The sequence below is a fragment of the Pangasianodon hypophthalmus genome, chromosome 9 (assembly GCF_027358585.1).
Source record: "Pangasianodon hypophthalmus isolate fPanHyp1 chromosome 9, fPanHyp1.pri, whole genome shotgun sequence".
NCBI classification, from domain to species: domain Eukaryota; kingdom Metazoa; phylum Chordata; class Actinopteri; order Siluriformes; family Pangasiidae; genus Pangasianodon; species Pangasianodon hypophthalmus.
Genome location: NC_069718.1, coordinates 28,022,075 through 28,154,197, shown reverse-complemented (window position 1 = coordinate 28,154,197; position 132,123 = coordinate 28,022,075). Strand labels below are relative to the sequence as shown.

Here is a 132,123-nt window from a genome sequence, read left to right as displayed (position 1 = left end):
ACAGAGGGCTTAGCCCTGCTAGTACACTGACACGAGCTTCCCTGCAGGTTATTAACTGGTAGTGTACAGTTCTATAATTCTTTATTTTCTGTAATAAAATGCACTATATCTGCAGTGTTGGTTGTAGAAACTTGAACACAGATCAGAGTGTAGTGTTTGTAGGCTGCTGACTCTCACATGTGTGTTATGTACATGACCTAATGGTCTTATAATAAATTGTAGCTGAGAGATTGTGGAGTGCAGAAAGACGTCCCTGCTCCTGTAAATGTGCTGATGTGGTGTCCTGTCCTCTGATTTGTGTGTGTGAGAGAAACACACTGACATTTCTGTTACATGTTAAACTTTAGCTGTACTATGGCTGTGTTTGAGATCAGTGTCCTGATATTTCATCATTTCTCTTCCAGGCTGTGTGTGTGTAATCTGACAGAGGAAAGCTGTAGAGTTCTGTCCTCAGTTCTCAGCTCAAACTCCTCCAGTCTGAGAGAACTGGACCTGAGTGACAATAAACTGCAGAATTCAGGAGTGAAGCTGCTCTCTGCTGGACTGGAGAATCCACACTGTACACTGGAGATACTGAGGTACACACACACTCACACACACACAAACACACAAAACATTAAGTATGTTAATAAATGTCAATTCCTAATAATAATGCTACACAACCTGAAAATAAAATATTAAAACCTAAAAAGTCATTAAGAAATAAATACATGTAATCAAACATTGAGTATTGAGTAGATCATTAAGAGATAAACAGTGGTTTTAAGCATAAAATCAAGAGGACTAATTAAAAAGCAAGGTAAATAAATCACTTCTCTTACATCACTTCTCACATCAGAACAAAGTACATTTATTTCTACAGCATGTAGATCAGTGTACATTACACACACATTTACTTTAATAACATGCCAGTACTAGTCGTAATTTACAGTGAGGTCAATAAGCCAATTTCTCTGATGTTATCTGTCCTCATGGAGCTGTTACCATTTTATAGACCTGTTTCTATTGTTCTATGGGTGCAAAAATATTCCAGAAAATGTTTGTAATGGAAAGTAAATGTGTGCACAGTGTACACTGATCTACACACTGAACACACTGTAATGAAGCAGTAAAGGACAGTGTGTAAATGTGTAAATGTTCTCCAGCAGAACTTTCCCCAGAGCTGCTGAACACACTGTATGAAAAACTCTCTGCTAGAAATAAAGAGACGTGTTTGTTCAGAGTGGCCTCTCTGTTATTATCTTGTTTCAGAAAGTCAAATACATCGTCTCATATGAGCTGAGACACATGGATCTGTCCAAGAGCAGTCCAAGTTTATACACAGGCTGTTCATTTTATATTTTTATCCTGACATTAGAACCTTGTGTTCAGGTAGACAGTTTATTTCCCAACTGATGGAAACACCTCATTTCACAATCAGAGAAATAAATCAAACATTTCATCGTTTCTCTTCCAGGCTGTGTGTGTGTAATCTGACAGAGGAAAGCTGTAGAGTTCTGTCCTCAGTTCTCAGCTCAAACTCCTCCAGTCTGAGAGAACTGGACCTGACTAACAATAAACTGCAGGATTCAGGAGTGAAACTGCTCTCTGCTGGACTGGAGAATCCACACTGTACACTGGAGATACTGAGGTACACACACACACACACACGCATACATACACAGAGGTCAGATTATCACTTTATCACCAAATATTCCATGCAGAAATGATTGTGTGTTTTGTGTAGCTGTAAATTTTAGAATATGATTTAAATGTTTTTAAGAAACTGAAATGTGTTTGTGAGAATCAGATTTACTTTCTAGATTAATTCTATATCACGAATAAATAAAAACTGTTCTTAAGAATTGTAATTATAGCTGTTTCGATCTTGTATCTCTGCTAGAGGTGTAACACAATGCTATTATCAGTATCTGTATCTGTTTAGTGCTCAAAAAATTCATAACTGTTTTCATATTTGGGTTTAAACAGGAAGTGGGCGTGGTCTGTACCAGAGGGTTTTTCATGTGAACTCTATCACTATGCCCTGAAAAATCGTAAAAAAAAAAATCAGGGCTGCTGCAAAAGAAAACATTTTTCATTCACAAATTATAACACCTTTATTTATTTGTTTGTTTGTTTTAATTATATAACTTTATTCATTTCCTGAACCAAACGTTCCATGGAACTTTCTGGAAAGCTTTCTATCTTCTATCTAATGTGACTGAGTAAAAAAGCTAATTATGTTTCAGAACAATGTCTTTCCCAAATCAAGAAACTGTTATTTACAGTTGACAACAACAGCCACCTAATAATATTTGATCAGATTTACTTTAGCTTTTGTGTTTGTTACATTCCAGAAAGATCAGAAAAGTTCACTGGACACGCTGTCAGAATCTGTTATAAAGCTGGACATGGCACAGGCTCCGTGAGGACAGATAACATCAGAGAAATTGCCTTATTGACCTCACTGTAAAGTACCACTAGTACTGGCATGTTATCAGTGGTGGCTGGTGGTGATATTAGCTGCAGTCTGAAATCTATCAATAGCTCATCAACTAAACTATCAGGGTTCATCACTACATTATATATAGACATTGTACACTACGACTAATATTGGCCTGTAAATGTGCTGATGTGGTGTCCTGTCCTCTGATTTCTGTGTGTGAGAGAAACACACTGACATTTCTGTTACATGTTAAACTTTAGCTGTATTATGGCTGTGTTTGTGTGTTTGAGATCAGTGTCCTGATATTTCATCATTTCTCTTCCAGGCTGTGTGTGTGTAATCTGACAGAGGAAAGCTGTAGAGTTCTGTCCTCAGTTCTCAGCTCAAACTCCTCCAGTCTGAGAGAACTAAACCTGAGTGACAATAAACTGCAGGATTCAGGAGTGAAGCTGCTCTCTGCTGGACTGGAGAATCCACACTGTACACTGGAAATACTGAGGTACACACATACACACACATACATACACACACAGGTCTGATTATCACTTTGTCCCCAAATATTACATACACAAATGATTGTGTGTTTTTATGTAGCTGTAAATTTTAGAATATCACGAATAAATAAAACTGTACTGAAGAAAATGTGAGTGGTGCTTGCCGTGGTGAAACTCGGCACTGGAGCCATCCATGTCGCCTGAGCAAAACGAGCCCGCCCCCATGTCTCTATGATATTGTGATGCAGAGTTATGTGCAATTCAAAATCCCTATGTTATCTCTATGGGGCAACTGTGGGGCCCTGTTGCCCCAGGGGTATGACATGTACCCCACTGCGGGGCATGTTCTCACACAGGCTGCCAGCCTCTTCAAATGTGGCGAGTCTCATGTGTCTATGACTTTGTGATGCAGAGTTTTGTTCACTGCAAAGTCCCCATGTTATCTCTATGGGCCAAATCCCCATGCTATCTCTATGGGGCAAATTTAGGGCGCTCTATTGCCCCAGGGGTATGTCGTAAACCTCGCTGCGGGGCATGTTCTCGCACAGGCTGCCAGCCTCTTCGAACGTGGCGATTCTCACGTCTCTGCGACATTCCGTCTCCGAGCCACAGCTCGTCAAAATCTGACGCAATGTTATCCAATGGGACTTTTTTGACCAGTTGTTGTCCGATTGTGCGACCACCGTCTGGCCAATCGCTTATAAAAGTCATAGCACACCTCTCCTCAACAACCCGCACGATTTGACACCTCATTCGTGGGTCTACGTCAAACGGTGCAGAATGAGTTACGCGCCGACGTTTTGTCCAGAAGAAGAATAATCTGCTATCACAGAGAGAGAGAGAGAGAGAGAGAGAGAGAGAGAGAGAGAGATTTAATAAATGTAACAACATCCAGTTTTCATCTGTGGTCATTTTAATTGTAGTTTTTCTCCCTTTTTTCTCCCTGTTGCTGTGAGAGCAGAGCTTCGGGTTCATTACTCACTTTGTTGGTTCCTAAATTATGGTAGATGAAGGAATATGATCTCTTGGACTCCTGCTTGTAGCTTACTGTATTTCAGTGTCAGTGAGGGAAACTTACTGGTAGAAGTAAATGCCTCGTTTTGCTATCTATACTTGTGCCAGTATATAAAATACAACACATTCACTGAATATTCACCAACCAAAATGTTCATTTGCTAAATGAAGACAAAATAAATTAAAATAGTTACTTTCTCATGCAGTAATCCCGAATCATATTAACTTAATAACAAACCAAGCAGCCAATATGTTGTACCGGCTAACAGTTAATTATTTACTCAAGCACGCTATCCTTAGCCCTCGCTCTCACTCAGACTGGCAAATTGAAAATGCATAAACAAAACAAAAGCTGCAGGGCTGTGAGGTGGCTGGGGTGCGGTGTGGCCCAGACTGAAATGGCCTCTTCACTCTAAGAAGAGCAATGACTCTACTGACTGCAAAGGTACGTGCTTTTACGTGCTCGATGTTTCTGAAGTTAGCACCTGCATCGCTCCGTGTTACTCGTCCACAGGCGTTTATCCAGCGAAAGAAAACTTGTTTCTCCTTTTCCCCTTTTTTCTTTTCCCGTTCTCCTCGCTGATTAACCCCTATCCAAATAACCAATCAGAATCATGCATGTTGCTAGGCAACCCCCCTTTTATCCACTTTCACCAGGTTTGTACTTTTCCACTCTCTTTTTAAACAATGCAATGAAGTTATCTTAAAACGAATGAAACAAAAGTTTTTATCCCCACCAACTTTCATGAACTAAACCTTACTTACAAACTGCGTTATGTGTACGAGTGTGTTTCCAAGTGCGTATATGAACTACATTTTTAACAAAACTGTATATGCATGAACATGTACACACTATATTTTAACGGGGTTACATAGTGACCTGATACATTTTCACTGTTGTGTGTGTGAGATGGAGAGTAAATGCACTGTGTATAAAGATTTTGCGTAGTTCATGTTTTCAATGCTAAAACTGAGTGTGTTAAGTGTGAGAAGGTTTTCTTTCTTGCAGGATGACTTACTGCAGTATTACAGATGAAGGTTGTGCTGCTCTGGCTTCAGCTCTGAGGTCAAACTCCTCATCACACCTGAGAGAACTGAATCTGAACGGTAATAATCCAGGAAAATCAGGAGTGAAGCTGCTCTCTGATCTACTGAAGGATCCACACTGTAAACTGGAGACACTACAGTGAGTTACTGACTTACTGCCTCTTTACTGTACTGTATGATATTGAATAATATCCACTGTGTACTATATAATATTTTCTGTGTGTGTGTTGGTGTTTATGCTGATGTTGGTTTACACTGATGCTCTTCTCTGTCTTTCAGCATTAAGCATGATAAACTCACCAGGACTGGCGTATGACAGGAGTCTCACCTCAAACCTCTTTTCCAGGATAAAGCAGTTTTGGTGAAGCGTTAGAACCCGTCCCACATTTCCAGCAGTTTGGGAGCTGAATCATTCATATTCAGATGTAGAAGTTCCATAACAATAACCGTGACTGATCACATCCTTTTATCCACTCAGCTACAAGTTACTTCAGGCTTTAATAACATATTTTACAATCCAAAGTCAAATCCTTCAGCGTCTACACACAACACAGAGATATCATCAGATCATTACACTGATTACACAAATACACATCCATGTGTTGTAGCTGTTTATAGCTTATTTTTAGCTCCTTATTTTTATCTATTTTTTGTGTGTTTCTGCTCAACATGGCTTTATTCAGTTTGTTGTAACGACAGTGAATTTTTTTTTTCTCCACAGATGATTGATTTATAGTTGTGATTTAATCTATTTTTCCCATTTTTTTGTCAAACTTCTGTTCCTTGTTTGCTAATGTGTTTTTTAAGGACAATTCTGGCATAAAACTAGAATTTAATATATTATTTGATAAGATAGAGTAAGATATATTCCTTTATTTGTCCCGCAGTGTTTGTCATGGTGTGTAGTATTCTGTTGCATGGGATTGTATTGCTTACTGTGTGTGTTTTAGCAGAACTCAATCTAAACTAAGTAATCATGTAATCATGCTAGCATTACAGTAGCTAAATGTGTTGTTGCTAACTTCATTTATTTGACTCAGTTTAATTTTGAAAGATGTACAGTTACTCTCTGCTTGCCTCGTGGAGGCAGTTTCCCCAGTATTCAAACCAGTAAATCTCTCTACAGTGTCTGCTGCATCATCATAAGATGTACGATCTGTAAGATACAGTTAGACATGTTTACAACAGCTGTATCAATGCTTACATTTTTAACAAGTCAAACCTTGAAGGCGGCTGGGCGACAGTAAGAGAAGACCACATCAGGTTCCACTCCTGTCAGCCAAGAAAGGGAATCTACAGTGGGCACAGACTCACCCAAACTGGACAGTTAGAGATTGGAAAGAGGCCTGTATGTATTCTTCCAGGCAACTGAAAATGAAATGGACATAACTGAGATTATATTTCATGAATCTACACCAAATATCCCAAAATATTTTGACAGTAGTGTAAGGCAGGCAAATATTAGTCTAATACTAATACTACTTGTCATTTCTATAGGCATGTTGGTAGATTGTATTCAGTCTTAATTATTTGTTTTTACACCTGGAAATAACTTTAAACAACTTTTTCACCTCTCAGAGTATAATGAAGAGTATTTGTAATGAACATTGTTTCATCGAGATTTAAAACTATTTCAAAAGGCTGAAAGGTATAAATAACACACTGATCTGTGGCCATGTAGTTATAGAAGTCATGTAGCAAATGCTGACGTTTTTTGTCATTTTTTCCGCCTCCTCACTTCATTTTATATTTCACTGCTGCACTATTTATAATTAATCTGTCATTTACACACACAAGGCCTTTATGTTATAAAGTCTGATACTGCACTGCTGTGTAATTATAGAAATATTTAGACATTTCTTAGTCATTATTATTTGGGTAAAATGTTCCTTAATTCTGTAAAAAGTTTAGTTTAACCATAATTACTGAATAATTCAAATTAGTTACTGAATGATATGTTTTAAAATGAATAACTGAATAACAATCCATGGATTTTAGAGGTTCATTTCACATATACTATAGAATAAGCGATGTTATAGTGTGTGTGTGTAAATCTGTGTTATTGAGTGTGTGTGTGTGTGTGTGTGTGTGTGTGTGTGAATCTGTGTACTGTGTATCATCTGGTCCTCGGCTCCTGGCTGCCAGGATTGTTGTCTGGATGGTGGAGTTCCCTGTTTAAAGTGTGTTATTATGTACATGTATGTAAGGATTTAATAAAAAGGCATCATGCTCATTGGTTATTTCACTGTCATGATCCGCCCACTTCAGTTCATGAGATTTTGTTGGTCTATCAGTGTGGGTGAAAGAGAGAATGAGAAAGCCTGTGTGCCTCTGTGTATTGTTGCAGGGCTGGGGAGGAGGCCGCATTACCACTTTATGTTCTGTTTGGGGCTAAATGACTCCTTTTAAAACCCTGTACATTATAGAACTGATTGTTCCAGCCTGAGCTTACCTCAGCTCCTCTAACAACAATATTCACTTTACATAGACTGATATGTAACATGGTTTTAAACTAGCATGCTGAAATAAAATATTAAAAAACAACAACAACTGGTATTTGTAAATCTGAAATGAAAGAGGGATGTTAGTTTTTGTCCCATTCCCTCCATCTTTTATTCCTGCTTTGGGCATAGTGGATTTTAGACTGAGTTATTATCTAAAACTCAAGAGGGACCAGGAAGCTAAAATGCTAGTTTTATATAGTAGCCTACTGATGTAGATAAATGCATTAGAGTATTACTTTACTTTATTATAGCTTTTTTTTTAAATTTTTTTTAAAGATCTTCCACTGTGCTGAATGTGTGCTCCCACTGTTAAAGTCTGCAAACATTAACCTTTTACTAAAACACTGTCCTTTACAACACACACCTTTATTTTCATTAGCGGCCTCTGCCTTGTGGAAAGTTTTTACACAAGTAAACTCGCCGTTCACCAACAGCTCAGATGCTGGAAAAAGCTTTACACCAAACCATTTCCACTCACTTCCACTGCACGACTAACAGCATTGTCTACATGCCTGAAAAGAAAAGAAAAAGAAAAGACTCCAAAACGCTCCTATATGCCCCTTCACCTAAAAGAGTCGTTTGGAAGAATCGACTCCTCCTTCATGAACGGCACATCTCCAGAGTCTACACTGGGATTGGCATTTATAACCTTAACACGCTGGCTTTGCTTCTTTTGTGGTTTCTATTTTTATTAAAATTTTTATTTCATCCTAATTTTCTGCTCTTCAACTTGTGAAAAACACGTAAAGAACAAAGCACTGAACTAAGAGACACGTACAGGATGCAATGGAACTTTGGAATTCTCCCATAATGCACCTCGGCAAACAAACAAAAACAATAACAAAACATTTTAAAAAGTGATTTGTAATTGTGATTTTTAAAATATTGTAATAAATATAAAATAATAATTAGATATTATAGTGAAATATTCATTACTACACATCTTTTTTAGCGTGTACAATTGTTTAGAGGAGGATTTATTTATTTACTTAGTTTTTTTTTTTTAATCTACCATGATCGAGAAGTGTAGTGATTATCTGCTCCATAAATAGCTTCTGTTTTCTTTTATTTGTCGGTGTTTGATTAAGGCAGCGCAAAGTGGTCTCTCCTGAAATGGGCAAGTGCCACGCCCATGCCCTGCGAATAGTCCCAGCTTGGCATGTCCTTTGTTTTTTCCACTTTTTTCCACAGATGTAACGGTTGCTATAAGGACATTGGTAATATCGTTTGAGATGAGGTTTGAAAATTAAATTTCAGAGTCTTTACTGCCATCTACAGGAAAATGCACAAGTTCTCCATCTAACACCTGACTTTTCCCATCGAGAAAATCAAGATAAACATGTTTTTACAACAAGAACACATACTTGACATGGCCACAGGTAAGTAAGTACATATATACAACCAGGATGGGATATATATCAAAGATGGCGCCGTGCATGTGGCAGCCTGTCGCAGCAGCTCTGAATGTTTTTACATTGTTGTATTTGTTGTACTTTTTAAATTCTTTTTATCAATGTCTGAGGACTGTGATCATGTGCAGCCTTAGGTTTGAGAGCATCAGAAAGCACTGGATTATGACTCTTTTTATATTGGCATTTTTAATTGGAACTTCGGGGGCAGCGTCAAGTGCAGAAAACTTTGACTCCGTAATTTACTCAAGAGAGCAACTTTTGGCGCTTCAGCATACAGCGATGTCATCTGTACCAAGAATGGATATTCCTGGGGATCTGAGGAGGAGAAGAAGGGGGTGCAGAGCAGGAGGGAAATGCTGATTAAAGAAAAGACGAATCAAAATGTTGTATTTGCCAGTTATATTTGTAATGGACTTAGTAATCCCATTCAGAAAGCCTGTCCCTGTTATGTGCTGCAGACCAGCACTTCTCTCCTTTGGATTATGGGACCAAGTAAGCGTCGATCACAGGACAGAGTTTTATCTCACACTTTTTATCCAAGAACAGCTTGCAAAGTACAGCCACAATCAAGCAAGTCTGCCTTATCTGCAAACTCAGTCAGCACAGGTGATTTTGGGATTGCTAGATGAAATTGTATAAAATGTGAGAAAGTTGATTCTTTGGTTTATATCAATAGAATGTCTTATATTGTTAATATGCAAGTGACATTAAACAACATTTTCCTCCACACAGTTGAGAGAATGTGGCCAGAAACAAATAATCAGCTTAATTACCCAATAAAGGCATCCTTAATTCAGTTAATAGACAGAGATGAATTGAACATGGAGGATAATGTGGCCAGATATTGCTTATCCAACGTGTCTTGCCATGTAGCCCATCTTGGACTCACCGGAGTAGTTCAGGCATGAAATGCACATAGTGAACAATACATACAGTATGGAACAGTGAACATACTTCTGTATTTTCTATTCTGTTGAAGTTCAACCCAACCCTATCCCACAGTTATGTTTATGTGTATATACAGAGCTGCTAGTTTGTTAGCTACACCTACCTTGTGCCTACACTCACTGAGCCTTACATTCATTACCTATAAGGTGGATTATCTGATTTTAAAAAAAAAAGGCCAGTGATGGAGATACAAGTTGAGTGTACCAAATAAACTGAAAACCCTGTATATATGTGTAAATGTGTGTGCAAGTGTGGTTCATAAATTCACACTAAATAACAGTAACCATAGAGTTTTCAGTAATTTGGAGTTTTCACTAATAGAAATAGAAATAGAAAAACTAACCTAAAATTGTTGCTCAATATAGCATAAAGAGCATAAGCTTAACATGACAGAACAAATTTCAGCGTTTTGTTTTTTCGTTGTGTCGTCAAACATAAACTGTGTCTTGCTGTACACTCAAGACTTCAGAGAGCCCAGCAACCCTATGCACATTAGTGTTGAAAGAATCTCCTCGGCACCTCATGCACTGGTCAGAAGTCTCCTGCCTCTGCTCTACACACACTTTGCACCCAAGGAGGCTGCTGCAGCATGTAGCAAACATAGACTCTACCATGAGACCTGAATAAAACAAATGACAGACACAATGCCAGCAAAGTACACAAAATCAAGATAAACATGTTTTTATAACAAGAACACAGACTTGACACAGTCAAAAAAGTCTACACACCCCTGTTAAAATGGCAGGTTTTTGTGATGTAAAAAGACAAATAAATAAATAAATAAATAAATAAATAAATTCAAAATAGTAAATAGTCCAAATGTAATTATAATACAGCTGTCATCAATGAAATTATTCTGATTAAACCCCAAATAAAGACCAGCACGCAACTCTTCTACATTTAGTGTCAGTTCAGTGTGTTTATATATTATAGCTTTAGATTTAGACATTCACTGTGTTTAAACTCCTGAAATGGTTTGTTTTCCCCTCGTCACAAAATGGAGCTGCTGAGTTTCACTTTCACTTTCACTTTCATCGTCTACTTGGTTATTCTGCAAAGGGGGAAGGGCAGTGACGCAGTTCAGAGTGACGTAGCTATTTGTTATCGATATGATTCCCAAATCCCCGTCTCTCGCAATGCGCATGCGTGATGTAAATAGATTGCGATGACGCAGCCCGACCTTTACCACGCAAGCGAACTCAATCCTCTGCGCATGCGCAAAAAATTCCACACGTTCCGAAACGTTTTCTATTCAAAGTGGGCGGTCTCCAATCATTCTGATACATAATTACAGTATATAAAATGTGTTAATTAATTAAGCTATCCACTTTCCATAAACAAGTGTTTTATTTTCATTCAGATTACTAAAATCTTTTTACTAAACTCTGACCTGCTGTGGTTCTTGGTGCTGTTCCTATCAGAGTTAATCCACTTTTAAAGAGCTCTATGGAGTCATAATTCCTCTCCTTGTGGAGTCATAATTCCTCTCTTTACTATGTGTGAGTAAGGCGTGTTCCTAATAAAGTGGTGTGTGTGTGTATGAGTAAGGGGTGTTCCTAATAAAGTGGTGTGTATGAGTAAGGGGTGTTCCTAATAAAGTGGCGTGTATGTATGAGTAAGGAGTGTTCCTAATAAAGTGGTGTGTATGAGTAAGGGGTGTTCCTAATAAAGTGGTGTGTGTGTATGAGTAAGGGGTGTTCCTAATAAAGTGGTGTGTGTGTATGAGTAAGGGGTGTTCCTAATAAAGTGGTGTGTGTGTGTGTGTGTATGAGTAAGGGGTGTTCCTAATAAAGTGGTGTGTGTATGAGTAAGGGGTGTTCCTAATAAAGTGGTGTGTGTGTATGAGTAAGGGGTGTTCCTAATAAAGTGGTGTGTGTGTGTATGAGTAAGGGGTGTTCCTAATAAAGTGGGGTGTGTGTATGAGTAAGGGGTGTTCCTAATAAAGTGGTGTGTGTATGAGTAAGGGGTGTTCCTAATAAAGTGGTGTGTGTGTATGAGTAAGGGGTGTTCCTAATAAAGTGGCGTGTGTATGAGTAAGGGGTGTTCCTAATAAAGTGGTGTGTATGTATGAGTAAGGGGTGTTCCTAATAAAGTGGTGTGTCTGTAAAAGTGTAGCATATAACATGTTGATATTCCTTTCACACTTGGAGCTTTTCAGCTCTTAAACATAAACGAGCAGAGAGCTTACTGCAAACTCAATACAACATTCTTACAAACAAACAAGCTGTTCATGAATTAAACAAAGAAGTCAAACAAATTAAACAGTTAAAGGTTTTAATGAGATCAAGCACTGAAATGTGAGATATTTTCAAAAAACAAATAACAGCTTACTTAAAACAAAAATGTAAAGTTACTTAATCAGTAAAAGAAGCAGCATTATAATGAGCTTGTCTCAGACTATGTCCAACTCCAAACCAGACAGAACAAAAATGTGGAAGATGATGATTTCTTCTCCAAAATAAAATCTGAATTATGCAGAATAAATGATTAATTATTCCTAAATGTCCAGCTCCAGACTGGTCCTGATATAAATCACACAGAAAACCCACAGAATGTAATAAAACAAGTAAAAACTCAGAGAAAACAGGAGTATTAAAGGCATCAGAGACAGCACTGGAAATATTATTGTAAATGAGAAACTCAAAAGATACACAATAAGGAAAAAATGCCTAGACACGTCATCAAAACTAAATATAGAGGAAAATAAATAACTCACTTCTTATAGCGACATGGCCAACATTAAAATACACTAACTTACTACATCTAGAGGACAGTGAAGATGAAATGATAGAAGTGATCTCACAGATAAATGATGGGAAAAGTCCAGGACCTGATGAATTACCAGCAGAACTTTCCAGAGCCTGTAGGAGAGACATTGCAGATCTCTCAGCTGCTCTGTAGAATGAAGGATTACAGGAGGGAACATTAAATAAATCATTTCATCATAGTGCGATATCACTAATATATAAAGAGGAGAAACTTATGATTTTGATAATTGGAGACAGAGAAGTCTGATGAATATAGATGATAAAATCCTGGCTAAAATAATTGCAAACCGGATGCAGGACACTTTAAATAAGATTATAGAAATAGAGCAGATGTGTGTGATTAAAGGAAGATACATGAGGGACAACCTCAGAACAGTGAGAGACCTGATTATAAATGCACATGATATAAACAAAAAAACAAGCCAAGAATACAAGGAGTCAGAACAGCAGCAGTCAAAATGAGCAACATCACTGCATATGCGGATGATAGAAGTGTTTTTATTCACAATTAGACTAGAGGCCACAAATGAAGTTGTGAAATAGTATGAAGAAACGTCAGGGGCTAGATGAAATCAAAATCAAGCAGAAGCAGTGTGGATGGACAGCAGCACTGCTCCACTGCTAAATCTAGAAATTAAAGAAGAAATCAAATGACTGGCTCTGACTCTTACAAACACCAAATGCACTGAACACAACTGGGGAAAAAAGGAGCAGGAAATCAAATCCCAAACCCAGACTTGGAAAAGATCTCATTCTAAAACTAGAATCCAAATCATGAAGACTGTTGTTCTTTCTAAACTCCTATTCTTAGCCACTGCTTTTCCTCCTGACAATGCATGTCTAACAAAACTAAATCACATGTGTGTGGGATTTATCTGGGGAACAACAGGGAAGTAACAACACCAACACTTTTCTACAAACTAAAAGAGCTTGGAGGACTTGAGGCCATTGAACTAGGAAACAAATTCAAAAGAGCTTTCTGTAAAAATGAGACACAAGCCATGAATAGAGGAGCGGATTGGATAGGAGAGAGAAAATCATGGAAGAAAAAAAGAGGAAGAGCAAGACAAAACATTCCCTTTTACTAATGAATATACAGAGATTTTACACTCAAACACGAAAATTTCAACTTAGACTGGTGTCATTTATCTAATAAAAGTATTTATAAGTATTTGTATTTGGCTAACTACTACAAGTGTAGACTTATAAACACCGCCATAAAATACTTCATAACAGAATAGTGATTGTGGGAAATTGCAGTTCCTGGGTTTGGCCACACGAGGGCAGTCAAGCTCCATCCAGCACAACACGCAGCGCCGCCTCAAACAGCCGGTAGGCCTTGTGTCCTTCCCACAGACACAGAGCTCACCTTTCTTAAATCTTAGTGTCATAACACACTGCTACAGAGATTCATTTCAAATCCCTCCCTTTATGGCTTGGTTGTAGAAGTCAGTTAGGAGATGTGCAATGTGTTTAACTGCAGCTTTGGAAAACTCAGCTGGAAGCCCATCAGCTCCCGGACTTTTCCCCTCCTTTAACTGCACTGTTGCTTCTAGCGTTTCTTTTCCATCTATTGGCTCTCCTCAGTGCTGCATGCCACTAGTTTTTAAAGTTGGCCATGTAGATAGAAAATCTGAAATTCTCTTTGGCATTGCATTTCTTCTCCATGTGGCATCTTGGCATTTCTGTAGAACTCTTTCTCTTTTCTCTTCCTCATCCTCGATTATATTTCCATCATTCTCTCTGAGGGCCTTTATGCTCCTCTTTTCCCCGCGGTTTCTCAGTCTTTAATACCATTCTGTGGCTTTCCGGTGGAGGTCGTGTCCAGGCCAGCTTGCAACTGAACGTTTCAGAAGAAATCCTCCTTTAGCTTTGTTAACTCCCATTTCATTTTCTACACACAATCATCTTCCTCCACATTTCTATTTTGTTTAGACTGAAGTTCAGCAGATTCTGAGAGAAGTTTGCTGTGCTAGTCCTTCTTTGCTTTAAGTGACTTACATTTTCCTTTAAAGAAGGTTGTGATGTGTTTTTTTTTTAACTTCCCACATTTAATTAAATCTTTTAATAGTTTTATTGGTTGAATTTCTTTTGCCAGTTGGTCTATAGTTTCTTTATGTAGTAAACATGTGGGATTTAGTTTCCAGAAGCTTCTCTTGCCGTGTGACTCCATCATTAGCTTCACTTTCACAGATCAGTGATCCGAGGCTACTGAGTGATCAGGTCTGTAATGTGCTACTCGGATGGTTTAGAGCTGGACATTCTGTCTCTTATTATTATTATTTTTGAGTCGAAACGGTGAAACCAATGTCCTGAGGGAATTTCTGTCTAAAAGACTCTTTCAGTTCATGTGTTTCACAAACCTTTTGGAGTAGTTTCCCTTCTCTGGATATTGATGTGTTTGTATTGGGGAATTTATCCTTTTCATGTGTAATGGATGAAATCTCCACATAAAATCTCCACATAAAATAATATTATATCCCACATTTAACACTTCATATAATTTATAAAATATTCTCATTTTACCAGCTCTATCTGAGGGGTTTACACATTAATAATTCTCATGTTTTGGTTCTTATAAAAGCAGTTAATGACTAAAAGTCTTCCTGGGATGAGTTCTCGGTTCATCACCAACAGAAATCCCAACATCTCCACAAGGCCACATTTTCTTACCATTGTCCTCAGCAGAATTGTTCATTAACCTCAATTCCTGTCTAAAAATAAAAGCTTGGATAATAGAAAGGTCTTTATTATTTGTGTTCTGGTTTTGTTATTGGATAATGAGCAGGTGTTCAGGTGTAACTAATAAAGTGCAAACTTGTTGTGTCACTGCCGGTTTACCCACCAAAAAAAAAAAAAAAAAAAGTGCAGAGGCCTGTTGCACGAAGCGAGTTGAACAAACTCAGAGCTGCAGAGGATGTTTTGAGTTGAAAAAAAACAAACAATGTAACCGGGTTAATGAAGGTTAACAGGTTTCATGACGCTGGTTATCAACTTTCTCAGTTTTAACCCTGAATCAGTGTTCACTCAGCAAGCGCGTGCACATAACAGCCAGACGCCTGCAGCAAACAGCCAATAGTGTTCAAGATGGAAAAAAGCAGGTGAGCAGACTTCCGGCTGAAGAGTAAGAAATGATTATGCAGAAATATGAGGAATTTAAACCCACACTAACCACAAAAAGAAAGAAAAAAATCCAGGGGATTGTGTCTGTCCCTAAAAACGCTTTCCCTTCGAAGTGTCCTTCTTATTATTTGAGCTCCAGAGGATTCTCCACAAACTGTGAAGCATCACTATAAACACTAAAGGGTTAATTTTCACACGTCAGAGTTCTCTCACTTTGCTCCAAAGTAGGTTTGCCCTTCAGTGTACGTTACCATGGTGATGAAACCTGATAAAAAACCAATTCACCTTGTTGAGACCGAAAAACCAGAGTTTGCTCAAATTAAATGCAGACTTACCTGAGTATCCACTGAAACCGGCTTCGTACAGCAGGCCTCAGGAGCCAAAACAGAGTTGGAGCATTAACAACATTTTTTGTTAGAAAATTCCTGAACTTCATACCAGGTGATGATGGTGGAGCAGAACAAACATGGGGATGTTAGGTATATAGAAATGCTGCAAAAGAAACTAAACTACAGATGGAATTTCCAAAGATTATATCAATGTGGGATGTTTACATGAAGATGTATTTAAATGATTCGTTTATATGTTTATTTTTTGGTGATATTGTGTGAACCCCTGCAGAAGTGTGAACTCCCTGCCTGTGGAAAAAGGAGATCCATCAGCCCTAGGAGAAGAAGGCTGTTTCTCAATTCTAAGAATGCAAAGAATGGACTTGCACTCTGGTGAAGGCCGGGCTTGCCAGAAGGAAGAAGGAACTCAGAAAGTCAGGAGGACATAGAACATATCTTTGTGAGAATTGAGATGTGCTGAGATCTTCCTGTTTGTGCAATGGACTCTCCCAGCACATTTCTATTACAGTGGGACAGGACCATCATCTCTTCAGTGCTCCGTAAGTAATATTTTTCAGCTAGTTAATAGATTTACTGTTAACTGGCTGATTAACCAAAAGTTATTTAAGCATGTTTTAATGTTGTAAGCTGTCTGTTTGCAACTGCAACCTCGTGTTAACTAAAAACTAAGCTAATGAGTTTATCTTTACCTCAGGATGGAAGCTAGTGTTTCATTAAAATACTTCTGAGAGAAAAAGTCGACTTTTCAACAACCTCATATCTATCTCAATCTTTTGTTGTTATTGTGGTTAAAAAGACTTTAAAACTTAGTTATGGATCAGCTTCCGTCATCCGCCATTGTTTTGCCGCAGTGACTTCTGGGATTTCAAATGGGTTCGGTGCGCACATGTCTGCATCTGATGCATCCTTGATATCAAGAACACATTCGGGTAATTGCGTCCTCGGTACTTGCGTTCTTGAGTATTGGAACTTTGGTGACGGATGATGATGTAGAACAAGTACACAAGGAAGCAAGATTGCATAAGATCACATATTGAGAAATGGCTGAAGTCTTACTGAGAGAGCTGTGAGAAGGCTGCATGAAATATTTTCCTAGCACAACTCTCTATATTTATAGAAATCTAAAAATGCTATTGATTTATTTTGAGCAGTCAATCCATCATTGATAAACAAACCAAAATAAACCAGCAACATGTTTCTGTGGCAAGGTGTCTGAGTGTGTATGTTTATTACCTGTCTGTGTCACTGCTCCTCCCCCTCTGCAGAATAAAACAGTTAAACCAGGTAGACAGTATCAGTGAAAGTAAAACACAGCAGCTCCATTTTGTGTCGAGGGGAAAATAAACCATTTCAGGAGTAAAAACACAGTGAGTATCTAAATCTAAAGCTATAATATATAAACACAGTAAGTATCTAAATCTAAAGCTATAATATATAAACAAAGGCAGTATCTAAATCTAAAGCTATAATATATGAACACAGTGTGTATATAAATCTAAAGCTATAATATATAAACACAGCGAGTATCTAAATCTAAAGCTATAATATATGAACACAGTGTGTATATAAATCTAAAGCTATAATCTATAAACACAGCGAGTATCTAAATCTAAAGCTATAATATATAAACACAGTGAGTATCTAAATCTAAAGCTATAATATATAAACACACTGAAGTGACACTAGATGCAGAAGAGTTTTGTGGGTTTGTACTGAAGGTTTAATGTACACAGGTTGTTTTAGGACTTGATACCGTGACTATTTCCTGTAAGTGAACTCTGTGCTGATACAGGGTTTGATTTAACACACCGATGTTGGAGTGAAGTAAACGTGTGTCCTGCTGTAATCTGGAGAAGGAGACATGACCTCCAACATGAGTGTGTCTGGAAAACAGGACTTAAAGAAAGACGAGAGGTGAGTTACTTTTCCATTCACCAGCAATAAATACACACCGTCTCATGGGAACAGATCTGTATCTCTAAACACTCACTCATTTTTAGTGTACCAGTTTTGAACATCAAGAAGTTTATTACTGAAACAAAGTGGCTCTTGTGCAGGTGAATGATGTGAACTTTGAGAACATGAGTAATGATGATGCTGTAAGAATTCTGCGGGAAATCGTCTCCAAGCCTGGGTGAGTTGTAACACTGAATCTCCTTATCAGTGCACTCTGATTGTACTTACACTGGCACCCTTACTGACTTCTGAATGCTTTTTCCTCAGACCCAGGAGTCATTTTCTGCTCAATTGCTCCACTGGGACGCAATAATCGAACGTTATGTCTTTATCTTTTATTGCACAGGTTAAGATGTGTTGTTATTGGATCTCATGAGTTCAGTTAAGTCCTAAATCATGTTAAAATGCCAATTTAAAGACCATTTTCTGGCCACAATAGTGAAGGTCATAAAGCTGCCTGATTCAGATCGTGAGATCAGAGACCGGATGTGGCTTAAGATCACAATAGCAAATGCTGTCATTGGTGAGTTTGGGAACAGTGTGTGGAAATTACACTTATTTTTTTTGGACTAGAGATTTGGTGAGATAATTGAGTGAGATCCAAAAGCATCCGGACACAAAATTGCAGGCGAAGGATGTTTTTACTCTCATGCAGGCGGGGCAGGATGCAAGTATGTAATGTAAGGTAGATCCTGGGACTTTTTAGTAATGTCCTGTTGCCCTGTGTTAGTTGAACCACAGACCAACCTCTTATTTTCTATTTTTGAATCTGCATCTGGATTTCTACAGCTAATCTGTGTAGCTGTCTGTTGTTACAGCTGCTATACAGATATTGGATCACACTAATGTTTGTGAATTTGTGGGATTAAATTCACATGAATGAACTCAGCACAGTGATATTTACTGCTACTGAGTTTCTTTTTTCCCTTCTCCTTTCCTTTCGCATTTAAGGGGGTTTCATTTTGCACATGAAATAAGTTAGTCTTGTGTTTAAGCAGCTTATTTCTTTATATTTAGGCAACTAGACCAACAATGCTCATTAGAAAAATATTGAGAACGGACACAAATAGAAATAATTGCAGGAGTGGACAGGATCAGTAAGATTTCTCTGGGCGTGGTCATCTTTGAGAAAGCTCTCTATGCATTTAACTTTATCGCCACTAGGGGGAGTGGTTTGACTGTGACTTTCCTAATTATACTTACAAAGTTACACAGTCTGCACTGTAAAAAGCACTCATGGTTTCAGATGCATCAATATGAATAAACGTGTACATTTTGGTGTTTGTATTTGTTAGGTGCTGATGTGGTAGACTGGCTGTATTCACGGGTGGAAGGCTTCAAGGACCGGTTAGAAGCCCGAAAATACGCCAGCAGTTTGTTGAAACATGGCTACCTGAGACGCACTGTCAATAAGATCACCTTCTCTGAACAGTGCTACTATACATTTGGAGATCTGTGCCAAAGTACATCTAGCTTTAGGACTTATTTGCACTGTGGTAGATAGCACATATATACCTCATTAATCATTCAGTAACAAATACTATTAAAATAGTATTACTATTTTTAATTTTAATATTACCTTTTTTTTGGCTTTCAGACATGGCCTCTCTGAACCTGAATGATGGATCTAGCAAGACACTCTCGCCGCTCTGCCTCCAGCGGTTCCCAACCCGTGGTCTGCAGGTGGGCAGCCATACCCATATCCAGGCTACCCGAACCCACCGCCCGGCTTCCCGCCTGGATACTCGGAGCCCTGCCACAGTTTCCACAGCAGCAGTGCCGGCATCCAGCAGAGTGAAGGTAGGACTCTGTGTGTATGTGTGGCTACTAGGAAAAGGAAAAGGAAAGAGGAAAGGAAGTTAACAATTTATTGGGAAGTGGTTAGGGGGACTTGTGTGAAAAATAATGTAAGTGAAACCTGATCTTCTATGAGGAAGACCTGAGAGAGTGTGGCATTGATGTCAGAGAAGTATCAGTGTACTCAGGAGTGTGTACCCAAATCTTCAGAGAGGAGTTTGGGCTTCACCTGGGGAAGGTTTTCAGCTTTGTACATCTGAGTGTTCAGGAGTTTCTGGCTGCTTTATACTCATTTCTCTGCTTCATCAGCAGAAATGTAACAGAACAACAAACCACAGATCTGTCTGATCTTTTCAGAAATCCAAACATGTTTGATTTTCTCAGGAGTGCAGTGGACAAGGCCTTACAGAGTGAGAATGGACACCTGGATTTGTTCCTCCGCTTCCTTCTGGGTCTCTCACTGGAGTCCAATCAGACTCTCTTACGAGGCTTAATGCCACAGACAGGAAGCAGCTCTCACAGCAAACAGGAAATGTACGTCAAGTACATCAAAGATAAGAACAGGAAGAATCCATCTCCAGAGAAATCCATCAATCTGTTCCACTGTCTGAATGGACTGAATGATCATTCTCTAGTGCAGGAAGTACAATCTTACCTGAACAGAGGAGATTACAGTCGTCTCAGGGGAAGCAGACTTTTTCCTGCTCAGTGGTCAGCTCTGGTGTTTGTGTTACTGAACTCAGAACAGCAGCTGGATGAGTTTGATTTGAGGAAATGTGACTCATCGGAGGAATGTCTTCTGAGGCTGCTGCCAGTGGTCAAAGCCTCCAGAAAAGCTGAGTGAGTATTGTTATTTATAAATGTATTACTGCATGGTTTGTTATTTTAATGTAACATTGAACTGCACTGTTTTGATTAATACTTGGATTAATCGTTACTCTAATCATCTTTAATTAAACACATTTTACACTAACACATTATGTCTGTACTGAGAACTGAGCGATACAGACAAAATCTTGTATCACGATATGGATCATTTCACATCTTGATTTGTTTATATATATGTAGTCAGGTGTTAAAGGAGGGACCACACACAACGCTCCTATCATTTTGGGGGTCTTTATTCCCCGACTAACCCGGGTGGGAGTTAGCATTAATTTAGTTTAAACTTGGAGTTCCCAACAGTAACAAGTGACCCCCATACAGCACAATCTTTGGGGCCTATGACAGGATAACCATAAACATAAACAGAACCAAAACAACAGTAGTGGCTTTTCCTACCAGACTAGAACAACGACTGAGTCAAAAGTGCATACACATTTCAAAATTACTTTACAAAATACATTCAAAAACAGCTTACAGTATGAACCAACTTACTTTCAAAATGGCGACTCGCCAACACGGGTCATCACTCACACTCAATGGCTCACGTACAAATGCTTTTCTCCCCTCTTGAGACAGACAAAAGTGCAAAAATAAACAAAACCTTTTAAATAAACTGCGAAATAAACAAATATGAAAGCGTATACAATATAATCGGACACTCACGCCGTCCCGCGGCCCCGTGCTTCCTTCAGCGTGGCGACAGTATCCAGAGGTAATCACAGTCAGGCCTTCAACTTAGCACACACGTTCGCACGTGTCGGACCTGGAGCTTTGGCGCCATCGCAAGTGTGTGACGTCATACATTAGCGACTACTCCGTCTCGCGTGTAAGCTCTTAAAGGAATGGCACCTCTGATGAAGGGTGCGACTGCTACAACACTGACACTATTCAGCAGCGTCTTTACCTTCTCACTGCCAATGATTTTGGACCTATTGCTGACCCGGCTATATATATATACATATAACAATATATTCCGTCTTCTGTATAATTGATGAAAAAAGTGTCTGTACAAAATAACTACATGCATTTAAGAACTAAAAAGTTAAATACCCATCTCTTCCATGAACACTTAACTTGTCCCCACTGGAAGAAAAAAAAATTATATATTTCCTATAAATTATATTTCCTCATTTTAACATGCTTTGGATAAATGCACCTGCTAAATGAATAAATGTAAATGTAAACACATTTCTGAATTAAACACCAGTGAAAGGCACGTTTTCTTTTCTCCTTTTATTTGAAAGTGACATCGAACAGAACTATCACAAATAAGAGCATGAAAAACATAATATGAATACAAAATGTAAAAAGTAAATATAAAAACACTATTTCCCTTCATGTGCCCTTTAGGTACAAGTTCCTCATCTTTTGTTCTGTGTGACACAGTGTTGTGGGGAGTTTCACTCTGTCCTGCTCCTCCATGCTTGTTTTTTTCCCCACATTTTCTCCCTAATGTAGTCACGTCTGATTCCCACTCTCCAGTTCAGTCTCCTCTATCATACGACCCTGTCCTCTACCAACTTCCCACACAAGTGACGCCAACCGCATCTTTTCAAACTGCTCATGCAACATAACACACTTGGAGGAAAGCGGTATCTGCCCACTTCCACATGCATGAGCTCACAGACGCCCATGATCAGTTAGTATCACTGTGATTGATAGGGGAGAGAAAGTATGCCACCCCTCCCTCACTGAGAGCATGGGCTCACTTGCTCACTTGGACTCCAGGCCACTGATGGCTGTGGCATCATCAGGATTTAAACTCAAGATCTCTGGAAAATAGGATGAACACTTTTCTGTTGCTGCACTCAGGAGCCGTTGTTTACTAGCACACTGCTAGTAGCTACTAGCGCTGACCTTAGTGACATAAATCAGCTGCCAAAAGGTGGCTTTTACCACATTGCTGACACAGAGTCTCTATGAAATTCAACATGTAACTCACTGTAAAGTACCACTAGTACTGGCATGTTATTAACTGATAGTGTACAGTTCTATACTTCTTTATTTTCTGTAATAAAATGCACTATATCTGCAGTGTTGGTTGTAGAAACTGGAACACAGATCAGAGTGTATTGTTTGTAGGCTGCTCGCTCTCACATGTGTGTGTTATGTACATGACCTAATGGTCTTATAATAAATTGTAGCTGAGAGATTGTGGAGTGCAGAAAGACGTCTCACACTCTCACACTCTCTCTCACACTCTCTCTCACACTCTCTCTCACACTCTCTCTCTCTCTCACACTCTCTCTCTCTCTCACACACTCACACACACTCTCACACACTCTCACACACTCTCACACACACACACACACACACACACACACACACACACACACACACACACACACACACACACACACACACACACACACACACACACACACACACACACACACACACACACACACACACACACTAAACTAGAGATACTATAATCTGGGAGCATCGGTTTATCAGTAAATATTGCATACAGAAATTGTGTGTGTGTGTGAGAGAGATATACAAGTGGGCGTGGTCTGTACCAGAGGATCTTGTGTCTCTGCTAGAGGTGTAACACAATGCTATTATCTGTATCTGTTTACAGCACAAACTGTTTTTGTATTCGGGTTTAAACAGGAAGTGGGCGTGGTCTGTACCAGAGGGTTTTTCATGTGAACCCTATCACTATGCCCTGAGAAACAGTGAACAAATCAGGCTTCTGCAAAAAGAAAACATTTCATACACAAATTATAACTTATTTATTGTAATTCATTCATTCATTCATTTCTTTGGTTTGTCTTATTATATAACTTTATTAAACTCCTGAACCAGACGTCCTGTGGAACTTTCTGGAAAGTTTTCTATCTTCTATCTAATGTGACTGAGTAAAAAAGCTAACTATGTTTCAAAACAACAATGTCTTTCCCAAATCAACAAACTGTTATTTACCGTTGACAACAACAGCCACCTAATAATATTTGATCAGATTTACTTTAGCTTTTGTGTTTGTTACATTCCGGAAAGATCAGAAAAGTTCACTGGACACGCTATCAGAATCTGATATCACACACACACACACAGAGAGAGAGAGAGAGAGAGAGAGAGATTTAATAAACGCAACAACATCCAGTTTTCATCTGTGGTAATTTTAATTGTAGTTTTTCTCCCTTTTTTCTCCCTGTTGCTGCGAGAGCAGAGCTTCAGGTTCGTAACTCACTTTGTTGTTTCCTAAATTATGGTAGATGAAGGAATATGATCTCTTGGACTCCTACTTGTAGCTTACTGTATTTCAGTGTCAGTGAGGGAAACTTACTGCTAGAAGTAAATGCCTCGTTTTGCTATCTATACTTGAGCCAGTATATAAAATACAACAAATTCACTGAATATTCACCAACCAAAATGTTTACAAACCAAGCCAACTAGTCTCTTTATATAATGAAGGCATACAATCAGCTTCATTCAATAAGTCTTTTTAGCATTGGATTATCTCTCTAATCTATAAAAAAGGTGATGAATAAAGATGATCTGGACAACTGGAGGCAAATAAGTTGAATGAATATTGACTATAAAATCTTTGCTATAGTCATTGCAAATAGTCTGAATGAAACGGTGGATAAAATGCTAGAAACAGAGCAAACTTGCGCTAGAAAAGGAAGGTACATGTGGGACAACCTAGGATGTGGAAGAGATCTGAGTCCAAATGTTTCTGACAGAGAAGTCTTTATTGTTGCTCTGGATCAGAAGAAAGCTTTGGACTTCATATCAGGAGAAGACTTCTGGTGTGTGATGAGGCATTTCATTATTCTTGAAGGCTTCATTGTGATTATAAAGTTATTCTAGGCCAAATCAAATGTCCAGATAAATGTTAATGGTCAGCTGAGTGATGAATTTGAGATCCGTAGGGGTGTTAAACAAGGTTGTCCTTTAAGCTTTGCCCTTTATGTCCTTGCAATCAGTCCTCTTTTGCAGAAAATTCAAACCCACCAAAGACTACAAGGAGCAAGAACTGCGTCTAACAAAGAAATAAAGAGATCTGCTTATGGAAAGCTTTCAACTAGAAAAGTAGAATTCAAATAATAAAGCCCTTCGTTTTATCCAAATGACTATTCTTAGCCACTGTTTTTCCATCAGACGATAAAAGTCAAATCCGTTGAACAAAATGTGTGTACGTTTTATCTGGGGAAGCAACAGAGAAGTCCCAATGAGGAAAGTTTTATTCAGATAGAAAGAAAAAGGAGGACTGAATGCAATAGAGCTAGGGATTAAATGAAAGGTTGCATTCTGTAAAAACAGGCCGCTGTACAGAGAAACGCAGTCTGGATAAGTGCCATAAAGACACGGAGCAAGAAGAGAGGAAGAGCGAGACAAATAGTCCAGTTTCTAAACTCCTATACGGAGATTTGAAAGAAAAATTTGGAAATGAAAGAAAACAGCCACTATTTATGGAGCAGATAATCACTACACTTTTCGATCATGGTAGACTTGAAAAAAATTAATAATAAATAAAACTTCTTCTAAACAATTGTACATGCTAAAAAATGTGTAGTAATGAATATATCAGTATAATTACTAATCATTATTTCATATTTACTACAATATCTATTTTGAAATCACGATTTTTTAAAAATGTTTTGTTATTGTTTTTGTTGCCGAGGTGCATTATGGGAGAATTCCAAAGTTCCACTGCATCCTGTACGTGTCTCTTAGTTCAATACTTTGTTCTTTACGTGTTTTTCACAAGTTGAAGAGCAGAAAATTAGGATGAAATAAATAATTTAATAAAAATAGAAACCACAAAAGAAGCAAAGCCAGCGTGTTAAGGTTATAAATGCCAATCCCAGTGTAGACTCTGGAGATGTGCCGTTCATGAAGGAGGAGTCGATTCTTCCAAACGACTCTTTTAGGTGAAGTGGCATATAGGAGCGTTTTGGAGTCTTTTCTTTTTCTTTTCTTTTCAGGCATGTAGACAATGCTGTTAGTCGTGCAGTGTGACTACGCCACCCTGTTATACAGGGAAATGAACCCCATCGCCCAGAAAGGGGCACACAAGTTCATCTTTCAGTAAACGGACACAAAGACATGGATACACGTACAAATGATATCTTTATTTAACACTGCAGTATCAAAAAAAAAAATTAATTAAAATGTACTGAGCATAACTACATGGTCACACTGGCGTGTTCCCACAGGCCTGAGCACATGAACAGGACACACAGGCAGCCTACAGGGTCGAGGCTTATCAGTGGCAGAGAGGCTGGATACCAACTCAATCTCCTCCTGTAAGAAAAGTCTTTTATCACCACGTGCACCCACCCAGCTCTCTCTCACACACACACACACACCACACCAGAAACACCACCACCACAATGGAGAGAAGGTGGGGAGATAGCCATCTGCCCTGGGTCTCCACTCCTAAACACAAAGAGAAATTAGGTACAACCCCAAAACACACAAAAACACCACAGTTCAAAATAATACAACAATTAAACCAAAAGAAATAACTACAGCAAAAGAAATGGTCCTTTAATGACTCAAAATTAGTTACCAATAAACCAGGAAGCTAAGCCTAACTAGTACTGACAACTCCAAAGGTAGAGCACACACCCACACACAACCACACACACACATACAGGCTACTGGTAAAAATCAGAATAATTTCATTAATGACAGCTGTATGATAATTACTTTTGAACATGAGATTGAATGTGCTTGGTTCATTCTGAACACAACCACACCCCCAATTATGCAACCAGATTAGTGTAACGTTTATTTTTCCTATTTTTCCCTAAAATGTTTCTGATGATTTATCACTTAATTTTTATATGTTGTAATTTCACATTGATGGTGTAAAAAGTTCTAATATGATTTATCTTGGTTTCATTTTTTTACACCACAAAAACCTGCCATTTTAACAGCATGTATAGACTTTTTATATCCCTTGTAAGTAGCTTTAAATATGAGTTTCTCAGGTGGCTGTACATCCGAGAATCTTTTCATATGGTTGTATATATGTACTTACTTAACTGTGGCCATGTCAAGTATGTGTTCTTGTTATAAAAACATGTTTATCCATTTTTTTTGTACTTTGCTGGCATTGTGTCTGTCATTTGTTTTATTCAGGTCTCATGGTAGAGTCTATGTTTGCTACGTGCTGCAGCAGCCTCCTTGGGTGCAAAGTGTGTGTAGAGCAGAGGCAGGAGACTTCTGACCAGTGCATGAGGTGCCGAGGAGTTTCTTTCAACACTAATGTGCATAGGGTTGCTGGGCTCTCTGAAGTCTTGAGTGTACAACAAGACACAGTTTATGTTTGACGACACAACTATCTGTTTTCTATCTGTCATGTTAAGGTTATGTTCTTCATGCTATATTGAGCAAAAATTTGCCATTAGTATTTTTTATCCAAAATTAGTACTTTACAATGAAAGTACAGTACAGTAAAGTGTAGCACAGTTTTACAGAAAACTCTGTTGCTGTTATTTAGTGTGAACTTATGAACCACTCTTGCAAGCTTAAACCACTCACCATGAATTAAGGCCTCCTTGATTGGGTAATTAAGCTGATTATTTGTTTCTGGCCACATTCTCTCAACTGTGTGGCTCTGTTGGAGGAAAATGTTGCTTAATATCATGTGCATATTAACAAAATAAGACATTCTATTGATATAAACCCAAGAATCAACTTTCTCACTTTTTATACACTTTCATCCAGCAATCCCAAAATCACCTGTGCTGACTGAGTTTGCAGATAAGGCAGACTTGCTTGATTGTGTGTGTACTTTGCAAGCTGTTCTTGGATAAAAAGTGTGAGATAAAACTCTTTCCTGTGATCGACTCTTACTTGATCCCATAATCCAAGTCCAGTACAAATTTAACTGGAAAATACAACATGGTGCTGGTCTCATTTCTTGCAGCATAGCACACAGTCTCAGAACAGGCCTAGTTAATCGGTGACAATCCAGGGCCAAGGCCAGGGAGCAGACAAGCAGGCTAAACTGACCGTCTGCTAGCTGCACTGAGTCGTCACTTAGGTTCCACCGTATTGAGACTGTGTCTGTTCCCCGAGCTAAACAAAATTATAGACATACTCAGACAGTTTGTTTTAGTAACCTAATTAACATAAAATTAAATCAAACCGAATGCATCGCCAGCACCGTTGATCTGAAGCTAGGACTGTTGAATATTAGATCTCTTACGTCTAAAGCGCTTATTGTTAATGAAACCATTACTGATCAGGAGTTTGATGTACTGTGTTTAACAGAAACGTGGATTAAACCAAACGAGTTTGTAGCATTAAATGAAGCTAGTCCTCCCGGGTACAGTAATATAGATCAGCCCCGTCTAACTGGCAGAGGAGGAGGCGTCGCAGTTATTTATTATGATAAACTAGGTGTCACACAAAAACCTAGTCATAAATTCAACGCATTTGAAGTTCTTTATACTAACATAACATACGTAGCCACTAAAAATAAGTCTACCCAGGTGATTCCACTAATTATTATTCACAGACCCCCAGGGCCATATTCTGAATTCCTATGTGAATTTGCGGATTTCATCTCTAGCCTGGTTGTTTCTTTAGACAAGTTTGTTTCTCATTAATTGTTGGTGACGTTAATATTCATTTTGATAATCCAGAAGAACCTCTGAGAACAGCAGTTGTATCCATTCTAGATTCAGTAGGGGTTAATCAGAATATAATAAAACCCACCCATAGTGGTGGTCACACTCTTGATTTAATACTAACATTCGGATTAAATATAGAAAATATAGTCTCATGTCCACAGTCTGAAGCTATCTCAGATCATTACCTCATCTCATTTAAAATGTGTATTAATCATAGTATATGCACCTTGCCACGTCACCGTGTCAAACGTACTTTCACATCAACAACTGCACAGAGTTTTATCAGTAATCTCCCAGATTTATCAACCATTATTAGATCACCGTCTGATCCCGAAGAACTTGACCAGGCAACTGAATGCTTAGAATCAATGTTCTGCAACTCCCTACATAAGGGAGCTCCACTTAAAAGAAAAATAATTAGGGAGAAAAAGCTAGCACCCTGGTATATAGCGATCACACACGAACTTTAAAACAGACCACTGAAAAACTAGAACGTAAATGGCATCAAGCTAAATCAGTAGTATTTCAAATAGCGTGGAAGGAGAGCCTTTTGAGCTATAGGAAAGCTCTTAGTGCTGCTAGATCAATGTATCTCTCAACCCTAATTGAAGATAACAGAAATAATCCTAGATTCTTATTTAATACTGTAGCAAAATTAACTAGAAATAAGACCACAATAGAAACACGCACACAATCATTATATAGCAGCGATGATTTCATGATTTTTTTTTTCCTATAAAGCATTGAATGGTCTCGCGCCAGAGTACCTGAGCAAACTTTTGGTCTTTTATGATCTGCCACGCCTACTCAGATCAAAAGGTTTAGGCTATTTGTTAAAATGTTCAATTCAATTCATAACAAAAAGATTTGAGAGGCCCACTTTTAATATAAAACAAGTTTCATAATGTGAAAATGCACTGTTCTATTTTTACTGTTTACTGTTTTACTGCAGAATCACTTAAAAATCCACCATTAAATATTGTTCAGTTTCATAAACATTGCTCACACACACACACACACAGAGCCAGCCCTTCCTGCTCTGCAGAGTAAACCGTTAGACAGTACCAGTGAAAGTAAATCACAGCAGCTCCATTTTGTGTCGAGGGGAAAATAAACCATTTCAGGAGTAAAAACACAGTGAGTATTTAAATCTAAAGCTATAATATATAAACACACTGAAGTGACACTAAATGCAGAAGAGTTTTGTCGGTTTGTACTGAAGTTTTAATGTACACAGGTTGTTTTAGGACTTGATACTTGATACTATTTCCTGTAAGTGAACTCTGTGCTGATACAGGGTTTGATTTAACACACCGAAGTTGGAGTGAAGTAAACGTGTGTCCTGCTGTAATCTGGAGAAGGAAACATGACCTCCAACATGAGAGTGTCTGGAAAACTGGACATAAAAAAATATGAGAGGTGAGTTACTTTTCCATTCACCAGCAATAAATACACACCGTCTCATGGGAACAGATCTGTATCTCTAAACACTCACTAGTTAACAGAGGAACTAAACTTTGCTTTAAGGTGTTTAATAGCAGTGAATATATCACTGATCTGATGTAAGAACAGTTTAGAGAAATCATTCACTGAGAGAAGAGTAAAAAGGACTGTGTAATGTGTAGCATAAGAGCAGCATAGCTTTGAGTCAGTGAACTCTACAGGCTTTAAGACCCAGCTGAGTCAGTTAGCTGTGATTGGGACTCCTGACATCAGAGTAATTCCTGAGGTATGAGGCGAGTCTCCTGTTTGAATAAGTGTGCAGACTGTAGCTGAATTAAAAAGATGGAATTATTGGTGTTTAATGATGAACACATTGTTTAACAGTGCTGAGACAGCAGAGTATTAATTATTGCTGATATTTCTGTTGTAATTCTAGAATGATGGAGGGAAAGAGATCAGACTCACCAGAACCCAGCTGTGTGTCCATGAAGAGTGACGTGTCAATGGATCGTCCAATTAACTTCAGAGACAGAGACAGTTCTACTGATGTGAGGTCAGTATAGTGAGGTGTTTTACGGCAGTGTTCCACCTGATCAAACTCACTCGTCTCATTATGAAGCCCTTCATGAGCTTTATCAGGTGTTGAAGAAGTTAAAAATCAAGGTAGGGCTGAATCCTTAAATAAAGTATTCATGGCTGAATATTCAATACTCTCTCTTGAATGTAATCAGTGATGTATTCTGTTGCACTACTTTAAAATAGTAACTTATTCAGATTAGTTTTTAGAATGCTTTTAGATTACATATTTTAAAGGCACAGTTGGAAGCATTATGATGTGGTTTTGGTCATTTTTGTCTCATTTTGCTTCTTATTATTCAGTGATTTGTGTTGGTAGCTTGCTGTTTCTTATGCAAAGCCCTGCTAAATAATGAGTTTGTTAATTACTTGTTCACTGCATACAGTTAAAAGCTACGAAATGGACTGACAATACCAGATAAATCCCTTCACATTCACACACATTAGGTATTAAGTATTGTGTAATAAATTTAGCTTGTTTGCCTCGCACCTCCAGGGTTGGGGTTCAAATCCTTCCTCTGCCATGTATGTGTCTCCCCATGCTTCAGGGGTTTCCTTCCCAGTCCAAAGTCATGTGTCGTAGGCTGACTGGCATTTCCAAATTGTCCATAATGTATGAATGGGTGTGTGATTGTGCACTGCAATTGGCACCATATCCATGTCCTCACCTTGTGCCCTGTGTTCCCTGGGATAGGCTCCAGGCTCCTCGTGACCCTGTGTAGGATAAGCAGTACAGAGAATGTATGGGTGGATGGATGGATGGATGGATCTTGGATTGGTTAACAATATCTATAGGAATAATCCGCGTATGTTGTGATCAGGTGTGTGGGAAGATGCTTGAAGCAAGCTGGGGCTGCCTACCAAAAGTAAAAGTGTAAATCTATTTTTTTTCTCACAGCATTATAACTCGTCAGTCTTGATCATGACAACTGGTCTTAACACTCCAACCACTCGCTTTTCAGCTCATTTGCATTTTCATTTTAAAAGTGTTTCTAACCTATTAACCACATCATTCAACATGTCAAGTTCAGCTGGCATCAAAGATTCATGTAGTCAGAGGAAACAACTGACTACAAAACACTTTGAAACACTTTGTTAGCAAATGGCTGAAAGCAAAGCAGTGTAGACGAGTTAATCTCATTTCCCCTCTAATTTTTATTGATTTAGTTTATTGTAGGCTAACTGTAATCACATAGGCCTAGTGGTTAAACAACCACTAACTTCACAGCTGCAGTGTTATAATCAAACTTTGACATATTACTTCTATTTGAGTAACTGAAACTCTTTTCTGCTGCTTATTTGCCTTTTTTCCTTGCCAAATTTCGGCTTTTAGGTTTTAGAGTGAGTGTCCTTCCTCAACAAGTAGTTACTCAATAAATAATTCAAATATATATAAACGCAATCTAAAGATTTGAAGCTATAATATATAAACACAGTGAGTATCTAAATCTAAAGCTATAATATATAAACACAGCGAGTATCTAAATCTAAAGCTATACCATATAAACACACTGAGTATCTGAATCTAAAGCTATAATATATAAACACAGTGAGGATCTAAATCTAAAGCTATAATATATAAACACATTGAGTATCTAAATCTAAAGCTATAATATATAAACACATTGAGTATCTAAATCTAAAGCTATAATATATAAACACAGTGAGTATCTAAATCTAAAGCTATAATATATAAACACACTGAGTATCTAAATCTAAAGCTATAATATATAAACACAGCGAGTATCTAATTCTAAAGCTATAATATATAAACACAGTGAGTATCTAATTCTAAAGCTATAATATATAAACACAGTGAGTATCTAATTCTAAAGCTATAATATATAAACACATTGAGTATCTAATTCTAAAGCTATAATATATAAACACAGTGAGTATCTAAAGCTATAATATATAAACACAGTGAGTATCTAATTCTAAAGCTATAATATATAAACACAGTGAGGATCTAAATCTAAAGCTATAATATATAAACACAGTGAGTATCTAATTCTAAAGCTATAATATATAAACACAGTGAGTATCTAATTCTAAAGCTATAATATATAAACACAGTGAGTATCTAAAGCTATAATATATAAACACAGTGAGTATCTAACTCTAAAGCTATAATATATAAACACAGTGAGTATCTAAATCTAAAACTATAATATATAAACATAGCGAGTATCTAGATCTAAAGCTATAATATATAAACACAGTGAGTATCTAAATCTAAATTTATAATATATAAACACAGTGAGTATCTAAATCTAAATTTATAATATATAAACACAGTGAGTATGTAAATCTAAAGCTATAATATATAAACACAGTGAGTATCTAAATCTAAAGCTATAATATATAAACACAGTGAGTATCTAAATCTAAAGCTATAATATATAAACACAGTGAGTATCTAAATCTAAAGCTATAATATATAACCACAGTGAGGATCTAAATCTAAAGCTATAATATATAACCACAGCGAGTATCTAAATCTAAAGCTATAATATATAAACACACTGAGTATCTAAATCTAAAGCTATAATATATAAACACAGTGAGTATCTAAATCTAAAGCTATAATATATAAACACACTGAGTATGTAGATCTAAAGCTATAATATATAAACACATTGAGTATCTGAATCTAAAGCTATAATATATAAACACAGTGAGGATCTAAATCTAAAGCTATAATATATAAACACAGTGAGTATCTAAATCTAAAGCTATAATATATAAACACAGTGAGTATCTACATCTAAAGCTATAATATATAAACACAGCGAGTATCTAGATCTAAAGCTATAATATATAAACACAGTGAGTATCTTAATCTAAAGCTACAATATATAAACACAGTGAGGTTATAAATCTAAAGCTATACCATATAAACACACTGAGTATCTGAATCTAAAGCTATAATATATAAACACAGTGAGGATCTAAATCTAAAGCTATACTATATAAACACAGTGAGTATCTAAATCTAAAGCTATAATATATAAACACATTGAGTATCTAAATCTAAAGCTATAATATATAAACACACTGAGTATCTAAATCTAAAGCTATACTATATAAACACAGTGAGGATCTAAATCTAAAGCTATAATATATAAACACAGTGAGTATCTAATTCTAAAGCTATAATATATAAACACAGTGAGTATCTAATTCTAAAGCTATAATATATAAACACATTGAGTATCTAATTCTAAAGCTATAATATATAAACACAGTGAGTATCTAAAGCTATAATATATAAACACAGTGAGTATCTAATTCTAAAGCTATAATATATAAACACAGTGAGGATCTAAATCTAAAACTATAATATATAAACATAGCGAGTATCTAGATCTAAAGCTATAATATATAAACACAGTGAGTATCTAAATCTAAAGCTATAATATATAAACACAGTGAGTATCTAAATCTAAAGCTATAATATATAACCACAGTGAGTATCTAATTCTAAAGCTATAATATATAAACACAGTGAGTATCTAAAGCTATAATATATAAACACACTGAGTATCTAACTCTAAAGCTATAATATATAAACACAGTGAGTATCTAAATCTAAAACTATAATATATAAACACAGCGAGTATCTAGATCTAAAGCTATAATATATAAACACAGTGAGTATCTAAATCTAAAGCTATAATATATAAACACACTGAGTATCTAAATCTAAAGCTATAATATATAAACACAGTGAGTATCTAAATCTAAAGCTATAATATATAAACACACTGAGTATGTAGATCTAAAGCTATAATATATAAACACAGTGAGTATCTAAATCTAAAGCTATAATATATAAACACAATGAGTATCTGAATCTAAAGCTATAATATATAAACACAGTGAGGATCTAAATCTAAAGCTATAATATATAAACACAGTGAGTATCTAAATCTAAAGCTATAATATATAAACACAGTGAGTATCTGAAGCTATAATATATAAACACATTGAGTATCTGAATCTAAAGCTATAATATATAAACACAGCGAGTATCTAGATCTAAAGCTATAATATATAAACACAGTGAGGATCTAAAACTAAAGCTATATTATATAAACACAGTGAGTATCTAAATCTAAAGCTATAATATATAAACACAGTGAGTATTTAAATCTAAAGCTATAATATATAAACACAGTGAGTATCTAAATCTAAAGCTATAATATATAAACACAGTGAGTATCTAAATCTAAAGCTATAATATATAAACACAGTAAGTATCTAATTCTACTGTATGGATTAGTTATACTGACAGATCTTGTGAGTTTCAAGAGCAATTACTTAAGAATTCTACAGTAGAATAAAATGATCTTTATGGTGAGCATAGAGGAGCTCGCTGTGAACTGATCTGACTGGGTTTGATTGTCTACCAGTTTGAAATGTCCCTTTTATAATGAATCAAAATAGCCTCCTGGTTCAATTACATTGCTAGATTCACTGATTTTGAAGAGCAATAAATTTAAATTTCTAGAGTTAAATTCTACTTTCTACTTTATATTTCTAAATTAATTCCTTTCTATTGTAAGCATAGAGTAGGTCACTGTATACTGATTTGAGTGGGTTTGAGATTTGAAATGTCCATTTTATTTCAGCATTATGTAAGGAAACATTAATATTTAATAATATAATAAAAATTAATATAATGTGAATATATTATAATTAATATAATTTTTTTTGGTGTCAGAGACTTCCTCTGTGAAATGTTCCATCTATATATTTTGAAATGTATCCATGGTTAGATTTATAATAATAATATTTTATATTATTATATTAATATATATTTTATATTATTATACTTTATATAATAATATTTTTAATAATAATAATGAAGTTTCTTAAATGATGTTTTTATTTTTATTTGCCTTAATGATTTATACTGTCTCTACAAACTTGATCGATTTTGCCCATTATTTAAAAGTAAAGGCGCAAATATAAAAACATTTACCCTGGATACTCATAAATACTGTGACCTGTTGTGTGTTGGTTTTGTTATTTATTTAAATGTCAGTTTGTATATAAGTAGCTTTGGGTGTGTAGGAGCTCGCGGACGCTCGCTTTCGGTGTTATTACCGCTAAGTGTCTAAAAGCCGCGCCCCTGAATTGCACGAGCGGCCTGATTAACCGTAGTTTCAGGAAGAGCGGCTGCTTTAACCGCAGTGTCCTGTAGGAGTTATAAAATCATGCAGGATTGCTCCCTTGTGCAGCAGCTGTCCTGGACATTCCTGCATGTTTCTGTTGTACTGAAGGCTCTGTTCTAAAACCTCTAGGAATATCCTGCACAGTTTGTTCATGCATGTTACCACATTCGTCATTTTCCCTGCTAGCAGATGCAGAATTTGAATCCTGGCTTTCATTAGTCTGAGGAGTGTGCTTTTGAGAAGTTCAGTAATTGCACTCTGTGCTGCTTTGGTACCCTTTGGCAGAAGAAGGGACTCCGTAGTGTTTACTGTGGGAAACTGAGCCTCATTTGATTATTAAAAGTGATAAGTTTAGTTATTTACTATGTTTCTGTAGTTATGAGTTAAATTATGATAGTTAATCATTGCACCGATGTTGGAGTGAAGTAAACGTGTGTCCTGCTGTAATCTGGAGAAGGAGACATGACCTCCAACATGAGTGTGTCTGGAAAACAGGACTTAAAGAAAGATGAGAGGTGAGTTACTTTTCCATTCACCAGCAATAAATACACACCGTCTCATGGGAACAGATCTGTATCTCTAAACACTCACTAGTTAACAGAGGAACTAAACTTTGCTTTAAGGTGTTTAATAGCAGTGAATATATCACTGATCTGATGTAAGAACAGTTTAGAGAAATCATTCACTGAGAGAAGAGTAAAAAGGACTGTGTAATGTGTAGCATAAGAGCAGCATAGCTTTGAGTCAGTGAGGTTGTAGTAGATTTATAAACTGGGGTAGTAATTTGCTTAAGGTTAAAGTGATCAGGAATGTGTGTCAGAGAGACCATGTGATCTAAACCTGGTCATCTAAAATATGCTTCACTACAATATTCCCCAGAGCATGTTTGGTAACAATCTAATCCATATATCATAGTGAACAGTGTGGTGACATTGTAAATCATATAGGTTTAGAACACAACATTTACAGTATATGTTTACAGCCATGTGTGCGTTTTCTTCCCACACACACACCTACACTCACACATATATATTGTGAGACCACCTGGCAACTTGGCAGAGAATTGGAAGGTCTGGTTCAGAAATTCGAAGTGTACCTCATTGCTAGCGGCGTGGCAGAGAAACCAGAAACAGTGCAGTGTGCTACCTTTCTTCATATTGCGGGTGAAGAAGCCATTAAAGTGTACAACACATTCCAGTTCACGGAGTGAGACGTGAATAAAATCAAGGAACTAAAAAAGAAATTCAAAGAATATTGCGAGCCCAGAAAGAATCTACCATATATTCGCCATATGTTTTTCACGAGAGCGCAAGGCTCAGGAGAAACAATTGATGAATACGTCACAGATCTTAAACACACGGCGAAAGACTGTGAATTCGGAGATTTGACTAATTCGCTTATCAGGGGTAGAATCGTATGCGAGATAAAAGACGACAATGTTCGTGCAAGGCTGTTGCGTGAGGCAGACCTCACGTTGAAAAAAGTGATAGACACCTGCAGGGCCAACGAGATAACGTCAAATCAAATGAAAATGCTAGTTGAAGAAGTTGACATGAACAAGATAAGCAGTGTCAGAAACACAAATAAAAGAGGAGGCAAAACAGTGCAACGTGAACAGAAAAGTAAACTGCCCACAATGGAAAGTCAACACAAGGCACATGCGAAATGTTCGAGATGTGGTTATCAGCATGAATACAAAAAGTACCCAGCTTATGGACAAACTTGCAAAGCCTGTAATAAAAGAAACCACTTTGCAAAAATGTGCAAAACACAAGTCTCTACAAAAAAAAATAAAATACAGGCAGTAGATCAAGGTGAACAACGTGATGAAAAAGATGACTTCATTGTAGGAACCATTGAGGTGCAAACAACTCAAACAATGAAAAATGTGCACACGGTCACCACTGAAACACAAAGTCAAAAGGACAAATGGACTGAAAGCCTGAGAATGAACAACAAGAGTGTCACGTTTAAACTAGATACAGGGGCCGCATGTAATATAATATCCCACAATGTGTTCAAGTCACTGGAAACACAAAGAAAACTAAAAAATCCACCTGTCACTTAATTACATATTCTGGCAACAAGATGTCGCCTGTGGGACAAGTACAACTTACCTTCACCTACAGAAAACAAAAGCACAACATCCAATTTCAAGTAGTCGACGGCAACGTACCTGCAATTCTTGGACGCATAACCTGTGAAACGTTAGGAATAGTGAGAAGAATATATGAAATAAAGGCTGAAGATGACCCCTTGAAAGACTTTGATGACCTGTTTTCTGGCCTTGGTTGCTTACCAATTGAGCATCACATTAAAACAGACCCCAATGTTTCACCAGTGATTCATCTACCAAGAAAGGTTCCTGTAGTCCTCAAGGACAAAATAGTTGAAGAGCTACACAAGATGGAAAGTATGGGAGTAATAGCAAAGCAAACAGATCCAATAGACTGGGTGAACAGCATGGTAACAGTAGTGAAACCGAACAAGATACGTATATGTATGGATCCACAAGACCTTAATAAAGCAATAAAGCGTGAACATTACCCTCTACTGACAGTGGAAGAAGTGGTATCCAGCATGCCAAATGCAAAGATATTCTCTGTCCTGGACGCTAATCAAGGATTCTGGCAAATAAAACTAGATAATGAGAGTTCGAAACTCTGCACATTCAATACGCCAATAGGAAGGTATAGATTTCTTCACTTACCGTTTGGTGTGTTTTCAGCCAGTGAAGTCTTCCAGCGTGCAATTGCACAGATGTTAGAAGGTCTTGAAGGTGTGATCAAAGTCATAGATGACATCCTAGTATGGGGAGAAACAACAGAAGAACATGATCGCAGACTCATCAAGCTGCTGGAAAGAGGAAGAGAATGGAATCTAAAACTAAACAAGAGCAAGTGCCAGACAAGAACGTCAAAGATAGGATATCTTGGACACATCATCTCAGAAGATGGTATCAAGCCAGATGATGAAAAGGTGAGAGCAATCGTGCAAATGCCACCGACTGAAAACAGACAAGCACTCGAATCTATCCGACATCAGTGCTCCTCTTCGAAAACTGTTAGAAGATGATGTTCAGTGGCACTGGGAGGAAGAGCAACAAAAAAAACAAAAAATTTACTAGTAAATGCACCAACACTGAAATTCTTTGATGTACAGAAACCAGTGACACTTTCAGTTGATGCCAGCTCAGAAGGGATCGGTGCAGTCATTCTGCAAGATAAAAAGCCAGTGGCTTATGGATCTTGAAAAAGAGCTGCTTGCCATAGTCTATGGATGCGAAAAAGCAGTCCAAACCGTAAAAAACCTGTTAAAGAAAGCTTTTCCATTTGCTACTCTGGTCATTGTTCAATTCAAAGAGGCTCAGGGGTATAAAAATGTGTATTATACAATGTAATGGGAGGCTCTTCCATCAGAGGGATGCTTTACCATCGAGCCTCCTATGCCCGCAACTCTGCCCTTTGACTCTGTAAGTTCTCTTCATTTTTATTCTTCGTATATTGTGCATTTGTGTTTTGTACAATAAACCCATTCTTTACTTTATCTCCAAATACTCAGTAGTTCTTCTGTATGAAAATATGTTGTATTAAGAGTCCATGACTAGTCTGATTAGTATGGTTATTAGAAATAGTTTCCTAGATAAAATTTTAGTATGTTAGAAATGTTTGAAAGCAACCTCTGACAAGCCAATATAAGAGACTAATACTTGCAAGTTTAAATAAAACCTCTGATAAGTAAATAGGAAAGGTCTAGGTTTGCATGTCGATAGAAACCTCTGAACTGACAGAATAATTATTTAATAAATATAAAAGCCTCTGAAATAAGAATGTCGTTTTATAATGAAAGCTTTGGATATAGGTGTTTTAGATTAAATACAATTGGAACACTGATATATTACACTTCTAGCAATAACTAGAAGATTATTCTTTGGAGTCAGATAATTAAGTTTTATAAATCAGAGTCAGATATTTAAATGATAAAACTTAAACCTTCAACCTTCAGCTGCACCTATTCTGTTCCTTAGTCATAGGAGAGCAGCAGGCTAAGATAATACTTTATATAATTTATATTTTAGTCCTACAAACTCTACAGGCTTTAAGACCCAGCTGAGTCAGCTAGCTGTGATTGGGACTCCTGACATCAGAGTAATTCCTGAGGTATGAGGCGTATCTCCTGTTTGAATAAGTGTGCAGACTGTAGCTGAATTAAAAAGATGGAATTATTGGTGTTTAATGATGAACACATTGTTTAAACTTGCTAAGACTAGGCATGAAACGAGGAAAAGTGGAGACGACAGAGGAGACTCTGTGATTAGAAAAGAATGTTTCTCAGAAAAGTAGGGCTAATAGAAACTGTATGCTCTATTAGGTAATAACACTTACTATACTGAGCTGGAGGGCTGTGGTGCTACAGAAGAACATTTATACCTGGAAAATGAATGACAATATAAATATTTTATTCATTAATTTATTAATTCAGTCATTCATTCAAAAATTTGTTACTAAATATGTTAGTGTCAATTAGGAAATCCTGAAATCAGTGTACTGTGTTAAGAGGATACTGTTAAAGGTGCAATTACTGATTATTACAGGCACACATTACCTAGAAATTTGAAGAACATGATAAGAAAATTCAATGGTAATGATCAGTGTATTATGTGGCTGAAAAAAAATCTGTTTGGAAATCTGCCTTCCAGACCGGAAGTGTTTGTTTGGTCCTAGAAACTCCCCAATGTCCCTTCATGCAGGCCAAATGAATCGAGGCTGCAGGATTTGTGCCGTAACGCTTCCTTATGATTATCTTAACTTTTTGGACTAATAAGTAAGCATGCTTTGAGGCAGTTAGGTTTCCCCCTCACTACTACCTCTGCTGCAGCCTAGTGTGTAAGGAGAGGTAGAGCTTTGTACGTCCAATCTCGATCCAATTGCCTGAAGAGCTTTGTGATCCATGACACCTGATATTTCTGTTGTAATTCTGCCACACATTACACGTTGCCTTATGAAAATCTGCTCTGGAGACAGAGAGTCATAGCACATCTTGTTCATTGTCTCATTACAGGATTACATCCTCATTTAATTTTCAACAATGGAATATAATTTTTCGACAAATTGTGAAGCAGATGTTCACAATCACTTTTTTTCCACACATTTCTTCTGTCTTGGCTTTGCTTCATTATTTCTCTGCCTTATGTGATTTGCTGCTGGTCAAGCTAGAAATGTTCATGTGTCATATGCTACACTAATTCAAAATCAATATAAAATCATAAACAATGTTATATTAGCATGCATATTTCTCTTAAATGTTTAGATCTAATCATATGTGTGTTCTAGAATGATGGAGGGAAAGAGATCAGACTCACTAGAACCCAGCTGTGTGTCCATGAAGAGTGACGAGTCAATGATACTTCCAGTTACCTTCAGAGACAGAGACAGTTCTACTGATGTGAGGTGAGTATAGTGAGGTGTTTTATAGCAGTGTTCCACCTGATCAAACTCACTGGTCTCATTATGAAGCCCTTCATGAGCTTTATCAGGTGTTGAAGCAGTAAAACACTAAACTGTGCAGTGCTGCAGCTCTCGGACTGGCAGTGAGGAAAACTGCTTTAAGAGTTCAGTTCAGCCTGCAGTCCCTGAGCTGGAGGGTCTGTGGTGCTACAGAAGAACATTTACACCTGGGAAATTAATGACTATGTAACTATTTTATTCATTTATTTTCGAAACATTTGATTCTAAACATTATAGTGTCAGTTAGGAAATCCATGACAGCAGTGTAGTGTTTTATGTGCATAGTGGCAAAGGTGCAATAATTGGTTTTTACATATACATATCACCTGTAAATTTGCAGAACATGTTACAATAAACAATGATCATTGCCATGGCCTCAGCACATGTGTATTGTATGGCTGAAAAAAGTTTGAAAATCTGCCTTTCAGACCAGATGTGCTTGCTTGGGCCTTGAGTCAGTCATATTATAGACACTCCACAACGTAACTTCACAATGCAGCAAAGCTCAGTTTCTTTTGTGAGGAAAGAAACATGGCAGAAGCCTATAAGGTTTAGGGTTGCCACCTTCAATAAGGTTTGCAAAAACAATCATGATTTCTATTTTGTATTTTTCCTCATCCCTCCAAAATTAGTTTCTGGTTACACCACTGGGAGCACAACTCACAACATGCTACTGAATTGTTTTTAGACTGACATCAAGTGCAGCACACATGCGTTGATTTTAATCCATGTTTCAGGATGCGGTCAGGCCAGCGACGATACAAACCGGAGTGCACATATATACACCAGTTTGCGGTAACTGCCTTTGGATGGCTACGCTGTTGGATCTGCTGTGAATTCTGGATAGTGTGAAAATGTTGAGCAGTAGTGTACCATAGACCGTTTCGATAATATTTTTTCCAATGAATTCAAATGTGTTTGACGTGTGCCGTAAAACTTTCTTCTGTTATGATTAACTTTTTGTAATATTAAGTAAGCATGCTTTGAGGCAGTTAGTTTCCCACTCACAAGCCTCATGCTCTGTATGCGACTACCTCTGCTGCTGCCTAGTGTGTAAGGAGAGGTAAAGCTTTTACTGAATATTAAATGGAAATATTACGATACACGATATAAGCAACAAATTCGTCTCGCCAGAGTTTTGTATTGTGATATTCAAGACAACAGTATTCTGCCTCATGCCTAGCTGAGACAGCAGAAAATTACACAAGGATTTTGGTCACATTCCCAATTAAATTCAGTAATGGAGAAAAAAAATATTTTACATATACAGTCACGTCCAGAAGTATATGGACAATGACAGAGTTTTTGTGATTTTGCCTTTATACATCACCACAGTGGATTTGAAATAAAACAATCAAGATGTGATCGAAGTGTAGACTATCAGCTTTATTTTAAGAGGTTCCTCAAAACTATGGCATTTACCATTTAGGAATTACAGCCATTTTAAGCAAAGAACCTCCATTTTCAGGGGCTCAAAGGTATTTGGACAATTGACTGACAAGAAGTTAATTAACCAGGTGCGGTCCATTCCCTCATTACTTCAAGACAAATGAAGCAGATAAAAGGTCTGGAGGTGATATCAGGTATTGAGTTGGCATTTGGCAGCTGTTCGACTGGAGCTACCAATATGAAGTCCAAGGAGATCTCAATGCAAGTGAAGGAGGCCATCATTAGGCTGAAAAAACAACATAAATCTATAAGAGAGATAGCAAAAAGCTTGGATGTGGCCAAATCAACAGTTGGGTACATTCTTAAAAAGAAAGAAAGCACTGGTGAGATCAACAACATCAAAAGGCCTGGAAGACCACAGAAGACAACTAAAGTGGATGATCGCAGAATCCTTTCCTTGGTGAAGAAAAACCCCTTCACAACATCAACAGAAGTCAAGAATACTCTGGAGAAGGTGGGCGTATCATTGTCAAAAGCTACAATCAAAAGACGCCTTCATGAATGTAAATACAGAGGGTTTACAAGAAGGTGGAAACCACTGGTAACATTCAAGAACAGGAAAGCCTGATTAGACTTTGCTAGAAAACATCTAACAAAGCCTCCCATGTTCTGGAATAAAATTCTTTGGACTGATGAATCCAAGATTAACTTGTACCAGAATGATGGGAAGAGAAAAGTATAGTGAAAGAAAGGAACAGCTCATGATTCAAAGTATACCACATCATGTGTAAAACATGGTGGAGGCAGTGTTATGGCATGGGCATGTATGGCTGCCAATGGAACAGGCTTACTGGTGTTTATTGATGATGTGACTGCTGACAGAAGTAGCAGGATGAATTCTGAGGTCTATAGGGCTATACTCTCTGCTCACATTCAGGCAAATGCTACAAAACTGATAGGATGCCTCTTCACAGTGCAGGTGGATAATGACCCTAAACATACTGCGAAAGCAATTCCGGACTTTTTGAAGGCAAAGAAATGGAATATTCTTCAATGGCCAAGTCAGTCGCCTGATCTCAACCCAATAGAGCATGCTTTTCACATATTGAAGACAAGACTGAAGGCAAAAAGACCCACAAACAAGCAGCAACTGAAGGTGGCTGCAGTGAAGGCCTGACAGCATCTCCAGGGAGGAAACTCAGAATTTGAGTTTTGAGAACATGGGCTCCAGACTTCAGGCAGTCATTGACTGCAAAGGATTTTCATCCAAGTATTAAAATTATGGTTATATTTACAATTATGTCGCTTTGTCCAAATACCTTTGAACCCCTGAAAATGGAAGTACTTTGTTGAAAAAGGCTGTAATTCCTAAATGGTAAATTCCATATTTTTGTATAACCTCTTAAAATAAAGCTGAAAGTCTACACTTTGATCACATCTTGATTGTTTTATTTCAAATCCATCGTGGTGGTGTACAGTCAGGTCCATAAATATTGGGACATCGACACAATTCTAACATTTTTGGCTCTATACACCACCACAATGGATTTCAAATGAAACGAACAAGATGTGCTTTAACTGCAGACTGTCAGCTTTAATTTGAGGGTATTTACATCCAAATCAGGTGAACGGTGTAGGAATTACAACAGTTTGCATATGTGCCTCCCACTTGTTAAGTGCCTCCCACTTGTCAAGTAATGGGACAATTGGCTTCTCAGCTGTTCCATGGCCAGGTGTGTGTTATTCCCTCATTATCCCAATTACAATGAGCAGATAAAAGGTCCAGAGTTCATTTCAAGTGTGCTATTTGCATTTGGAATCTGTTGCTGTCAACTCTCAAGATGAGATCCAAAGAGCTGTCACTATCAGTGAAGCAAGCCATCATTAGGCTGAAAAAACAAAACAAACCCATCAGAGAGATAGCAAAAACATTAGGCATGGCCAAAACAACTGTTTGGAACATTCTTAAAAAGAAGGAACGCACCGGTGAGCTCAACAATACCAAAAGACCCCGGAAGACCACGGAAAACAACCGTGGTGGATGACCGAAGAATTCTTTCCCTGGTGAAGAAAACACCCTTCACAACAGTTGGCCAGATCAAGAACACTCTCCAGGAGGTAGGTGTATGTGTGTCAAAGTCAACAATCAAGAGAAGACTTCACCAGAGTGAATACAGAGGGTTCACCACAAGATGTAAACCATTGGTGAGCCTCAAAAACAGGAAGGCCAGATTAGAGTTTGCCAAACGACATCTAAAAAAGCCTTCACAGTTCTGGAACAACATCCTATGGACAGATGAGACCAAGATCAACTTGTACCAGAGTGATGGGAAGAAAAGAGTATGGAGAAGGAATGGAACTGCTCATGATCCTAAGCATACCACCTCATCAGTGAAGCATGGTGGTGGTAGTGTCATGGCGTGGGCATGTATGGCTGCCAATGGAACTGGTTCTCTTGTATTTATTGATGATGTGACTGCTGACAAAAGCAGCAGGATGAATTCTGAAGTGTTTCGGGCAATATTATCTGCTCATATTCAGCCAAATGCTTCAGAACTCATTGGACAGCGCTTCACAGTGCAGATGGACAATGACCCAAAGCATACTGCAAAAGCAACCAAAGAGTTTTTGAAGGGAAAGAAGTGAACTGTTATGCAATGGCCAAGTCAATCACCTGACCTGAATCCGATTGAGCATGCATTTCACTTGCTGAAGACAAAACTGAAGGGAAAATGCCCCAAGAGCAAGCAGGAACTGAAGACAGTTGCAGTAGAGGCCTGGCAGAGCATCACCAGGGATGAAACCCAGCGTCTGGTGGTGTCTATGCATTCCAGACTTTGGGCTGTAATTGACTGCAAAGGATTTGCAACCAAGTATTAAAAAGTGAAAGTTTGATTTATGATTATTATTCTGTCCCATTACTTTTGGTCCCTTAACAAGTGGGAGGCACATATGCAAACTGTTGTAATTCCTACACCGTTCACCTGATTTGGATGTAAATACCCTCAAATTAAAGCTGACAGTCTGCAGTTAAAGCACATCTTGTTCGTTTCATTTGAAATCCATTGTGGTGGTGTATAGAGCCAAAAATGTTAGAATTGTGTCGATGTCCCAATATTTATGGACCTGACTGTATAAAGGCAAAATCACAAAAACTCTGCCATTGTCCAAATACTTCTGGACCTGACTGTATGACTCCAATAGCATATGCTAAGGCATTAATAGTGAAAATAAAAATTAAATGCGATCACTTTAAAAAATTTGAATCACCCTTTCTGAATCTCATATAAGTATTCTTTAATAAAGTGTACATTCTGTTGTATGTCCAATCTCGATTTGATTGCCTGAAGAGCATTTTTATCCTTGGCACCTGATATTTCTGTTGTAATTCTGCCACACATTACACGTTGCCTTCTTTAAATGAGTTTTGGAGACAGACAGTCATAGCACCTCCTTTTTTCTGTTTCATTACGGGATTAGATCCTCATTTAATTTTGAACATTAGAATTTTTTTTGACAAATTGTGAAGCAGTTATTCACAATCACTGGATTTTGTTTCACACAATGCTTCTGTCTTGGCTTTGTTTCATTATTTCTCTGCCTTATGTGATTTGCTGCTGGTCAAGCTAGAAATGTTCATGTGTCATATGCTACACTAATTCAAAGTCAATATAAAATCATAAACAATGTTATATTAGCATGCATATTTCTCTTAAATGTTTAGATCTAATCATATGTGTGTTCTAGAATGATGGAGGGAAAGAGATCAGAATCACCAGAACCCAGCTGTGTGTCCATGAAGAGTGACGAGTCAATGATACTTCCAGTTACCTTCAGAGACAGAGACAGTTCTACTGATGTGAGGTGAGTATAGTGAGGTGTTTTACAGCAGTGTTCCACCTGATCAAACTCACTGGTCTCATTATGAAGCTCTTCATGAGCTTTATCAGGTGTTGAAGCAGTAAAACACTAAACTGTGCAGTCCTGCAGCTCTCGGACTGGCAGTGAGGAAAACTGCTTTAAGAGTTCAGTTCAGCCTGCAGTCCCTGAGCTGGAGGGACTGTGGTGCTACAGGAGAACATTTACACCTGGGAAATTAATGAGAATATAACTATTTCATTCATTCATTCATTCATTCATTCAAACATTTGTTTCTAAATGTGTTCGTGTCAGTTAGGAAATCCTGTATTGTGTTAAAAAGGAGACTGTTAAAGGTGCAATAATTGATTTTTACATGTACACATCACCTAGAAATTTGCAGAACATGAAAAAAAGACAATGGTCATGGCTTTAGCAGAGGTGTATTATGTGGCTGAAAAAATAAAACCTGTCTGGAAATCTGCCTTCCAGACCGGAAGTGTTTGGTTAGGCCTCGTGTCAGTCATCTTATAGAAACTCCCCAATGTCCCTTCACTCCGCCCCCATCTCAGCTTGTTTGGAGATCAAAGAAATATCAGCAAAGCCTGTAAGCTCTAGGGTTGCCACCTTCAATGAGCAAAAAAATAAATAAATAAATAAATAAATAGGTGATATATTTTCAGGTTGTCTGTCTATCTGAGATTTTCATTGGCACATATCGTTAAACCATTTTCCTGCTTCTACAGATTTGCTGTTGTGTTTTTACTGATAGAAGAATGATGATTTAACACTGTGTGGATTATTGAAGAGAAAAAGGATATGATGACCCTGTTTTTTTTTTTTTTTTTTAATAAAATACTTAAAATATATCTATGGATTAAAATATATTGGATAGACTGTATGGTTATTAATTTATTCTTTTTAAATTCTAAAGTGACCAATGTTTAGAATGTAAAGTAAAATATTTATTATTCACAGATGAGCTCCAGCATTGTCCAGCATTGAGGCGTCGAGTGGAACAAACTCAAAAAAGAAAAAAAGAAAAAAAGAAAAACGAGCTAGTCAGTTGGAGGAAGCTTTTCACTTTATCATCATCATTTCCTTATTATTCTGCAGTGTCTTATATTTATGCTGTGTATTATTATTCTTACTACTCAACTGCTCGTTATTATGCGTTTCCCCACTATTCTGTTATTCTATCATCATTATTATCATCATATAGTCCATATTACATGATGTGTTTTGTTTGTTCACAGACCGCAAAAGAAGAAATCAAACATCAGCAGAAATCAGTTGGAGTCCATATTTAAGGTGTGTGTGACTTGTGTTGTTTTATCAATGTGCAGCAGAATTATGGGTAATCAGACAGTTGTAACTGTGGTAATAGACAGTTTTTCTTTTTTTCATAAAATAAAAGCATCTCTCACTGTGTAACATTATAATATTTAGATCTGTTACTGTGTGTTTCTAACCAGGAGCTGGAACACAAAGTCATCACTCTGATAAAGAATGAGCTGAAGAGGTTTAGGAAGCTCCTGAGTCCAGATTACCCAGCATGCACTGAGAGGGAGGTGGAGGATGAGGAGGATCTGCACAGTGTCAGAGAGGGAGCGCTGAAGATCACACTGCACGTCCTGAAGAACATGAACCACACAGATCTCGCTAACACACTGCACAACAGTAAGAGCTCTGAGTCATGGCTTTATTCCATCAGGTTCACTTTAGAGAGAGGAAATTGTTTTAGATATTAACGCTTTTAGTTTTAAGTTTGATTTTAGTATCATGTACATCTGGTGCTTTTCTGTTCTGTTCGTGGTCCAGCTTGTGGTTACTCTGTACAATGGTCCTGTTCCTTCAGTAATATTTAGTACATGAATTAGGAATGAACAGCAGCATTTGAAAGAATTTGACATTTTAAATTGTGCTCAGGGATTTTGCATTAACACATGTTATTACTTTGTTTATTAGAGTCTGTGGCCTCTGTGTATCAGTCAAAGTTGAAATCCAACCTGAGAGAGAAGTTTAAAAGAATTAATGAAGGAATCTCACAGCATGGAAGCTCAGCACTTCTGAATGAGATCTACACAGAGCTCTACATCACAGAGGGTTGGACTGGAGAGGTCAATAATGAACACGAGGTGAGACAGATTGCGACAGCATCCAGGAGACCAGCAACACAGGAGACACCCATCAAATGTAATGACCTCTTTAAAGACAAGTCCATCAGAACTGTGCTGACTAAAGGAGTTGCTGGAATTGGAAAAACAGTCTCTGTGCAGAAGTTCATCCTGGACTGGGCTGAAGGAAAAGCAAATCAGGACGTCACCTTCATGTTTCCACTTCCCTTTAGAGAGCTAAATTTGATGAAGCAGCAAAATCTCAGTCTGATGAATCTTCTTCATCACTTTTTTCCAGAAATGATAAAACTACAATTAATAGGCTCCTACAAAGTGGTGTTGATCTTTGATGGTCTGGACGAATGTCGACTTCCACTAAATTTCCAGAACAATGAGAGATTGTGTGATGTGACAGAGTCAGCCTCAGTGGATGTGCTGCTGACAAACCTCATCAAGGGGAATCTGCTTCCCTCTGCTCTCCTCTGGATAACCTCTCGACCAGGAGCAGCCAATCAGATCCCTTCTGAGTGTGTAGACCAGGTAACAGAGGTACGAGGCTTCAGTGATCCTCAGAAAGAGGAGTACTTCAGGAAGAGGATCAGTGATCAGAGCCTGGCCAATAAAATCATCAGACACATGAAGTCTTCCAGAAGCCTCTACATCATGTGCCACATTCCAGTCTTCTCCTGGATTTCAGCCACTGTTCTAGAGAGAATGTTGGGTGAAGCAGAGAGTGGAGAGATCCCGAAGACTCTGACTCAAATGTTCACACACTTCCTGATCTTCCAGATCAAACACAAGGACCAAAAGTACCATCAGAAATGTGACTCTGATCCTCAGCAGACCAGAGAGAGTATCCTGGCACTGGGAAAACTGGCTTTCCAACAGCTGGAGAAAGGAAACCTGATCTTCTATGAAGAAGACCTGAGAGAGTGTGGCATTGATGTCAGAGAAGTGTCAGTGTACTCAGGAGTGTGTGCCCAAATCTTCAGAGAGGAGTTTGGGCTTCAACTGGGGAAGGTGTTCAGCTTTGTACATCTGAGTGTTCAGGAGTTTCTGGCTGCTTTATATGCATTTCTCTGCATTATTTTTAGAAAAACAAATGTGGTAGTGAAGCAAAGCACTGGACTTTTTAATTTCTTCAGAAATCCAAACATGTCTGATTTCCTCAGGAGTGCAGTGGACAAGGCCTTACAGAGTGAGAATGGACACCTGGACCTGTTCCTCCGCTTCCTTCTGGGTCTCTCCCTGGAGTCCAATCAGGCTCTCTTACGAGGCTTAATGCCACAGACAGGAAGCAGCTCTCACAGCAAACAGGAAACAGTCGAGCACATCAAGAAGAAGATCAGGAAGAATCCATCTCCAGAAAAATCCATCAGTCTGTTCCATTGTCTGAATGAACTGAATGATCATTCTCTAGTGCAGGAAGTACAAACTTACCTGAACAGAGGAGATTACTATCGTCTCAGTGGAACCAGACTCTCTCCTGCTCAGTGGTCAGCTCTGGTGTTTGTGTTACTGAACTCAGAACAGGAGCTGGATGAGTTTAATTTGAGGAAATATGACCGATCAGAGGAATGTCTTCTGAGGCTGCTGCCAGTGGTCAAAGCCACCAGAAAAGCTAAGTGAGTATTTTTATTAATAAATGTATTACTGCATGGTTTGTTATTTTAATGTAACACTGAACTGAACTGTTTGGATTAATACTTGTGAATTGTTACTTTAATCATCTTTAAGTTAACACATTTAATACTAACACATTATGTCTGCACTGAGGACTGAGTGATATGGACAAAATCTTGTATCACAATATGGATAATTTCACATCTTGAAAATGTGTTTATATACAGTCAGGTCCATAAATATTGGGACATCGACATAACTTCTGACACAAACTTTCTCTTTAGTTTGGATCTGTTTGGATGTATGTGACTCCACCTGTACTCGGGTCCACACCAAACACCTGATCCAGTGTGTGTGTAAAATCAGAGGTCTTGAGGTGTCAGATTTATAACAGTACCAGCACAGAGAACAACACACACACATTGTTTACCGTCTCTATATTCAACATATAACTGTCACGCTCCGCTCCGACACCACACCTGCACTTCCGCATTCCAGCCGGAGTTTTCATCCCGCATCCACATCCGCTGTGTGGAAGCGCGAGCACACCTGTTCCCCATTTCCCCACTGACTGCTACCTGTATAAATAAGCTACACGTGCCTCCATACAGCGCTGGGTTATTGTGTGTCTGTCTTGGAGTTATTGGAAATATTTCATTGGAATTATTCTCTGTGGGTTTATCGGCTCAGACCTGGTTTGTTTATTGGCTTTGATCTTGTTCTGTCCTTCGGATTTTACGGACTTCCTGGTTCCTGACGTCATCGTGCTGCGGGTAACAAGACTGTGTTCTCTGTTGTGGATTTATGGCGGTGGATTTAGTCATTGACTGTTCTGTGTACACGACCCTATAGACTGAGACCTGGAGTTTCCCCACACCTCCACCTGCCTCTAACTCACTGTAAAGTACCACTAGTACTGGCATGTTATTAACTGGTAGTGTACAGTTCTATAATTCTTTATTTTCTGTAATAAAATGCACTATATCTGCAGTGTTGGTTGTAGAAACTTGAACACAGATCAGAGTGTATTGTTTGTAGGCTGCTCGCTCTCACGTGTGTGTTATGTACATGACCTAATGGTCTTATAATAAATTGTAGCTGAGAGATTGTGGAGTGCAGAAAGACGTCCCTGCTCCTGTAAATGTGATGATGTTGTGTCCTGTCCTCTGATTTCTGTGTGTGAGAGAAACACACTGACATTTCTGTTACATGTTAAACTTTAGCCGTATTATGGCTGTGTTTGTGTGTTTGAGATCAGTGTTCTGACATTTCATCATTTCTCTTCCAGGCTGTGTGAGTGTAATCTGACAGAGGAAAGCTGTAGAGTTCTGTCCTCAGTTCTCAGCTCAAACTCCTCCAGTCTGAGAGAACTGAACCTGAGTTACAATAAACTGCAGGATTCAGGAGTGAAGCTGCTCTCTGCTGGACTGGAGAATCCACACTGTACACTGGTGATACTGAGGTAGACACACACACACACACACACACGTCAGATTATCACTTTATCACCAAATATTACATACAGAAATGATTGTGTTTTTATCTAGCTGTAAATTTTAGAATATGATTTAAATGTTTGTAAGAAAGTGAAATGTGTTTGTGAGAATCAGATTTACTTTCTAGATTAATACTAAATCATGAATAAATAAAAACTGTACTTATGAATTGTAATTATAGCTGTTTAGATCTTGTGTCTCTGCTAGAGGTGTAACACAATGCTATTATCTGTATCTGTTTAGAGCTCAAAATATTCATAACTGTTGCCGTATTCGGATTTAAACAGGAAGTGGGCGTGGTCTGTAGCAGAGGGTTTTTCATGTAAATTCTAATACATTTATTTTCATTTATTTACTCATTTATTTATTATGGGTTTTTTTTGGTGCGCTCGTGAAATTCCGACAGCGCGGTTTTAGGACTCCGCTGCCGAGCATTCATCTGGCGAATCTCCGCTCCCTAGCAAATAAATCAGACGAACTACAACTCCTCACCCGCACAAACAAGGACTTTTTAAACTCTGCTGCGCTTTGCTTCACGGAAGCCTGGCTGAACGGAGCCATCCCGGACAGCGCGCTTCATCTAACGGGCTTCCAGCTGTTCAGAGCGGATCGCGTCACCGAGTCGTCGGGGAAAACGAGAGGCGGTGGATTATGTTTTTATATCAATGAAGGCTGGTGTACAGACGTGACAGTTTTAAAGAAGATGTGCTGCCCAGATTTGGAAGCTCTCTTTATTAACTGTAAGCCCTTTTATTCGCCGCAGGAGTTTTCTTCGTTTATTCTGGTGAGTGCGTACATTCCTCCTGACGCGCGTGTGAGCGCGGCGCTAGAACTGTTGGCCGATCAGATCACACACACAGAGCAGCGTTACCCGGACTCTTTCATCATCATTCTCTGTGATTTTAATAAAGCTAACCTCACCCGCGAACTGCCTAAATACAGACAGCACATCACATGCCCCACCAGGGACAGCAATGTACTGGACCATTGCTACACTGTTTTAAAAGAGGCATACCACTCTGTCCCCCGAGCAGCTCTGGGACTCTCTGATCACTGTTTGGTTCATCTTCTACCGGCTTACAAGCAGAAACTTAAATCTGCTGAGCCTGTAGTAAAAACTGTAAAGAGATGGACTACTGAAGCAGAGCGGGACCTACAAGCCTGCTTCGACTGCACTGATTGGAGTGTTTTTGAGGCTGCAGCTACTGATCTGGATGAGCTCACCGACAAGGTGACGTCCTACATCAGTTTCTGTGAGGACATGTGTGTCCCCACCAGGACTTATTTAACATTTAACAACGACAAACCTTGCTTCAGTGCAAAACTCAAACAGCTTCGCCAGGCCAAAGAGGACGCCTACAGAAGTGGGGACAAAGCCTTGTACAAACAGGCCAAATACACACTGAATAGGGTGATAAGAGTGGCAAAGCAAAACTACTCTGAAAAACTGAAAAAACTGTTTTCAAGTAATGACTCTACATTAGTGTGGAAAGGCCTGAAAGCCATCACCAGCTACAAGACCCCATACCCCAGCACTGAGGCCAATCAACAACTGGCTGAAGACCTGAACGAGTTCTGCTGTAGGTTTGAAAAGCCTGGTCTGACACCTCACACCCGCTCTGACCGTCTCACAACACAGCCATCAACACCCTCCCCGTCGCTCCCCCTACTGTTTCTCAGCCTGTACTTAAGATCTGTGAAGATGATGTACGCAAAGTCTTCAGGAAACAGAAGATAAGGAAAGCCAAAGGCCCAGAAGGTGTCTCTCCAGCTTGCCTCAAAGCCTATGCTGTCCAGCTATCATCCATCTTCACATTGATCTTCAACAGATCACTGGAGCTGTGTGAAGTCCCCTCCTTCTTCAAACGCTCCACCATCATTCCTGTACCCAAGAAACCAAAAATCACAGGATTAATTAACTACAGACCTGTTGCTTTAACGTCTGTGGTCATGAAGTCATTTGAGAGGCTGGTGTTGGCCTACTTGAAGGACATTACTGGACCCTTGCTGGACCCCCTGCAGCTTACTTACTGAGCAAACAGGTCTGTGGATGATGCAGTCAATATGGGATTGCACTACATCCTCCAACATCTGGACAAACCAGGGACTTATGCAAGGATCCTGTTTGTGGACTTCAGCTCCGCTTTCAACACCATCATCCCAGATACCCTTCTGAATAAACTGACACAGCTCTCTGTACCCACCTCCATCTGTCAGTGGATCACCAGCTTCCTGACAGATAGGCAGCAGCTAGTGAGGCTGGGAAAATTCACATCCAGCACCCGCATCATCAGCACTGGAGCTCCTCAGGGCTGCATTCTCTGCGTTCTCTCCCCACTGCTTTTCTCCCTATGCACAAATGACTGCACCTCTAAAGACCCCTCTGTCAAACTCCTGAAGTTTGCAGATGACACTACAGTCATCGGTCTCATCCAGGACGGCGACGAGTCTGCTTACAGACAAGAGGTTGAGCAGCTGGCTGTCTGGTGCAGTCACAACAACCTGGAGCTGAACACGCTCAAAACTGTGGAGATGATAGTGGACTTCAGGAGAAACCCCCCTGCTCTCCCCCTTCTCACCATCATGGACAGCACTGTGGCTGCAGTAGAGTCATTCAAGTTCCTGGGCACTACCATCTCTCAGGACCTGAAGTGGGACATTCACATTGACTCCATTGTGAAAAAGGCCCAGCAGAGGTTGTTCTTCCTTCGTCAACTGAATAAGTTAAACCTGCCACAGGCTCAGATGACACAGTTTTACTCAGCTGTTATTGAGTCAGTTCTGTGCTCTTCTATAACTGTCTGGTTTGGGTCAGCCAGCAAATCAGATATAAGAAGACTGCAATGGACTGTTAAGATAGCAGAAAGGATCATTGGTGTGCACCTGCCCAACCTTCAGGACTCCAGAGTGAAGAAACGGGCAACTAACATTATCACAGACCCCTCTCACCCTGGGCCACAACCTGTTTGCACTCCTCCCTTTAGGCAGACGTTACAGATCTCTGTGCACTAGAACATCTAGGCATAAAAACAGTTTTTTCCCCCATGCCATCTCCAGCTTAGACAGCTAACACAGGAATCATTACCTGTGTTCTGTAATTCATTTCTGTAATTCATCCTCCATCTCTAATTACTGCCTCTTTTTCAAGTATTATGTAAATACATACGCACATCTCTTTATTTATACAGCTGTATATAGAGTAAATAATGCACAAATCTTTACACAAATCTTCTGTTCCAGATCCATACACATTTATTTTTTATTGTTAAGTCTTACTATTTAAATGTTTTCTGTTCTCATGTCAGATATGTATGTATGCATGTATGTACCAAGAGCACCTTAAAAAAAAACAACAAATTCCTTGTGTGTCTGCACACACATTTGGCGAATAAAGCTAATTCTGATTCTGATTTATTCAACTCCTGATCCAGATGTCCTGTAGAACTTTCTAGAAAGCTTTCTATCATCTATCTAATGTGACTGAGTAAAAAAGCTAACTACGTTTCAAAACAACAATGTCTTTCCCAAATCAAGAAACTGTTTATTTACTGTTGACAACAACAGCCACCTAATAATATTTGATCAGATTTACTTTAGCTTTTGTGTTTGTTACATTCCAGAAAGATCAGAAAAGTTCACTGGACACGCTATCAGAATCTGTTATCACACACACACACAGAGAGAGAGAGAGAGATTTAATAAATGCAACAACATCCAGTTTTCATCTGTGGTAATTTTAATTGTAGTTGTAGCCCTTTTTTTCTCCCTGTTGTTGCGAGAGCAGAGCTTCGGGTTCGTTACTCACTTTGTTGTTCCTAAATTATGGTAGCTGAAGGAATATGATCTCTTGGACTCCTACTTGTAGCTTACTGTATTTCAGTGTCAGTGAGGGAAACTTACTGCTAGAAGTAAATGCCTCGTTTTGCTATCTATACTTGTGCCAGTATATAAAATACAACAAATTCACTGAATATTCACCAACCAAAATGTTCACTTCCTAAATGAAGACAAAATAAATTAAAATATTTACTTTCTCATGCAGTAATCCCGAGTCATATTAACTTAATAACAAACCAAGCAACCAATATGTCGTACCGGCTAACAGTTAATTATTTACTCAAGCGCGCTATCCTTAGCCCATGCTCTCACTCAGACTGGCAAATTGAAAATGCATAAACAAAACAAAAGCTGCAGGGCTGTGAGGTGGCTGGGGTGCGGTGTGGCCCAGACTGAAATGGCCTCTTCACTCTAAGAAGAGCAATGACTCTACTGACTGCAAAGGTACCTGGTCTTTACGGCTTTCTGGGCTTTTACGTGCTCGACGTTTCTGAAGTTAGCACCTGCATCGCTCCGTGTTACTCGTCCACAGGCATTTATCCAGCGGTGCCAGAGGAACCCTGAGCGTTACCCGGTAGCTCACAGTGCTATCTGGTTCTCCTCAGCGACTCCCAGGGGAAAACAGGCGAACAGCAGCCAATAGTGTGTAGCTGTGTGAGCTGAACAACAGGCTAGCAGTTCGACTAGCTAACTAGGCTAGTCAGCTAGGTAATACACTGTGTGCAAACTTCATGTAGAAACAGCAGCTCCCTCCTTCTAATCAGTTCGTAACTAGTAAGTTCTCATGCTTAGATTATTGTTTTAACAAGTTTTAACTTCGTCACAGTTCATTAGTTATTCACAAATCCTAGTTTTTTCACAGAGAGAAAACTTCTTTCTCTCTTTCCCCTTTTTTCTTTTCCCGTTCTCCTCGCTGATTAACCCCTATCCAAATAACCAATCAGAATCATGCACATTGCTAGGCAACCCCCCTTTTATCCACTCTCACCAGGTTTGTACTTTTCCACTCTCTTTTTAAACAACGCAATGAAGTTATCTTAAAACGAATGAAACAAAAGTTTTTATCCCCACCAACTTTCATGAACTAAACCTTACTTAAACTGCGTTATGTGTACGAGTGTGTTTCCAAGTGCGTACATGAACTACATTTTTAACAAAACTGTATATGCATGAACATGTACACACTATATTTTAATGGGGTTACATAGTGACCTGATACATTTTCATTGTTGTGTGTGTGTGAGATGGAGAGTAAATGTATGTATTTAAAGATTTTGTGTAGTTCATGTTTTCAATGCTAAAATGCTGAGTGTGTTAAGTGTGAGAAGGTTTTCTTTCTTGCAGGATGACTTACTGCAGTATTACAGTTGAAGGTTGTGCTGCTCTGGCTTCAGCTCTGAGGTTAAACTCCTCATCACACCTGAGAGAACTGGATCTGTACTTTAATAATCCAGGAAAATCAGGAGTGAAGCTGCTCTCTGATCTACTGAAGGATCCACACTGTAAACTGAAGAAACTACAGTGAGTTACTGACTTACTGTCTCTTTATTGTATTGTACTGTATGATATTGAATAATGTTCACTGTGTACTGTATAATATTTTCTGTGTGTGTGTGTGTTGGTGTTTATGCTGATGTTTGTTTACACTGATGCTCTTCTCTGTCTTTCAGCATTAAGTATGATAAACTCACCAGGACTGGTTATGACAGGAGTCTCACCTCAAACCTCTTTTCCAGGATAAAGCAGTTTTGGTGAAGCGTTAGAACCCGTCCCACATTTCCAGCAGTTTGGGAGCTGAATCATTCATATTCAGATGTAGAAGTTCCATAACAATAACCGTGACTGATCACATCCTTTTATCCACTCAGCTACAAGTTACTTCAGGCTTTAATAACATATTTTACAATCCAAAGTCAAATCCTTCAGCATCTACACACAACACAGAGATATCATCACATCATCACACTGATTACACAAATATACATCCATGTGTTGCAGCTGTTTATAGCTTATTTTTACCTCCACATTTTTATCCAAATTTTAGTGTGTTTCTGCTCAACATGGATTCATTCAGTTTGGTGTAACATGACAGTGAATTTTTTCTCCTCAGATGATTGATTTATAGTTGTGATTTAATCCATTTTTCCCAATTTTTTTTGTTAAACTTCTGTTCCTTGTTTGCTAATGTGTTTTTAAAGGACAATTCTGGCATAAAACTAGAATTTATTATATTATTTGTCATGGTATGTAGTATTCTGTGGCATGGGATTGTATTGCTTACTGTCTGTTTTAGCAGAATTCAAGCAAAACATTATGTGTTGTAGCTAAATGTGTTGTTGCTAACTTCATTTATTTGACTTAGTTTAATTTTGAAAGATGTACAGTTACTCTCTGCTTGCCTCGTTTTTTTTTTTCTTCTTGCTGGCACAGTTCTAAAATTTAAATAAAATTGAATGTAATTGAAAATATTCTGGACATGTATGTAACACTGTGTAACAGTAACTCAAAATCCCTATCTGTTGAGTGATTTCTGTCATAATCAGGAGGCAGTTTCCCCAGCATTCAAACCAGTAAATCTCTCTACAGTGTCTGCTGCGTCATCATAAGATGTACGATCTGTAAGATACAGTTAGACATGTTTACAACAGCTGTATCAATGGTTTGATTTTTAACAAGTCAAACCTTGAAGGTGGATGGGCGACAACAAGAGAAGACCACATCAGGTTCCACTCCTGTCAGCCAAGAAGGGGAATCTGAGGCTACAGTGGGCACAGACTCCCCCAAACTGGACAGTTAGAGATTGGAAAGATGCCAGTATGTATTCTTCCAGGTAACTGAGAATGAAATGGACATAACTGAGATTACATTTCATGAATCTACACCAAATATCCCAAAAGATTTTGACAGTAGTGTAAGGCAGGCAAATATTAGTCTAATTCTAATACTACTTGTCATTTCTGTAGGTATGTTGGTAAATTGTGTTCAGTCTTAATTATTTGTTTTTACAACTGGAAATAACTTTAAACAACTTTTTCACCTGTCGGAGTATAATGAAGAGTATTTGTAATGAACATAGTTTTAAATCTCGATGAACCAATTTCAAAAGGCTGAAAGGTATAAATAACACACTGATCTGTGGCCATGTAGTTATAGAAGTCATGTAGCAAATCCTGATGTTTTTTTTTTGTCATTTTTTCTGCCTCCTCACTTCATTTAATATTTCACTGCTGCACTATTTATAATTAATCTGACATTTACATACACAAGGCCTTTATGTTATAAAGTCTGATACTGCACTGTTGTGTAATTATAGAAATATTTAGAAATTTCTTACAGTCATTATTATTTGGGTAAAATGTTCCTTAATTCTGTAAAAAGTTTAGTTTAACCATAATTACTGAATAATTCAATTAGTTACTGAATGACATGTTTTAAAATGAATAACTGAATAACAATCCATGGATTTTAGAGGTTCATTTCACATATACTATAGAATAAGCGATGTTATAGTATGTGTGTGTAAATCTGTGTGTGTGTGTGTGTGTGTGTGTGAGTGTGTGTGAATCTGTGTACTGTGTATCATCGGGTCCTCGGCTCCTGGCTGCCAGGATTGTTGTCTGGATGGTCGAGTTCCCTGTTTAAAGTGTGTTATTATGTACATGTATGTAAGGATTTAATAAAAAGGCATCATGCTCATTGGTTATTTCACTGTCATGATCCGCCCACTTCAGTTCATGAGATTTAGTTGGTCTATCAGTGTGGGTGAAAGAGAGAATGAGAAAGCCTGTGTGCCTCTGTGTATTGTTGCAGGGCTGGGGAGGAGGCCGCATTACCACTTTATGTTCTGTTTGGGGCTAAATGACTCCTTTTAAAACCCTGTACATTATAGAACTGATTGTTCCAGCCTGAGCTTACCTCAGCTCCTCTAACAACTATATTCACTTTACATAGATTGATATGTAACATGGCTTTAAACTAGCATGCTGAAATAAAATATTTAAAAAAAACTGGTATTTGTAAATCTGAAATGAAAGAGGGATGTTAGTTTTTGTCCCATTCCCTCCATCTTTTATTCCTGCTTTGGGCAGTTATTATCTACTATCTGAGATAATAACTATCTATATAACTCAAGAGGGACCAGGAAGCTAAAATGCTAGTTTTATATAGTAGCCTACTGATGTAGATAAATGCATTAGAGGATTACTTTACTTTATTATAGCTTTTTTTTTTTTTTTTTAAAGATCTTCCACTGTGCTGAATGTGTGCTCCCACTGTTAAAGTCTGCAAACACTAACCTTTTACTAAAACACTGTCCTTTACAACACACACCTTTATTTTCATTAGCGGCCTCTGCCTTGTGGAAAGTGTTTACACAAGTAAACTCACCGTTCACCAACAGCTCAGATGCTGGAAAAAGCTTTACACCAAACCATTTCCACTCACTTCCACTGCACGACTAACAGCATTGTCTACATGCCTGAAAAGAAAAGAAAAAGAAAAGACTCCAAAACGCTCCTATATGCCACTTCACCTAAAAGAGTCGTTTGGAAGAATCGACTCCTCCTTCATGAACGGCACATCTCCAGAGTCTACACTGGGATTGGCATTTATAACCTTAACACGCTGGCTTTGCTTCTTTTGTGGTTTTTATTTTTATTAAAATTTTTATTTCATCCTAATTTTCTGCTCTTCAACTTGTGAAAAACACGTAAAGAACAAAGCATTGAACTAAGAGACACGTACAGGATGCAATGGAACTTTGGAATTCTCCCATAATGCACCTCGGCAACAAACAAAAACAATAACAAAACATTTAACAACATGATTTCTAATTGTGATTTTTTAAAGATATTGTAATAAATATAAAATAATAATTAGATATTATAGTGAAATATTCATTACTACACATCTTTTTTAGCGTGTACAATTGTTTAGAGGATTTATTTATTTATTTATTTAGTTTTTTTTTTTTTAATCTACCATGATCGAGAAGTGTAGTGATTATCTGCTCCATAAATAGCTTCTGTTTTCTTTTATCTCTCGGTGTTTGATTAAGGCAGCGCAAAGTGGTCTCTCCTTACCAAGCACCCATGCCCTGCGAATAGTCCCAGCTTGGCATGTCCCTTTTCCTTTTCTTCTTTGTTTTTTCCACTTTTTTCCACAGATGTAACGGTTGCTATAAGGACTTTGGTAATATCGTTTGAGATGAGGTTTGAAAAGCATTGAATTAGGTTTCAGAGTCTTTACTGCCATCTACAGGAAAATGCACAAGTTCACCATCTAACACCTGACTTTTCCCATCGAGAAAATCAAGATAAACATGTTTTTACAACAAGAACACATACTTGACATGGCCACAGGTAAGTAAGTACATATATACAACCAGGATGGGATATATATCAAAGATGGCGCCGTGCATGTGGCAGCCTGTCGCAGCAGCTCTGAATGTTTTTACATTGTTGTATTTGTTGTACTTTTTAAATTCTTTTTATCGATGTCTGAGGACTGTGATCATGTGCAGCCTTAGGTTTGAGAGCATCAGAAAGCACTGGATTATGATTCTTTTTATATTGGCATTTTTAATTGGAACTTCGGGGGCAGCGTCAAGTGCAGAAAACTTTGACTCCGTAATTTACTCAAGAGAGCAACTTTTGGCGCTTCAGCATACAGCGATGTCATCTGTACCAAGAATGGATATTCCTGGGGATCTGAGGAGGAGAAGAAGGGGGTGCAGAGCAGGAGGCAAATGCCTATTAAAGAAAAGACGAATCAAAATGTTGTATTTTCCAGTTATATTTGTAATGGACTTAGTAATCCCATTCAGAAAGCCTGTCCCTGTTATGTGCTGCACACCAGCACTTCTCTCCTTTGGATTATGGGATCAAGTAAGCGTCGATCACGGGAAAGAGTTTTATCTCACACTTTTTATCCAAGAACAGCTTGCAAAGTACAGACACAATCAAACAAGTCTGCCTTATCTGCAAACTCAGTCAGCACAGGTGATTTTGGGATTGCTAGATGAAATTGTATAAAATGTGAGAAAGTTGATTCTTTGGTTTATATCAATAGAATGTCTTATATTGTTAATATGCAAGTGACATTAAACAACATTTTCCGCCACACAGTTGAGAGAATGTGGCCAGAAACAAATAATCAGCTTAATTACCCAATAAAGGCATCCTTAATTCAGTTAATAGACAGAGATGAATTGAACATGGAGGATAATGTGGCCAGATATTGCTTATCCAACCTGTCTTGCCATGTAGCCCATCTTGGACTCACCAGAGTAGTTCAGGCATGAAATGCACATAGTGAACAATACATACAGTATGGAACAGTGAACATACTTCTGTATTTTCTATTCTGTTGAAGTTCAACCCAACCCTATCCCACAGTTATGTTTATGTGTATATACAGATCTGCTAGTTTGTTAGCTACACCTACCTTGTGCCTACACTCACTGAGCCTTACACTCATTACCTATAAGGTGGATTATCTGATTTAAAAAAAAAAGGCCAGTGATGGAGATACAAGTTGAGTGTACCAAATGAACTGAAAACCCTGTATATATGTGTAAATGTGTGTGCAAGTGTGGTTCATAAATTCACACTAAATAACAGTAACCATAGAGTTTTCAGTAATTTGGAGTTTTCACTAATAGAAATAGAAATAGAAAAACTAACCTAAAATTGTTGCTCAATATAGCATAAAGAGCATAAGCTTAACATGACAGAACAAATTTCAGCGTTTTGTTTTTTCGTTGTGTCGTCAAACATAAACTGTGTCTTGTTGTACACTCAAGACTTCAGAGAGCCCAGCAACCCTATGCACATTAGTGTTGAAAGAATCTCCTCGGCACCTCATGCACTGGTCAGAAGTCTCCTGCCTCTGCTCTACACACACTTTGCACCCAAGGAGGCTGCTGCAGCATGTAGCAAACATAGACTCTACCATGAGACCTGAATAAAACAAATGACAGACACAATGCCAGCAAAGTACACAAAATCAAGATAAACATGTTTTTATAACGAGAACACATACTTGACACAGTCAAAAAAGTCTACACACCCCTGTTAAAATGGCAGGTTTTTGTGATGTAAAAAGACAAATAAATAAATAAATTCAAAATAGTAAATAGTCCAAATGTAATTATAATACAGCTGTCATCAATGAAATTATTCTGATTAAACCCCAAATAAAGACCAGCACGCAACTCTTCTACATTTAGTGTCAGTTCAGTGTGTTTATATATTATAGCTTTAGATTTAGACATTCACTGTGTTTAAACTCCTGAAATGGTTTGTTTTCCCCTCGTCACAAAATGGAGCTGCTGAGTTTCACTTTCACTTTCACTTTCATCGTCTACTTGGTTATTCTGCAAAGGGGGAAGGGCAGTGACGCAGTGTTCAGAGTGACGTAGCTATTTGTTATCGATATGATTCCCAAATCCCCGTCTCTCGCAATGCGCATGCGTGATGTAAATAGGTTGCGATGACGCAGCCCGACCTTTACCACGCAAGCGAACTCAATCCTCTGCGCATGCGCAAAAAATTCCAGACGTTCCGAAACGTTTTCTATTCAAAGTGGGCGGTCTCCAATCATTCTGATACATAATTACAGTATATAAAATGTATTAATTAATTAAGCTATCCACTTTCCATAAACGAGTGTTTTATTTTCATTCAGATTACTAAAATCTTTTTACTAAACTCTGACCTGCTGTGGTTCTTGGTGCTGTTCCTATCAGAGTTAATCCACTTTTAAAGAGCTCTATGGAGTCATAATTCCTCTCCTTGTGGAGTCATAATTCCTCTCTTTACTATGTGTGAGTAAGGAGTGTTCCTAATAAAGTGGTGTGTATGTATGAGTAAGGGGTGTTCCTAATAAAGTGGTGTGTGTGTATGAGTAAGGGGTGTTCCTAATAAAGTGGTGTGTGTGTATGAGTAAGGGGTGTTCCTAATAAAGTGGTGTGTGTATGAGTAAGGGGTGTTCCTAATAAAGTGGCGTGTATATGAGTAAGGGGTGTTCCTAATAAAGTGGCCTGTATGTATGAGTAAGGGGTGTTCCTAATAAAGTGGTGTGTGTGTGTATGAGTAAGGGGTGTTCCTAATAAAGTGGTGTGTGTATGAGTAAAGGGTGTTCCTAATAAAGTGGTGTGTGTGTGTATGAGTAAGGGGTGTTCCTAATAAAGTGGTGTGTGTATGAGTAAGGGGTGTTCCTAATAAAGTGGCGTGTATGTATAAGTGTAGCATATAACATGCTGATATTCCTTTCACACTTGGAGCTTTTCAGCTCTTAAACATAAACGAGCAGAGAGCTTACTGCAAACTCAATACAACATTCTTACAAACAAACAAGCTGTTCATGAATTAAACAAGGAAGCACGGGCCTTAATCAAATATTAAACAGTTAAAGGTTTTAATGAGATCAAGCACTGAAATGTGAGATATTCTCAAAAAAACAAATAACAGCTTACTTAAAACAAAAATGTAAAGTTACTTAATCAGTAAAAGAAGCAGCATTATAATGAGCTTGTCTCAGACTATGTCCAACTCCAAACCAGACAGAACAAAAATGTGGAAGATGATGATTTCTTCTCCAAAATAAAATCTGAATTATGCAGAATAAATGATTAATTATTCCTAAATGTCCAGCTCCAGACTGGTCCTGATATAAATCACACAGAAAACCCACAGAATGTAATAAAACAAGTAAAACCTCAGAGAAAACAGGACTATTAAAGGCATCAGAGACAGCACTGGAAATATTACTGAAAATGAGAAACACAAAAGATACACAATAAGGAAAAAATGCAATGGCACATCATCAAAACTAAATATAGAGGAAAATAAATAACTCACTTCTTATAGAGACATGGGCAACATTAAAATACACTAACTTACTACATCTAGAGGACAGTGAAGATGAAATGATAGAAGTGATCTCAGATAAACGATGGGAAAAGTCCAGGACCTGATGGATTACCAGCAGAACTTTCCAGAGCCTGTAGGAGAGACATTGCAGATCTCTCAGCTGCTCTGTAGAATGAAGGATTACAGGAGAGAACATTAAATAAATCATTTCATCATAGTGCGATATCACTAATATATAAAGAGGAGAAACTTATGATTTCAATAATTGGAGACAGAGAAGTCTGATGAATATAGATGATAAAATCCTGGCTAAAATAATTGCAAACCGGATGCAGGACACTTTAAATAAGATTATAGAAATAGAGCAGATGTGTGTGATTAAAGGAAGATACATGAGGGACAACCTCAGAAGAGTGAGAGACCTGATTATAAATGCACATGATATAAACAAAAAAAACAAGCCAAGAATACAAGGAGTCAGAACAGCAGCAGTCAAAATGAGCAACATCACTGCATATGCGGATGATAGAAGTGGTTTTATTCAAAATCAGACTAGAGGCCACAAATGAAGTTGTGAAATAGTATGAAGAAACGTCAGGAGCTAGATGAAATCAAAATCAAGCAGAAGCAGTGTGGATGGACAGCAGCACTGCTCCACTGCTAAATCTAGAAATTAAAGAAGAAATCAAATGACTGGCTCTGACTCTTACAAACACCAAATGCACTGAACACAACTGGGGAAAAAAGGAGCAGGAAATCAAATCCCAAACCCAAACTTGGAAAAGATCTCATTCTAAAACTAGAATCCAAATCATGAAGACTGTTGTTCTTTCTAAACTCCTATTCTTAGCCACTGCTTTTCCTCCTGACAATGCATGTCTAACAAAACTAAATCACATGTGTGTGGGATTTATCTGGGGAACAACAGGGAAGTAACAACACCCACACTTTTCTACAAACTAAAAGAGCTTGGAGGACTTGAGGCCATTGAACTAGGAAACAAATTCAAAAGAGCTTTCTGTAAAAATGAGACACAAGCCATGAATAGAGGAGCGGATTGGATAGGAGAGAGAAAATCATGGAAGAAAAAAGAGGAAGAGCAAGACAAAACATTCCCCTTTACTAATTAATATACAGAGATTTTACACTCAAACACGAAAATTTCAACTTAGACTGGTGTCATTTATCTAATAAAAGTATTTATAAGTATTTATATTTGGCTAACTACTACAAGTGTAGACTTATAAACACCGCCATAAAATACTTCATAACAGAATAGTGATTGTGGGAAATTGCAGTTCCTGGGTTTGGCCACACGAGGGCAGTCAAGCTCCATCCAGCACAACACGCAGCGCCGCCTCAAACAGCCGGTAGGCCTTGTGTCCTTCCCACAGACACAGAGCTCACCTTTCTTAAATCTTAGTGTCATAACACACTGGTACAGAGATTCATTTCAAATCCCTCCCTTTATGGCTTGGTTGTAGAAGTCAGTTAGGAGATGTGCAATGTGTTTAACTGCAGCTTTGGAAAACTCAGCTGGAAGCCCATCAGCTCCCGGACTTTTCCCCTCCTTTAACTGCACTATTGCTTCTAGCGTTTCTTTTCCATCTATTGGCTCTCCTCAGTGCTGCATGCCACTAGTTTTTAAAGTTGGCCATGGAGATAGAAAATCTGAAATTCTCTTTGGCATTGCATTTCTTCTCCATGTGGCATCTTGGCATTTCTGTAGAGTTCTTTCTCTTTTCTCTTCCTCATCCTCGATTATATTTCCATCATTCTCTCTGAGGGCCTTTATGCTCCTCTTTTCCCTGCGGTTTCTCAGTCTTTAATACCATTCTGTGGCTTTCCGGTGGAGGTCGTGTCCAGGCCAGCTTGCAACTGAACGTTTCAGAAGAAATCCTCCTTTAGCTTTGTTAACTCCCATTTCATTTTCTACACACAATCATCTTCCTCCACATTTCTGTTCTGTTTAGACTGAAGTTCAGCAGATTCTGAGAGAAGTTTGCTGTGCTAGTCCTTCTTTGCTTTAAGTCACTTACATTTTCCTTTAAAGAAGGTTGTGATGTGTTTTTTTTTAACTTCCCACATTTCATTAAATCTTTTAATAGTTTTATTGGTTGAATTTCTTTTGCTAGTTGGTCTATAGTTTCTTTATGTAGTAAACATGTGGGATTTAGTTTCCAGAAGCTTCTCTCCTCTGCAGAATAAACCAGATAAACCAGTTAAACCAGTTAGACAGTATCAGTGAAAGTAAAACTCAAAAGCTCCATTTTGTGTCGAGGGGAAAATAAACGATCTCAGGAGTAAAAACACAGTGAGTATCTAAATCTAAAGCTATAATATATAAACACAGTGAGTATCTAAATCTAAAGCTATAATATATAAACACACTGAAGTGACACTAGATGCAGAAGAGTTTTGTGGGTTTGTACTGAAGGTTTAATGTACACAGGTTGTTTTAGGACTTGATACTGTGACTATTTCCTGTAAGTGAACTCTGTGCTGATACAGGGTTTGATTTAACACACCGATGTTGGAGTGAAGTAAACGTGTGTCCTGCTGTAATCTGGAGAAGGAGACATGACCTCCAACATGAGTGTGTCTGGAAAACAGGACTTAAAGAAAGACAAGAGGTGAGTTACTTTTCCATTCACCTGAGGTATGAGGCGAGTCTCCTGTTTGAATAAGTGTGCAGACTGTAGCCGAATTAAAAAGATGGAATTCTTGGTGTTTAATGATGAACACATTGTTTAACAGTGCTGAGACAGCAGAGTATTAATTATTGCTGATATTTCTGTTGTAATTCTAGAATGATGGAGGGAAAGAGATCAGACTCACCAGAACCCAGCTGTGTGTCCATGAAGAGTGACGCGTCAATGATACGTCCAACACACTTCAGAGACAGAGACAGTTCTCCTGATGTGAGGTCAGTATAGTGAGGTGTTTTACGGCAGTGTTCCACCTGATCAAACTCACTCGTCTCATTATGAAGCCCTTCATGAGCTTTATCAGGTGTTGAAGCAGTAAAACATCGAGGTTTGTCTGAATATTTAAATGAAGTATCCATGGCTGAATATTCAATACTCTCTCTTAAATGTAATCAATGATGTATTCTGTTACACTAATTTAAAAGGGATTTTAGATTACATATTCTTATTAATCAGTATTTTGGGTTGGTATCTTGCTGTATGTTATGCAAAGCACTTCTAAATAGCGGGTTTGTTAATTGTTGATTGTATACAGTTAAAATCTACAAAATGGATTGGCAACACCAGACAAATCCCTTCACATTCACACACATTATCTATCATGAATTGTATAATAAATCTAGACACCTTGAATTGGGGGGTGACACAGTGGTTTAGTGGTTAGCTTGTATGCCTGGCACCTCCAGGGTTGGGGTTCAAATCCTTCCTCTGCCCTGTATGTGTCTCCCCATGCTTCGGGGTTTCCTTCCTAGTCCAAAGTCATGTGTTGTAGGCTGACTGGCATTTCCAAATTGTCCATAATGTATGAATGGGTGTGTGATTGTGCCCTGCAATTGGCACCACATCCATGTCCTCACCTTGTGCCCTGTCTTCCCTGGGATAGGTTCCATAGAATAAGCAGTACAGAGAATGGTTGGATGGACCTTGGATTGGTTAACAATATCTATAGGAATAATCCGTGTATGTTGTGATCATGTGTGTGGGAAGATGCAAGCGGGGGCTGCCTACCAAAAGTAAAAGTGTGAATCTATTTTTTTTTCTCATAGCATCGGGACTGGTCAACCTTGATCATGAGAACTGGTCTTAACACTCCAACCACTCATTATGCTTTTATACCCCCCCCCAACACACACACACACACACACACACGCACACACACACACACAACAATTGCTTTTCCATTTTTAAAAGTGTTTCTAACCTATTAACCACATTATTCAATATGTCAAGTTCAGGTGGCATCGAAGATTCATGTAGTCAGAGGAAACAACTGACAAATAACTTTGTTAGCGAATGGCTCAAAGCAAAGCAGTAGTTACAAGTAGTTACTCAATAAATAATTCAAATATATAAACGCAAACTAGAACAGTGATTTAAGCAATTTCAGCCAACTGTTTAACTTAGTTTATAGAAAAGCAGTAGTTACAAGTAGTTACTCAATAAATAATTCAAATATATAAACGCAAACTAGAACAGTGATTTAAGCAATTTCAGCCAACTGTTTAACTTAGTTTATATTTTTGCATTTTTACATTTTAAAGCTAGCCTACTGCTGCGTCTAAGATCCATGCAGCCCCACAGAGCTTCCATCTCTGCCTTTCTGTGGTCATTCGGAGAGATGTATTCTAACTGTGCAGTGCTGCAGCTCTCAGACTGGCAGTGAGGAAAACTGCTTTAAGTGTTAAGTTCAGCCTGCAGTCCCTTGTTAGGGGAATGGGCTCGGTACAAGGTGGAAAACATTACCGAGCAGGGCCCGCTATCCAAATGGATAAAAGACGGAAAGAAAGAAATAAAGAACCAGGGAACTGAGGGCACTACTCTATGGAAAACCTGCTGAGAGGAGAGCATGTATAAAGGAGAACAATCTCCGTGCTGGCCGAATATCAGGCCAAATCTAAAAGCCGCGGAGACGAGGGAGAGGCATCTGCTCTTCACACCTTAACTAATGGTTCAGCGAGGAAAGTCTCTCTCTGAACCAGGGTGAATCGGCCCTTATTAGTGCTTTAATGTCATAAATAAGGCACCTGACTCTAATCCTGAACCTCAATAAATCTTCTCTAAATCCTGCGCTAAAAGTATTGGGCTGAAGATTTGCCCAGTATCGCGACGTTACAGTAATATATAAACACAGTGAGTATCTAAATCTAAAGCTATAATATGTAAACACAGTGAGTATCTAAATCTAAAGCTATAATATATAAACACAGCGAGTATCTAAATCTAAAACTATAATATATAAACACAGTGAGTATCTAAATCTAAAGCTATAATATATAAACACAGCGAGTATCTAAATCTAAAGCTATAATATATAAACACAGCGAGTATCTAAATCTAAAGCTATAATGTATAAACACAGCGAGTATCTAAATCTAAAGCTATAATATATAAACACAGTGAGGATCTAAATCTAAAGCTATAATCTATAAACACACTGAGTATCTAAATCTAAAGCTATAATATATAAACACAGCGAGTATCTAAATCTAAAGCTATAATGTATAAACACAGCGAGTATCTAAATCTAAAGCTATAATATATAAACACAGTGAGTATCTAAATCTAAAGCTATAATGTATAAACACAGCGAGTATCTAAATCTAAAGCTATAATGTATAAACACAGTGAGGATCTAAATCTAAAGCTATAATATATAAACACAGCGAGTATCTAAATCTAAAGCTATAATCTATAAACACACTGAGTATCTAAATCTAAAGCTATAATATATAAACACAGCGAGTATCTAAATCTAAAGCTGTAATATATAAACACACTGAGTATCTAAATCTAAAGCTATAATATATAAACACAGTGAGTATCTAAATCTAAAGCTATAATGTATAAACACAGCGAGTATCTAAATCTAAAGCTATAATGTATAAACACAGTGAGGATCTAAATCTAAAGCTATAATATATAAACACAGCGAGTATCTAAATCTAAAGCTATAATATATAAACACAGCGAGTATCTAAATCTAAAGCTATAATCTATAAACACACTGAGTATCTAAATCTAAAGCTATAATATATAAACACAGCGAGTATCTAAATCTAAATCTGTAATATATAAACACACTGAGTATCTAAATCTAAAGCTATAATATATAAACACAGTGAGTATCTAAATCTAAAGCTATAATGTATAAACACAGTGAGGATCTAAATCTAAAGCTATAATATATAAACACAGCGAGTATCTAAATCTAAAGCTATAATATATAAACACAGCGAGTATCTAAATCTAAAGCTATAATCTATAAACACACTGAGTATCTAAATCTAAAGCTATAATATATAAACACAGCGAGTATCTAAATCTAAAGCTGTAATATATAAACACACTGAGTATCTAAATCTAAAGCTATAATATATAAACACAGTGAGTATCTAAATCTAAAGCTATAATGTATAAACACAGCGAGTATCTAAATCTAAAGCTATAATCTATAAACACACTGAGTATCTAAATCTAATGCTATAATATATAAACACAGTGAGTATCTAAATCTAAAGCTATAATATATAAACACACTGAAGTGACACTAGATGCAGAAGAGTTTTGTGGGTTTGTACTGAAGTTTTAATGTACACAGGTTGTTTTAGGACTTGATACCATGACTGTTTCCTGTAAGTGAACTCTGTGAATTGAATCTTTTCTGGAAAAAGATTAATTTTCTGGCCCTTGCTGTAAATTCCGTTGTTACGCCAGTAGGTGCGCAAAGTAAATGACTCACTGAATGATTTACTAAACCGAATCGCTTCTACCGTTTTTTCATTAACTTTGTCGACTACATAACCTGCAGAATTCTTTTTTTTATTTATGAGAAGTTGTCGTGCAGGGTAGATGAAGTTCTTGGGAAATTGATGTTATTTGTGCAGGAGTGGTGCAGCAGTCCTGTAGGAGTTATAAAATCCTGCAGGATTGCTCCCTTCTGCAGCAGCTGTGCTAGACATTCCTGCATGTTTCTGTTGTACTGAAGGCTCTGTTCTAAAACCTCTAGGAATATCCTGCACAGTTTGTCAATGCATGTTACCACATTCGTCATTCTCCCTGCTAGCAGATGCAGAATTTGAATCCTGGCTCCATGTCATTGCTGCTCTGTTCATTAGTCTGAGGAGTGTGCTTTGAGAAGTTCAGTAATTGCAGTACTGCTTTGGTACCCTTTGGCAGAAAAATGAAAATCCTGCAAGATTCCTCTAGGGGTTTTTTTTTGTTTTTTTTTTGCTAAGGGCTCAGTCCCCTGGGATAGGCTCCAGGCTCCCCCACAGGATAAGCAGCATGGAAGATAGATGGATGGATGGGTGGAGACTCCATAGTGTTTACTGTGGGACATCGAGCCTCATTTCTTTATTAACATTTAAAAGTTTAGTTTTTTACTATGTTTCTGTAGTTCTGAGTTAAATTATGATAGTTAATCATTGCTCAGTTGTGTGTCGATTTAAAACACTGATATTGGATTGAAGTAAACATGTGTCTTGCTGTAATCTAGAGAAGGAGACATGACCTTGAACTTGAGAGTGCCTGGAAAACTGGACATAAAAAAATATGAGAGGTGAGTTACTTTTCCATTCACCAGTAATAAATACACACCGTCTCATGGGAACAGATCTGTATCTCTAAACACTCACTAGTTAACAGAGGAACTAAACTCTGCTTTAAGGTGTTTAATAGCAGTGAATATCTCACTGATCTGATGTAAGAACAGTTTAGAGAAATCATTCACTGAGAGAAGAGTAAAAAGGACTGTGTAATGTGTAGCATAAGAGCAGCATAGCTTTGAGTCAGTGAACTCTACAGGCTTTAAGACCCAGCTGAGTCAGTTAGCTGTGATTGGGACTCCTGACATCAGAGTAATTCCTGAGGTATGAGGCGAGTCTCCTGTTTGAATAAGTGTGCAGACTGTAGCTGAATTAAAAAGATGGAATTATTGGTGTTTAATGATGAACACATTGTGTAACAGTGCTGAGACAGCAGAGTATTAATTATTGCTGATATTTCTGTTGTAACTCTAGAATGATGGAGGGAAAGAGATCAGACTCACCAGAACCCAGCTGTGTGTCCATGAAGAGTGACGCGTCAATGATACGTCCAACACACTTCAGAGACAGAGACAGTTCTACTGATGTGAGGTCAGTATAGTGAGGTGTTTTACGGCAGTGTTCCACCTGATCAAACTCACTCGTCTCATTATGAAGCCCTTCATGAGCTTTATCAGGTGTTGAAGCAGTAAAACATCAAGGTTTGTCTGAATATTTAAATGAAGTATCCATGGCTGAATATTCAATACTCTCTATTAAATGTAATCAGTGATGTATTCTGTTACACTACATTAAAGTGATCACTTATTCAGATTACTTTTAGAATGCTTTTAGATTACATATTTTAAAGGCACAGATGGAAAAATTATGATGTGGTTTCAGTCATTTTTGTCTTATTTTGCTTCTTATTAATCAGTATTTTGGGTTGGTATCTTGCTGTTTGTTATGCAAAGCACTTCTAAATAGCGGGTTTGTTAACTACTTGTTCATTGTATACAGTTAAAATCTACAAAATGCATTGGCAACACCAGACAAATCCCTTCACATTCACAGGCATTATCTATCATGAATTGAATAATAAATCTAGACACCTTGAATTGGGGGGGTGACACAGTGGTTTAGTGGTTAGCTTGTATGCCTGGCACCTCCAGGGTTGGGGTTCAAATCCTTCCTCTGCCCTGTATGTGTCTCCCCATGCTTCGGGGTTTCCTTCCCAGTCCAAACTCATGTGTTGTGTGATTGTGCCCTGCAATTGGCACCACATCCATGTCCTCGCCTTGTGCCCTGTATTCCCTGGGATAGGCTCCAGGCTCCCCATGACTCTGTGTAGGATAAGCAGTACAGAGAATGGATGGATGGACCTTGGATTGGTTAACAATATCTATAGGAATAATCCACGTATGTTGTGATCATGTGTGTGGGAAGATGCTTGAAGCAAGCGGGGGCTGCCTACCAAAAGTAAAAGTGTGAATCTATTTTTTTTCTTACAGCATTGGGACTGGTCAACCTTGATCATGAGAACTTGTCTTAACACTCCAACCACTCACTATGCTTTTATACCCCCCCCCCACACAACAATTGCTTTTCCATTTTTAAAAGTGTTTCTAACTTATTAACCACATCATTCAACATGTCAAGTTCAGCAGGCTTCGAAGATTCATGTAGTCAGAGGAAACAACTGACAAATCACTTTGTTAGCGAATGGCTCAAAGCAAAGCAGTAGTTACAAGTAGTTACTCAATAAATAATTCAAATATATAAACGCAAACTAGAACAGTGATTTAAGCAATTTCAGCCAACTGTTTAACTTAGTTTATAGCAAAGCAGTAGTTACAAGTAGCTACTCAGTAAATAATTCAAATATATAAACGCAACCTAGAACAGCGATTTAAGCAATTTCAGCCAACTGTTTAACTTAGTTTATATTTTTGCATTTTTACATTTTAAAGCTAGCCTACTGCTGCGTCTAAGATCCATGCAGCCCCACAGAGCTTTCATCTCTGCCTTTCTGTGGTCATTCGGAGAGATGTATTCTAACTGTGCAGTGCTGCAGCTCTCAGACTGGCAGTGAGGAAAACTGCTTTAAGTGTTAAGTTCAGCCTGCAGTCCCTTGTTAGGGGAATGGGCTCGGTACAAGGTGGAAAACATTACCGAGCAGGGCCCGCTATCCAAATGGATAAAAGACGGAAAGAAAGAAATAAAGAACCGGGGAACTGAGGTGCTGTTCTCCGGGGCACTAAGCACCGCGCTACTCTATGGAAAACCTGCTGAGAGGAGAGCATGTATAAAGGAGAACAATCTCCTTGCTGGCCGAATATCAGGCCAAATCTAAAAGCCACGGAGACGAGGGAGAGGCATCTGCTCTTCACACCTTAACTAATGGTTCAGCGAGGAAAGTCTCTCTCTGAACCAGGGTGAATCGCCCCTTATTAGTGCTTTAATGTCATAAATAAGGCACCTGAATCTAATCCTGAACCTCAATAAATCTTCTCTAAATCCTTGTCTAAATGTATTGGGCTCAAGATTTGCCCAGTATCGCGACATTACAGTAATATATAAACACACTGAGTATCTAAATCTAAAGCTATAATATATAAACACAGCGAGTATCTAAATCTAAAGCTATAATATATAAACACACTGAGTATCTAAATCTAAAGCTATAATATATAAACACAGCGAGTATCTAAATCTAAAGCTATAATATATAAACACAGCGAGTATCTAAATCTAAAGCTATAATATATAAACACAGCGAGTATCTAAATCTAAAGCTATAATATATAAACACAGCGAGTATCTAAATCTAAAGCTATAATATATAAACACACTGAGTATCTAAATCTAAAGCTATAATATATAAACACAGCGAGTATCTAAATCTAAAGCTATAATATATAAACACACTGAGTATCTAAATCTAAAGCTATAATATATAAACACAGCGAGTATCTAAATCTAAAGCTATAATATATAAACACACTGAGTATCTAAATCTAAAGCTATAATATATAAACACAGTGAGTATCTAAATCTAAAGCTATAATATATTTTTTTCATTTACAGGAAATGAGAAGTTGTGCAGGGTAGATGAAGTTCTTGGGAAATTGATGTTATTTGTGCAGGAGGTGTGCAGCAGTCCTGTAGGAGTTATAAAATCCTGCAGGATTGCTCCCTTGTGCAGCACATGTGCTAGACATTCCTGCATGTTTCTGTTGTACTGAAGGCTCTGTTCTAAAACCTCTAGGAATATCCTGCACAGTTTGTCAATGCATGTTACCACATTCGTCATTCTCCCTGCTAGCAGATGCAGAATTTGAATCCTGGCTCCATGTCAGTGCTGCTCTGTTCATTAGTCTGAGGAGCGTGCTTTGAGAAGTTCAGTAATTGCACTCTGTGCTGCTTTGGTACCCTTTGGCAGAAAAATTAAAATCCTGCAAGATTCCTCTAGGGTTTTTTTTTTTTTTTTTGGTAAGGGCCCAGTCCCCTGGGATAGGCTCCAGGCTCCCCCACAGGATAAGCAGCATGGAAGATAGATGGATGGATGGGTGGAGACTCCATAGTGTTTACTGTGGGACATCGAGCCTCATTCATTTATTAACATTTATAAGTTTAGTTATATACTATGTTTCTGTAGTTGTGAGTTAAATTATGATAGTTAATCATTGCTCAGTTGTGTGTTGATTTTAAACACTGATATTGGACTGAAGTAAATGTGTGTCCTGGTGTGATCTAGAGAAGGAGAAATGACCTCTAACATGAGAGTGCCTGGAAAACTGGACATAAAAAAATATGAGAGGTGAGTTACTTTTCCTTTCACCAGCAATAAATACACACCGTCTCATGGTAACAGATCTGTATCTCTAAACACTCACTAGTTAACAGAGGAACTAAACTTTGCTTTAAGGTGTTTAATAGCAGTGAATATATCACTGATCTGATGTAAGAACAGTTTAGAGAAATCATTCCCTGAGAGAAGAGTAAAAAGGACTGTGTAATGTGTAGCATAAGAGCAGCATAGCTTTGAGTCAGTGAACTCTACAGGCTTTAAGACCCAGCTGAGTCAGTTAGCTGTGATTGGGACTCCTGACATCAGAGTAATTCCTGAGGTATGAGGCGAGTCTCCTGTTTGAATAAGTGTGCAGACTGTAGCTGAATTAAAAAGATGGAATTCTTGGTGTTTAATGATGAACACATTGTTTAACAGTGCTGAGACAGCAGAGTATTAATTATTGCTGATATTTCTGTTGTAATTCTAGAATGATGGAGGGAAAGAGATCAGACTCACCAGAACCCAGCTGTGTGTCCATGAAGAGTGACCGGTCATTTACACGTCCAAATACCCTCAGAGACAGAGACAGTTCTACTGATGTGAGGTCAGTATAGTGAGGTGTTTTACAGCAGTGTTCCACCTGATCAAACTCACTCATCTCATTATGAAGCCCTTCATGAGCTTTATCAGGTTTTGAAGCAGTAAAACACTAAACTGTGCAGTGCTGCAGCTCTCGGACTGGCAGTGAGGAAAACTGCTTTAAGAGTTCAGTTCAGCCTGCAGTCCCTGAGCTGGAGGGTCTGTGGTGCTACAGAAGAACATTTACACCTGGGAAATTAATGACAACATAAATATTTTATTTATTCATTCATTCATTCATTCATTCATTCAAACATTTGTTTCTAAATATGTTAGTGTCAGTTATGAAATTCTGAAATCAGTGTATTGTGTTAAGAGGAGAATGTTAAAGGTGCAGTAATTGATTTTTCCATGTACACATCACCTAGACATTTGCAGCACATAAAAAAAAAACAATGGTCATGGCCTCAGCACAAGTGTATTATGTGGCTGAAAAAATAAAACCTGTCTGGAAATCTGCCTTCCAGACCTCCAGACAGGTTTTATTTTTTATTTTTTTTGTTTGGTCATCTTATTGACACTTAGAAAAATCACTGAGAACTCGTTATAAATAAACGATGGTGCAGTAAAAGCACTCTTGACCATCCTCATAAATCACTATGAGAATGTCACTTATTTCTAGGGCTATAACTTTGCATTCATGCTGCTTTTGGCTGTGTAAGCAACAGCTAAATGCTAAATATCAGCCACCTGGCACACTGGAGACACGAGGCTCTGAAGCTCACTGATGTAACACGCAGAGTACCTGTGTAACATGATTAGACAATAATTCACTCAGCCATCCTGTATATAAACTAGCCTATAGTGTCGTGGGAAAACTCTTCAGATCAGAATAACAAAAATAACCTTCCAAAGTCAAAGAGTTTTGGATGCCAAATATCAGACTTTATTGAATCAACAAACAAAGCCGAGATGATCATCTGATTTACATAGTCGTGGCTCGTGCTTTTATACACTTCTAGAACAATGATCTTATTAAGTGAAGTCTTCTCTTTTTTCTTTTAATCACACACCTGCCTCTTGCCACAATTATTTCACTGACCCTCTATCTTAGTTTTAACCGAGAGATCAATCAATTTTTAAAAAAAAAAAAAAACTTTAACATTCATCACAACCTCAACAATGCACTTCAGTAGTCTGGTAGAGAGAAAAACACCTTCCCATGAGATATGACAGAGCACATCTGGACTGAAGAAGATACAATTTATGAATGAGAACTGCGTGCTTATTGTTTTTCCCAAAAGCACAGTCCACCTGCAGGGTCACACCAGTTTATTTTAGGTTTCTTGATTCACATACACAGAAATATCCTTGTAAAATCATAAAGTCACTCACTAAATGCACTAAATCTGTTATCATTTCTAAGAATCTTAACTTTTAATTATACTTGATGGATTATATGATGACCATACTTAAATCATACTTTATTCTGCAGTGTCTTACATTTACGCTGTGTATTATTATTCTTATTACTCAACTGCTCGTTATTATGCATTTCCCCACTATTCTGTTATTCTATCATCATTAGTATCGTCATATAGTCCATATTACATGATGAGTGTTTGTTTGTTCACAGACCGCAAAAGAAGAAATCAAACATCAGCACAAATCAGTTGGAGTCCATATTCAAGGTGTGTATGTATCTTTTGCTGTTTTGTCGAGGTGCAGCAGCATTATGGGTAATCAGACAGTTGTAAATGTGGTAATTGACGTTTTTTTTTCTTTTCATAAAATAAAAGCATCTCTCACTGTGTAATATTATAATATTTAGATCTGTTACTGTGTGTTTCTAACCAGGAGCTGGAACACAAAGTCATCACTCTGATAAAGGATGAGCTGAAGAGGTTTAGGAAGCTCCTGAGTCCAGATTACCCAGAATGCACTGAGAGGGAGGTGGAGGATGAGGAAGATCTGCACAGTGTCAGAGAGGGAGTGCTGAAGATCACACTGCACGTCCTGAAGAACATGAACCACACAGATCTCGCTAACACACTGCACAACAGTAAGAGCTCTGAGTCGTGGCTTTATTCCATCAGGTTCACTTTAGAGAGAGGAAATTGTTTTAGATATTAACACTTTTAGTTTTAAGTTTGATTTTAGTATCATGTACATCTGGTGCTTTTCTGTTCTGTTCATGGTCCAGCTTGTGGTTACTCTATACAATGGTCCTGTTCCTTCAATAATATTTAGTACATGAATCAGGAATGAACAGCAGCATTTGAAAGAATTTTACATTTTATATTGTGCTGAGGGATTTTGCACTAAAATATATTATTACTTTATTTATTAGAGTCTGTGGCCTCTGTGTATCAGCCAAAGTTGAAATTCAACCTGAGAGAGAAGTTTAAAAGAATTAATGAAGGAATCTCACAGCATGGAAGCTCAGCACTTCTGAATGAGATCTACACAGAGCTCTACATCACAGAGGGTTGGAGTGGAGACGTCAATAATGAACATGAGGTGAGACAGATTGAGACAGCATCCAGGAGACCAGCAACACAGGAGACAGCCATCAAATGTAATGACCTCTTTAAAGACAAGTCCATCAGAACTGTGCTGACTAAAGGAGTTGCTGGAATTGGAAAAACAGTCTCTGTGCAGAAGTTCATTCTGGACTGGGCTGAAGGAAAAGCAAATCAGGATGTCTTTTTCATGTTTCCACTTCCCTTTAGAGAGCTGAATTTGATGAACCAGCAAAATCTCAGTCTGATGAATCTTCTTCATCACTTTTTCCCAGAAATGGGAAAACTACAATTAATAGACTGTGAGTCCTACAAAGTGTTGTTGATCTTTGATGGTCTGGATGAGTGTCGACTTCCTCTAAATTTCCAGAAGAATGAGAGATTGTGTGATGTGACGGAGTCAGCCTCAGTGGATGTGCTGCTGACAAACCTCATCAAGGGGAATCTGCTTCCCTCTGCTCTCCTCTGGATAACCTCTCGACCAGGAGCAGCCAGTCAGATCCCTCCTGAGTGTGTAGACCAGGTAACAGAGGTACGAGGGTTCAGTGATCCTCAGAAAGAGGAGTACTTCAGGAAGAGGATCAGTGATCAGAGCCTGGCCAATAAAATCATCACACACATGAAGTCTTCAAGAAGCCTCTACATCATGTGCCACATCCCGGTCTTCTGCTGGATTTCAGCCACTGTTCTAGAGAGAATGTTGGGTGAAGCAGAGAGTGGAGAGATCCCCAAGACTCTGACTCAAATGTTCACACGCTTCCTGATCTTCCAGATCAAACACAAGGACCAAAAGTACCATCAGAAATGTGACTCTGATCCTCAGCAGACCAGAGAGAGTATCCTGGCACTGGGAAAACTGGCCTTCCAACAGCTGGAGAAAGGAAACCTGATCTTCTATGAGGAAGACCTGAGAGAGTGTGACATTGATGTCAGAGAAGTGTCAGTTTACTCAGGAGTGTGTACCCAAATCTTCAGAGAGGAGTTTGGGCTTCAGAAGGTGTTCAGCTTTGTACATCTGAGTGTTCAGGAGTTTCTGGCTGCTTTATATGCATTTCTCTCCTTCATCAGCAGAAATGTAACAGAACATCAAATCACTGATCCGTCTGATCTTTTCAGAAAGTCGAACATGTCTGATTTCCTCAGGAGTGCAGTGGACAAGGCCTTAGAGAGTAAGAATGGACACTTGGACCTGTTCCTCCGTTTCCTTCTGGGTCTCTCCCTGGAGTCCAATCAGACTCTTTTACGAGGCTTAATGCCACAGACAGGAAGCAGCTCTCACAGCAAACAGGAAACAGTCGAGTACATGAAGGAGAAGATCAGGGAGAATCCATCTCCAGAGAAATCCATCAATCTGTTCCACTGTCTGAATGAACTGAATGATCATTCTCTAGTGCAGGAAGTACAAACTTACCTGAACAGAGGAGGTTACAGGTGTCTCAGTGGAACCAGACTCTCTCCTGCTCAGTGGTCAGCTCTGGTGTTTGTGTTACTGAACTCAGAACAGGAGCTGGATGAGTTTAATTTGAGTAAATTTGACCAATCAGAGGAATGTCTTCTGAGGCTGCTGCCAGTGGTCAAAGCCTCCAGAAAAGCAGAGTGAGTACTTTTATTTATCAATGTATTACTGTATGGGTTGTTATTTTAAAATAACACTGAACTGCACTGTTTGGATTAATGCTTGTTAACTGTTACTTTAATCATCTTTAAATTAACACATTTTATACTAACACATTATGTCTGTACTGAGGACTGGGTGATATGGACAAAATCTTGTATCACAATATGGATAATTTCATATCTTGAAAATTTATATTATATGCAGTTCTGTGCAAAAGTCTTAGTCACAAGAGCAAAGATGCCTTCAAAAATAATGAAACTAAATGTTAATTTAAAAAAATACTATAAAGCGCAGTAAACAGTAATAAATGAAACAAAGTCAATATTTAATGTGACGATCCTTCACTTTAAATAAATAAAGCAGTATCTGAAGTGCAGTGTGTGCAGTTTTATAAGGAAATGAGCTGGAAGTGTTACTGAGCATCTTGCAGAAGCAGCCACAGTTCTTCTGGAGACTTTGACTGTCGACTCGCTTCTTATTTCTGCAGCGAAACCCAGCAGCCTTCATTATGTTTTTATCTGAAAAGTGTCTCTTATGGAATCTGCTGCTTTCTTTACTGACATACAAACATTTTTCTGTAACGTTTCATTTTGTGCTGGAAAACTAATGTTTGGAATCTAAAATGTTTTTGTACTGAATCAATAATGTAGAAGCCAGAAAATAAACATCTATAACAAAGTTTGTAAAAAAAAAAAGGGGGGGGGGGGGGGGGGGGGTGCCAAGACTTTTGCACAGTACTGTGTATACACACACAAACACACATATATATATATATATACACATATATATACACACATATACATATATATATATATATATATATATATATATATATATATATATACACATACATTATATATTTCATATTCTCTAAAATTGATGAAAAAATTGTCTATACAAAATAAATGCATGCATTTAAGAACTAAAAAGCTAAATACCCATCTCTTCCATGAACACTTAACTAACTCATAACTTGTCCCCACTTAAAAAAAAAAATCATAATCATAAAAGAAAAATATTGTTTTGCTTGTATTTCCTCATTTCTAAGAGACGATGTACTTCGTTTAAATCAAATTAAACGTTAAACAATATATTTCCATCATAACCAACATAATCGTATACTTATATCAATTTATCACATTCATCCAGCGATAAATATGCATTTAGACAAGAACCATCATCATATCAGAGTTGTTTGCAGGGAGAAGCATCGGTACATGCATTCATTAGCCTCGTAACAGGTAGACTGAGGCTATTACATGTCGCACGAGGGGAAACCCCATAGGTGTTCCACTGATAGCGCTCCCTCTCAATAACAAACACCCGAAGAGACGTTCTGCTACTTTTTTTTTTTTTTTTTTTTTTTGTCAAATAAGTTTTTTATTCAGTCATCGAATAACCTTACAATAATCACAAGTTCCAGTAGTAATTTTCTTATATGCACAGAAACTTACAAATAAAATAAATAAATAAGTAAATAAATAAGTTAATAAAAAAAAAAAAAAAAAAAAAAAAAAACATGTAACACCCCTTCCCCAGCCTGTTAATATAAGATACAGTGACATTCAAAACAGCTTTTAAGTTACAATACATTGCATTAAGGAATAGAATTCCTCTTGAGGTAACAGAAGAAAGGGTCCCAAATCTTGTGAAACTGTCCAATGTTGCCTTTTAAAAGATATCTGATTCGCTCCAAGTGCAGAGTAGATACCAGCTCCTCAAGCCATAGTTTAGCAGCAGGAGGATTAACCTTTTTCCAGAACAGTAATAACAGTTTCTTGGCTGTTATCAAGCAATATGTAAGGAATTTCTGTTGAGCACTGTTCAATGAATATGTATAATTAGAATGTCCTAATATAATGAGCACTGGGTCTGGATCCAAGTTTACACTAAGGACATCTGAAAGCACTTTAAAAACTTCACACCAGAATCCCTGTATTTTATGACAGAATATAAAACTATGAGCTAAATCAGCATCCTCCGATTTGCACTTATCACAAATAGGAGAGACATTGGGGAAAATCCTATGTAATTTCTTTTTAGAAAAGTGTAATCTGTGTAGGACCTTAAATTGAATGAGGCATAATCTAGTGTTGACCGATTGCTTATCAATATCCTCCAAGCCACTCTGCCAAATCTCCTCAGAGATTCCAATTCCAATCTCTCGCTCCCATTCCTCTCTGATCAACTTTGTAGAGGGGGAAATAGCTGCTAGTAACCTTTCATAAATTAAAGATAGCTGACATTTGTTTCCCCTGAACTGTATAAGACAATCATCAATAACTGAGGGTGGGACCTCGTCTAGGGAAACATTATGTGTACGCAAGTAATTCCTTATTTGTGAAAATCTGAAAAAAAGGTTTTTTGGGAGGTTATATTTCTGTTGTAGTTGCACAAAGGAAGCTAAAGCCCCATCAAGATACAGGTCCTTGACTGTGCATATACCCAATTCCTTCCATTGATTAAAGGTTGTATCCAACCTTGAAGGGGGGAATGATGGGTTATTTGCAATTGGAATTAAGAGAGAGAGTGATTTTATCTTAAGGTATTCTCTTATCTGTCTCCAAATACGTAACTGACTCTTTATGACAATACTATTAACTGCTGTTTGGTCTAATATCACGGGGGAGAGTAGCACTGCTCCAAGATCATAAGGATGGCAGTAATCCCGCTCTATCTGAAGCCAATCTGGGGCAACAGCCGACCGTTCCAACCATAGTGCAAAAACTTGTAAATGAGTAGCCCAGTAATAAAGGCGAAAATCCGGAAGGGCCAAACCCCCCTCGTGTTTAGGTTTACAAAGATGAACTTTTTTGATTCTGTGACTCTTATAGTTCCATAGAAAGGGAAGAATAATCGAGTCTAAGTGTTTAAAGAAGGACTTGGGCAATAGTATTGGAATATTACGAAATAAATATAATATTTGAGGAAGAAATATCATTTTTATCGCATTTATTCTGCCAATTAGGGAGATCAAGAGAGTCCTCCAATAATATTATTTAAGTTACAAAATTGTATATAAGGGGTTGAAATTAGCTTTGAAGAGAAGAGAATATTTATAAGTAACCACAATTCCCAAGTACAGAATTTTTTCCGTGGAAACTTTAAACGGGGAAGAATGTATTACAGACAAATCCCTCAAACCAATGGGCATGAGTTCACTTTTTTCAAAATTAACTTTAAAGCCAGAAAATTTCCCAAAGGTAGTAATAGTCTTGAGTATAACAGGAAGGCTCACCTGTGGGTGAGTAATATAAAGCAAAATATCGTCTGCATACAGCGATATTTTATTAATGGTGTTTGAAGTATTAAAGCCATGTATGCAAAAGTTAGAGCGAATGGTTTCTGCAAGGGGCTCTACAGTTAACGCAAACAAAAGGGGTGAAAGGGGACAGCCCTGCCTGGTACCTCTTTGAAGATAGAAAGAGTCTGAAATTGTTTTATTTGTTAAAACCCATGCTGATGGACTACTGTATAAAATTTTAATCCAATTTATAAACTCATCCCCCATATCAAATTTCTCAAGGACAGCGAACAAGTAACGCCACTCCACTCGGTCGAACGCCTTTTCGGCATCCAATGAAATCACAATCAAATTGTCTCGAGTTGCCTTAGGGTGATAAATTATATTAAATAGTCGTCTAATATTATGCATAGTGCTTCTTCCTGGAATAAATCCATTCTGATCTGTGTTAACCAATTTATTAATTAATTTGCCGAGTCTATTAGCAAGTGTCTTGGATAATACTTTTTGATCAACATTAACAAGGGAGATAGGCCTGTATGCCTCGACTTCTTCAGGATTTTTACCTTTTTTAGGAATTACCGTGACAATAGCCTCAGAAAAAGTCGGTGGTAGTCCAGTTGTTAACGCTTGCTGAAAAGTTTTAAGTAAATATGGAGTAAGGATATCACTGAATTTTTTATATAGTTCGACTGGCAGCCCGTCAGGACCAGGAGCTTTTCAGCTCTTCAAAGTATTTATTGTGTTCTTTAATTCCTCTAAAGAAATATCTTTATTAAGGGATGCCTGATCTTCTGGAGAAAGCGTGGGGAGATTACATTTACGTAAAAATGTATCCATTACTTGTGGGTCCAAATCAGTGTCTGAAGAGTATAACTTTGAGTAAAATTCCTTAAAACATTGGTTTATCTCTTTAGTTGCGATACAATGCGTCCCATCTTTGGTCTTTATTTTATGAATTGTCCTTTCACTATCTATTTTACGCAATTGTCTGGCTAGTAATTTATGGGGCTTCTCTCCGAATTCAAAGTATTTCTGTTTAATGAAATGAAAAGTTCTATTAATTTTAGTAGAGACTATATTATTGTATTCGTACCTTAACTGTAAAATTTTCTTATAAGTATCTAACGAGGGGTTTAGTGCATTTTCAATGTCTAGCTGATGAATTTGTTTCCCTAAATCAGTTAATTTGGATTTGTATAATTTATTCCGGGACCCTTGATATGATATAACACAACCTCTGATAAATGCTTTTAACGTTTCCCAGAGCAGTCCTGATGATATCTCTGGCTTATCGTTGCTATCGAAAAAAATTTCCAATTGCGAACTCATGAAATCAATGAACTTAGGGTCATCAACTAGTTGAGGGTCCATCCTCCATAAGGGGCGGATAAACGATGTTTGATCGAAAACAACTTCAAATGAAACTGGGGCATGGTCTGAAATCAGTATATCGTGAATTTTAGAATTTAGGATATTGGACATAAGATTGCTGTCCACTAAAAAAAAATCAATACGGGTGTATACATTATGTACATGTGAGTGAAATGTATAATCTCTTTCGGTTGGATGCATAAGTCTCCATATGTCTACCAAACTAGAATTATTAACAAAAGCATTCAAAAAATTTCTTGAATTAGATTGTGGAGAGATTTTGAGAGATGATCTATCGAGATATATGTCAAGAACACAATTAAAGTCCCCACCTATAACAAGATTTGTTTGGGACAATTTAGGAATAAGAGAAAAGACCTTCCTAAAAAAGTCTGGTTCGTCATTATTTGGACCGTACACATTTATTAAAGTAATCGGAAAACCATAAATCTCACCAGACAGAATAATATAACGACCTTCCCTATCTGTTCTCAGAGCATTTTGTTTAAATGGAACCCCTTTTCGAAATAAAATAGCAACCCCCCTAGATTTAACTGAAAAATTAGATTGATAGATCTGTCCTATCCAACTACCTTTTAGTTTGTCCTTGGAGTCCACTTTGAGATGAGTTTCCTGCAGAAAGATTATATTTGAGGAGAGAGATTTTAGATGTGATAATGTCTTGCTTCTTTTAACGGGATGATTTAATCCTTTAACATTCCATGAGATAAATTTGAGACCCTTTCTGTTCCTTTGAGATGTTATTTTTTTGCTTGATTAAAAATCAAGCCAATCATCTTCACTGCTTGTTTACTACCTTGGAGTATTTTAAACAGGCCCCCATCCCACATTCCCCAAAACTTAAACCTTAATCCCGTCATCTAACCGACTAACTAGAACTCGCGGCGCGATACGGAATTACACAACAAGTTAAGTAAAATATAATAACAAATTATATAAAAGATACAGTGAAATAAAACCTAACAAATACCTTCAAAAAGTATCAAACCTTAAACTTCCAAAAACTCGTATCAGCACAGCTCCGTAATAAGGAGTTCAAGGGGAGCATCTCAATATAACATACGACAAGAGTCATGTAAACAGCCATGTAAAGAGTCAATGCTTATGATTAAAGTTAGTCGGTCACATTATTCTGATCTTACTTGACTCAGTCCAACGACATCCTTTAAACTGGTCCTGGAATTTCAAAGTTGCTTTCAGCAAACCTGACCGCTTTATCTGGATCGGTGAAGTAGAACTCTTTGCCGTTGTGCGAGACCCTCAGTTTAGCAGGGTATTGCAGACCGTATTTGACTCCGGGTTTATCCTTCAGCAACTCCCTCGCGCGTTTGAAAAGTGCGCGTCGCTTTACCACAGCAGGCGGATAGTCCGGAAAGATGTGGAGTCTTTGGCCCCTGAAGAGAATCTGCTGCGTCCTGGCCGCCTTTTGCATGATTTCTTCCCTCTCGTGGACATAATGCAAGCGCAGAATGAAGGCTCGAGGTGGTTCATCATTTCCAGGACGGGCGCGTAGAGCTCGGTGGGCTCGGTCCACGTGCGGGGGTTTCTCTAACAGCAGGGACTCTGCGAGGAGTTCGGCAACGAAATCCCTAGGCTTTACACCGGATTCAGCGCCCTCTTTAATGTTCAGTATGCGGATATTTTGTCTTCTGCTGCGACTTTCGAGATCAGTACATTTTTCTGTAAGTTGCTCCACGGTACGCTTTAGCATTCCCACATCTTGTTCCATCTTAACCATTGTATCAGAAGAAGTGGAAGCATAACTTTCCAGGCTTGTTAGTTTCGCAGCGTGATCGTCCATCGTAGCTTTAATCTCCGAGATTGCCGCGCTAGCCTCGTTTTTAAATGCCGACAGTTCTCCTCTGATAGCGACAGCTAGCTGTTCGATCTTTGAATCTATGATTTCCCCAATGTCCGATGTGATTGAAAGAAGTTCCGCGCGAAGGGAAGAGATCGCGTTGAGGATGACTGAACTACCCGCCTCCGGAGCATCTTCTTCAGGCGCTTCTTCAACATTAAAGCCGGAGGCCGCGGCCTGGTCCGGTGTTTTCCGAGATTTGGCCGGCATGTTTGGAAAACTGGACAAATTAAATCCTAAAGTCGGCTAGTAGTTTCTAGGATGTGAGACTATAATTTTATCAATGTTCACAATTGCTAAAAAGATGTTCTGACAAAGTTATATTGGATTTTTTACGGAGCCGTCGTGAAGTGCGTGCTACTCTCTCATATCGAAACCCGGAAGTCCCCTGCTACTTTAACATTGCGTTCTTATAACTTATGAACAATAAAAAGAACAAAATTTTTGAAGTTCATTAACTTAACCTTATTACAAAACATATAGAACATATAACAGCAGACAGCATATAAAAAATAATAATACAATACAATTTAAATTAAATTAAGTCAATGAATTATTCATATGTTCTGTATATAACTTGACAGCCAGATAAACTCTTCCCTAACATCAAGACTCTGAAGACAGTTGACTCCTTGTCCACAGGTTTATTGACATTGCAAGGAAAGGTGAAACTGAAACATACAAATGGGTAATCAGCACTACGCTTGCACTTTTTAACATGAACAGATATATTAACTCGAATACTATGAATTAATGTTTTTACTGTTACTATTTTCATGTATTTAATAAACATTTCTGAATGAAATATATGGTATCATTTTAATCTGTAATCGCTTATCCAATCACTAAATTAACTGCACTTGTAGTATTCACTTTCAATGATTCTAGGAACAGTACAGCATTGACATAACATTACATTAGCACTATAGTAACGTAGATGGTAAACAACAGACTTTTAACAGTAATTTTATAACATAAATAATGCAACACTGTCCCCAAAATAATGATCTGCAATCACAGATATTGTTAAAAACAATCAATACATACCCACAATGCTGCAAAAGGGCATAAGATGTATGCAGATGTCACAGGATTATCTTAAATGCATTACACATACTGCTCTCTGTGCCATGCTTGACTACGTCCTAATTAATGGTCACATGACATAGGACCTTACTGAACCCGAAGATTCTTAAAGGGGACACGGCTAAATAAAGGGATCACTTGAAGAGAAGAAACAAGACCTCTAACATATTAAGTGGTAACAGAACACCTGCTAAATGAATAAATGTAAATGTGAAATGTGAAATGCACGTTTTCTTTTCTCCTTTTATTTGAAAGTGACGTTGAACAGAACTGTCACAAATAAGAGCACGAAAAACATAACAATATGAATACAAAATGTAAAAAGTAAATATTAAAACACTATTTCCCTTCATGTGCCTTTTAGGTAAGTTCCTCATATTTTGTTCTGTGTGACACAGTGTGGTGGGGAGTTTCACTCTGTCCTGCTCCTCCATGCTTGTTTTTTTCCCCCACGTTTTCTCCCTAATGTAGTCATGGCTGATTCCCACCCTCCAGATCAGTCTCCCGTATCATACGACCCTGTCCTCTACTAACTTCTGACCCAAGTGTCACCAACCACATCTTTTCAAACTGCTCATTCAACATAACACACTTGGAGGAAAGCAGTATCTGCCCACTTCCATATGCGTGAGCTCACAGACACCCATGACCAGTTAGTATCACTGTGATTGATAGGGGAGAGAGAGTATGCCACCCCTCCCTCACTGAGAGCATGGACTCACTTGGACTCCTGGCGACTGATGGCTGTGGCATCATAAGGATTTACACTCACGATCTCTGGAAAATAGGATGAACACTCTTCTGTTGCTCCACTCAGGAACTTTTGTTTACTAGCACACTGCTAGTAGCTCGTAGCGCTGACCTTAGCGCTGATGACACTTTCACACCTAATTTGTTTGATTTGGACAGATCACAGATCTTCCTCTTTAGTTTGGATGTGTTTGGATGTATGTGACTCCACCTGTACTCGGGTCCACACCAAACACCTGATCCAGTGTGTGTGTAAAATCAGAGGTCTCGAGGTGACAGATTTATAACAGTACGAGCACAGAGAACAACACACACCAACTGTTTTACCGTCTCTGTGAAATTCAACATATAACTGTCACGCTCCGCTCTGACACCACACCTGCACTTCTGCATTCCAGCCGGAGTTTTCATCCCACGAGCACACCTGTTCCCCATTTCCCCACTGACTGCTACCTGTATAAATAAGCTACACGCGCCTCCACACAGCACTGGATTATTGTGTGTCTGTCTTGGAATCATTGGAAGTATTTCATTGGAATTATTCTCTGTGGGTTTATCGGCCCAGACCTGGCTTGTTTTTGGCTTTGATCTTGTTCTGTCCTTCGGATTTTACGGACTTCCTGGTTCCTGACGTCATCGTGCTGCGGGTAACGAGACTGTGTTCGCTGTTGTGGATTTATGGCGGTGGATTTAGTCATTGACTGTTCTGTGTACACAACCCTATAGAGTGAGACCTGGAGTTTCTTTTCTTGGGAGATTTTTGCTACCGAGTGTTGTGAGTTTTATGTGACTGTGATCTTTTCATTAAGCTTCATTAAAAGTCTTCAACTTTAACTTCAGCTCCTCACTCTGCATCTGGGTCCATTTCCCCACACCTCCACCTGCCACTAACTAACTGTAAAGTACCACTAGTACTGGCATGTTATTAACTGGTAGTGTACAGTTCTATATCTATACTATATCTGCACTATATCTGCAGTGTTGTTTGTAGAAACTTGAACACAGATCAGAGTGTATTGTTTGTAGGCTGCTCGCTCTCACATGTGTGTATGTACATGACCTAATGGTCTTATAATATGTGTGTCCTCTGATTTCTGTGTGTGAGAGAAACACACTGACATTTCTGTTCCATGTTCAACTTTAGCTGTATTATGGCTGTGTTTGTGTGTTTGAGATCAGTGTTCTGATATTTCATCATTTCTCTTCCAGGCTGTGGGACTGTAATCTGACAGAGGAAAGCTGTAGAGTTCTGTCCTCAGTTCTCAGCTCAAACTCCTCCAGTCTGAGAGAACTGAACCTGAGTCACAATAAACTGCAGGATTCAGGAGTGAAGCTGCTCTCTGCTGGACTGGAGAATCCACACTGTATACTGGAGATACTGAGGTACACAAACACATACTCACACACGCTTAAATTAGATGGGCAGCTTCATTAGTGGTTTATAATTTTTTGTGGTTTAAGTCTGTAATGCTCGACTGGGTTCATGCTGTGTTTTCTCTGAATAGCAAACACAGTAAACAGAAAAGCTGTAAATCTTTTGTTTAAAACACTAAACTTACAGTTCTGTCATCTGTCCTTTTGTGTAATTTGTACTTTGATTAGACAATGTGTGCTCAATCTAGAAAAAAAAACTTTTCTTCTCCAAACACATTTTAGGGAAAAATGATGAGAGTAAATAATCCACCTCAGTCACGTTCATTACAATCGTGACTGCTGATGACGTATACCAGACTCATGACTGAAATAGAATAAAAGATTATAGCCCTAATTAAGCTCAAATATAGGAGGCATGTCACTCCTTGTAATCACAGAGACAACCTTAAAGGGTACACGAATGCTAAGCTAAATGCTATCCAAGTGAAGCTAGCCACACTAACAATGAGCATCAACATAATAAACTCAACAATCAACTAGCTAGAGTCAGGTGTAAAGAGCAATTCCAGTGCTCTTAGCAGACACAAAAAAACTCTACAGTCAGTGGAACTTAAGCTAGCGGATTATGAAGATTTGAACAGGAGATGTAACATCGGTATTATTGGGCTGAGAGAGGGTAACGAGGGCACCAATGCTATCCAGTTCCTCTCTCGATCCATACCCCAATGCCTCTCCTCTCTGCACACCAGATCTACAGCAATGCAGTAACCAAACAAGGGGAAAATCGCACTCTGTATTTCAATGTTCATTATACAACCCTCCAAGCCATTCTTCATGCTGCTAAGAAAGAGCCTCATCACTGACACAAGAACAGTCTGCTTCACTCCCGACTACAGTAACTACATGGGGAAGTCACACCTGGTCTTCTCCCAGGCCGTGTCCATGGCACGAGCTAAAAGGGTTGAGTTTTTCCTACTCTATCCTGCCACACTGAAAATCATGGATGGCCCACTTTTGCAGAGGATTTCCTGAACTCAACAGCAGCAGTGCCGAGCAGAGCCGCTTCACCATCAACCACTGAGCTGGCCGTGGATAGCTAGGCTAACAATGCTTCTGGTGTGGAGCTGCAGCATTTTTCCAAGCTTTGTTCTTACTGGACTTGTTTAAGCTAACCAGGCTAATTGTGCTACAGAAACTGATAAACGTTTCAGTTTCATACTTCATATTGCAGTAAATTAGCTTTTCTTTTTTTTTTTCACTGGACTCTGGAGGATGACGGACACCAGTTTCATACATATTATTTCTGAAAGTTCTGGACTGTCCTCCTAGCTGTCTGAGCCAGGTTAGATCAGGCTAGGCTAGGCTAATTGTTAGCATTATTCTGGTAGGATAAGGATGCTAACGTTGTGATGTTATAAACGTCCCTCGATAACACACAGGCCAGGCTAGCTCTAGCTCGCTGGGGCGAATGTGCTCAGACTGGGCCTGCTAAGGCAAGCTGGGTTAAATATATGGTGGAGAACTGATTACCTCCTTTTTGTCTTTTTAAATGTTAAAGGTTGAGTTATTGGTTAGTTTAAACTGTTGGACTGGAACCTTCCTGGCTGCTCCATATTCATACATGGTCACGGTCCATTCTGGGCTTCTTATTAAGTTCACAGTTTTGTAATTTCTTTTGAGTTTTTGTGTCTCATGTTCTGACTTGTCTTTTGTGTTATCTGTGTGTATGTGTTGTCTAGTGTGTGGCTGGAGCTTGTTCTGTCTATTGAGTTTTCAAAAGTTGGTAACTCCAGAGTTTGAGAGTGAGACTCGCATCTACAAAGTTGAAAACAGGCATCAATGTAACACACGGCGGTTGTGGTAGCGGGTATTGTTTATTTTTCCAGTATTTCCAGTATTGCAATATATGTATTGGATAATGAGTCGACTTAATATTTTGGTTTGAAACTGCGGCAGATTGAATGCTCCCCACAAACGAATCAGTACTTTAAATCTACTTAATCAGAAAAAAGATAGATATTGCTCTATTATAGGAGACGCATCCACTGAGTTTGTCATTTACCCAATAAGTTTTATCATACAATCTAATTTTCATCATTTGATTCAAAAACCAAAGGAGTAGCTGTTGTAGCTACACGCAATCTTAATATTAAAGTGCTGGAAACTTGGACAGACCTTACAGTTAGGATAACAATTTGCTAAGATAGAACTCAACAGCAGGAAAATTGCTCTGATCTCTGCGTATGCTCCAAACATATTTGATAAAACCTTCTATGACACAATTAGCCAGAAAATGCTAGAATTACTTAATTACTCCTTAATAGTCGGTGGCGAGTTAAACACGATATGGGACCCGGTGCTCGATAGTTCCAGCTTATCGAGGTTCAGAGAAAGGGAGCTATTAGCATTCCTGGGCTAGAAGCTTATATATAGATATCACAATTTATCACCAAATTTAAGGAATTTATTAGCATTAAAAATGGCTTGGTGGAGGACCCTAGGATATTATGGGATGCTGTAAAGGCTTCAAGGAGTAACATCACATGTTCTAATCTGCGTAAAGCTAAGTCTGCTAAACTGCAAGCCTTGAGGAAATTTTTAAAAGACTAGACTCAGTTACAATAGGGCTTCCAAGAACAAGTAGCAGTGCAGAGAGATATAGCCAAAAAAGAAATAATGATATTCTAAAACAGCATTCAGAGTTTCAGATTCGTTAGACTAGACGGCGCTACTACAGTATTTCCGAGATGCCAGTCCTAGTCATCTATTAGAGAGCAGCTTGCAGACATTCCTGCCATTAAGACTCCAAATGGTAATATTACCACTGATCCTAAAGAGAAATGATAGTTTCCAATCTTTTCATTCCAGCTTGTACAGATCAGAAATATTACGAGATCAGGATAGATGTGACAATATTGTAAGTAAGTAAAACCTCCCTCAGCTCTCTAGCTTGCACTCAAGGGATTTGGATAACCCTGTTTCCTTGGAGGAATTGAAAGAGGCTGCTCTTGATATGCAAAGAGGTAAATCACATGGAATCCTCTGGAATTTTATGTCACCTTCTGGGATCAAATAGACTCATTTCTCCTGAACATCATTAACTACTCCATTGAAAAGGGCAGTTTTTTAAGGGGCATTAATACAGCCCTAATTTCCTTAATCTTGGAAAAAGATCCAGTTGATTTTGCCAGTTACTGACCTCTCAGTCTTCTGAATTCTGTCCTTAACATCTACACCAAACTACTCATCCGTCACCGTCAGCACCATATGCCAACATTAGTAAACTGTGATCAGACAGGTTTTATTAAATCTAGACTAGCATCAGATAATGCCAGATGTCTTCACATAATCAATGGTGTAGCACATATTAATGCTCCTGTAGCAGCACTTGATGCTATGAAAGGTTTTGGCAGGTTGGAATGGTCAGTCCTTCAGGGAAGGTTTTATCCGTGTTAACTGCTCAAAATCTTTTATGATGAAATGAACTTGCCAAAGCAGCATTTATTCCAGACACTTTTTGCATTGTTCCACACTTCAAGTACTTAGGAATTTAAATCTTCCCCTCTTTCAGATTGCTAAACACAATTACTCCTTAGCTTTTACCAAGGTGTGGGACTCTCTAGATAGATGGACTTAACATTCTGCCCAAAACACATTTTATTAGCACCATGGTGCTTCTCCATTACACCCCCCCCCCCCCCCCCCCCCCCCCCCCCAGCCCCCAACTTCTGGAAAAAAAATTCGATTCTGTTGTGTCTAAATTCAAATGGAAGAAGAAATGTCCCCATCTTCTACTCTCCACTCTGCAGAGGAGAAGGGAATTTATCTATATGTTTTGGGAGAGTCCACTGGTTCCTGACTTCTGGATAAAGGTAGTGTCCAAACTATAGAATTTGATATCTGTGACGTTGCTTGCAACTGTATTGGTCCTGATCCTAAATGATTTGTCTGCACTTAACATTTCTATAATAAGAAAAAGAATAGTTCCTTCAGGACTCACTGCTGCCAAGAAAATGCTTGCAGTTCACTGGAAACCTCCTCAGTCTCTCTCCATTAGAGCATGGACTCTGTCCTTTATAGAGGTAATCTACATGAAACTCTCAACAGCCTGCATTAATGGTGTTAATGAGGTTAACATTAATCACTGGTGTAAGGCAATCAGAGCCCTGGAAAGTTTCCTGTAAAACCCTAACACTTGTATCTCTTCATTTTCTAAACAGTATGTGCCTGTGTGTGTTGTGTTTGTGTGTAGCAGATTATGTGAGTGTTTATACATGTAGTATTTTTCCTGTTTTAATGTGGTCACATTTCTGAAGGTCCCTGGAGGACTAGTGTCACTGGGGTTGCGTGCAACAGTGCGCTATCAGTGCTGGTCCCAAGCCTGGATAAAATTGGGGAGGGTTGTGTCAGGATGGGCATCTGGCATAAAAACTGTACCAAATCAAATACGCAGACCAATGATCCGCTGTGGCGACCCCTAATGGGAGCAGCCAAAAGAGGAGCAATGTGGTCTGTCATTCTTGTACACTCCCCTGTACTGCATTGTGTTATGATGTCGATGTGCTTGTTCAGAGCGAATGAATAAATAAATAAAAATTTGATCACAAAAAAATCCAAAACAATCCTCTTCTTTTTTTTTTTTCATTTGTATCTTTGAAAGACAGAGGCCTTAGCCCTGCTAGTACACTGACACAAGTTATTAACTGGTAGTGTACAGTTCTATATCTATACTATATCTGCACTATATCTGCAGTGTTGTTTGTAGAAACTTGAACACAGATCAGAGTGTAGTGTTTGTAGGCTGCTCGCTCTCACATGTGTGTGTATGTACATGACCTAATGGTCTTATAATAAATTGTAGCTGAGAGATTGTGGAGTGCAGAAAGACGTCCCTGCTCCTGTAGATGTGCTGATGTGGTGTCCTGTCCTCTGATTTCTGTGTGTGAGAGAAACACACTGACATTTCTGTTACATGTTAAACTTTAGCTGTATTATGGCTGTGTTTGTGTGTTTGAGATCAGTGTTCTAATATTTCATAATTTCTCTTCCAGGCAGTGGGGGTGTAATCTGACAGAGGAAAGCTGTAGAGTTCTGTCCTCAGTTCTCAGCTCAAACTCCTCCAGTCTGAGAGAACTGGACCTGAGTGTCAATAAACTGCAGGATTCAGGAGTGAAGCTGCTCTCTGCTGGACTGGAGAATCCACACTGTATACTGGAGATACTGAGGTATACACACACACACAAACATTAAGTATGTTAATAAATGTCAATTCCTAATAATAATGCTACACAACCTGAAGATAAAATATTAAAACCTAAAAAGTCATTAAGAAATAAATACATGTAATCAAAGATACAAGTATTGATAGATCATTAAGAGATAAATAGTGGTTTTAAGCATATAATCAAGAGGATTAATTAAAAATCAAGGTAAATAAATGTGTTTAAGCTGCTTTTTAAATATATTTAGTGAAGGTGTCTGATGGATATACACTGGGAGTGAGTTCCACATCCTGCGAGCAGTGACACTAAAAGCAGTTTCACCGAGCTTCTTCTTATTAAAATTCACCTTAAGGAAGCCAGCATTTGTTGATGTTTAAAAATGATTTGGGGTGAAATCCATCAGACATTCTGCTAAATACACAGGTGCAATGCCATTAAGAGTTTTAAAACTAATAAGAGCACTTTAAAATCGACTCTGGATGTCACAGGTAACCAGTGCAGTTCCTGCACAATAGGAGTAATATGGTCTCTCTTTAGTTTGTGTTAGAAGCTGAGCAGCTGCATTTTGTACTAACTGAAATGGATAAATAGTAGATAATCGTAGGTAAAGAGAGTAAATGCATGGATGTGTTTTTCTGCATCTTCTTTAGATAAAAATGGAAGAACTTTTGTAATGTTCCTCAAATGATTAAATGCACCCTTAGAGATATTATTGATGTGAGGAACAAAGCTGAGATCAGAGTCGTCTATTACACCCAGAGTTCTAACCTGTAACCAGCTCATTTTTCAATAAGTATTCTCTTTTCTGTTTATCTCCTACAATTAATATCTCCAATTTATCCTGGTTTAACTGTAGAAAATTCTGTAACATCTGGTCAGATATTTCATTCAAGCATGTAATCAATTTGTTAATTGGCTCTTGATTACTCAGTGACACTGATATATAAAGTTGTGTGTCATCTACGTAACTATGAAAACTGATTTCATTCTTTTGAATGAGTCTACCAAGAGGTAACATGTAGAGAGAGAAAAGAAAGTGTACTAAAATACACTATATTACCAAAAGTATTCGGTCACCTGCCTTGACTCACATATGAATTTAAGTGCCATCCCATTCCTAACCCATAGGGTTCAATATGATGTCGGTCCACCTTTTGCAGCTATTACAGCTTCAACTCTTCTGGGAAGGCTGTCCACAAGGTTGAGGAGTGTGTTTATAGGAATTTTTGACCATTCTTCCAAAAGCGCATTGGTGAGGTCACACACTGATGTTGGTCGAGAAGGCCTGGCTCTCAGTCTCCGCTCTAATTCATCCCAAAGGTGTTCTATCGGGTTCAGGTCAGGACTCTGTGCAGGCCAGTCAAGTTCATCCACACCAGACTCTGTCATCCATGTCTTTATGGACCTTGCTTTGTGCACTGGTGCACAGTCATGTTGGAAGAGGAAGGGGCCCACTCCAAACTGTTCCCACAAGGTTGGGAGCATGGAATTGTCCAAAATGTTTTGGTATCCTGAAGCATTCAAAGTTCCTTTCACTGGAACTAAGGGGCCAAGCCCAACTCCTGAAAAACAACCCCACACCATAATTCCTCCTCCACCAAATTTCACACTCGGCCCAATGCAGTCCGAAATGTACCGTTCTCCTGGCAACCTCCAAACCCAGACTCATCCATCAGATTGCCAGATGGAAAAGCGTGATTCATCATTCCAGAGAACGCGTCTCCACTGCTCTAGAGTCCAGTGGCGGCGTGCTTTACACCACTGCATCCGACGCTTTGCATTGCACTTGGTGATGTGTGGCTTGGATGCAACTGCTCGGCCACGGAAACCCATCCAATGAAGCTCTCTGCGTACTGTACTTGGGCTAATCCGAAGGTCACATGAAGTTTGGAGCTCTGTAGCAATTGACTGTGAAGAAAGTTGACGACCTCTTTGCACTATGCGCTTCAGCTGGAATTCACTGAGCTCCTGAGAGCGGCCCATTCTTTCACAAATGTTTGTAAAAACAGTCTGCATGCCTAAGTGCTTGATTTTGTACACCTGTGGCCAGGCCAAGTGATTAGGACACCTGATTCTGATCATTTGGATGGGTGACCGAATACTTTTGGTAATATTGTAGATCCTTATGGAACTCCAAATGAAATATCATATTGTCTTGAGTGACTTCCCAATTTATCATAAAACTGTCTACCACACAACTATGATCTGAACCAGCTTAGTACTGCTCCTGAGAGACCTACCCAGTGTTCAAGTCTGTGTAGAAGAATATCATGGTCTACAGTATCGAAAGCTGCACTCAGGTCAAGAAGAACAAGAATGGAAATGTGATCAGAACTGGCTCTTAGCCACAGATCATTTAAAATCCTGACCAAATGCATGCACACCACAGCTCATTTGTAAGAAAGTGTTTTAACATGAAAGGTGAGAAAAAGAGATCTACACTGCATGCAGGTGATCATGGACACCGAGCATCACACAGAGAAACTGCTGTGTTTAAATAGTTTAAAGGTCAGAAATCTCTCAGACTGATGCACTCTTCAGCATCTCACGCTACAATCAGTCACTTCTCTCTGTTTGAAACGTGACAATAACAAGAAATCCAAGCACTGATACACTTGGACATGCACAGGAATGGCACAAGGTTGTTGTGTTGGTTAAATTAGTGCTGGCTCTAAAGTGTTGAACAGCATTTAAAGAAGATGCTGTGACAAACAGAAGTGATTTATAAGCCAGCTTTCATCCTCCAGAAGAATCGTACTGGTCTCTAAATATCTAAATATCTCTAACAGTGTGCTCTAGATCTTCTGTCAGCTTACTGCTATACACAGACAGACCGGCCCTTCCTCCTTTATACAGATGCATTTCTTTTGTCTTAACTGAATGACTTGCCTTATTTGTGTTAATTTAGGAATTTGTGTTGTCTTGCTTTTGAAATTATTTATTTCCTATTTAACATTTCTTTAATTAATGCCATTAATATGAAACAGAGTTTCACAAAGTTTCATTAAATTGGTGTGTAATTGAAATAAATAACATACTGACAGTTGCAAGATTTGAATCCGATCAATCAAGCTTCACCTTATTTAGTTTTGTTTTGTCAGTAAATTGACACAAACGCAGGAGCTCTTGTCCCCAGTGAGACCCCTAGCACACAGGAACAGGAGTCCAGTGTTGATGCTATTTCCCCAAGCTCCAGCTCAGTCCAGAGCTCCTCCATAAGTGCCAGATGAATGTGAAAGTAGAGGACAGTGAGGTGTTGGTGGAGAAGCACTGGGTTGAGGGTCAGAATAAAGACCAGATAAAGCAGCTATGCACATACATAAAGAGCTAGCTCTTGTGCTGAGTGGCCAAGCCCATTTAACTCTGATCCAACACCTCATCAACCTTTTCTCTCAACATCTTGTAGATGTTCAACAACATTACATTTTTAATTTACACATTAAAGATTTTCTGTGTAAATGCTCCTACACAGGGTTTTGAATAAATTCATTCATATCCAGTGTGATAAATGAGGCCCAGTGTTTTATAGGAGTAAAAAAAATTAAAGGTTGTATTTTCATATGGTGTGGATTAGCATTGTTTCTGATGTTGAGCTGTGTGTGTGTGTGAAAGTTATAAGATTAAGGTCCAAAAACAATCCAAGGTCCAAGAACAGCAACCGTCTCTGTGAAATTCAGTTTTGTGTTAATGCTAAAATGTCTACATCACTTCTCACATCAGAACAAGGTACATTTATTTCTACAGTGTGTAAATCAGTGTACATTACACACACATTTACTTTAATAACATGCCAGTACTAGTCGTACTTTACAGTGAGGTCAATAAGCCAATTTCTCTGATGTTATCTGTCCTCATGGAGCTGTTACCATTTTATAGACCTGTTTCTATTGTTCTGTGGGAGCAAAAATATTCCAGAAAATGTTTGTAATGGAAAGTAAATGTGTGCACAATGTACACTGATCTACACACTGAACACACTGTAATGAAGCAGTAAAGGACAGTGTGTAAATGTGTAAATGTTCTCCAGCAGAACTTTCCCCAGAGCTGCTGAACACACTGTATGAAAAACTCTCTGCTAGAAATAAAGAGACGTGTTTGTTCAGAGTGGCCTCTCTGTTATTATCTTGTTTCAGAAAGTTAAATACATCGTCTCATATGAGCTGAGACACATGGATCTGTCCAAGAGCAGTCCAAGTTTATACACAGGCTGTTCATTTTATATTTTTATCCTGACATTAGAACCTTGTGTTCAGGTAGACAGTTTGTTTCCCAACTGATGGAAACACCTCATTTCACAATCAGAGAAATAAATCAAACATTTCATCATTTCTCTTCCAGCCTGCGTGAGTGTAATCTGACAGAGGAAAGCTGTAGAGTTCTGTCCTCAGTTCTCAGCTCAAACTCCTCCAGTCTGAGAGAACTGGACCTGAGTAACAATAAACTGCAGGATTCAGGAGTGAAACTGCTCTCTGCTGGACTGGAGAATCCACACTGTACACTGGAGAAACTGAGGTACACACACACACACACACACGCACACACAGGTCAGATTATCACTTTATCACCAAGTACAAAAATCATTACATGCAGAAATAATTGTGTGTGTTTTTATGTAGCTGTAAATTTTAGAATATGATTTAATATTTGTAAGAAACTGAAATGTGTTTGTGAGAATCAGATTTACTTCCTAGATTAATTCTATATCATGAATAAATAAAAACTGTACTCATGAATTGTAATTATAGCTGTTTGGATCTCGTGTCTCTGCTAGAGGTGTAACACAATATTATTATCTTTATCTGTTTAGAGCTCAAAATATTCATAAAACAGGAAGTGGGTGTGGTCTGTACCAGAGGGTTTATCATGTGAACCCTATCACTATGCCCTGAAAAACAGTGAAAAAATCAGGCTGCTGCAAAAAGAAAACATTTTTCATTCACAAATTATAACCAATTTTTGTTCATTTATTTATTCATTTATTCATTGGGGTTTATTAATTATAACTTTATTCAGCTCCTGAACCAGACGTCCTGTGGAACTTTCTGGAAACCTTTTTATCTTCTATCTAATGTGACTGAGTAAAAAAGCTAACTATGTTTCAAAACAATAATGTCTTTCCCAAATAAAGAAACTGTTATTTACTGTTGACAACAACAGCCACCTAATAATATTTGATCAGATTTACTTTAGCTTTTGTGTTTGTTAAATTCCATAAAGTTCAGAAAAGCTCACTGGACACACTCCTATAAATGTGCTGATGTGGTGTTCTGTCCTCTGATTTCTATGTGTGACAGAAACACACTGACATTTCTGTTACATGTTAAACTTTAGCTGTATTATGGCTGTGTTTGTGTGTTTCTCATCATTTCTCTTCCAGTCTGTGTGTATGTAATCTGACAGAGGAAAGCTGTAGAGTTCTGTCCTCAGTTCTCAGCTCAAACTCCTCCAGTCTGAGAGAACTGAACCTGAGTGAGAATAAACTTCAGGATTCAGGAGTGAAGCTGCTCTCTGCTGGACTGGAGAATCCACACTGTACACTGCAGACACTGAGGTACACACACACACACACACACAGCAGAGTTTTAATAAATGCAACAACATTCAGTTTTCATCTCATCTACTTATAGTGATCTGATATATTTTCATTGTTGTGTGTGTGAGATGGAGAGTAAATGTACTATATATGAAGATTTTGTGTAGTTCATGTTTTCAATGCTAAAACTGAGTGTGTTAAGTGTGAGAAGGTTTTCTTTCTTGTAGGATGTGGGGCTGCAGTATTACAGATGAAGGTTGTGCTGCTCTGGCTTCAGCTCTGAGGTCAAACTCCTCATCACACCTGAAAGAACTGGATCTGAAGGGTAATAATCCAGGAGAATCAGGAGTGAAGCTGCTCTCTGATCTACTGAAGGATCCACACTGTAAACTGGAGACACTACAGTGAGTTACTGACTTACTGCCTCTTTACTGTACTGTCTTGTATGATATCGAATAATATTCACTGTATACTTTATAATATTGTCACTGAGTGCGTGTGTGTGTGTTGGTGTTTATACTGATGATGTTTGTTTACACTGATGCTCTTCTCTGTCTTTCAGCATTAAGTATAATAAACTCACCAGGACTGGCGTATGACAGGAGTCTCACCTCAAACCTCTTTTCCAGGATAAAGCAGTTTTGGCGAAGCGTTAGAACGCGTCCCACATTTCCAGCAGTTTGGGAGCTGAATCATTCATATTCAGATGTAGAAGTTCCATAACAATAACCGGGACTGATCACATCCTTTTATCCACTCAGCTACAAGTTACTTCAGGCTTTAATAACATATTTTACAATCCAAAGTCAAATCCTTCAGCATCTACACACAACACAGAGATATCATCACATCATCACACTGATTACACAAATACACATCCATGTGTTGTAGCTGTTTATAGCTTAGTTTTAGCTCCTTATTTTTAACTATTTTTTTCAGTGTGTTTCTGCTAAACATGGATTCTTTCATTTGTTGTAACATGACAGTGAAACATCTGTTTCTCCACAGATGATTTATTCACAGGAAAACTGGCTTGAACATGCATCTTATTGCTTACAAGGACCATATCCAACGATATAAATCTGCTTTAAATACTGCACGCTCCAGTTACTATTCTGCCCTCATTACCAATGCATCCTCCCATCCTAAAACAGTTTTCTGTAGTCAATAAACTCACCAACCTTCCTGCACCTGTCATGAATAACTCGGACCTTTGGGAGTCATTCTCACACTTCTTCCAAAATAAAATCAATAGCATCTATAATCTCTTTCCAACAATGAACTCCCCTATCCACTCACATGACTTCCCCTTTGATTTTGCACCTAGTACTTTTACTGATTTTGACCCTCCAACCCCTGCTTATATCTCTGAGCTACTCAAAAAATCTAATCCATCTTTCTGTCATCTTGATCCTGCTCCTACTGCTCTACTCAAAAACACTGCACCTGTTATTTCGCGGACTATTTCACTTCTCATTTCTCACCTTCTCAGCACTGGTGTTGTTCCTCTCGAATTAAAAACTGCAGCTGTCACACCAGTGTTAAAGAAACCCGGCCTTGACCCCTCTGATATGGCCAATTACAGACCAATTTCAAATCTTCCGCTTCTCTCAAAGCTACTTGAAAAAGTTGTTGCTGCTCAACTTCAGTCATATCTGTCATCTCATAACCTCTGTGAATGTTTCCAGTCCGGTTGTCGCACTCTTCACAGCACTGAGACAGCTCTTCTTAAGGTTGTCAATGACCTTCTTATGGCCACTGACTCTGGCTCCATTAGCATTTTAATTCTGTTAGATCTTTCCTCTGCTTTTGACACTATCTCTCACAGTATTCTAATCTCACCACTCTCTGCTCTTGGTATTTCTGGAACTGCCCTATCTTGGTTCACTTCTTACCTGTCTGACCACCAGCATTACATCTCTGTCTGCCAGGCTAAGTCCTCTACTGCTCCTGTCCCTCACGGTATTCCTCGGGGTTCTGTTCTTGGGCCTTTACTCTTCATCATCTATATGCTCCCTTTAGGTAACATTATTCGTCATCACGGCTTTAACTTCCATTGCTATGCAGACGACACCCAGCTCTATATCAGTTCTCAACACAACTCTCCTTTTCCCACCAACTCCATAACAGCTTGTATTAACGATATAAATGCTTGGATGACCAGGAACTTTCTCAAACTCAACACTGATAAAACAGATCTACTACTTGTTGGTTCACCAAAAAATGTTGCTCCTTTCTGTGCTGATAATGTTAACATTGCTGGGATTTTGGTTCGACCTTCCTCCACCGTTAAAAACCTGGGTATAATCTTTGACTCCTCTCTCTCCTTCCTGCCTCACATTTCTTCACTCACCAAATCTGCCTTCTTTCACCTCCGTAATATTGCTCGTTTACGTCCCTTCTTAAATATCAATGACGCTGAAACACTGGTTCCTGCCTTCATCACTTCACAACTAGACTACTGTAATTCTCTTTTCTATGGTTTACTAAACACAACATTAAATAAGCTCCAATATATCCAGAACTCTGCAGCTAGGGTTCTCACTTTTTCTAAGAAATCCTCCCATATTACTCCCATCCTACACACACTTCATTAGCTACCCATTCGCTTCCGTATTCAATACAAGATTCTCCTTATCACCTTCCAAGCACTTCATGGTCTCGCCCCCCCATACATTTCTGATCTCGTTCATACTTACTCCCCAGCTCGCACATTACGCTCTTCAGACACTGGTCTACTGTTAATTCCACACCACAGGTTAGCATTGTTTGGTGGACGAGCGTTTTGTATCTCTGCCCCCACACTCTGGAATTCTCTTCCCAAAAACATACGTGATCTTTCTTCATTACAGGATTTCAAAACCCACCTTAAAACACATCTTTTTCTTTCTTGCTTTTCTGATCTCTGACTGTTTGATCTGACCATTGCCGTGGATTTTTTTTGTTTATTTCCTTTGTTCTTTGTCTGCTGTCATGTTTATCTATTTTCATATTGTAAAATGACCTTGAGTTTGCAGAAAGGCGCTATATAAAATAAACGTATTATTATTATTATTATTATTATTATTATTATTATTATATTGATTTAATCCTTTTTTATTAAAATAATTGTTCCTTGTTTGCTAATCATATCGTAATCATAGCCAGACTGCATTCTATTCACTCTACTCACTCTATTTCCTAGCCACTTCCTATTGTGTTGCCTTCTTGAGCATCAGTGAATGTTTGCACCTTTTGTAATAGTTGTGTTTGAGTCCGTCAGTTGTCCTCAGTGTGAAAAAATGGGTTTCACCATCATATAGCCACTGTTGGAAAGGGGTCAAATATGCAGAAGATGCAGGAAAACCAAAGAAAGTGCAGGACCTGGAGGATTTTCTGAAGAACAGTGGGCAGTTTAACTGCTCAGGACAAACAAGGGACTCATGAGTGGCTCATGCAGGGCAGTACTAAATAAAAAACAAAATGCAATTTTTAATGATCCCTCTTTTTTAATTATTAATATTTTGCACATTTTACATTTATTTCTTTCTTTTCGTTCTTTTTGTATATGCACCTGTAGATAAGCTTGCCATGACTGGATTTTTCTACTTCTTGAGCACTGTAAATAAAACATCACATTGCAACTGAAAACTGCTGTGTGTGGGTCATCGGGTTATTCCTGTTACAGACCATTATCCCGTCTTGTAACAGGTCTACAAGCCCCGCTGCCATACAAAGGTGATTAAATAATGTGTGGCATTGTAGTGGGTAATGTTGCAGTCTCACAGCAGCAGCATCCTGACTTCCATCCTGGGCTCCATTTTATTCCAGGGCTTTGAATATACATGATCAAATCATGCTGCTGTACAAAAAACAACTGTGTTCATACAAATCCATTCATTTACATGGAAACTATGTTTACATTTTAAATCAAGTCAATTCAATAATTTCAGTTTTTTTAATGTACATGACAACCAAAGGGAATACATAAGGTACATTAAAAGTTCATTAAATTTAGTTTATGCAAATGTGTAAATCTGTTCCACACAAATGAAATATTTTACTTCAACATAAATTCATCTCTTACACTTAACTTGTTAACTTATTGTTTTCATGTGAATTGATTTACATGAGCACAGATTTAAATGCAGTTTGCTTCATTTGTTTTTGTCCATCTAACATGATTAATAAAAGCGATCTGTAACCCTCACAGCCTGAAGCTGAAGCTCCAACCTAAGACACCAGCGTTGTGAAGTGGCCAAGCTTCCCACTGCCCCACCGAGCCACAGACACTTTCATTAATCCAGTTAACACTAGAGCAATGGATCACACTCACTCCATAGAACTGTGAGGAGTTTTCTATAGAAATCAGCAGCTTCTGACGTTTTTGAGGTAAAACTGCACACAGCTCCAAATAACGAAGAACTTAGTGAATAATGAATGGGTCAGGTTACTGATTAATTTACAGATGAGATTATGTGGTATGTTGGTTATGAAGGGTTTTGGGAAATGCTTGTTAATTAAAGAACGTTCTTACAAAGAAGATAACAAAGTACTTAGCGTTATGAACATTTTGGGAAACCCATCCCTGTTCAGTATTATTAATAATACTTATCAATGATAAACTAATGCAGCTGTTTATTTATTTGTTTGAGTATTAGATGATTGTAAGGGTTGTGTGAAATGTATTTTGCAGTTAAAGAGGTAGATTGTAAGGGTTGTGTAGTGGTTGTGTTGTGTAAGGGTTGTGTAAGGGTTGTGTTGTGCACTTTTTCACTTTGATTCATTATTTAATTTAATATCAGCAGTTCTTCAGTTACATTACTGATGTCATGACATGATACCTGCTTCATCCAGGTAAATATCCATAAGTTCTTTAATGTCCTCAGAACTCAACATTCATTTCATCCACAAAACCCTATTAAATACAATCAGCTTTTTCACTGTTTCTGTTTAGGAATTCAGTACTTGTCTGTTTGGGAATTTGATACTTAATATGAGGGGTTTTCAGTTATTGTTTCTCATTTTGCCTGAGTTGGGTGAGTTATGAAGCTGACTGAACTTCATCAGGAAGCGCATCCACTGACTGATCAACCTGCAAACTGCACGTATGCATGAAGACAAACTCAAACACACTGCATCAGCATTCATCTAGAGCAGAGTCACCATCCAACACCCTGAACTGCACGAGGACAACTCTTCCAAAAGCTGCATCAGTGCTTCTCTCTCTCTCTCTCTCTCTCTCTCTCTCTCTCTCTCTCTCTGGTTGATGAATAATATAAATCTAAAGGGTGTTGTGTGCGGCGCTGTGTGTTGTTGTGGATGGATCTTGACTGCCATCGTGTGGCCAGGTTTAGGAAGTGCACGTTCCCAGAACCACTGCTGTTTATAGCCGCAGGTTATTAGTCTATATTTGTAACAAATAGCTAAAAGAAGTGTTTGTCAGTGATGTGTGTGTTGCGTGTTAGATCATATATTAAAACATGATCACAACAACCAACAACAACCACAGCAACAGCAACAATACTACTACTATTAGTACTAGTAGTGTAGGGCAGTGGTGGCATTTGTGAGTGAACTAGTCGTGTGGTAAAATGTGGCTCGATTAAAAGTGTACACAGACTTTGATGGTGATCAGCTGAATGATGGGCTACTAATAAGATGTTGTGCTGCTCCGCGTGACCCGGAGTTATAGTGGACCTAGGAGTGTAGAATCCGGGCCTTGAGCCCACAGACATGCTCAAAAGGAGCGTCTCGTGTCTGTAAAGGGAATGTCAATGTTTTACAAACACACAGAGTACTTTTACTAACCTCCTCACACTGATGGCTGTTTGGCTGTATGTTTTTTTTTTTTTTTTAAATACATGCTCAAAAAATAAATAAATAAATAAATAAATAAATAAGGGGGAAAAGCTTCTGACTTGATATCCAGAGATTATTTATGGAGCGTTATGGAACATTATGACTTTCCAAAAGACTTTATTAAAATGCTAAAAGCTTGATGTAAAAAATGAGCAGTTCAGATGAATGTAAACGGTTATTTAACGGATCCCTTTGAGATAAACAGAGGAGATCAACAAGGCTGGCCTTTGAGCACTGCACTCTATATTATAGCCATTAGGCCACTTTTCCACTAAATAAAAGAAGATCCAAGAATACAGGGCGTTAAAACTTCAACAGGGAAAAAAGAAAAAGTCACTGCATATGCCGATGATATTCTGCTCTTTATAAAGAGTCCAAAAGAACTAGACGGAATAAATGAACTGTTTAAATGAGATGAAGAGTCAGGAGCCAAATGACACCAAAATAAACCGGAGGCAGTATGGATAGGAAACAGATTTCTCCCAACTTTAACCATCCAGATAAAAGCCCAAATCTAATGACTAGGACTGACCATATCGGCTACTAAATGTGTCGAAGGAAACTGGCAGAAACAACAACAAGAGATTAAGACAGAAATCCATCATTGGAAAGCTGCGAATTAGAAAACTAGGATTCAAATAAGCAAGACCTTCATATGATGGAAACTGATGTTTTTAAGACTCGCAGTTAGATGTGAGGTGAAATGGAGCTGTTTTGGAACAAAGAAAAACTGTGCTGTTGATGATTGTGATGAGGATGAGACAATAGACCATTTATTGCTCCATTGCTCACACTCAGCTGAGATATGGCAAGAAACCCAAACATCTAGGACTGAATATCAACACACATGAAAAGACAATAATGTATGGAATATTTGAAAAAAAAAAAAAAAAAAAGCCAAAAACATAAAAGATTTTTATAGGCTTATAATGTGTATTGTTAAGTATAAAATGTGGAAAACAAGGTGCACAATGATCAGGAAGCAATGCCATCTCCCAGCTGAGACGCTTTTTAAACTAATCTTAAATGAACTAAAAAGACAAAGGACAATGGAGCGAAGATCTAAAAATAAATCTCCATGGTCTTTATTAAAAATATGATCTCTGGAAATATTTAAGGGAAATAACTATGTAGATATAATCATATGATTGGACTATGTTGTAAATAGTTATTTTTGTATATTTAAAAGTTTGTAATGTTGAAGAATTACTGTAACAAATTGTGAAATATTTAAACTGTGTAAATGTTCAAGAGTTATTGTAACAATTGCGAATGTTGAAGATTTATTGTAATAAAGTTTGATTTAAAAACGCAAGACCGGCATTTTATTTTTATTTATTTATTCATTCATTCACTCGTTTATTTAATTATATAGTGTTTTTAACAATGGACTTTTTGTCACAAACCAGTTGTTACAGATATCCAGATATAAAAAGTAAATATAAACCTTTTTTTTAACATTTCCATGTCAAGTGCTGAGAGGCATGAAGATATGTTCTTAATAATAATAATAATAATAATAATAATAATAATAATACTAATAATAGTAAAGAGTTTGATTACAGGTTGCAGTGATCAAGTTGCTGAAAATAAGAAGAGGAACTGAAAATAATAATTATAAGAAATAATACAGAAAGACTAGAGTAAAGAATGCAGGTTGGTGAATAATAATCTAAAGGGTGTTGTGTGCAGCGCTGTGTGATGTTGTGGATGGATCTAGACTGCCATCGTGTGGCCAGGTTTAGGAAGTGCACGTTCCCAGAGCCACTGCTGTTTAAAGCCGCAGCTTATAGTGCTGCTTCACCGTGTATTTTCAAACCGCGGCTGCAAATAAAAGCTTGGACAATATAAAGCTCTTTATTATTTGTGTTCTGGTTTTGTAATTTGACTCTTTCCATGTTTCAATTTCAGATTTAATTTCTCTAATCACCAGTGACCTTTATCTCAACTTCTCATTTGTTGTAGAAGAACTTTAGCATCGTGGATTTATTTAAAGCACCTGTTTGTAGACCTTCATTATATATAGAGCTGCTAGTAAATCTGCTCTTTCACTAATACACACTTTGTAAAACTGACTGTAAGCCATCAGGTCCCGGGCTTTTCCCATCATTCAGTTGTGACTCTGCTGGAATTATTTCATCAGTGTTAATTGGGTTACCTAGTGGTGTTAAATTAGGCTCTTTTCTGCTGACACGTGATTGGCTGATTGGATAATGACATGAATGAGCAGGTGTTCCTAATAAAGTGGCCGATGAGTGTAGTGTACAGCATGTTAATGGCAGTAAAACGCTGTTACTGTGGAGTGGATCTGTACTGAACTTGTCTCCATGTCAATAATGGCTTTTCTGGGCTCATCTCCTGGAGGATTTCATTTATCTGGTGAAAATCTGCAGATTCACAGCACATGTAGTCTGCTCCACTTCTGTAAACCATTCAAACACTGCAAATCTTTCTCTTCTACGCTTACAAGCTGATGGACATTTTTCCAGATGTTTCCTGCACTAACTGAGCTTCATAGTGTTTCTCTTAAAGCCTTGTTGATGCTGATGTTATACACACACGCCACTTTATTAGGAACACCCCTTACTCATACACACACACCACTTTATTAGGAACACCCCTTACTCATACCCAGAGAGCAGAGAGACGTCGATTCAGCGTCTATTTTTAGTTTTATAGGTCATCAGTTATCAGTCATCAGTTAATTTCAGACTATTGTCACAGATAAACGATGGGGAAAGTCAGGTGTTGTGTGTAAATCCGACTGCCCGGCTGGATCCTACACCCCTTCACGTGCACGCGCACAGTACCATCGTGTTTCCTGTAGATGGCAGTAAAAACACAAAGTTCACTCAAAGCCTTCACTTTTCATCCAAACGTTCAGTTAGATGGAGAACTTGTGCATTTTCCTGTAGATGGCAGTAAAGACTCTGAAATTTAATAACTCATATAACACACTGAGAGCTTATTTGTGCTTTTTTCTTTTTGTTTTCTCTTTTTTCTGCTTGGAAGTAAAATCAGTATGTATTGGTAGAATTTTACACTAAAGTGTCGGATGCTTCACAAAAGAAATGTAGTTTGTCAATAAGACAACACTCTTAACTCTTGTAATGATGTAAAAATGTACACATTAGTGTATTAGATTTGTACAAAGCCTCGAATAGATCTGTTTTATTTATGGATTCATTTATTTAATAATATACTGAAGAAACTTGTTAAAAAGCCATGTAGACAATGCTGATGCTAATAACTCTTAGCAGGAGCCTGTTTTTCTCCTCATGTGTAAAGCTGTAAGTGATGTGAAGGATTGTGGTTTATGAGGTTTATGAAGTGCTGTGAGGGTTTACTAAAGAGCTCTAGAAATAAAATAAATAATAACAATAGTTACTGTGAAAAAATACTGTGAAACGCAAGTAGAAAACAAACAAACAAACAGAAAAAGTAAAAGGGAGGGGGAATGGAACATGCCAAGCTGGGACTATTCGCAGGGCATGGGTGCTTGGTAAGGCGTGGCACTTGCCCATTTCAGGAGAGACCACTTTGCGCTGCCTTAATCAAACACCAAGAGATAGAAGAAAACAGAAGCTATTTATGGAGCAGATAATCACTACACTTCTCGATCATGGTAGATTAAAAAAATAAATAATAGTAAAAAGTAGAATAAAACCTCTTCTAAACAACTGTACATGCTAAAAGAAAGACATGTAGTAATGAATATTTCACTATATTCAGTAATTATTGTTTCATATTTACTACAATACCTAATGAGAAATTATGTTTTTAATGTTTTGTTTTTGTTGCCGAGGTGCATTATGGGAGAATTCCAAAGTTCCATTGCATCCTATACGTGTCTCTTAGTTCAATGCTTTGTTCTTTACGTGTTTTTCACACACAAGCGGTAAAAATGTTCACAAAGGGGCTTCAGTACTCTCGAATTAATATCTGTAAAAACTGGCAACAATTTTAAGAAAAGGACCTCAAAAAAAAAAGAACACAACTACAAAAAAATTAAGAAAAAAGAAAGATTCCCGCGGTAGGCGAGAAAACACTCAAAAATATTACCAAGTACAAATGAGGATAAGACAGAAATAATCCTAAAATAATAAAATAACACACACAATAACCCTGTGAATAAATCAGGAGAAGATCCTCAGGCTCCTCTCCACCTTCTTATTCACATAACTCAAATACAGAACACAGAATAAGCAGGTCATGAAGGAACCGAGACAAATAAATAAAAGGAACCGAGCAGAATGTACAAGACCAAACCAAAGAAAAGCAAACCAACAAAACTAAATAAAACCAGGCCAGTAGCACAAGCAGCAGTCAGCCGCACAAAGCGGACAAAACAAAGCAGCAGTGCGGAAAATGGCGCCCTGCAGAATCACTGCACTTCCTTTAACCCGGATTATTCTCCTTCATGTGGACACTACACCCGCGCCTCTACTAGCGCTCCAAGCCGCTAACACACACACACACACACACACACAGCTTCAGCCTGCCAGTAACACCCTGAAACCCGGAAGGGAAACGCCGGGAAACGGCTGCACCAGCGGACCACATCAACAATCTTTCTGCATCAGCCAAAACCTCAAAGCGGAAAAGGGGGAACCCGGAACAGGCGCTCCTGCGGAAATGACGCAGCCCATGATTGGACACCCAAACACTCAGGGCGTGATACAATAACTGGGGAAAAAGATCAGTGCAATGCCCCATATCCAGGCCACTACAATATCCGCTACACTAGTATAGTTTTATCTTACCCATTCCACTTTCCCCTACTTTTAAAACATGTCTCCCGACAACTTATACAGGCTTGGATCAAAAAAAGCATCTGACTTTATCTCACTGGAATATTTATGGAGTGTGATGGACCACTACAGGTTTCCCAAAAACTTACTGGTGTGCTTAAAACTCTATAAAAAAATCAAAAGTACAAATTAATATCAGTGGATGTTTAACTGATGCTTTTGAAAAACACAGAGGTGTAAAACAAGGCTGTCCTTTAAGCCCAGCACTTTATATTATCACAATTAGTCCACTTTTACACAAGATAAAAACAACCCAAGAATACAAGGAGTATTTAGACTTATAAACACCTCTGTAAAACACTTAATAACAGAATAATGGTTGTGGGAAATTGCAGGTAGTATTATATTAGTCACTATGATTAATAATATTCCATGCTATAAGGTAAACAGACTTTTTGTGTAGTGAGTGAAGTGTGTTGTGTAGTGAGTGAAGTGTGTTGTGCTGGATGGATCTTGGTTACTCTCGTGTGGCCACATTTCCAAACTTGACTCTCTGCATTTGCAGTAAATAACTTGGTTCAAATAATAAAATGATTTAATAAATTAAATGTATCAATGCGTGCTGGTCTTTATTTGGGGTTTAATCAGAATAATTTCATTGATGACAGCTGTATGATAATTACTTTTGAACATGAGGTTGAATGTGATTGGTTCATTCTCTGAACACAGCCACACCCCCAATTATGCAAACAGGTTACTGTAACTTTTATTTTTCCTATTTTTCCCTGAAATGTTTCTGATGGATTTTTACCTATTTAATTTTTAATTCATCACAACCTGGGAAGAAATATTTCTGTTTTCAAAGAATTATTGCCTCTGGCTCCAGGTTCAGTTGAAGCAGGTCTTCTGATTTGCTCAGCTTTACGTCACTCATAGTCATCTTTGTGTTGATTGGTTGAAGTGTTGACAGTGGGCGGGGCATGAACTCACACAGGTGCAGTCACGTGGTCTTCAGATTAGTTAGTTAATTATCTAAATGTCTTAATTGTCAGAGAAAATGCTGCAATAACCTGAAAACACAATGGAAATGGTTTACAACAAATGGAAAAGTTTCAGAACAATGCATGAAAAAAAGCAGAGCTCATAAGCTGAGTAAGAGTTATCACATTAGCTGAGTTATTCATCTGACCAGTGTGTTTATAATAGCCTCCTTCATCACTTTTATTCTAAGTAACATTATTTATTCACATAAAAACTACTTACACAATAATCCTCACTAAGATCAGGATACTCGTTCTCATTAAGATAAAACCAGAAAAAAAATATTTTACTGTAAAAACTTAAGTAAACTTATGCAGCTTATGAGTTCTGCTTGTTTTTCTAATTCTTTCTTTCTTTTTGTATTTTGTCTTTTTAAACTTTTATATCTGCTGAGTATTTCCAGTACTTCCTGTTATTTTAAATTTTTTATGTTTATGACAGTTACTTGTGCGCAATTTAATGAAGCCATGAGATACTAAATCAAGGTAATGAAATCTTAATGTCTGTGATGTAGGAGGTTTTACAACCCTTTTAATTCTCTATTCTCTGTATTTCCAGATGTTTTCAGAAATTGTATATCATTGACCTGATCAAGGACTTCAAACAAATCCTGATTACTAAACTTGTAAAAGGTAAAGAGCTCATTTTGTTTTTTATTTACATGATTTTGTTTAGACCAGCTTTATCGTGGCTTTTGCTCCATGGATCAGATAACAATCTGATAACAATCCATATTCGTGTGTGTGTGTGTTTATTACCCTACCTCACTGCCCTTTGCCCTCTGCAGAATAAGCCAGGTAGACGGTGTCAGTGAAGGTGAAACTCAGAAGCTCCATTTTGTGTCGAGGGGAAAATAAACCATTTCAAGAGTAAAAACACAGTGAGTATCTAAATCTAAAGCTATAATATATAAACACACTGAAGTGACACTAGAGGCAGAAGAGTTTTGTGGGTTTGTACTGAAGGTTTAATGTACACAGGTTGTTTTAGGACTTGATACCGTGACTATTTCCTGTAAGTGAACTCTGTGCTGATACAGGGTTTGATTTAACACACCGATGTTGGAGTGAAGTTAACGTGTGTCCTGCTGTAATCTGGAGAAGGAGACATGACCTCCAACATGAGTGTGTCTGGAAAACAGGACTTAAAGAAAGACGATAGGTGAGTTACTTTTCCATTCACCAGCAATAAATACACACCATCTCATGGGAACAGATCTGTATCACTAAACACTCACTAGTTAACAGAGGAACTAAACTTTGCTTTAAGGTGTTTAATAGCAGTGAATATATCACTGATCTGATGTAAGAACAGTTTAGAGAAATCATTCACTGAGAGAAGAGTAAAAAGGACTGTGTAATGTGTAGCATAAGAGCAGCATAGCTTTGAGTCAGTGAACTCTACAGGCTTTAAGACCCAGCTGAGTCAGTTAGCTGTGATTGGGACTCCTGACATCAGAGTAATTCCTGAGGTATGAGGCGAGTCTCCTGTTTGAATAAGTGTGCAGACTGTAGCTGAATTAAAAAGATGGAATTCTTGGTGTTTAATGATGAACACATTGTTTAACAGTGCTGAGACAGCAGAGTATTAATTATTGCTGATATTTCTGTTGTAATTCTAGAATGATGGAGGGAAAGAGATCAGACTCACCAGAACCCAGCTGTGTGTCCATGAAGAGTGCCCAGTCAATGGGATTTCCACTTAACTTCAGAGACAGAGACAGTTCTACTGATGTGAGGTCAGTATAGTGAGGTGTTTTACAGCAGTGTTCCACCTGATCAAACTCACTCGTCTCATTATGAAGCCCTTCATGAGCTTTATCAGGTGTTGAAGCAGTAAAACACTAAACTGTGCAGTGCTGCAGCTCTCGGACTGGCAGTGAGGAAAACTGCTTTAAGAGTTCAGTTCAGCCTGCAGTCCCTGAGCTGGAGGGTCTGTGGTGCTACAGAGGAACATTTACACCTGGGAAATTAATGACAATATAAATATTTTATTCATTTATTCATGCATTCAAACATTTGTTTCTAAATATGTTAGTGTCAGTTAGGAAATTCTGAAATCAATGTACTGTGTTAAGAGGAGAGTGTTAAAGGTGCAATACGTGATTTTTACATGTACATGGCACCTAAGAATTTGCGGAACATGAAAAAACAATGGTCATGGCCTCAGCACAAGTGTAAAATAAAAACCCATTTGGAAATCTGCCTTACAGACTGGAAATGTTTGGTCGGGCCTCGTGTCAGTCATCTTATAGACACTCCCTAATGTCCCTTCACTTCAACAAATCCAGTAGATTTTTTTTTCATTACTAAGAGAGTTAGATAAGGAAATGCTTTGGATTAACCAAGGTAACAAGCAGAGTACCTGTGTAACATGACTAGATAATAATTTACTTAGCCATCCTGTATATAAACTAGCCTATAGCCATGCTAGTCACTGCTGTTAACAGCTAGTGAAAGTGATTTAGCTATGAAAGAGAATCACAGATGTCCAGCATTGAGGCGTCGAGTGGAACAAAATCAAAAAAGAAAAAAAAAGAAAAATGAGCTAGTCAGTTGGAGGAAGATTTTCACTTTATCACCTACTTCTGTATAAGAGCTGTGTGCTGGGTAAATTATAAAGCATAATTAATTAAAGTCATTTGTTCTATAGAGAGAGAGCTCCATACATCACTTCCTTATTATTCTGCAGTGTCTTACATTTATGCTGTGTATTATTATTCTTACTGCTCCACTGTTCTTTATTATACATTTCTCCACTATTCTGTTATTCTATCGTCATTATTCTGTAGTTAGGGATTTTTATCACATAGCTCTAAATAACAAAGTAAAGCAATGCCCTTAATAAATAAACTGCCTCCTTCATTACTAGAAAGTGATGCCATGCTAATGCTAATCCTCACTAATGATAGATGAGGTTTATTTGATAGTTGGTACTCTAGCTGAACTTCACTCTACAGGCCACCATAGATCCTGGCGGTGGGGCTTTGTGAATATGGCAGAAATTGGGGGCGGGCTTAAGGAGTCAAAATAAATGTCGAACCACATACTTAATTGTTAGAGACCTGAACTTTAAAAAATGTACCTCAAGCACTTTTAAATATCTTTATCTTTGTATTTATTAGTGTGTGTTTTGCAGCTATGAATACATATAGTCCATATTACATGGTGTTTTGTTTGTTCACAGACCACAAAAGAAGAAATCAAACATCAGCAGAAATCAGTTGGACTCCATATTCAAGGTGTGTGTGACTTGTGTTGTTTTATCAATGTGCAGCAGCATTATGGGTAATCAGACAGTTGTAAATGTGGTAATAGACAGAGTTTTTTTCTTTTCATAAAATAAAAGCATCTCTCACTATGTAAGATTATAATATTTAGATCTGTTACTGTGTGTTTCTAACCAGGAACTGGAACACAAAGTCATCACTCTGATAAAGAATGAGCTGGAGAGGTTTAGGAAGCTCCTGAGTCCAGATTACCCAGCATGCACTGAGAGGAAGGTGGAGGATGAGGAGGACCTGCACAGTGTCAGAGAGGGAGCGCTGAAGATCACACTGCACGTCCTGAAGAACATGAACCACACAGATCTCGCTAACACACTGCACAACAGTAAGAGCTCTGAGTCATGGCTTTATTCCATCAGGTTCACTTTAGAGAGAGGAAACTGTTTTAGATATTTACACTTTTAATTTTAAGTTTAATTTTAGTATCATGTACATCTGGTGCTTTTCTGTTCTGTTCGTGGTCCAGCTTGTGGTTACTCTTTACAATGGTCCTGTTCCTTTAATAATATTTAGTACATGAATCAGGATTGAACAGAAACTTTTGAAAGAATTTAACATTTTATACTGTGCTCAGTGGTTTTGCACTAAAATATGTTATTACTTTGTTTATTAGAGTCTGTGGTCTCTGTGTATCAGGCCAAGTTGAAATCCAACCTGAGAGAGAAGTTTAAAAGAATTAATGAAGGAATCTCACAGCATGGAAGCTCAGCACTTCTGAATGAGATCTACACAGAGCTCTACATCACAGAGGGTTGGAGTGGAGACGTCAATAATGAACATGAGGTGAGACAGATTGAGACAGCGTCCAGGAGACCAGCAACACAGGAGACACCCATCAAATGTAATGACCTCTTTAAAGACAAGTCCATCAGAACTGTGCTGACTAAAGGAGTTGCTGGAATTGGAAAAACAGTCTCTGTGCAGAAGTTCATTTTGGACTGGGCTGAAGGAAAAGCAAATCAGGACGTCTTCTTCATGTTTCCACTTCCCTTTAGAGAGCTTAATTTGATGAAGCAGCAAAACCTCAGTCTCATGAATCTTCTTCACCACTTTTTCCCAGAAATGAGAAAACTAGAATTAATAGACTGTGACACCTACAAAGTGGTGTTGATCTTTGATGGCCTGGATGAGTGTCGACTTCCTCTAAATTTCCAGAACAATGAGAGATTGTATGATGTGACAGAGTCAGCCTCAGTGGATGTGCTATTGACAAACCTCATCAAGGGGAATCTGCTTTCCTCTACTCTCCTCTGGATAACCTCTCGACCAGGAGCAGCCAATCAGATCCCTCCTGAGTGTGTAGACCAGGTAACAGAGGTACGAGGGTTCAGTGATCCTCAGAAAGAGGAGTACTTCAGGAAGAGGATCAGTGATCAGAGCCTGGCCAATACAATCATCACCCACATGAAGTCTTCAAGAAGCCTCTACATCATGTGCCACATCCCAGTCTTCTGCTGGATTTCAGCCACTGTTCTAGAGAGAATGTTGGGTGAAGCAGAGAGTGGAGAGATCCCCAAGACTCTGACTCAAATGTTCACACACTTCCTGATCTTCCAGATCAAACACAAGGACCAAAAGTACCATCAGAAATGTGACCCTGATCCTCAGCAGACCAGAGAGAGTATCCTGGCACTGGGAAAACTGGCTTTCCAACAGCTGGAGAAAGGAAACCTGATCTTCTATGAAGAAGACCTGAGAAAGTGTGGCATTGATGTCAGAGAAGTGTCAGTGTACTCAGGAGTGTGTACCCAAATCTTCAGAGAGGAGTTTGGGCTTCACCTGGGGAAGGTGTTCAGCTTTGTGCATCTGAGTGTTCAGGAGTTTCTGGCTGCTTTCTACGCATTTCTCTGCTTTATTTTTAGAAAGACAAATGTGCTAGTGGAGCAAAGTGCTGGACTTAATTTCTTCAGAAAACCAAACATGTCTGATTTCCTCAAGAGTGCAGTGGACAAGGCCTTACAGAGTGAGAATGGACACCTGGACCTGTTCCTCCGCTTCCTTCTGGGTCTCTCCCTGGAGTCCAATCAGACTCTCTTACGAGGCTTAATGCCACAGACAGGAAGCAGCTCTCACAGCAAACAGGAAACAGTCAAGTACATCAAGGAGAAGATCAAGGAGAATCCATCTCCAGAGAAATCCATCAACCTGTTCCACTGTCTGAATGAACTGAATGATCATTCTCTAGTGCAGGAAGTACAAACTTACCTGAACAGAGGAGATTACAGACGTCTCAGTGGAACCAGACTCTCTCCTGCTCAGTGGTCAGCTCTGGTGTTTGTGTTACTGAACTCAGAACAGGAGCTGGATGAGTTTGATTTGAGGAAATATGACCGATCAGAGGAATGTCTTCTGAGGCTGCTGCCAGTGGTCAAAGCCACCAGAAAAGCTGTGTGAGTATTTTTATTTATAAATGTATTACTGCATGGTTTGTTATTTTAATGTAACATTGAACTGTGCTGTTTGGATTAATGCTTGTTAACAGTTACTCTAATCATCTTTAAATAAACACATTTTACACTAACACAATATGTCTGTACTGAGGACTGAGCGATATGGACATAATTTTATGTCACGATATGGATAATTTTATTCTGATCATCTTTAAACAAACCTCTGGTACTGTTACAGAAGATTGTTTCACTTTTTACACTATAACATTATGTCTGCACTGAGGGCTGGGTGATATGGACAAAATCTTATATCGCAATTTATTAGGTTTTGTCTAAAATTGCTGAAAAAATATTTACACAAAATAACTCCATACATTCATGATTGTTTTTTGATCATTTTTAAATTAAACACCAGTGAAAGGCACTTTTCCTTTTCTCCCTTTATTTGGAAGTAACATTGCTCAGAACTATCACAAATGAGAACAAGAGAAATATAACACTTGTAAAATGGGAACAATATGAATACAAAATGTAAAAAGTAAATATTGAAATACTCTGTTCAACCTCAAGGATTAGGAGTCCAATTGCACCTCTGTTTTGAGGTACCAGTTCTTCATATTTTTGTTGGGCTGATGCCTGTTCTGGGACGGAGTGTTGCGGGGAGTTTCACTCTGTCATGGTCCTCCATGCTCGTTTTTGTTTTTATTACAGCACACTGATGATATCTCCTAGCCAAAAGCTGAACCAGTGTCTGTATAAAATCTGAGGTCTCAAGGTGACAGATTTGTAACTGTACGAGCACCGAGCACAATACACACAAACTGTTTAACATATAAAAAAACATATTGAAATTTAACATATAACTCATTGTAAAGTATGACTAGTATTGGCATGTTATTAACTGGTAGTGTACAGTTCTATAATTCTTTATTTTCTGTAATAAAATGCACTATATCTGCAGTGTTGGTTGTAGAAACTTGAACACAGATCAGAGTGTATTGTTTGTAGGCTGCTCGCTCTCACATGTGTGTGTTATGTACATGACCTAATGGTCTTATAATAAATTGTAGCTGAGAGATTGTGGAGTGCAGAAAGACGTCCCTGCTCCTGTAAATGTGCTGATGTGGTGTCCTGTCCTCTGATTTCTGTGTGTGAGAGAAACACACTAACATTTCTGTTACATGTTAAACTTTAGCTGTATTATGGCTGTGTTTATGTGTTTGAGATCAGTGTTCTGAAATTTCATCATTTCTCTTCCAGGTTGTGGGGGTGTAATCTGACAGAGGAAAGCTGTAGAGTTCTGTCCTCAGTTCTCAGCTCAAACTCCTCCAGTCTGAGAGAACTGGACCTGAATTACAATAAACTGCAGGATTCAGGAGTGAAGCTGCTCTCTGCTGGACTGGAGAATCCACACTGTACACTGGAGATACTGAGGTACACACACATACACACACACACATTAATCTTACAGCATCAATTTATCACTAAATATTACATACAGAAATTATTGTGTGTGTGTGTGTGTGTGTCTGTGTGAGAGAGAGAGAGATACAAATATATATTCAGTCTTTCTTTCTTTCTGATTTTAACTGATTTTTATGTAACTTTAAATTTTAGGTGTTACATGTTTAGATGTTTAAATGTTTGTTTAAAAAAACTGATGTGTTTGTGAGAATCAGATTTACTTTCTAGATTAATTCTATATCATGTATAAACAAAAACTGTACTTATGAATTGTAATTATAGCTGTTTAGATCTTGTGTCTCTGCTAGAGGTGTAACACAATGCTAATATCTGTATCTGTTTAGTGCTCAAAATATTCATAACTGTTTTCATATTCGGGTTTAAACAGGAAGTGGGCATGGTCTGTACCAGAGGGTTTTTCATGTGAACCCTATCACTATGCCCTGAAAAACAGTGAAAACATCAGGCTGATGCAAAAAGAAAACATTTCATACACAAATTATAACACATTTATTTATTTATTTACCTACTTACTTACTCATTTATTTTATTTATTATTATATTTTATTTATTAATTTTATTCAACTTATTCCTGAACCAGATGTCCTGTGGAACTTTCTTGAAAGTTTTCTATCTTCTTTCTAATGTGACTGAGTAAAAAATCTAACTGTGTTTCAAAACAACAAAGTTTTTCCCTAATCAAGAAACTGTTATTTACCGTTAACAACATCAGCCACCTAATAATATTTGATCAGATTTACTTTAGCATTTGTGTTTGTTACATTCCAGAAAGATCAGAAAAGTTCACTGCACACGCTATCAGAATCTGTTATAAAGCTGGACATGGTACCGGCTCCATGAGGACAGATAACATCAGAGAAATTGGCTTATTGACCACACCCTAAATTTTTGGCCTGTAAATGTGCTGATGTGGTGTCCTGTCCTCTGATTTCTGTGTGTGCGAGAAACACACTGACATTTCTGTTACATGTTAAACTTTAGCTGTGTTATGGCTGTATTTGTGTGTTTGAGATCAGTGCTCTGATATTTCATAATTTCTCTTCCAGACTGCGTGGGTGTAATCTGACAGAGGAAAGCTGTAGAGTTCTGTCCTCAGTTCTCAGCTCAAACTCCTCCAGTCTGAGAGAACTGGACCTGAGTAACAATAAACTGCAGGATTCAGGAGTGAAGCTGCTCTCTGCTGGACTGGAGAATCCACACTGTACACTGGAGATACTGAGGTGTATATACACACACACACACACACACACACTGCAGAGTTTTAATAAATGCAGCACCATCCAGTTTTCATCTGTGGTAACTGTAATTGTAGTGATCTGATATAATTTCATTATTGTGTGTGTGAGATGGAGAGTAAATGTACTGTATATAAAGATTGGCTAGCACTGAAAATATACAGCGAGTTAAATAGATAGATAAATATTTTTTTATTGATCAGCAAGGGGATATTTAGGGAAAAATAAAATGAAACTCCACACAGTCACCTGAGCTGTGAGACAGCAGCTCTACCACTGTGCCGGCTGTTTCCACTTGTATCAGTCGCTGAATAAAATAAAAACAGATGCACTTATCCGTGCTGTACAGCATATATGCCTAATCATGTATTTCAGCATCACGAGAAAAATAAGTTGTGATCTGGAGAATATAGAAATGGTTCTGTACATTGTAGCTAGGTCTACACTGTCTGCATTTACATCTCCTCTTTGCCAGAGCATATGTTTGTAGAAATTGGTTTGATTTAATTCCATTTTTTTTTTTTGGGTTAAAACAAGATCTTGGCAACTGAAGACTATATAAATCAGCCCCAAAATCCCACCAGCTGACTTGTTTTTCTCATCTCAACTTTGTTCCAAAACAGGCACAGTATGGTGTAAATCTGGCAGCCCTACCAGTGGCGTCTTTCCCCATGACTCACACTCTGAGAGGGCGGAGCAATTAGCATACGAACAAAACATTTCAGTTCTACATTTAAAATTACATTCAAGATACGTGATTCATATTTAAAATTTATATGTAACAGTTACATTTAGTATTTATGTTTAAAATATTTAGATTAATAAAATTATTCTTTTTTATAATATTTATATTTAATATTTATATTTAATATTTATATTTAACATTTACATTTTATATTTACATTTTTCCATTTATATTTCTATTTAAAATTTACAGTGAAATTTAGAACAATGCACACCAACTATTTTACCATCTCTGTGAAATTCAACATATAACTTTGTGTTATTGCTGAAAAATCTGCATGACTTCTCACTTTAGAACTAAATACATTTATTTCAAGAGTGTGTAGCTCAATACTCATTGCATTCATTTTCCTTAAAAACATTTTCTGGAATATTTTTGCTCCCACAGGACAATAGAAGCATGTCTATAAAATGGTAACAGCTCCATGAGGACAGATAACATCAGAGAAATTGGCTTACTGACATCACTGTAAAGTACGCCTAGTACTGGCATGTTATTAACTGGTAGTGTAGAGTTCTATAAATCTTTATTTTCTGTAATAAAATCTGCAGTGTTGGTTGTAGAAACTTGAACACAGATCAGAGTGTATTGTTTGTAGGCTGCTCACTCTCACGTGTGTGTGTTATGTACATGACCTAATGGTCTTATAATAAATTGTAGCTGAGAGATTGTGGAGTGCAGAAAGACGTCCCTGCTCCTGTAAATGTGCTGATGTGGTGTCCTGTCCTCTGATTTGTGTGTGTGAGAGAAACATTTCTGTTACATGTTAAACTTTAGCTGTACTATGGCTGTGTTTGAGATCAGTGTTCTGATATTTCATCATTTCTCTTCCAGTCTGCGTGAGTGTAATCTGACAGAGGGAAGCTGTAGAGTTCTGTCCTTAGTTCTCAGCTCAAACTCCAGTCTGAGAGAACTGGACCTGAATTACAATAAACTGCAGGATTCAGGAGTGAAGCTGCTCTCTGCTGGACTGGAGAATCCACACTGTACACTGGAGAAACTGAGGTACACACACACACACACACACACACACACACACACATAGCAGAGTTTTAATAAATGCAGCAACATCCAGTTTCCATCTGTGGTTATTGTAATTGCAATGATATATTTTCATTGTTGTGTGTGTGAGATGGAGAGTAAATGTACTGTATATAAAGATTTTGTGTAGTTCATGTTTTCAATGCTAAAACTGAATGTGTTAAGTGTGAGAAGGTTTTCTTTCTTGCAGGATGTGGTGTTGCAGTATTACAGATGAAGGTTGTGCTGCTCTGGCTTCAGCTCTGAGGTCAAACTCCTCATCACACCTGAGAGAACTGAATCTGTATGGTAATAATCCAGGAGAATCAGGAGTGAAGCTGCTCTCTGATCTACTGAAGGATCCACACTGTAAACTGGAGACACTACAGTGAGTTACTGACTTACTGACTCTTTACTGTACTGTATTGTATAATGAATAATATTCACTGTGTACTATATAATATTGTCATTTTGTGTGTGTGTGTTTGTGTTGATGTTTGTTTACACTGATGCTCTTCTCTGTCTTTCAGCATTAAGAATGATAAACTCACCAGGACTGGTGTATGTCAGGAGTCTCACCTCAAACCTCTTTTCCAGGATAAAGCAGTTTTGGTGAAGCGTTAGAACCCGTCCCACATTTCCAGCAGTTTGGGAGCTGAATCATTCATATTCAGATGTAGAAGTTCCATAACAATAACCGGGACTGATCACATCCTTTTATCCACTCAGCTACAAGTTACTTCAGGCTTTAATAACATATTTTACAATCCAAAGTCAAATCCTTCAGCGTCTACACACAACACAGAGATATCATCACATCGTCACACTGATTACACAAATACACATCCATGTGTTGTAGCTGTTTATAGCTTATTTTTAGCTCCTTATTTTTATCTAACATTTGTTTGATTCTTTCAGTTTGTTGTAACATGACTGTGAAACATTTGTTTCTCCACAGATGATTGATTCACAGTTGTGATATTGATTTAATCCTTTTTTTTATTAAAAATATTAATATATATTAATATTAAGATATTTAGATTTTTTAACTAAAAAACTGTAACTAAAAACCTTTAGCTACATGCACTATATATATTTCTGTCATTTAATACAGTTTTGTATACGTGTTGTGTGTATGTCATTTACACTATGTGTAGTACAAAATAAACAGTGACTGTGACTGAAACACAACAGTTCAGGTGTGTGAGGACTGTACTGTAATTACTCTTAGCATGGACCACTACCAGGACTAACACGTGTTCCACCACACTGAGAAACTTCAATGTTGTGTCACGACTCGTGAACTCTGAGCTGGACTTTCTGACTGTTCATGAGGAATCTTCTCGTAACCATGGTGACAGTGAGAGTCTCAGCAGTTCAGAGTGAACATCTCTCTGCTCTAGTGTACTCGCTGTTATTGCACTATTTAGGGCACATGATTCTCCAGTGTAGGGAGTAGGGATTAGGGTGAGTACAGCTGCGGGACATGTATGGAGATAAATTTGTGCCAAAACTAACAAACAAATCTGTGTTAAACAAACACAATCTGCTTTGCAAAGGAAAACTCTACTCTCAAACAGAAAGCGATTTCCAAATACAAAGGGCAATTTGAGAGAAAATGCAGAGGCATAACAAATAAATGTACCGTGTTTCACAAATATACTGCTCAAAAAAATTAAAGGAACACTTTGAAAACACATCAGATCTCAATGGGGAAAAATATCATGCCACATCGTTTGATGGAAATGAAAATTAACAACCTACAGAGGGCTGAATTCAAAGACACCCTGAAAATCAAAGTGAAAAAATGAGGCAGCAGGCTAGTCCATTTTGCTGAAATTTGTAAGTTTGTATGGCCCCCACGTGCTTGTATGCATGCCTGACAATGTCGAGGCATGCTCCTAATGAGACGACGGATGGTGTCCTGGGGTATTTCCTCCCAGATCTGAACCAGCGCATCACTGAGCTCCTGGATAGTCTGAGGGGCAACCTGGCGGCGTCGGATGGACCGAAACATAATGTCGCACAGGTGTTCTATTGGATTTAGGTCAGGTGAGTGTTGGGGCCATTCAATGGTATCAATTCCTTCATCCTCCAGGAACTGCCTGCGTACTCTCGCCACATGAGGCCGGGCATTGTCGTGCACCAGGAGGAACCCAGGACCCACTGTATCAGCGTAGGGTCTGACAATGGGTCCAAGGATTTCATCCCGATACCGAATGGCAGTCAGGGTGCCATTGTCTAGCCTGTAGAGATCTGTGCGTCCCTCCATGGATATGCCTCCCCAGACCATCACTCACCCACCACCAAACTGGTCATGCTGAACGATGTTACAGGCAGCATAACGTTCTCCACGGCTTCTCCAGACCCTTTCACGTCTGTCACATGTGCTCAGGGTGAACCTGCTCTCATCTGTGAAAAGCACAGGGCGCCAGTGGCGGACCTGCCAATACTGGTGTTCAATGGCAAATGCCAATCGAGCTCCACGGTGCTGGGCAGTGAGCACAGGGCCCACTAGAGGATGTCAGGCCCTCAGGCCACCCTCATGAAGTCTGTTTCTGATTGTTTGGTAAGAGACATTCACACCAGTGGCCTACTGGAGGTCATTTTGTAGGGCTCTGGCAGTGCTCATCCTGTTCCTCTTTGCACAAAGGAGCAGATACCGGTCGTGCTGATGGGTTAAGGACCTTCTACGGCCCAGTCCAGCTCTCCTAGAGTAACTACTTGTCTCCTGGAATCTCCTCCATGCTCTTGAGACTGTGCTGGGAGGCACAGCAAACCTTCTGGCAATGGCACGTATTGATGTGCCATCCTGGAGGAGTTGGACTGCCTGTGCAACCTCTGTAGGGTCGCCTCATGCTACCAGTAGTGACACTGACCCTAGCCAAATGCAACACTAGTGAAAAACAGTCAGAAAAGACGAGTAGGGAAAAAAATGTCAGTGGCCTCCATCTGTAAAACCATTCCTGTTTTGGGGGTTGTCTCATTGTTGCCCAACTAGTGCACCTGTTGGGCAACAATAAAGAATAGTTTCTTTAACACCAAAGCAGCTGAAACTGATTGACAACCCCCTCTGCTACTTAACTGACCAGATCATTTAAACAGGAGTTTAAATGACTTGATGCTATACTCTGATTAAAAAGTGTTCCTTTAATTTTTTTGAGCAGTGTATAAAAAATGTGAGCCTACATCATATTTCACACATAATACAATCCATTCTACAAAAACTTTGAACAAATACAAAATCAAATGAATACAAACGTATACCTCTCTGAGAGATGGCACGTTTTTTTTTTTGTTTTTTTTTTTGAGATTTTCTTGGCTTGATTTTGTCAGAAATCCACACCAGGGATAGAGACGTCAACAATGAGCAGTGAACAGGTGAGTTTCTTTCTCAGTTTATTAATAATAATCCCTTTACTTATTTTTTTTTGGCACAATGTTAATTCCACATCTACACAGCCACATTACCACTTCTTATTCCCCATCATAAGGTTGGAGCCTATAGGGGAATCTATTGTTACTACTAGAGCAAGGGCTGCGTTTTAATTAACTGTATTAGTCTTAATGTGCTGCTCTGTGTAGTGCCTTCTTAAAGTTAGTGTAGAGCCCTGAACAAATGGCTGGATTTCTGAATTTGGCATTGTGTTTAAAAGAAAGACAAAAGAGAATTTCATTCCTAGTATTTGTTTAAAACATTACACTTTATGAGATCGTTGATTTTTTTTTTTTCTGTTTCTTTTCGTTCATATATGTGCAAATTAAATGGACTTCGGTTTCATATATGTTCATTTAAGGCATTTCTAAAACAGTTTCACATGTGTATGTGTGAAAGAAAAGTCATACAAGGACTTCAATTTTGTTGTATTTTCTGAGAATGTCAGTTTTTTGGGGGGGGGTTGACAGAGAAGTTTGGGGTGGAAAGAGCGACTTTTCACTGCGATGAAAGCTCGCAGCCGTCACGTTCACGGATGTTTTGAGTGGCAGGCTCTGTGGAGAAAGTTTTTCGTGAGTTATTTCAGTGTGAATGTATCACGCATCAGTTCACAGCTCGCCGCACGAGAGAGCGCTGTGTGAGAGTTATAAGGAGGCCGCACGCACCCCAGCCTCGTGTGAGTCCGCTGCGGAAGAAACCCAGCACGAGGATACTCTACGTGAGAAAGTCTCTTTTACGGTTCGTAATGACTTTTCTTTCCCTCATTGTTTTGTTATTAGATTAAGGGTGAAAAATCATCCGGAAGAATATTTCTGTGTTTATTTTTCTCAAGTTCAGTGATAAGTTATAAGTCATATTATTAGTTTGAAATTCGGAAGACGATACCCATGTTTATTTTATTAATTCGTTGTAAAGTATCACGGTGATGTGTGTAGTTTGGAGTTGTGTCACCTGTGTGATAACTGTCTTTTACAAGACTCAGAGATAGTAGAGTCAAGGTTGGGAGGCGGATTCATCTGACCTGTTCCAGGCGGGAGGCGTCACGGAGGCTGTGCTTTTCATCTCATCGGGCATTGAGGGTCAGCGTTTAATATTCCACAAGTGAAATCTAGTTACTTCTGCATTCGTGAGTACAGTTTTTCCCATCGAAAGAGCTCCAACTAATGCGCCAATGGTGTACTTCAAATCCCAGCTGGGTAATATTGAGGTAAAATCCGAGTAAAACCAGAGTATTACATTGACATTGGGTTTACTTATTTATTTTTATTTTTGATTATGATGTTTATTGTGATTAATACTGTTGAGACTGTGTGAACTGACTTATTTGTTCACTCACTTGACAAACCAAAGAGAAACACAGAGAAAAGGAAAAGACATACCAAAAGAGTTCCTGAGAATAATAAATCTACATTTATTTATCATCTTTAACGTTGTGTGTTTTCCTGTGGAAATTCTAAAAGATTTGTATTCTCAAGTTAAAAGTAACATAGTTTTGTTCTTAAATTTCCAAATAAGAAAAATAAATCTGACACAACCAAGTGAAAATCTGAGACCTGGGATTATATACAGTGAATAATGTAATGAAAGGGAAATGTGCCTTTACTGGGGTAGTGTTGGAAATAATATCCCCTAGACAGATTTTTATTGCGTAAGCCAAGATATTTACCTCATATCTCTGTATATCTGAAACATTTTTTTTTTAAATAAACCAAGTGAAAAAGAAAAGAGTCTGCAACTGTGTATGTCAAAACAGAAAACAAAAACTGAAATTATATTCAATTCAGTTCAGTTTGATCTGTATAGCACTTTTAACAATGGACATTGTCACAAAGCAGCTTTACAGAAATATATAAGTTCAGGATATAAGGTTGATATAAATTACATCAACAGGTCCACCTCAATATCCATTTTTAAAATTTAATTTCAGTGAAGTGCAAAGGACAAAGTCACTCTCTCTCTCTCTCTCTCTCTCTCTCTCTCCATTTTCCCCACATGAGGCTGTTAACTTCTCTTTTTAAAAGCTAAGACAGAGCTGCTTAGCCAAGCTCCTGAACTGTGCATTAGCTCGCTCGTCACAGATGGAGCTGTTGCCATAAGGACGTTTGGCAATATAGTGTGAGATGAGGTTTGAAAAGCATTGAATTAAATTTCAGAGTCTTTACTGCCATCTACAGGAAAACGCACAAGTTCTCCATCTAACTGAACGTTTGGATGAAAAATGAAGCCTTTGAGTGAACTTTCTGTGTTTTTACTGCCATCTACAGGAAACACGACGGTACTGTGCGCGTGCACGTGAAGGGGTGTAGGATCCAGCCGGGCAGTCGGATTTACACACAACACCTGACTTTCCCCATCGTTTATCTGTGACAATAGTCTAAAATTAACTGATGACTGATACCGACCTATGAAACTAAAAATAGACGCTGAATCGACATCTCTCTTTATATTTATCTGGATATAAATGTTCCTAATAAAGTGGCCAGTGAGTGTAGTGTAAATGTTAATTCCAGTAAAACTGTGGAGTGTATCCTACTGAACCTGTCTCCCATGTCAATAATGGCTTTTTATGTACAAGTAAGGGGTGTTTCTAATAAAGTGGTGTATGAGTAAGGGGTGTTCCTAATAAAGTGGAGTGTGTGTATGAATAAGGGGTGTTCCTAATAAAGTGGAGTGTGTGTATGAGTAAGGGGTGTTCCTAATAAAGTGGTGTGTATGTATGAGTAAGAGGTGTTCCTAATAAAGTGGTGTGTATGTATGAGTAAGGGGTGTTCCTAATAAAGTGGCGTGTATATATGATAAGATAAGATAAGATAAACTTAATTAATACCCGAAGGGAAATTCAGGTAGTCTTGTAGATAAGTAAGAAAGAAAGTAGTAAGAGTAGTAAAAAAGTAATGAGAGTAGTAGAAATTAGTGAGAGTAGTAAAGTAGTGAGAGTAGTAAAGTAGTGAAGTAGTAAAGCAATGAGAGTAGTGATTAGTCATCCGCCATTGGCTAAGGTGTTGTAGAGCCTGATGGCAGTGGGGTTGAAGGATCTCCTGTATCGTTCAGTCCTGCAGCGCACTGAGGTGAGTCGTCCCCTGCAGCTGCTCCTCTGGTCCATCAGGGTGTTGTGTAGGGGATGGTCAGGATATTCCAGAATGGCCTCTAGCTTTTTCTGTGTGCGTCTCTCCACCATGGCCTGCAGTGATTCAGACCTCATTCCAGTCACTGAAGAAGCTTTTTGCACCAGTTTGTCCATCCGCCTTGCATCCTTCTGCTTTATGCCTCCCAGCAGACTGCAGCATAAAACAGCACACTTGCTACTGTAGTTTGGTAAAACATATGTAGCATCTTCCTGCAGATGTCCAAGGACCTAAGCCGTCTTAGGAGGAAAAGCCGTCTCTGCCCTTTTTTATATTGTACATCTGTGTGAAGTGACCAGTCCAACTTATTGTCCAGGTGCACACCTAGATATCTGTAGACTGGCACCACTTCAATCTCCGCCCCATAGATGCTGACTGGATAATGAGGGGGTTTAGCCCTTCGAAAATCCACTACCATCTCCTTGGTTTTAGAGGTGTTTACTAGGAGGCAGTTTTTGTGACTCCAGTCACTGAAGGATTTTATCAGGGCTCTGTACTCCTCTTCCTGTCCATTCCTGATACATGCAACAATCGCAGTATCATCAGAATACTTCTGAATGTGGCAACACACAGAATTGTAGGTGAAGTCTGCTGTGTACAGTGTGAACAGGAATGGAGCCAAAACAGTCCCCTGTGGAGCCCCTGTGCTGCTTAGAACTCTAGCAGAGATGCAGTTCCCCAGCCTGACAAACTGGGGCCTTTCTGTCAGGTAATCAGTGATCCAGGACACCAATGAGAGGTCAACCCCCAACCCTTTCAGTTTGTCTCTTAGGATGATTGGTTGAATGGTATTGAATGCGCTCGAAAAATCAAAGAACATAATCCTCACGTAACTTGCGGGTTCTTCCAGATGAGACAAAACACGGTGACACATGTAGAGGACAGCATCATCCACACCAATGTGCTCTCTGTAAGCAAACTGCAGGGGATCCATTGTGTGTTTAACCTCGAGTCTTAGTAGGCGCAGAATCATCCTCTCCAGAACCTTCATAATGTGGGATGTGAGAGCCACCGGCCTATAGTCATTTAGTTCAGCTGGACACTTTACTTTAGGTACTGGAACTATACAAGATGTTTTCCACAGATCCGGGACCCTCCCCAATTTTAGACTCAGGTTGTAGATGCTCTGCAGAGGCTCACACAGTTGAGCAGCACAGTCCTTAAGCAGTCTAGGACAAACACCATCTGGGCCAGCTGCCTTCCCACGGCACAGTCATTGTAACTGCAGCCTCATCCCTGTTACTGTGACAGATGGTGGATCATGCTCAGGTGAAGGAGGGGGCAAAGCTGCAGGGGTGGAGATGCACACCGGTGTAGGCAAAGGAGTTGGAGTAGATGGAGGAGGAGACAGAATTATTGTCTTATTACTGTGCACTGGATTATTCTGCCATAACAACTCCAACACACACCTCTTCTCTACTTTTTACTCTTATTACTATTATTATTATTATTATTATTATTATTAAGAACACATCTTCATGCCTCTCAGCACTTGACATGGAAATGTTAAAAAAAGGTTTATATTTACTTTTTATATCCGGATATCTGTAACAACTGGTTTGTGATAAAAAGTCCATTGTTAAAAACGCTATATAATGAAATAAACAAGTGAATGAATGAATGAATAAATAAAATTAAAATGCCGGTTCTGCGTTTTTAAATCAAACTTTATTGAATAATTCACAATTTGTTACAATAAATCTTCAACATTCGCAATTGTTACAATAACTCTTGAACATTTACACAGTTTAAATATTTCACAATTTGTTACAGTAATTCTTCAACATTACAAACTTTTAAATATACAAAAATAACTATTTACAACATAGTCAAATCCTATGATTATATCTACATAGTTATTTCCCTTAAATATATACAGAGATCATATTTTTAATAAAGACCATGGAGATTTATTTTTAGATCTTCGCTCCATTGTCCTTTGTCTTTTTAGTTCATTTAAGATTAGTTTAAAAAGCGTCTCAGCTGGGAGATGGCATTGCTTACTGATCATTGTGCTCCTTGTTTTCCACATTTTATACTTAACAATACACATTATAAGCCAATAAAAATCTTTTATATTTTTGGCTATCTCAAATATTCCATACATTATTGTCTTTTCATGTGTGTTGATATTCAGCCCTAGATGTTTGGGTTTCTTGCCATATCTCAGCTGAGTGTGAGCAATGGAGCAATAAATGGTCTATTGTCTCATCCTCATCACAATCATCAACAGCACAGTTTTTCTTTGGTCCAAAACAGCTCCATTTCACCTCACATCTAACTGCGAGTCTTAAAAACATCAGTTTCCATCATATGAAGGTCTTGCTTATTTGAATCCTAGTTTTCTAATTCGCAGCTTTCCAATGATGGATTTCTGTCTTAATCTCTTGTTGTTGTTTCTGCCAGTTTCCTTCGACACATTTAGTAGCCGATATGGTCAGTCCTAGTCATTAGATTTGGGCTTTTATCTGGATGGTTAAAGTTGGGAGAAATCTGTTTCCTATCCATACTGCCTCCGGTTTATTTTGGTGTCATTTGGCTCCTGACTCTTCATCTCATTTAAACAGTTCATTTATTCCGTCTAGTTCTTTTGGACTCTTTATAAAGAGCGGAATATCGTCGGCATATGCAGTGACTTTTTCTTTTTTTCCCTGTTGAAGTTTTAACGCCCTGTATTCTTGGATCTTCTTTTATTTAGTGGAAAAGTGGCCTAATGGCTATAATATAGAGTGCAGCGCTCAAAGGCCAGCCTTGTTGAACTCCTCTGTTTATCTCAAAGGGATCCGTTAAATAACCGTTTACATTCATCTGAACTGCTCATTTTTACATCAAGCTTTTAGCATTTTAATAAAGTCTTTTGGAAAGCCATAATGTTCCATAACGCTCCATAAATAATCTCTGGATATCAAGTCAGAAGCTTTTTTGTTTGTTTGTTTGTTTTTTTTTTTTACACGAGATGCTCCTTCTACAGGACCTTGTTGAGAACAGGCGAGGAGGCGGGGCTAAGACCAACGGTCACACAATAGAGCACATTCAAAAAGAAACAGAACGCCACAGCTTTCTACCTGCTAGCGTCTTCTTCTTCCTCACCCTCTCTATACACACAAACATTATTATTACTGTTAGTAGTAGTAGTTGTTTTTCCAGTAGTAGTAATAGTAGTAGAAATCTTATTCCGATATGCAAGGTGTGTATTTAAAAAAAAAAAAAAAAACATACAGCCAAACAGCCATCAGTGTGAGGAGGTTAGTAAAAGTACTGTGTGTTTGTAAAACATTGACATTCCCTTTACAGACACGAGACGCTCCTTTTGAGCATGTCTGTGGGCTCAAGGCCCGGATTC

The 132,123-nt window shown here is 38.3% G+C and overlaps 2 protein-coding genes and 1 long non-coding RNA gene across 3 annotated transcripts; all 3 read left to right on the top strand.

Annotated features, from left to right (window-relative positions):
- The first annotated feature begins 29,361 nt into the window (after positions 1-29,361).
- Positions 29,362-31,280, top strand: LOC128318894 (uncharacterized). The gene is made up of 3 exons (XR_008302322.1): positions 29,362-29,458; positions 29,619-29,740; positions 30,201-31,280. It is a non-coding gene; the product is annotated as an uncharacterized LOC128318894 (long non-coding RNA).
- A 9,577-nt stretch (positions 31,281-40,857) lies between these two features.
- LOC117597947 (NLR family CARD domain-containing protein 3-like) lies at positions 40,858-117,738 on the top strand. Its single transcript, XM_053237012.1, has 5 exons — positions 40,858-40,970; positions 46,164-46,280; positions 115,245-115,299; positions 115,465-115,669; positions 115,958-117,738. The coding sequence occupies exons 1-5, from the start codon at positions 40,858-40,860 to the stop codon at positions 117,736-117,738; spliced, it is 2,271 nt and encodes a 756-aa protein (XP_053092987.1).
- Positions 117,739-120,224: 2,486 nt separating this feature from the next.
- Positions 120,225-123,204, top strand: LOC113523754 (ribonuclease inhibitor-like; the record flags this gene model as incomplete). The annotated part of the gene is made up of 4 exons (XM_053236579.1): positions 120,225-120,439; positions 122,034-122,204; positions 122,431-122,607; positions 122,750-123,204. Coding segments are annotated over 4 exons (657 nt in total), but the record flags the coding sequence as incomplete, so codon positions are not given.
- Between the last annotated feature and the right edge of the window lie 8,919 nt (positions 123,205-132,123).

What these genes read in the sequence shown, in the direction of transcription:
- LOC117597947 (XM_053237012.1), top strand. Translation starts at nt 40,858, where the DNA reads ATGGAGGGAAAGAGATCAGACTCACTAGAACCCAGCTGTGTGTCCATG. An exon ending in GACAGTTCTACTGATGTGAG is followed by an intron (nt 46,281 to 115,244) that starts GTGAGTATAGTG and finishes GTTTGTTCACAG; the next exon opens with ACCACAAAAGAAGAAATCAA. An exon ending in AGTTGGACTCCATATTCAAG is followed by an intron (nt 115,300 to 115,464) that starts GTGTGTGTGACT and finishes GTTTCTAACCAG; the next exon opens with GAACTGGAACACAAAGTCAT.